A 144,179-nucleotide genomic window follows, 5' to 3' on the forward strand; every position below is an offset into this window, starting at 1 on the left:
TTAAAAGGAACCATGGCCTCCTTATCTAGCCACAACATAGAGGAGGGCAGATGCTAAAGAAAAAGTATGCCTAGCAGTATGCTGTGTTATACAAGCTATACAAGAAGGCCTTCTGCAGAACATCAATCATGGGCATGCTTCTTGATGAGATTTGAGGAGCTATGTTCTTCCATGTCTTTATGACAACACAGATTTAAGTAGCATACCATTCAATGGTATGTTGGTCCTCATTATTGAAGGCCTTGGAGATCCTTATATGTATTAGGTAAGCCTATGTGGCATGGTAGAGGTAGAGTTGTGGGGTGTGGATTTCTTCACATGCATACAGTATGTTAGCACCTACAACAAAGCCACCGACACACGGAAGCTTAGATCAAGAATGCTACCTCCCCTTAGACGTCGGCAAGGCAAGAAATGCTAGTCATCCATGATAAGTGGAGCCAAATGAAAGACAACAAAGACCATTCTCACCAAGGTTGTGGCCCTGCTAGACCAGACAACTTGTTTTTTTTTTATATTCGAGTTTTGATGTGTACCATACTCTATAGTGTGGGGAAGGTATTCTCTATAGTGTGGTGTTAAGTACACTATAAGGTATACCTTCTTTTGATTGTCTCAGATTGAGCTATCCTCTTAGGTGGAGAAGGTATACCCTATAGTGTGGTGTTAACTATTGGTTGCACTCAGTAGGCATTGATAGTACTTGCAAAGTAGTTGGGTTTTTTTTTAATTGTGTGTTAGAGATTAGTTATTTATACGTAGTGATGTATTTGGGATGCTTGAGGATAAGATTAATCGGACCAACTACCTATGTTATGGTCTTATATGATGCCCCATGTATTGGTCTTTGGAATGTTGTTATTGACATTGAGACATGCCTTACTTGGATGGAAAAACGAGTTTTGATGTAACTGTGGCATTTCCCTTCGTACCTCCCACAGTCGAATAAGCCAGATGGGATGGCAGGGATGTACATGCACATGCATTCGTGGCACTTTCTGTGAAAAGGAGCATTTATTCTCATCTTCTCTCATATAAAGTTGTGAAGCATGCTTGGGATATGCTTGTTGCGCTTTACCAGGTGCATAATGAGATATGAGTTGCCTACTTATGCAAGCAATTAGAGTTCAAGCATAATGATGAGGGAGATTGGATGAGTTTCTCACAACAATTGAAGATCTCAGCGGAGCATTTGGCATGTACTAATGAGACCTATCCGGATAGTTCTTTGGTGTCTACTACTTTTGTTCTCACAACTCTATCAGATTTATACTAGGGTTTTGTATCTACACTTCGGCTCATACCCCAATGCCATTACTTTTGATGAGCTGCTTGCAATTCTCTTGTAGGAAGAGAAAGCTTGACAAAACTAAACTAGTATGTGTGTAGTAAGAGATCATGCATTGCTTTACTGAAAAAGGTAAAGGCAAAACCTTTTTTTAAGGGTGGATATAAGCCAAAGGTAGAATCATCCTAGTCTTCTAGAAAGGATTCCTTGAAGGGCATGATAAGTCTAAGAAGAAAGGAAAATGCAAGTATTGTTGGAAGCCATGCCATTATAAATGTAGAAAAAGGCTGGAGAAGGAGAAGAAGAAAGCGTCAGACATGGCTGTGGTGGTGGTTGATATATCAGCACTAAGTGTTGAAAAGAAAGAGTCAACAAACTATGGATAGGATGATTGGGCATTCATTGTGCATTATAGTCATATGATCCTATTATCCATGATGTATAACATGTCAGTGAATAGATCAGCATGTGTGATACTTTAATAGTGGTGCTAGTAAGTACATTTCTCAGTGTGATTTATTTTCCTCACTTGAGTCTGCTCCTCAAGGAGGAAAAATCATGTGCAAACAATTCCTTGTATCCTCCTAAAAGGAGTTAGTAAGGTTGTTCTCATTACTGCAAATGGTAGGACAATCACTCTCTCAGAAGTCTTGTTTATGCCAGGCATTAAAAGAACTTGTTGTCAGTCTCTGCCATTGCTAGGGTAGGTCTAGTGGTCAGATTTATGGATGATAGGTGTACAGAAGGAAGACATCACTATGGTAAGCCATGGAGTTTACAATTTGGATAGGTATAAGATATTGGCACATAATTCTTGTTTAGTTACTATCACATGTGCTATGATGGTCACTTGAATTTTGGCAATTTGTTACACTTTAAAAGAGATTCTACTGTATAGATAACGAGTAAGTGGAGTACAACATACTAGTAGCCCTTGCAAGGCTGACGTGGTTGCTAACACACTAAGGGTGTGTTCTCATGGGAAAAATACCCCTACCAACACATGGTAAAAAGTGACCATGATTAGCTCTGTTCACACCTGAACTTCTCGGAGGCAGAAGGCTATCAATACTCACATGTGTAAAGGTTGATGAAAGAGGCTTATGGAAACGATTAGAGGCATGTAGATATGAGAAAAGGAATGCCAAGAAACTTAAATCTTCATGGAAATGCTCCAATCTTATGCATGAAGATGTGAAAATGAGCCGTATGTGTGTAATGAAGCTTGAATGACGACATGTAAAGCATAGTAAGCTTGCATTTGAAATAAGGCAATGTAGAAGAACTATATTCAAGTATGGAAGAAGTCAAGAAACCCTAATTTCATGAAAACCCCAATTCCTTATGCATGATATTCATGTTGTACTAAGGAAAATAGTGAAACTGTAGTAGAGTAAGCATCATATGGCAATGTAGAGTGGTAATAACGCTCATATGTTGATCATTACACTCATGAAAACCCTAATGTCAAGAAGAAATCCCCAAAGCTTGACTCAATGCATTGTAATTTTTTCAAGAAATGTAGGATATGATCACAACAATGCTCAAGATTTTAAGACGATTGCAAGAATTGAACCAACATTATCTCATGAAAATCTCCAAATTATGATAAAAGAAAGCTTAATGAACATAGAAACCTCCATTTTTTGATGTAATGTGATAAGGTTTTCTTAAGCAATGCAAAATCATTTCATAGAAAAAACTATGGAGTGAAGCAAAGGTAAGAAATTATACAAGATAAGCATAATATGCATCTCTAGCAAGCAATGATGATGAGGTTATAACACAATCTTGGAGAAGATTTATGAAGAGTAGCATGGAGTTTTTTTACCTTGCAATCTTGTTCTAAGAGCCATGAAATGCATCAAACTTGAGAAGAAGAGACCTTTATTCACCATTTGAAGAGGAGATGCAAAATATGCAAGAGGTGGGGGAGACAGCGCAAAGGTAAGGGCTCTTGCCGTACACCATGAGGGCTTGGGTTCAATACCCGCCCCCCTTCTCTTGCATGCCATGAGGCATGGGGTCTGTCCATTTCTGCATTAATATAAAAAAATAAAAAAATAAAAAATATCCTCTCAACAAAAAAAGAAATAGTGTCGCCACATCAGAGAGCAGGTGGGCACAAGGAAGGGACAGTAGTTTTTTTTTAAATAAATAAATTGCTTCCTTTCATGAAAACGCCGCACTATACTAGCTGTAGAGGCTTACAACATATGGCGGTAACAGGGCGACCATTTATGAACAGTCAGCGTAGCATGGTAGCAGGGCTTAGTAACCCTAAACGCAGAAGCACATCACAGAGGTGCAAGGCTTTAGCAATTTTCCCCATTTTTTTAAATTGCGTTCACATGTGGGTTGGATGCTTATTTGGTCAATTCTTGGTCACCCTTCTCCAATCTGCTCAAATGCTTATTTGGTAAATTCTTGGGCACCCTTGTCCAATTTGCTCAATTTTTAAACCATTGGTGCACTCAAGATCACCATAGCTATGTAACATTCAACTTGAAACATTATCCATGCTTGCACCAAAATTTTTAAGAAAAATGTTAGGGAAGATCAAGAAAGCTAATAAGAAGATCAAGAATCATACCTTTAAAAAAAAAACTTTTGCAAGAAGTGAAAAAAAACAAGAAGAAGAATGGATCAAAGGCTAGGCTCTGATATCAATGCAAGAGAGGGGACAGGAGAGACAAGAGAGAGATGCACTCATGACATGGAGTACCACATGTGCACTCTAGGGCAGTACAACCTTGCACTCATGAGGGAGCACCACCATGGAAGCTTGGGCATGAGAGCTCCAAGAACATGTAAAAGTCATATGTCAAAAAGGTATAATATCCATGTGCCCTATGCCTTTTATCCCCCAAGGCCCCATAAACCCATTGGATTGACTCTAGAAGGTAATGTATTGTTGTGGTTTTAAATTCTAGAAGAGTAACAAAAGGGGACCACGAAGGACCTTGAGCTAGCAGTGACCATGAGCTTCTCCAAGACGACTATTAAGCATTTACCATCGAGGACCTTGAGCTAGCATTTACCATGAGCTTCTCTGAGACAAGTACTAAGCACAGCCTAGTTATACAATTGTATCAATTCTAGTAACTTGAGCATGAGTCTATAAGAGCCTATACCAACCATCTTAAGAACTAGAGCCCAGTTGAGGAAAAATAGAGTCAAACTAGGCTGATTTCATTATTCTTTGAAGAACTAAGAAGCAAACAATTGCATGATGCATTGTATGCTAAAAGACATAGAATGTTAGTGGAATGTTACCTAGATGTAATAAATTTTGACGATAACTTTACAGGAATCCCTTCCACGAAAAGTAGAAGACTAGACTCTTTGGTCAAAATAGAACCCAATGTCAAAAATTAACTAGGAAGAGCCCAAGAATATAGAAGACATTACTAAGGCAATGATCAAAGGGCCAGAAGAAGTGTGGAAAGTTTTTCCTAGGGAGATAGGTCATCCACGTTTAGCTCTAAGTAGGAAATGACTTGGTGTGCTATTTGTAGAAATAACCACAAAGAGTTCATGAGTGTCCAATCTTGAGTGAAAGGGAGAAATAGTGGTGTGGATATTACAGAAGATAAGGAAATCATGAACCATCCACGCACAAAAAATGGCTAGAGCAATAGGAGCACCTACATTACTAGATAACTCCTTAGCCATTAGCATTACTAGCCCCATCAATAGCTAGACCAAATGCTACTCAAGTAGCAATGAACCCCATGTTGGCTAGAAACCCATACAGAGCATTAGAGGCGCCACATCCAATGCTAATGCCATAGCCAAAGCCATTAGGAACCATGTCAATGAGGATAGTAGAAACTAAACTTATTTCTGATGAACCCCCTAGCACGTCGAAATTTTACGATGACTATCTAGACTCAATCCTTAGAAGTGAATATCGTTCAGGACAACCAGGACTAGTGATATGGGACACACAACAATTAACTACCTTAATGCATTGGGAGTCTATAGACTGCAAGATATTAATGGCTCTCTTGCTTGTTTTAGATGTCAAGGCCCCCAAAGAGTGGCTGAATGACCCATAAAAGGCCAATTTAGAAGCAGTAACAATAAATTCACCACCCTTGGATAGATGATGTATTAGTAGGCGTGGCATCAATCACTTGATTAATTTGAGTGTTCACAACTTCAAATCCATCTATCATCGCACCCCAAACACCACCATTAAGCTTCAAGATAGTGAGTTTTATAAGCCAACCTTTCGAGATAGTGAGTGTCATAAGCCAACCCTCTTCAAAAGAAGGATGGGAAGTCCTTAGCGATGATTATGACTAGGGCATAGGCTCAACAAAGGCAAAATCAGGCAAGTCCTCAATCTAGAGAGGAATCACACGAGAGGAATCACACGAGAGGAATCACACGAGAGGAGTGTATCAAGTAAGGAACAAGAATTGCCTATACAAAACACTAGAGCCATATGAGGTTTCTCCACGAGCACATCATATGAAAGAGGCTTGACCAAGAAAGGTAATATTCCCTAGGGGATTCCCTAATGGGAAGATACATAGAGAGATTGCCTTTAGAATGGGAATGGGTACCACCCAAATCTAAACCTAGCTCATTAATACTGCACTATCCTACATGGGTATGGACGAGAATTCTATGATAGTTGCAAACATGCCATCTTTAAGGCTTACATTGAAGGGGAAAATTGGAGCCTCGAGAACAATTCTCTCGGCCCCAATCACTATAACCATGGCTGAATACTTGGCATACAAGCTAAGCTTGGGATGAAGTCCATCGGGGATGAAAGAAAACCTCAAACCAATTGGAGAAATTGAGGAGAGAGAGCAAGCTGAAATAGATAACCCACAACAAACATTGAAGGAGTTCCAGTGAGTGTGGTTAGGAAGTACTATGAGGGAGATGATATGAATGCCACCATCCTAATCAAATTGGGAGGAGTGACCACCACACTGCAACCCTTGATAAGGGAAACGAGAGTGAGCATTGTTGCTACCAAAGACATGCGACAAAGATGGGGAAGAAAGCCTCTTAAAAGAGAAAAAATAGTCCTCAAGGAATACAAAGATGTGTTTTCTTGGAGTTGTGCAAATTTGAAAGGAGTCCCTCCAAAAACTTACCAGTGCACAACTTCTTTAATGGATGGTGCTAGGCCAATCAAACAAAGAGCATACATGTACAATGAAATGTATACCAAAGCAATCAAAGATGACATTGACAAACTTCATCAATGTAGAGTTAATTTACGAGATTGAGCACACAGATTGGGTATTGCTAGTCACATCACTGCCGTGCCCAAGAAGAATGGTAAGATCTAGATGTGTGTGTTAACTTGAAAAAGGTAAATGCAACCATAGTAAAGAGATCATTCTCCATCACCATACATTGAACATGTGCTTGAAAGAGTGGCAAGAAAAGAAGCCTATAGCTTCTTAGATGGATTTTTAGGATACAACCAAGTGTCCATAGACCCAAAGGACCAACACAAAATAGCTTTTGCTATAGAATGGGAAACATTTGCATACAGAGTAATGCCATTTAATTTAACTAACATGCCAGCTACATTTCAAAGACGTGTGTACCACATACAAGGATTTCCTAAGGAAATTACTAGATATCTTAATGGATGATCTCTGCATAAAGTCAAAATTGAGATGAGATCACATTACTGATCTACGGCTAGTGTTGGAAAGGTGTCAATGATAGCAAGATGTAATCCTAGGATAGGTAGTGTCTAAGAATGGAATCTCCACAAATGAAGGAAAGATTTGAGTGACTGTAGAACTCGAAAGACCAGAAACATTGAAAGCAATCAAAAGATTCATGGGTCATACAAGGTATTATAGAGCCTTCATATTTATGTATGCGAAAATTGCTTGATTGTTATATGTCCTGTTGGTGTGTTTTGTATGGGCTGAAGAGTGCAAAGAGTCGTTTTATAAGCTCAAATGAGGCCTTGATAAAATAGCTTTGATTCTTAGAGTGCCAAGTTGGGATGCCATCTTTCATGTACTCATAGATGCATTAGTCCACGCTATTAGAATACATACTAGCTCAACTTGGCAAAAAGAACATGGACTTTCCTATAAGTTTTGCTAGTAGACAACTCAACGACCCTAAAAGGAACCATACCACCATAGAGAGGGAATTCTTAGCAATGGTTTATGTGGTTAAGAAAATTTACCATTAGTGTTTAGTGTATAAATTTATATTCTTTGTAGACCATTATGCTTTACTCTACCTTATGAACAAACCATGCACCATAGGGTGAATTAGCTGGTGTTTATTACTTATTCATTGTGTGAGTTTGCAAAGGAAACATCCCATATTAGAGCTGATCACCTGTCTAGATTTCCTCGATGATGTCTTTGTAATAAGCACAGTACATAAGACCTTGTTAGTGCTCTTAGCCCATCCGTGTTTTTATGGATAGTAAGGGGAAGACTTAGGATGCATTACCCATGTCACTTAAGAAATTGGTCCCTTGGTCGCTAAGAGGACATTTGAATTTAGTGATGACATGCTCATAAATGAACTTGGTAGATTAACACACCACATCTATTTTTACAATGGCCTTAATCTCCGTCCACTTGGTCACATAATCAGTAGCCAACGATGATGTATCATGCTTGTGTGCTTCTAGAGTAGCAGGGCTAATTGGCTCTACAAAGTCAATGCCCCATTTGGCAAAAGATCTTACAGACATGATTGCATGATTGCAAAAGATCTTACAGACATGATTGCATGTAAAGGCATTCTATCCTTTTGTTAGGGAATGATGAAGCATTGACACTTATTGCAATATTTGACATATTCATTGTATCACAAAAGAGTGTTGGCCACCATGGTCCCATAGCTTTCCTCCCTACCTGTCCTTCTCTCCCTCCCCCTTAGCCTCCCAAGCTCCACTATCCAGCTCCTCCCCTACTCATGTGCGTTTTTCTCACAACAGGACCTCTATTCTCTCAAGCTCCTCCTTGCGATCTTCCACCTCTCTTTCTCATCTTCCACCACATCTAAATTCTATTTCAACCTTTTGTATGAAATCCTAGCCTCTATAGCACCCTTTAGCTACCCCTTCTAGATCTGTAACACCCATACATATTGTCATAGAAGCTTGTACAATGGCTCCTCCTAGTAGAGGAAGACCAAAAGCCCATCATTGAGTCCATGCGCTCAAGCAATGTGCATGACAATGATGGATGATAGATTTGTACTCTATATAGTGGGTTACCATGCAACTGTCTATGAAAGGGGTTCATAAGATTCCAAAAAGTTTTATCTGATCTCCTAGCCACCATTAGAAAGGTAGAATCCTTTATTTTATAAATCAGTAAGGATGGCACAAATCTAGTGAAAGTTCAACATGTCTATCCACCATCACTACTGAAGTTGGAGCCAATACAACGTACAAAATTTGGAGAAAATTGTAAGTACAAACTTGTTGGCTGATTGCATGGTGCTTCCTTGAGTTGTTATTATTGGTTGTTTTGATGTTTTTTGTGTTGGCATTTATATGTATGCTACGGATATTTTTCCCTCAAATTATGTTGAGTGGCAACCCCTAGAATGCTTGATAGGATCTTTCAAAGCACTTCATGCAGACCTTGAAAAAATCTTATATAGAGGAGAGAAAGCATCATCTCAATATGGCTATAGGAGACTTGAACCTCTCTCTCTCTTCCATCCCTAAATAGCCAAGAATGGCCTCTCCCCACGAATAACTTCACCATTGAAAGCTTTTGACGAAGGTTGCATATCTACGTCCATGCCTCCATGAAGTTAGCATTGGCCATCTCCACGCTTTTCGATTCATTTATTTTTATCTCCTTTTGGTGCTATCATGTGTGTTTTGTTCTTGCCTAAAACAAGCAAAAATAAGCTAAATTAGCTAACCTATATGTAATAGCTATATAGGCATAGTTATTCCTAGTTGTTAAGCTTAGCTATTAGAGTTATAAAATTGGCTCCAAAAGCTTTAAATCATGCCCAAAATTTAAAGCTTGTGAAAGAAAAAATTTAAATTGGCCAAAAACCTCAAGCACAATTCTTATGCGAGTGTGTTATATATCTTATGTATATATATACTTTTATTTCACTTATAAAAGGATAAGTTAAGACACTAAAACCAAAGGATGGTGAAACAATTAGGATAATTTTTCATCATGTGACTCTAAGAGAAAACCTTAAAAGACTCTCATTTAGATTTGTGTTAACTAAAAAAGTAGGACTATAGGATTCTCTTCTTTAAGTTTGAGACGCACACATACCCTATATGCCTTATGAAGATACTCTTACAAGATTCAATGAAATTATGCCATAGATTTTGTCTATTCTCAGAAAGAAAAATATTCAATTCGACATTAGTCTAGTTTGTGGTACGTTAAATCATAGGGGGACAATCTCAATGAGAACTATTCAACGATGCACTAGTGATGTTCCAGAGCTTATAACATGTACAAGTTTATCTTCCTTTGACCTAGTTGTATTGAAAATAAAAGTAGATGTGCTAGAAATTATTATCCTGCTCTCTTTGTGTACATGTGAGTTCACATGGAACTCCACTAACACAAGTACATGATCATAACTCCACTAACACAAGTGTATGATTATAACTCCTTCTTTGAAAGGTTGTACGAATCTAAAGTCCTATCTAATTTAGAGACCTTATTTATGGCCTTAAACAGTTACTTATAATCTTTTCCTAGTAATGTCATTTGACATTAACTCACCTATGTCTTGAATTTAAATTTTGATTCTTAAAGAGAAGTACAATAAAATATTTAAATTCATGTCTTCATTTTATTAACTTCATCAAGATTATTGGATTGATGCTAGTCATTCATTATATTCATGTTTATAATATGCTTAAATTTTAGATTTATTAAAATTTAGATGTATCAATTAGTCTATTGTTCATTTACGTAGTATAATCTAACATCAAAGCAAAGAGTTTTCAATTGAGACTAAAAATAGATGTAAGAGACTACACCAATAAAAGTGGAGATCCTAAAGGATTCTCTATCGTAAAAATTGAGAAGTTTTGACTGCCAAAATTCTTTTTTCTATAGCATTATGACCCGAACATCTCTACATGACTCTTATTCACCTTCGAAAGTCTTACAAGTCATTTCAGAGTGTAGTCAACTAGTCTATTTATCTGAACGGAATGGCGCTCTATTTCTGTGGATCTTCAATAATAAACAAGACGACGAATGGTCAAAGATTTGAACACGTGACCATGAGAAATGTTTCATCATGATACCCATTGACAACACCAGAGTTTTTGCTCCGAACATCCATTTTTGTCAGATCATGGAATACTTAAATACCATTCAAAGATATAGTATAGGAAACGACTTTGTATTATCTGATGAGGAATTTCTTACTCGTCTTCACTACCTTAAATCTAAGTTACCACTCGAAAAAGTAATTGTATCTGATAACATCCATATTATTAAAGGATTGTAAAGTTTATTATTGAACTTGTTATAGTTAACGTTTTTATCCATTTTAAATTTTAATTTTCTTTAATAGCAAATAACTCATCAATTTAAAGTAAGCCTCTTCCACCATGATATAAAAAGAAAATCACTTTATATTTTATTTTATGATATCAAGTTTTACTTGAATTGTTGTTTCCAATAGTATTGTCATTTCAACTTTAAATTCTAACCTTAGTTGTTATCTTTCTCTTTTTCTTCAATATTTGGCTAAAAAGTTTATACTTCGAGTGCATAGAAAGTATATAGATTCACATGTTCTTGGAGTATTAAATTATTTTTGCCAGACAATTTCAACGACACCATAACAATAAGATATGTATTTTCTAACACTTTTCTAATTAAAAATATTTGTTATTTCTTAAGTTTCAGCTATGTGTGGGGGCTGATTTTCCACAATGCCCCATAATTTAAGAACAGATTGACTCTTTTCGCGAGTTCTTATATAAAGAACAAGAACCTCGAGAGAAATTCTAGAAGAAACTTTTAAAATGACTAAGCATGAGCAATAACAAAGAAATAAGAAAAGTTAACGAAATGAAGAAAACAGACAATTATAACTCCATTAATAACAAAAAGTCCAAGAAATCTGTCTTTACATGTTACAGATGTTTTCAAGAAGGACATTATGCTAAAGATTGTCCAATGAAAAAGAAAAACAAGTTCATATCTACATCCACCGATAACAAACATCTCAAGCAAGAGGGTATCATCATCAATACATTATCAAATGATGGAGGCATGTATTCGCTTCATTTCTATAACCTAAAGAACTAAATAGTAAACCTTAGCAAATTATAGATTAAATATTAAGATTAGGTCAAAATATTAGATCCCATAATGATAAGTCTGCTTAACATTTCTTTAAAACCATCTTTACTTTTACAATAAGATTTTGAAAAAAGAAATCCATTAGCATATCATTCATTTCTCAAGTAAGAATAGATTTTAGCATGCATACTTTGAACATTTTTCACACTGTAAGTATTAATTATTAACATATTAATCAAGAATTTACATTTAATTAAATAAATTTAAGATATAAAAAAGTTTGTGTCGAAATTTAAGTCGCATAGAAAACTAGTCACTCCGTCTCAAACTTCTATTATGAAGGAGTGATATATAGAATTGATTATTTGGTGATATGAGACATTGGATTAATTTCACATAAACACGCTAGACACATTTATGTCTTCTATCTTTTACCAGTGGATGATTGTATGTGGAATGAGTCCCTATAGTATGGGATACTTCGGCTCATTTCACATGCGTTCATTTGATGGGTTTTAATTCTAGAAATTGTATGTTATGTTTAATTGATGAGATGAGTGCGAGTCACTGATTTAGGTATCGCATGAGTTTTATTGAAGCAGTCCATGTTCACTCGAGCCTCTGAGCCATGCCTTTATACCTCTGAGCTATGCTCAATCACTGAACTGTTTGTGGTATTCCATGTCCATAAGAACCTCTGAGCCATACCTGATCAACCCCTGAGTCATGTTCGGACCTTTGAGTTTACCTTGCAGGTTATGTCGTCAGTGGCGATGAACTTGTAGCATTTTGAGTTATTCGATTTCTTCTACACAACTGAGGACAATTGCTCTTCCAAACGGGAGGGATTGTTATAGGTATATATTTTATTATATTTTTAAAGCGCAACAATTACAAAAAAATGCTTGATTAACTATGTGCAAAAACCAACTTAATATATGAAATGTACGAATGTGCACAAGGTAATGTATATAAGGTTATTTTATGTGCGAGTGTGCACACGATTATTTTATGTGCAAATGTGCACAAGATTATTTTATATATAAAGGTCCATTAGTATTTATTATTAAACAAAGGTTTTGTCATGTATAAACCTTAAAAACCTTTAACAAAGTTATATATATATATATATATATATATATAGCAAAATCCCAAAAGTGAAAAAGGTGCTATTATTAGCTCCAAGGACTAAAAATATGAATATTACAAATACCGCGTACTGGAGAAGGAGCCACACACGTCAAGGGGAGACTGCATCCAATTCTTGTCTTTTGTGTGGTGAAGTATATTTTTCAAGTATTCACGTACATCTTCTTATACTTGTGTTATTTTTCTCTATTCAATTAATTTGTTATTGTGAAAAGTTGGTTTAAGCTTGTACTTGGAAAAAGATTCTTGTTTTAATATACACATGTACGTCCTATCGGGATTGGGCCTATCTCTGAACATGCTGGCTCAACACTACATCCCTGTGTTATCTGAGCTCCATCAAGTACATGCCCATGCATCTTTGATCCTCATATTGTATCACCCATGCGAGTGGCCGGAATCCCTCTTGAAAAAGACAATGGAATCTCCCCCGTATCTCATACTAAGCCAGGTAGCTAAACATATCGTGAGCCTCATCATCCACTGCTCCTATGGTACATTGTCGCATACTCTGCATATCCTCTCCTTTTGTGAGATATTATCGGCCATGCTAGTCTCTACTCTGAGGTGGTGGGGGGATACCTTGAACTAGCCAATGCCAATACGCATAGCATGTGACCTGTGTATTTGTATGTATTTCGGTAGGATCTCCAAGAATCCATCCTTGGAGTGTCTCAAGAAGTGATCTTTGTAGAACTCACACTTCTTACCAATCTCTAACGGAAATACCATGTCCAATGTATGAGTAGTCCAAGTAAATCTAACCGGATGATCTAGTTGGACTCTTGTACTGAAATGGAGGTAAACAATCCATCTCTATATGCCATGTGCATGAAACCACTCAACTACCTCAAATACCATGTATTTATCGATAATGTTGGTGGCCATGTCAATGAGGACAACTCATCTCACCCGCTCCCTCTCCCTCTTGTGATTTCATTACATAGAGGACTTAAGTGCTAGTCGTGGGAAGGTGATCTCTCTTCTTACCGATCTCTGATGGAAACACCCATGTCCACTGTATGAGTAGTCCAAGTAAATCTAACCGGATGATCCAGTTGTACTCTTGTACTGAAATGGGGGGAGACTGTCCATCTCTATGCCATGTGCATGAAACCACTCAACTACCTCTGAATACCATGTATTTATTGATAATAGCGATGGCCATGTCAACGAGGAGGACAATTCATCTCACACCCACTCTCTCTCCCTCTCATGATTTCATTACATAGAGGACTCAATTGCTAGTCGTGGGAAGGCGACCTCTCTCAAGAAGTGTATACATGTTGACATTTTGAAAGATGGAATTTATAATCGATGGGGCCACCTCAAACTCTCCACGTATAATGTCATGTGATATAGATGGATTGCTCCTGATCATGCATCACATCATCGTCACCTATACCCTCTCTATGCTCCTCAACTCATCCTTCCTTGTGAGACTGGTCCCAAAAGGCTACACTATACATAGTTGTTGGTCGTACTACTAAAGTGTCAAAGAAACAAACTTAGTATTGACTCCTAGAAATGTGCCTAGAGAAACGGAAACGAAACCGACTGACTCTCCCAAAACATAAATGGCTTTCAACTAGAAACGGAAATGGTCGAAAAACGGGATACCTTATATAGTTATGTAATACTATAAGACGAGCAAGAAATGCAAAACTTCAAAGTTTGGGAATTTTCAACTTGAAACAAATTAGTGAATTCAAATTTCAGTTACATTACACATTGCAAATTAGACAATCATTTGCAAAACTCTAATGGAAAACATGTATAATGAAGAAAATAACTACACTGTCACAAATGTACAATGTTAAATGAAAGTACGAAGAGCTAAACATGCATAATGAAGAAAAGAACTACACTGTCACCAATGTACAATGTTAAATGAAAGTACGAGGAGCTAAATGCTCATAGGAAACCTAAGAAGATAAAATATAATAATGAGTTAAATGTTCAAAGACAAGGCTCAAGACTCAAGCATAGGTAATATCAACATGTGGACTCAAGTTGCCATCAAAGGCCTCTTTGTATCCCCTTTACCCCAAAGGGCTAGCAATACTACAAGCCACTGTACGTCCTTAGCCCACTCTGGCTCTAGATCTAATTCCAAAGAGGGTAACTCAAAAATGCCTCAGGAATAGGACATGCTACATGAGTAAGAAGGCACTAGTTTGCACTCATGAAAATAAGATTATTGGCTTTTTTGGTGCCAAGATGATTCCTTTTCTTTGATGCAATGTGGCCAAGACTGGCTCAAAATGTGTATTACCAACTGCTCAGGAGTACTGGCACCATAATCCTCCCACGAAAGAGCTCACCCACTTCAAGCCTGTCCCTTTGTGCATCGGTGAAACCAAATCTGCCCTACCTACTCTTGTATATAGATAACTAGTTCTTCGCAATCCTCCTTTGTTTTGCATCTGGAATGAAACTTCCCAAAACTTTTTCCCATCCATGTCACTTCATTGTCTGTCTCTTGCCCACCTCCCTGGAGCTCGGGATCCAACCCAAATGCAGTTGCATGTAACGGTGAGTGATAGCTATCCCATCGATCTTGGCAAATATCCCTAAAGATTTGGAATCTTTGTGCATCCTTCTCCACCTATGCAATGTGCTCCATCTTATCAAGCCCCTCATACACCTTGCCAATGCAAGGCTCACGTGCATTTGTGAGTCTAAGCATGCACACAATAGGTTTAACCACATCAGTCATGTGCTTCACATTATCCCAAAATGCATCACAAGAAATCACTTGCACATGCTCTACCTTGTGCATTCCAAGATAACGTCCATTGATTCCATTGATCATTGACAACAAGCTGTTTCAATGCAAAGGAACATGTGAAGAGCGGCTCTTGAAGCGTTGGCTTGATGCTTTGTTTCCCATTCTCTCTGTCATAGAGCTCATCGTGTCCTCTACAACTGCACCATAGATCATGGCCATTGTGTGGCAAATCATGATACTCCTATAGTTACCGGGTCCATGGGGTCTTGTGCATGGAGGCGATAGTGTTGGTGGTACAAGAGGAGGGAAGCCTCTCTTAAAAAGATTTGCAAGAATGGAAGCCTATACGTGGTGGGCCCATGGGAAAAGTGTTCCACAAGTAGATTCTCATTATCTTTTGCTTTCTCATTATGCAGCTTTTTAAGAGCCCTAGTAACATTGAGAGAATCGAAGATGTAGGCTGAGGGATGTGTGACATTTGTGGTACATACTTATTTGGCATATCATACAATCGTCATGAATAGGCTTCAAAGAGTCTAGGGTCTGTGATAGGTGTAGGGGGCTCTTTTTTCCTCAAGAATGTGCCAAGCTTCTAAGTTATCCTCGCTCAAAAAGAGCTGAGAGAGAGAGAGAGAGAGAGAGAGAGAGAGAGAGAGAAAGAGAGAGATTTTATTTGTCTACGAGAGACTGGAATGGTTTATAAAACCAGAAGTACATGTGATTTGTGAGTAATCTGTATGCCAACAAAGCATGAAAGTAAACTCTAATCACTCAAAAAACAAGACCCACATTTTACGTGAGTCCTGCCTGTACAATCGAATCAGCCCAGCTGATAATGTAGCATCATCATTAGGGGTTGAATAGGTGGCATCGTTGTAAATTTCTTGTGGCAGAGCCGTTCTATAGTGCTGGAGTGTCCCTGATTTCGAGCTGGCCAGGAGAGGGTCCATATTTTGAGACCACGGGGACGTCTAGCTCCGTGAAGAGAGAGAGAGAGAGAGAGAGCGCTATATTAAGAAGAACCCAAGGGTCTATGAGACAATAAGGGATATAATGGTACCATGGATATACTGAAATTTGCAACATTTGAACATCGGTAGAACCTTTTTACTTAACCACTTGGAGAACAGAGCATGTAGGTCACCCTAGCTTAGGAGTCTATAACAAGCATGTAGGAATGGAAGGGGCTTTTGGCTTGGTCTTAGAACCAGCCTTAGGCGGTCTCTCCACAAGAGCCACAAAGGCCACCAAAAGCCACAAAGGGACCAGCATGGCCAAGCATTGGCCCACAGCCCCCGTCGGCCAGCAGATTGGTCAGTCGACTAGCAGAAAGGCATATATAAGCAGCCCCTCAGCCCCTTACATAAATCATCTGATTCTTTCATCATTCAGCAATGAAACACAGCCTTTATCATGTGTCCTTGAGTCCTAGGACTCGTGCATACAATATTTTCAGCAAAGCACCTTCATGTGCTACAGTCCAAGGCAGTAGAAGTCATATTCAGCTTCAGCCATCAGTCCTACATCCCCTAAGCAGATCTAGGTGTGCATATTGGCTTCCATAGTGGCTTCTGCGTTGTCTATAGAGCGCTTGATGTTTCAGCCAATGTTTGGCCTCCCTCGTCCTTGCCTTTGGCATTCCGCAATAAACCGTTGTCAAGTAAGTTTCTTGGTAAAGTCTGCATTGTAAAAGAAGTTCTCCAAAGCAATAAGGTAAATACTCTTGCTTGTGGAAGGGGGCCGTTAAGTGGGTAGTTGAGACCCAACTAGTGTCGACTCTATCTCTAAAGCTCTATCTCCTGTGTACAAAGATTTAAGTGGTTTGCTTAAGCTCACTAAAAGAAAAGGTATAAAGAAGGCCTTGGTGCGTGTTACATGATCATACCGATTCCATGCTACACTTGTGTACCACACAGGCCTCACATGTGGTACTGAAAATCTTGGAGCAATATGGCCAAAGATATCTGGATAATGGATTTCCTCATCCAACAATAGTACCTGTAGCATTATATGGTAGTGATGTGTGTGAACACACTTAGGACTGCCGGGACACTTTTTCCCTCACTAGGAGGTTTTTTTTCCTTGTGCGTATGTACACCCTCTTATCTACTCATTTTGGGATGTGTACTTATCTTTTGTATTTGGCACACATTTGTTGATTCTAATCTAGTGAGTTTATGTGCCCTCAAGCTTCTCTATCTTGTGTGTATGCTTTGTTGCAACCCTAACTCTAATTCCGACAATTGGTATCAGAGCTAGCTTCCTTGACACTTGATCTAGTAGTCTGCCTCCCTCCTCACGACCCTATTTTTCTGTCTCCGATTGAGATACCCTCTTAGGAGAAGAAGGTATACACTGTAGTGTGTTCTATACAAAGTATACAAAGTTTTTGGGATCCGCGGTGTGATTCGGGCACCGCAAGGTTTCAGCAAACGTTCTAGAGAGATGTCATTTTGGATTGGTTCTACTCGATTTTGGATGTTGCAGCAGCAAAGATTTGTTGTGCAACAGCATCTACAATGTCTTCAACAACATCAACCATCATACTTTCGCCAGACACTCTATTCTCTACTTTGCGTTATTTTTCATACACTTTGCAGGTGATTCAGTCAGTTGGTAGCCATCCAGGGTTGCATTCGGTGAATACTAAGTACTTGCAGTGTGTTGAAAGATTTTGCATTTGGTAGACAGTCATGGTTGACAGTAGTGATGTATTCAACATGTTGTCTGTTGAGGACAAACTTGATGGGACTAACTACCCATTGTGGTCCTATATGATGAGGCATGTACTGGTTGCTAAAAGCCTTTGAAATGTGGTCAGTGGTAGTAAAACTCGTCCTGTTTCACAACTACCAGTGCAACCAAGTGCTGCAGGTACATCTGAAGTAGAATCTGATACAGATGTGGCTCCTCCACATGCACCACCAGTACCTCCCACTGTTGCTCAAACGAGATGGGATGAAAGAGATGCACAGGCACATGGATTGCTTGCACTTTCTGTAAAGCGAAACATTATTCCTCATATTCGGTCATGTAAGACTTCAAAACAGACATAGGATGCACTTGTTGCATTATACCAGGTGCGCAATGAAGCACGTGTTGCATATCTACACAAATAGTTGGAGTATGAGCAGATGAATGAGGGAGACTCAATGGACAGCTTCTTGACCAAGATTAAAGATTTTAAGGAGCAGCTCGCTAGTGTGGATGAGATATATCCTAATAGTACATTGGTGCCCACAGTTCTCAATGTATTGCCGGATTCTTATCAGAGTTTTGCCTCTACCCTTAGACTCATGATGAAGGGAAATCCAAATGTCCTTACATTTGATAAACTGATTTCAGTACTCTTGCAAGAAGAGTCTAGGCAAAACAGATCTGTTATGTGAATTGGTGACCAAGCTTTTGTTGCTAATGAGAAAGGCAAAGATAAAGCTTCTTCGCAATAAGCCAAAATCAGAATCCTCAACTAAGGATGCAGAGAAAGAAGATAATAAGCCTAAAAAGAAGGGCAAATGTCACTATTGCAAGAAACCAGGGCACTACATAAATGACTTCAAGAAAAGGCTAGAGAAGGAGAAAAAAAAAGAATCGGACATGGCTGTGACTGATGCATCTGCACCAAGTGCAAAGAAGGAATCTCCAAGTTTTGCTCAAGATGATTGGACATGGACTGTACATTGTAGTTATGACCCTTCTGTTCATGATGTATGCATGTCAGTGGCAGAATTGAATACTTAGTACTTTGACAATGGTGCTAGTAAGCACATTACTTCACAAAAAAAATTGTTCTCATCTCTGGAATCTGTCCCAAGTGCAAGAACCGTCACATGTGCAAATGGTTCCTCATATCTTGTCAAAGGAGTTGGTAGAGTTGTGCTCACTGCTACAAATAGGGACACATTTACTCTTTCTAAAGTTTTATATGTGCTAAGCATTAAGAAGAACTTGCTGTCAGTTTCAGTCTTAGCCTTGTCAGGCTTGATGGTGAAATTTTTGGATGACAGATGTACAATTCAAGATAGAAATGATGGTTATTCTATCATTGCCTCAAGTACCTTGTTTCATGGCCTATACAAGATGCATGTATTTGACAAGTTGCAACATGATACTTGCTCAGTCTCTACAACTCGTGATATGACAAAATCTTGGAAAAAAAAACGATTAAAAAACCCAACTAGAGCTAAGACAAGAAACAACAGTCCTATAAGTGCCACTGGTACAATGGTACAATGGTACAATGTGGAGATCCAAGTGAGTCCTCGAGAGATCTCGACTATATAGAGACTCTCCACATCCACTGCTTGTGGAGGGGCACACCTCTATCACTAGAGGATCTCTGAGATCTCCAACTGTTGGGTGGAGCATCTCCTCGGACCAGTGGGTCTTGGCCATCTAGCTTGCTGCACCTGAATCGTTCTGTCTAGGGAGATGCCTTTTGGGTGAGGTGCCATCTGTGGCACTTGTGATGTCAACAAACGATGCCTGGTCTGTTGAATAGTGCAGTGGATCCAACCATGTGACACATGCTTCAGTCTAAAGAGCTCAGATAATAGTGGTGCATCCAAACTGTACTGGAGTGGGGCCAGGTGATCAAGATGCAGCCCATGCGAGAGGAATCACTTAGTAACCTTGGCATACCAAACCCTAAAATGTCCCATCTCCGCTAGTCACCTAGACGATTCTAGTGCCAGCTGAGGGAGCCTACCTCTGTCCAAGGTGTCCAAGGTACAAATGCAGTATATGAAGATCACTATCTGGTAGAGTGTATCAAGTACCAAGGGGGCTGCTCCAAACTCTGTAAGAATAATGGAGTGGGGCACTGAAGGCTTACTCTGTGAAAACATCATGAGAGAGAGAGAGAGAGAGAGAGAGAGAGAGAGAGAGAGTTTAACGTCTCCAAAAGACCGCAAGGGTCTATGAGACCAAAAGTTACAATGAATCCATGAGTAACTGAATCATGGAATAACAAACTGAAAATGAAACAAGGACTAAACTAAAACTCTTTGGTTTGACAATTTTGACAGTGGTAGCTCAGAGAGAGAAAAAGGAAAATTATATTAAATGTCTTCAAAAGACCCAATGGCTATATGATGAGACCAAAAGTGATACAAGAGTTCCATGTGGTACCGGGCCATGGAAGAAGACTCACGAAACTAAAAAACACTCATAAAAATCTCAATTTTTCCATGTACCTGCTGGCTTCCTTTGTTGAATCTTAAAACTGCTTGCTAAACCCACCTTACCTTACAGCAAGCTGTGTTAATTTTGAACAGAAACTCGGGGATTAGCCCTTTTCCAAACAATCACCATTCCCTCACAATCTGAAGAAGCTAACAGATTCTCCCCATAGTTCCAAGCCACACTTATGACTGGCGCTCCATGGCCCTGTTGGAAGCACATTCAAACACTTACTAAAACCCAAAACCCATGAGGGACTGGAAGAAAGTTTGCTAAATAAGTAATGAAAAAGACAAGTTTAACTTGCAGCTTGTATTTAGAACCCACCGAAGGAGGTTGGGAGGGTTATGAGAAGAAGCAAACAGTTCCAGATGAAAACCTGCAATTTGTTGGCACAAGGATGTTTTGGGCGTGTGAAATCATAAAAATAAACATTTCCATCTTCGCTGCCAGAAACTGTCGAAAAAAGAAGAGTCATTTTGTGTCAGTGACCCAAAAACGAAAAATAAGAGGTGGGAGCTTCATGCTTGCAAGCATGCGTGAGAAAGAAATAAAGACGTTATTAACATCTTTGAAAGACCCGAAGGATCTATGAGACCGCAAAGAAGTTACATGTGATCCATGAGTAAACTGGATATCAAGACAACATGAAAAAAGAAAAACTAGCTGCCGAAAGAAAATTACAGGGCCAACGTACTACGTAGGCCCTGAAGTGCAATAAAATGGCCGGCAGAAGAACTTCATGTGTCCAAACTCATAATGTGTTGTCCGAGAGCGAGCGAGAGAGAGAGAGAGAGAGAGAGAGAGAGAGAGAGAGAGAGATTAAGCGTCTACTAAAGACCCGATGGGCATATGAGACCAAAGTGATACCATAATATCCATGGCATATCTCAAGCATAAAATGTCAGAGAGTTGCAAGAAAAGACCTATAAACTCTCCTTTCTCCAACGATAGAAGAGGGCAAAACGATGCATGTACATTCCTTGCCCAAGGCGTCAACTGAAGTGAGCATCGCAATGATAAATAGCCATGAATTTCCAAAGCAACACTACAGCAAAGCATGCATCTCATCAAAATCCATGTAGAGATCGAAATTCAACAAATTTGCAGGTCCACACTAGTAGAAAAATCGATGGACAGTTGGCCATATCCCTTGTCCCCCCACTTACAATCACTCCTTTACCTGAAAAATCTTATAGTCCCATCTTGGGTTGAGGCAAGCAACACAGGACCATTTGCTAGAAGTGAGAATGTTCTGAACTGAACATTCATAATTGGAGACCTCCGACGGAGGCCTAAACGGCACCTATGCGCATGCGACAACTCTCCAGTATGTGAGTTGATTTTCACACTGTGTACAGAACCCTGGAAGGAAGCATAAGGAGTCATAAGCATGCATGTATAGATCATAACAAGCACAATCACTATATGCCATGCTTACCTGGGCATCACCACCGAAGACTACATGACCAGTATGATCGATATCGATAGAGGTGATATTGCTTTCAAGCGATATCTTGCAAAGGAGGCGCCCAGTGCTGAAATTGATCACCTGAATTCAGCATCTCATCTTATCATTCATGCCTTACATGCTATCCCTATATCGGAACTGAACACCTGAATACACACACCACATCGATCACACATGCATACAGCACTTCAAAAAAACCATAAATAGTTACAGAGCCACCTTGAACATTGTTTGAGAACAAATTTATTGATTATTGTCTTGTATTTAATTTATATTGATTAGAACTATATTAGAATTCTTGTCAATGAACTAAATTACTTACCATAAAAAACAATTCTGTTTGCAAATTATGGCCAGTACCAAGAACATCCAAGAGGATTCCTATATGTTCCATGTGTTCTTCTTGTCTCTTGCTGCAACTAGAATAATATAAGTAGAAGACTACCTCGTAAACATTTCCAGAGATCGATGAGAGACCTAATTCATGGTGTGCTGGCTGCAGCTGAAGCGTGACTGATCTAGTAACATTTCCAGTCCACCACTACATCTTAGATACATTGACCTGGGCCTCTCAAAGACCCGTCCAAGCACTTAGTAATGAGTCTAACTTCTTGACTCACCTTGATTCTTAGTGGGAAACTTAATTGCACTCCCTATTCCTAACAACCCATCATTGCACTTGCTCCTATGATTTGCGCCAACCCATCTAGCCTCAAGTTAATCCCTAACCCTAGACAGATGTGTATGTAACAGGCTCCTAGGACGTTTGGAGGACTGGGAAAATATGGCATAACTTGTTACGGTACACTAGGGAGCCCAGTCAAGGAAGGATTTATAAAGTTTGATACACACCCATCATATTTGATGGAAATCTTAGTGCAGGCACCTACTTACCCAAGGTCCAGGGTTTGACTCACCATACCAAATTTACCCAAAATTTTATCGACAAACATGTGACTGTTGAATCTCAGGTCTACCAAGCTATCTTTAGATTAAATTATTCACATTTGAGGATGAAAGAGGTGTCACAAGCTCATGTAGTATGCAACTAAACTAATTTGATATTTCAAAATTAAATTATTCACATTTGAGAAGAAAAAGAAATGTCACAAGCTCATGTAGTATGAACTTAACTATTCGATAACACAAATGGCTCACATTGACCTACAGAAGGAATGAACTTGAAGCTTATAAAAAGAATGCTTACGCTCATCTCTTTTTTCGCGTTTCCAAGTACCAAAAAGTTGTTGTTTACCTACAGTTAAGTCAAAAGGAAAAAACCTTCATCAGCTTCTTGCAATCAATTCTGATAACATGTGAGCGCAGAACAAAAGCATGGTAGGATTTTTTAAATATAACAAAACCATCACTCATCCAACTTGGAGCTTTGTTTTGGCCGCTTGACAATAACTTTTCATGACCAACAGAGATATGGAGGGGTGCTTTTAATCTTCTCAATGACTTCAAACTCTTCATTATCAGGGAAACAACTGAGCTTTCCTTTAGCCGTCCTTCATTTATGTAGGTTATCAGCATAGGCTACAACTGCCTCTAGTCCTAGAGCCAAGAAAGTACAAAGTCAATAAAGGCTTGCCAGCAAGCGGTGACTTTGCATCTCCAGGTTTGTGATCACAAACCCTCCTAGACGTTTTGAGAATTATGTCATGACCCTTCGACATGGCATTTGCTATGTTGTGTCGCGTGAGCAACCCTGAGAATAGACCGTATCCGTTTCACTTTACTGCTATAATTATTTTGTCATACAACTGTTCCTTGACAATTAGTTTTGCCAATCACAAATCATAAACAGGATAACGCTACATGCTGGATTCCCTGTAAAGAGTCTATGCCAGGCATGCGTAAATTATTGTAACCCATTAATCAATGCATAGAGAGGGTAGCCTTGTCCTTACAAAGGACACATTATCAGGGTTAGAACTAAAAGTTTTGCACATATCCAAGAGAAAGCAGCTCCCAAGTGTTTGTTGGGAAATCGGAGTCAAGTGTGGGAACAGTCTCTTAGCCTAAGAATCTTCCCTTGAGGTAAGCAGTGATGTCACACCTCATTTAATAAAGTCAAAGAAGAGGTTGTACTTTCAGCCCATAAAAGGGGCTTCATTGAACTCGTTTTATTTATTAAAAAAAAAAACTTGTACTTTGTGTCCAATCATTGTATGCAGATGCAGAGCATATACAGCCATCAGAGAGAGATATCCCATTTTATTCAGAGAGCCACATTCCCTACGCCAGGTCTTTGAGACAGCAAACCAGCGCATACTAGGGAGATTCATTCTAGACATACAGCGTCACAGAGAGACATCATTACAGGCTCAGACAGCTCCAGAGGGGGGACGACAGACACAGATTACTACATTTTTTCAGAGATCCATCCCACTCCCAGCCCCTTTACGGCAGGGAATTACTCTCCAGAGAGCAGAGACACTCAGAGCCCGCAGGAGACAGAGGACACCTGGCTTTCGGACACCACGCCTATACCAGAGAGAGATGACAGAGATCAGAGCTCAGTTTCACAGAGAGGGTGCGGAGCGACTGGCTTGCTTCAGAGCACACCTAGGCATGTTCTTCAGGGAGCTGTGGACACCCCCTTCATTGATGTATACCATTTTATACCCCTAGTATGGTACAAGATGGAGCTAGCTAGGTTGCATATCATGATTGTATACTCCATGCATATAGCTTTGCATTCTCCTAGTAGTAGAGCTCCATCCCCTCCCCCACTCATTGTACTTAATGCACACCCAGATTCAGCTTTGTAGTTCAGTACTTTTTCATTTTGTTGGGATGACAGAGGATACCCCATACAAGTACACCGATTTGTCTCATAGGCCGAGTTCGGTCTTTTGGAAGACGTTAATAAAATCTTTCTTTCTTTCTTTCTTTCTCCCTCTCTCGTACAGCTTCATCTTGCCATGGCGTTCTTCTTGCCACAGCCTCCATAGCCTCCACAGCTAGGAGTCCTCTGATCCATCATTGGTATCAGAGCTGGGGGTGCCTCTGCTTGTTCACCTGCTCCTGCTGGGAGCTATCGCTATGCACACACGGTGCAGAGGGTCTGCTGGGAGCTATCGCTAAGCACTGAAGGGAAAGGGGCCTCATCAACATTGACGGAAGGGGTGCTGGAATACACCCGGTGAAAAGCCTGCATGTGTGAACTGCTGTTGAGCTCCTGAACGTGCTGCTGAACCTGTGAACGAGCTGCTGAATCAGACCTGCTCGTTCCTGACCTACTTGCACCCTCACTTGCGGAGGCTCTCTCTCCTGTGCCATCATCTTCCTGCCAACACGACAAGGCAAAGATTCTACAGTCATTCAGCACGCTCCTCTACCAAGTCGACCCAATCCAGCTGCTGCAGCCATTCAGCACACCTGTACTTCTTCAAGCCAAAGAAGGTATGCCATGTGTGGCTTTGTAATGATTAAAACCCTAAATGAGATGAAACCCTAATTCTCCATTGAAACCCTAGTTTCTTGGCCACGTTCTCTTAAGTGCTCACAACGGCATCTCCTACATCGGGTCTCCTCCCGCTCACCAAACGCTTCGACGGCACCAACGGCTTTCTGACCTGGCAAACAAAAGTGCACATACTTCTCATGAAGGAAGATTTATGGGCAGTAGTCTCTAGTGATGAAGAGCAACCTGCGGGAACGGCTATCGAATACAGATTCTGGAAGCAAAAAAACCCAAAAGCTATTGGCATCATCAGTTTAAATCTTCAGAGCAACTTGGTGCATCACACCAACTTTACCACCACAGCACGCGAGAACTGGGAAAACCTAGAAAGTACTTTTGGTAACAAAATAACAACCTCTAAGTTCTTTCTCAAATTAAAGTTTTATGATTTAAAGATGTGTGAAGACCAAGAGCTTAGTGAGCATCTTGCCAGTTCTTATACGCTAGTGCAACAACTTGGCAATCTCAAGTGTGCACCAAGTGATGAAGACAAGATGGCGGTTTTAACAAAAAAGTATGCATGGCCTCAGTCGCTTTGAGCCTTCCTTGGAGATCCTTCGAGTCGCTTCTACTACCTTTGACCACATGGTTGCTTTGCTCATCAAAAAAGATCGTCGCAGCAAAGAAGCAACTTCCAACAACAGCACCATCCACGAAGGCAAGGCATTTGCTACTCCGGGTGGAAGAATAACAAGCGTATAAAATGTCGATATTGTGGTCGTATGGGGCACAAAGCCTCTCAATGCTACAAAAAGCTTGAAAAAGAACAAGTGTAGCACCATGCCACCTTGGTAACTCTTGAAGACCCTGAAGAAGACGAAGAAGCTCACATCTCCATCAACACAAGTACAGTAAATCTTGTGCGTGTCTCTTTCCCTATGGAAGAGTACTCGCTAGATGATGATTATGCCCTCTAGAATCTTTTCTTTTGAGTCAATAAGGGTCCTCTACCCGGGTCGCCCCCAAAATGTGTATTTTTCCCTTTTATTTTGTATCTTCCAAACTCTGAGATTTCATAAGCCCTAGCCAGGAGTAAGGGGGGGTGACAAAGATTAGTTGAGATACTCTGCCTGGGATTACTCGGGATTCTGTTACTACAACACGAGAGGTGTTGAGTGGAGAATCAGCCGAGGGGCACTAGAAAGCAGAGTAGGTAATGAAACCTTTTTGCATAAGGGTCTGACCACTCCTTCACTCCGAAGGGGAGGGGGTGGGGGTTGTTGGGAAATCACAGTTAAGTGTGGGAACATTCTCTTAGCCTAGGAATCTTCTCTTGAGGTAAGCACTAATGTCACACCTCATTTAATAAGGTCAAAGAAGAGGTTATACTTTCAATCCATAAAAGGGGCTTCATTGTCTTTAATGAAGTGTGGATGTCCAAACTCACTTATAAGTTGTCCGGTCGTACTTTAATGAAGTGTGGACCTCCAAAACAGCAAAGTAAGCTATAACTCAAATAAGCTTAACAAAGAGTTTAGTCACACCTACCACCTTCAATTCGACATCTTTCTCACATAGTTGCCTCTTGAGATTTTCCATCTCATCATGCACAGCATCAAGCTCATTAATGTCTTGCACCTTCGCTTTACCACACAAGGTGGCTATCCCTCATTAACATAGTCACCACGGTCTTTCCCTTTACAACAGGAGGTTGTCCCTCATGAGTATAATCACCATGGAATGCGTGAGATACATTTTCAGCATAGTGTTCATCACCTACATGGGTTCCATGGTCTACATCTTCGAAAATATGTTCTCCACGGGCTTGCCTTCTTGAGTATACACTCCACTACCTGTATGGCTTGCCATAATGTTTAAAAGCACTAACAGTTAGTGTATGCAAGATAGGATCATCTTCCACTCAAGGAGGAGGAAGATCCTCGGCTTTGATACCAATGTAATGGCCCCAAAAAGGGTTGAGCTCAATCTTCACACACACTTAAGCTACTAATACTATCAAACAAGATGAAATGGCACAAAACCAAATAAGATAGCAATGCTAAAATTTAAATGACACTGCAATAGGGCCGGAAAGGCCCGACCCCCCTTGTAATATGATTCTATTATACCCAAAAAATCGTGTGAACGCCTGAGCTCCAACCCCTGTTCGCTGGCGTCGCCCTCTGTTAACGAGTCCGCTCGTTAATGAAGGTCGTGATATGCAGTTAGTGCGTCAAGGACGCACGCGGACTTGATGTGCCACGGAGCGTGCATCCCACAACAGCTCAGTGGATAGAGCACGTGTGCGCAGACCGTGCCGCGATACGGAGTTCGAGGCATGGTCGAGCTTGCATCAAGTTGTGGTCGTGAGCATGACTCGGGAGATGTTGACGGTCTCGTGGTGCAAGACATCAAGTGGCCGAGACGAGGGGGCTGGCCACAAAGGTGTGCTTCACAAAGTCAGTGTGGAGCATTAGTTATAATAAGCTGCCCTGGTCCATAGGAACAGGGGCCAAGGACATGGAGAAGGCCGCCCGGTCCATTGAGAGAAGGATGGCTTGGACATAGTAGAGGTGGAGTGAAAGGGCGTGTCACCAATTGGCCGACCATTTCGTCCATCTCCAGTTTTTGTGTCTCGTTCACTTGAGGCCAGGCCAGTGTCTCATGTGAAGAGGCCAGTATTTTGCTGACATGGACGGGAGCCAGACTGGTGCCACCCGTGTGTTAGCAGGATGGTGTCGTATGGACGGGAGCCAGACTGGTGCCACCCGTGTATGACCTAGACTGTGTTCGACCCATGGGATTGTCACGCCATGGAAGAGCCAGTATTTGTGCCATGTTTTGCCTATGGGACTGTCACTCCATAGGAAGACTCGTGCCTGGAACTGTGTCTTACCTATGGGATTGTCACTCCATAGAAAGACCAGGTTTTTATGTTTTACGTCGTGCCATTTTTGTGCCGACAGATATTTTGTACTTGTTCCATGAACGGGAGATATGTCCATGATACTATTTGCACATGCACACATGTTTTGCATGTTTGAAATTGTTTTCGCATGACATGTATTTTTGTGTTTGCCTACTTGACGTGTTACTTACTGAGCGGGGACGCCTGCCAGTGAGTCGTGAAGTCTGCTCTGTCTTCTGACGAGTTTTGGTGCATGTGAACAGGTGGTAAGTATATTGCACATGTTTTAATATTTCATATTTTAACCCTTTGTTTTATAAGGTCATTTGTTCACACTCACTTAAAAGTGGGCACCCACTTGGGGGCCAAGGTGGGGAACCCCACTTAAGTGTATGTGTGGGGGTGGGTGCATGGTCACCTACCTACACCCCCAAAGAACTGGCCGCCCACATGCAAGCGTGGGGAGCCAGCCAACACTAAGGTTCTAACTCCACTCTAATTTTTATAAAAAAAATAAGCCACCACCTCCATCGAACAGAACCGGCGATCGTTTCTTCAAGCTGCGCGTGTTCACCAGCAAGCTGCGTTGAATCACCAACAGGCTGCCTTCCCTTCGCTTGGTGACCTAGAAGGCGGCTGTGTGTTTGTGCGCCTCCAGACAGGCAGCCAAACAGGCTTTGCTGCCTACCACAGCAAGCGCCTGTGCGTTATCTTCATAGGCGGCATATACCATCTCTTGCAGGCTGAGCGCTGCCTCCTGCAGGCGCCAGTGTCTTCTCCTCCTTCTCTACAGCCAGGCGCTTCTTCCTACCCAACAGGCGACTGTTCCCCATCCTCTCAGGCGGCGGTGCTCTCAGCAAGTGTCTGTGCTTGTTTACCAACCTGCTGACCACTCTTGCCGTGGCGGCTGTGTGCCACCCTCCAGCAGGCGGTTACCTACTCAGCATAGCGGTTGCGCGTTCCATCACCAACAAGGCTGTTCCTCTTCTCCATACAGGTGGCTGTACCGTCTTCAAGGTAGTTGCACTTGCTCGGTGGCCAGGTGGTTGTACCTCCTTTCCATAGGCGGTGTTTTCTTTCTTCAAGTGGCTACATCTTGGTATCCCACTCAAGTAGCTACACACACGAATACCTCAGGTATTGGTCTACAATCTGCAACCTACAAGTAAGTGAATTTTCAGATTTAAGTAAAGTATTTTGTGATAAATCTGATAAGGGACTCTCTCCACGGCAACACCCGTTCAGTGCCGGGTAGTCCAAGCTCTATTGGAGAACCTCGGTCCAAAGGTGCTGAGATCGGGAGAGCCAGGCGTTAGTACGGGAGCGCCTGTTTGTGCGTGGTCCTGGAACACCAGTTGGGCGCTCTCCGCGGAGTCCAGTGAGTCCAGTGAAAGCACAGGACCGTAGAGACTAGACCACGCTAGTGGTCGTTCTACTTCGAATATCTACTTCGAGCTTATTGTTTGGTACTGTATTCATTTGTACATGGACATCATCTGGTTCTTGGAACCCATGGAGCATTGTATTTGTTAAATACTCCCAATAAATATATCATATATTGAGAGGGGGGGGTCGGCCCGTTCTGGCCCCAGTGCTAGTGTCCATCTATCTCATTTTATTTCATTTCAATTTCAAGTTGTAATTAAGGTGTCCATTTCAAATTGTGGTATTAAGTTGTGCTATTACGTGTGTGGGTGTCCAACGGAGTCTTTCCCACTTGACGGGATCGGTTTCATTGGTATCAGAGCACGGTTGTTTCCCTCTTTCTAGTGGGGAAACGAACCTGTGTACTGGACACCCCGCTTTTAGCACACTTAACACAATGGACAACCAAGGCAACCCTTTGGAAGTGCCTAATTCGAGGGATCCATCTAGTGCCTCTCGTGGTTCTGACGCTTTGCGAGGAAGGCACAAGCCCCTTAAAAGGGTTAATGATAGTGAATCAAAGGGTCAACTGTTTCCAGGAAAGACAGTCATGCTTGAACAAGAGCCTGATGCAATGAGGGCTGAAATGGAACATATGAGAAAAATTTTGCAGGCACAAGAGCAAGAGTTAAAATTTTTGCATGAAGATCCCCATGTGCAAAGTGCCATTGAAGCTAGGAAAGCAATGGTAGATGTAACTTTTGAGTCCATGGCACGGGAAGTGGGCAAGAAGCCAAGGGAGTTGGCACTTGCCTACCTCCTCCGGAAGGTGATATCAAAGAGGGGGACGACGGAGAGCTGAAATTCAGAAATCCACCTCGCTTGAAGCATGGAGATCCCGCATCCCAACGATTGAAGTCCTTTATGCAAAAGGAAGAGGTGACAGTCACCTCTCGTCATGCATCTTCTCCACAAGGCACAAAGCCTGACAGATATATGTATGCTAGTGCTCATGGAGAGCATAAAAGTCACATGCATGCAAGACATGTATCCCATGGTAAGGGTGACAGGGGTCTGCTAGAAGAATTTTGCCTTTTGAGTTGTCTCATGGAGAGACAATGCCTTATGCAGGAAAGTCACATGCATCTGAGTTTCAAGTTCGTGGAGCACATGCCACCGTGCCTCATGAAACTTCTACGACGGCCCATGGAGCCCATGCAGATAGGGCTGCCCTGTTGGATAAGGGGAAAAGAAAAAGAGAAGACCATGAGCCTCATGCCAGAAAGCTCAAGGAATTTAAAGCAGGTGACAAATCTGTTAAGTTTGATGTCTTTCATGGAGAACATGATGCTTCTAAAGTGTTAGCATTTGTGGCACAGTTCGACATTGCTTTTAGTGATGAGGACTTCACTGAAAAGTCTAAAGTACGCCATGCTAGCATGTTTTTGAAAGGGACCGCTGCTCATGGTGGATCACTGAAAAGATCACCAAGGATCCCATTTGCACTTGGAAGGAATTTAAAGACAGATTCTATGCTCAGTTTTTGCCACCAAATGCGGAGCAAACTCTCACTCAAAAGTGGGACAGGTTGGAGCAAAGAGATAATGAAAGCGTGCAACAGTATGTTAACAAGTTCTGGAAAGTGTTGCTGGGAGTAACTCCCTTTATGCACATCACTGAGAATGAAAGAAAAAGGAAGTTTAGCTCTGGAGTGCAACCAGCATATCGTTCGGGCATTGAATTGCACCCGAAACATACTTTGCAACAGCTCACAGCTTCTGCTCTTGCTACGGAGCAAGATTAAACAGGATCAAGGAGGTTCAAAGGGGAAAGACAAGGCTGCCCCAAATCTGCAAAAGGGTGGACAGCCACCTAAAAAGAACTTCCGGGAGACCTACAAGGGTGGTAAAGCTGAAAATAACACATCTAAAGATCAGGGCCCAAGGAAGAACAAATTCCGCTTAACCCCGGAGCAAAGAGAGCAATATGCCAAGGATGGAAAATGCTTTTCTTGTGGTAGCAAAGACCACATGTTTCAACAATGCTCAGATCGCAAACCCAAGTACGAGGACAAGCAGACCAAGGCTAATGTACATGCAGGGAGCTCTATACAGCGGTGCGCAACACTAAGGGGTTGAGAGCCGTGATGGGCTCGACCCCAAGGCGCGTGAGCCTCTTATGGCTGGCTAACAAATGGCCTGTGCGTGGAAGCAGCCATGTGGGCCTTGAGCGCTAAGGCAAAGAGATGGCCGGCGCTGCATGGAGTTGGCCGCAAGGCTGTGTGGTGGTCGAGGGCCATGAAGCAAGCGCACAGCTCCTCACGAGTTGACCAAGGAGATGGCTTGGGCGCTATGGTCGGCATGGAGTTGGTCGACCATATGCTTAGCGTGGTGAGGTCGCCATGGGCTTGATGGACAAAGCCAAACCGTGATTCTCATGGAGTTGGCCGGCACATGTAGAAGGCCGCCTAGAGCGGTCTTAGGGCCGGATTGCCTACACATGGGAAAGGCACCGTGGAGATGGCCTTTGGCCGCACTGCTGAGAAGGTTGCTCGTGAAGAGAGCAGGCACACACCTAGGAGGCCACATAGGTGGCGGACTAGTTATGTGGGCCGTTTTGTTGAGAGGTGGTCATGATGGATTGTGAGACCTATGCTCTAGCGTGAGTCGACCTAATTAGTGGTGCACGCGTAGTAGTAAACGGAGGGACTTCTACAAAAAGATGGAGTTAGTCTAACACTTGGTTGACTAAGCAACACAATGGATAGTGCACGGCTTGGTGAGTGTAGACATGACATGAGGCCGACAATACAGTCAAGACTCGAGCCAATAAGACACTCGGCCGGTTAGGGTGAGCAACGGTGCTCCATTGTATGTGAGGTTGGCACCTTGCCATCCTCAAAGAGTGGCCACCTAGGTAACATCACCGACGAGCCATCATGGGGAGTCCGACGGTGGAGCCGATATGGTGACTACTTGACAATGGGTGTCAAGTTATGGGTAGTCTAGTTCAGGATGAGAATTGGATACCTTGGAGTTGGTAGCTTTGGACGAGCGTGATGGAGTGTGCTTGGTCAAGCAACACCGTCGTGAGGGCACGCAGCGTCTTGGGCTATCGTATGGAAATCCTATAGGCAAGTAAAGTAAGTGACTGATGAAGTAGTCCTTGCACACCATGACGAAAGAGAGATCGACTTGCCAACACCCTTGGGAGATAGGTAAAGGGTGTTCGTGTGGATCACAATGGAGTTGGGGTATCCACAAGGTTCGCGAGGTGCACTCGTGAGCACCAAGCAGACGCTGGGAGCATGCGAGGTGCACTCTATGAAGATAGCTTGCGCATGGCTTCTCATGCGCTAGGCATTCTCATAGAGTAGTAGTTCGAGTGTGCCTAAGAAAAGGAGTGGCACATGAGAACGACTCATGAGTACACCATAGTGTACACATGGAAGATTAACTGCGGTTCTTCATCGACGGACAGTGAAAAATTATGAAGGTATAAGTACTCATTGATGATTGTATAAAATGTAGTCTAATAAAGAAGTTCTATTATTTACTTGTTGTACACATCTCATCTCTATGACAGATTGTCTCTAGTGGTTGTTCTTGGTCAAAATTCAAAAAAGAACCTGCATGGGTAATGCAATACCAAACGTCTCCCAGTGTAGCGTTTATGACTAAGGGACTGTCCTTGCACAAATACAAGCAGTGCATCTAGGGTGATAGGTTTAGGGACTCCTCTCTAAATCAAAATGGCCATGTCCAAATCTTCTCCCTCGTACATAACTTGAGGATCTCACTGTATAGCCTACCTATACTAGGGATCTCCAAGTGATGTAGCAAGATTCTCTCATCCTACCAATCAAGTGTACACTACCACTCTACCTTGCTAGATTTTTTAGGTCTCTTTGCAACCCCAAATAAAATACTAAGTGGACACGAAAGTTGTGAAGTATTGCAGGCATGTGGGATCTTCGTTAAGCAGGATTTCTTTTTTTTTTTTAGCATTTGGAATTTTTTTCAAGAAAGGGGGGGGGGGGGGGGGGGGTCGCACTGTATGGTACGAATGGGTTCGTACTGGTTCGAGAAACAACTATGGTTGCGTCCCCCGCCCCCCCAAAAAAAAAAAACCACTACCTACCTCCTTCACATACCATCCCACCTTCTCATCATCCGCCCCACATGTCCGCCTTCCTTGCCCTATCTATGTTTCTTCTCTTGGTGTGTCCCTTTTCTTGCCCCACCCCCTCCCCCCCTTTTTTGCCTCGTGCCATGCAAGTGGCCGCCCCAAGGTAACAATTTCCATTGTAGTTCCTCACAAGGAGATGGACGATCTGGCAACCCCCCGTGCCGTCCAAGGGATTCCTGCAAATTTTGGCTCGTCCTCTGAGCCCACCCCCCCACCCCTTCTGTCGTGCTTCCTCCCCCCTCCTCTCCCCACCTTCATAGGCCTCCTCCCCCTCTATTTCTTCCCCCTCCCCCTCTGTTTCTTCACCTCCCCCCCCCCCCACCCCCCCCACAACCCTTCTGTCATGGTTCCTTCCCCCTCTTCTCCCCACCTTCATAGGCCTCTTCCCCCTCTGTTTTCTTCCCCTCTACCCCTTTTGTCATGGTTCCTCCCCCTCCTCTCCCCACCTTCATAGGCCTCCTCCCCCTCTGTTTCTTCCCCCTCCCCACCCCTCCCCTCCCCTCCCTAAGCCTCCCCTATCCATTCCCAGAGCCCCCTTGTCACTCCCAACCCCCTAGAGTAAACAACCTAGCCCAGCCAGGCGATGGATTCATTAATTCAAGGATCCTATGGAGACAGACAGGGATGCACCCTCACCCCTTTCCTCTTCCTCTTCGTGGTGGAGGCGATGAGCAGCTCTCTCTCCGCACAGGAGACAGGACTCCAGGTTCCCCGCCACCCCATTAGATCCCAGGCTTCTTAACTTGAAGTTCGCAGGTGACAGCCAGGCACCTCTCAGGAGAGGAGGGGAACCTTTAGAGATTTGCTAGCGCCATTGAGACTTTCTGCTTCGCCTCTGAAGATCAGATCAACTAGCACAAGTCATGTGGTTTTTGGATATGATCGTCACCCACCCCGACTTGGTGCCCAGTTGAGTCATTCCAGCGGATACCCAGGGGCACCCTGATCAAATACCTCGGGTGTTAGGTTGGGATTGACATCTCAGCCAAGCAGCACCTAGCCCCCTTTCTTCTAAGCATTCAGAAGAAGCTTTTGTATTGGAGCTCTGCCCGCCTCTCCCTCACCGGCCACGCGATCATGGCCAACCATGTGCTCCTGGCCACCATGTGGTACATCACTTCTTGCTTGGCGTTTTCCAGGACTTGTCTGGGCAAGACTGACATGTTTGAACTACGTATTCCAAAGTGTATTAAAAGTGGATGTTAACGTTTCCTTTTGCCTGTCCGTGGGAAGGGCCAGCTCAAGCCAAAATGACTTGAGGGTGATCACTGATTACTCACCCGCTGATGTGTGGAGGATTGGGTATCATTGACCCACCTGTGCAGAGCAGAGCCTTGTTGGGCAAGTTTGTCAGAGACCTTCTGCCTGGTGGTAACATGCCTTCTAGGCATGTCAAGCAAAGCACAAATGTAGTCATGTACGTAGGAGCCCTCCAAGGTAAATAATAGTGCCCCTCCTGTGCAGGAGAAGCTAAGGCAAGCATGTTCTATGCTTCTCTTAACCAAACCTAAAATATAATGGAAACACTCAATAAACATTCACTCATCTATTAGTGAATATTTTTTAAAAGCTCTGACCATTGCATGAATCAACACAAATAATCTCATGAAAGCAGTATTTGATGCAAGCATGACTTTTAAAGATGTTACATGCAGCAGCAGCAGCAACTCACTGGATGGAAGCGAACGCAAAGTTGTTCTGTATTGTCATACACAACTCGCACACAGTGTTCTTTCTCAACGTCCCAAATACGAACACTTCGGTCCATCGATGAAGAGCATAGATACTGATTGTTTAATGAAAAATCAAAATCTGGCCAAAAGCAAAAAGTGAAGCACAAAATCAGAAATCTATACTTTTGAATGGCATTCAAATAACAAAATTAAGGCATATTAGATTTGCCTGTAATGCTCTTTGAGTGGCCCTCCAAATGATGTAAAATACCGGGGGGGTCCATGACAGTGCACACTGCAATTCTTCCATCAGATGCACCAAAACCTAGCAACTCCGAGCTCCGATGCCCAAACCTAACAACATTAACTGTATGATTTATTTTAAAAAAAACAGTTATTAGCTGATAGCCCCACTTTTTGCTGAAATTATGCTTTAAAGCTACAACAACCTCAACAACACTAGTTTTTCATGTCCTGAAACAACAAGATTCCCCTTTAGACAGGCACATGCTTAGACGAGCCCCCCCTTGCCCAGTGCTTACCACATGGTCAATTGCTTCCTAGGGAATTAACCTCATTTTTATGTATTAATTGATGCCTTGGGTGTTCCCTTGGCATTTCCTCTTCACGCTATCCCATCTGAAGCATCCACCTAAGACCTCTAAATTCCCTACTTATGCAACCATATACAGGGAATCCCATTAAAGCATGACATCTAACAATCAGTAAAACTGATGCTTAACAATTCTTCCATTATAAAGGAGTACATGTAGGCATTTATGTAACTTCACCTGATGATTTGAAGTGGTCAAATATGCAATGCATCCCCACAAATGAATCGCCAGGTCCTTTTCGAGATTGAGTGTGCTCTGCTTCACTTACGAATGAACTGAAGCTAGCACCTCGACTAAAACTGAGAAGATCCTGCAAAAAATGAGCCCTTTCCGTCTGTGAACCTGTTTACTTGAAAGAAATATGTTGATTCCACATTCAAAACCAAGCTATTCATTCAATCAAGGGTATCTGAAGTCAAAATTTTATGTTCGTGCAGTTTGTGCTTAGCTTTCCGAACAAAATAATACAAATTTTATCAGACTAGTAAAAAGGGAGATTGCATCCCTCCATCTACTGATGGCCCCGACCCCTCCCACACCAGCCAACCGTCACCAGCTTCTTCTGGACCCATGAGGAGGACACCCATACAGTGAATCCCGTAGACCCACCTCGGGCTGCTACAGACCCACCTCGCCGGAGAAGAGTTACTTGGATCTTCACATAGATGAGGATCCGGATTATGCAGCCTTAGCCCAGCCTTCGAGGACCAATTCACGGCCAGCCTCTTCCGAGCCTAGGACCACATTCATTCTGCTCTTCACCAATCTCCCCCAATCCTAGATGAGGAGAGACTTCAAAGCTGGTGGTTTGGAACCCCTTGATTACGCTTCCTAGTGGCCACATGCTTGGCTGCCGTCCTCATGTCTCATGGGGTGCATTGAGCGAGGGACCAGCCAAGTCTCTTGTAGATGCACACCTGCAAACAGCTCCCGCCACAGGCTTAGGACAGGAGCCTAGCTAGGATCTGAGGCAGAGACAGACACCCTCGACATGGACTCCTCCATCCATCCTAAGTGGCTTGTACCGGTCCAGGATCAGCCTCCCCCTGAGTGGGTAGGGATTTTTACTAGACATGATATCCCGATGGCAATCCAGGGTGCAGATGGAGGCACCCTCATAACTTTCTCTACTACAAGGCCACGGGGTAGATTGAGCCGACCCCCCCCCTCGACAGAGGACCTTAGCAGCTCCACTTTACACAGGGTGAGAGTGATTGTGTTTCACGACTGCAAATAGCACGTCGACCCACCTCTGCCAAAGTGGCGAGAGAAAGATCTTGGAGATTATGGTTACAGGAGGGCTGGCCATTGATACATCTATAGTGGGATCCTAGTGAGTGGCAGTAGCACGATCCCTTTGCCCCCAAGGATGCCCCCAGCATCCCTTTCTTTGAGTACATTGTCCGTTTGGCTCACAGGATTCAGATGCCATAGGTTGACAATATGCCAATGGCAACAGCACACTCGCGGACACAGGACATCCCCACGCCCTTCCTCTGTGATTTTTGGAAGCAGTTCTGGGACAGCTTCCGACCACGGGAGATTACTCTTTTACTATGGCAGATAGCACATAGAAGCTTGGCAATGAGCACCTGGCTGGCAATTGGGGGTCAGCCAACTCTCTGTTCTAGATGTGGACACACTCTGGAGACACAGTGGCATTGCCTTTGGGATTGTCCCAAGGCACAACAAGTTTGGTTGCAGATCCTTTGCATTTTCACCATGGACCAGGCACCAACTGCACCATCACCTCGGGGGGGGGGGGGGGATAGCATGGGCTTCTACGATAGCACCAGCCCTAGTATATGAGGAGACAGGATAGGACCTCGCCCTTCTTCTCTCACCGGTATCATGACAGCCCTGTTATCAAAAGCCCCGCTTGGGAGGAGGCCCACAGGCCCCTTTCAAAGGCACTATAGCAGTATGGTACATTTGGCATGCTCACTAGCGAGGCCATAGAGGGCACTACCACACCACCCACTGAGTCCATCAGGAGCATGTGGACGGACATCATCATACACACTCTGTGGCCAGTGGAAGAAGCTTTGAGGCGGCTCTGAGCGTATGCAGAAGCACCGAGAGGCTTTTGTGTGGATTTGGAGCAGCGGTCCTTTCCATAGGGTCAGAGAGAACGAAGTCACTTGGCATTGCAGGCCACCTGTTTGGTTGTTCCCCCCTCCCCTCCATTGTAGGAGCTAGCCTTCCTCCAAGAGCATCCAGCCAGCAAGGAATATCCCCTCTCTATCCCCTACTATTTTTCTTGTCTCCCATGAATGAGATTGGATCATGTACTTAGCTGATTTGGTTGCATTTTTGGTAACTAATGGAAGGATTTTATCTTTTCTTTTTTTTCTTTTTTTTTGGGGGGGGAGAGAGAGAAAGAAAGAGAAAGAGAAAGAGAAAACTATATTAACGTCCTTTAGAGGCAACATCTGACCTATAGGACTAATCAGATACATCCATGTGATAACATTCCACTTCGGGGGCAACAAAATGAAAATAGAGAGAGAGAGAGAGAGAGAGAGAGAGAGAGAGAGAGAGAGATTAAGCTTCTACTAAAGACCCAATGGGCCTATGAGACCAAAGTGATACAATAATATCCATGGCATATCTCATCATGAAATGGAAAATAAAATAAAAACAAAAACATAGCTATCTCACTGGAATGATAAAAAACTGTCCATGGAAACTCATCATGGAACACCTGGATTATAGACACATGAGAGAGAGAGAGAGAGAGAGAGAGAGAGAAGATATATTAACGTCTACGAAAGGCCTGATTGGCCTATGAGACAAATCTGTATACAACAAGTCCATGTCTTGAGTATCATGGAAAGAAAAACTGAAATGAAAAGCCAATCATGCAGTCCAAAATCTTGACGTGAATTTGGGATCTTGATCACTTACTATTCTTCTGGGTAGGCCATGCAATTTGAAGATTTCCTTGAGGAACACTCTGGCCACATCCACTGTAGTGTAGGTTTCTTTTACTGGAATCTAATGGGCAACTTTGGTTAGTCTCGTCGATATGAGTGAATGGATGAGATGTGATAGCATGTGAATTGGGATGTGAATAAATGATATGTGATGTGAATGAATCTGATGTGATGAGATGGAAAATGATGTGATTGGATAAGAATGAGTACACATATGAATGGAATGTGGAATAAGTAATGTGGATTGATGAGGGATAATGTGGAAAGACGAGAGTTCATTATAGAAACTCTATTTGTGACCTGTTTGTAAATGACTGTTTTATGTCAAGAATGCTGGGGAAGCATTTTGACCGTCTTGTGATTAAGGTCGTGGAGACCTAAAGTGAATGGGAGTATGAAACAGAAACGAGATCTGAAACTAAAACATCCATGGTTCCTTTGGAAGATTCTATCATGGTATGGTTGGACTTCCCTACAGGCAATGATGTTAAGCGCAAACACGCATTGATTAGCCCTCGAGCTAGTCATAACATCGTTGACAATAGACACTTGGGTGTCATTGTTTGGGACAACCTGAACTCATCCCTGCAACCAATAGTAATGCAAGAGGAGCCAATGGACAAAACATCTCTCCTCCATAGCTCTGTGGTATCGTGCCTGGATTTGGGAAGACTAGGCCTCATGGAGTAGTGGTGGTCTACGTCTGGGTAGTCGTGGTCTCCTCGCAGCTTTGATCTCCAAGGCTCTCTGTAGTGTGAGCCCTCGTCGGGAGGTAGATGATACAAGGGGAGGGTAAAGACCATCAAAGGGATTACTGGGGCAATAAATTTGGTAAATCCCAGCCAGCTGGAAAAAGTGGCGTAGCGCGTTCTTGAGCTCCCCCCTTTTGAGTTTGTGCCTGCGCCCTCCTCGCCTCCATCTTCCCTCCCTCCTCACGCTCGCCTTCTTTGCCTCCTCTTTTCGTCAACACGCCCCCCCTACCCCCTTTTCGCCAATCCCCCCCCCTCCCTTTTATCCCCCCCCCCCGCCCCCCCAGGTCTCTCCCTTCCTCCTCTGAGCATCTCCTCCATTTCCTCCACCCCCTCTGCCTTTGTCAAGCATCTCTCTCAATTCTTGGGACTTTCTTCACTCAACACGTCTCAGCACTTTCTGGTCTTCACCCTCAGGAGGACTCCATGGCAACCGCTCCGTCATCCTCGACTGAGGCCGCCATTACTTGCTTCTCCTTTTCTAAAGCGGACCTTGAGCTTCTCGCTACGACTCTTGCATCATTAGAGGCCTCTACTCTGGTATGCAAGATTGTCAATAGCCGCCCAGTGCACTGACAACTCAGAGATCTTTTGCAAGCAAGCCTCATCAGTGGGCTTGCCAAGATCATAGACATTCATCCTTTGGGCCGTGGCTACTATCAGGATGAGTTCGACTCGTCAGCAGCATCAAATCAAGTCATGCAGCTGATCCCCGTTGCACTGCATACGGCCCAAGCCTTCTTTGGATAGTGGCAGCACGGCTTTGAACCCGTGTCCGACCCACTGGCTCGCGTTTTGGGCATCTGTCACGACCCTGTGTTTTTCTCTGGACAGTATGCAGGTGTGCATGGGGACATGGTGGACAGTGTGAATGGCATCGGATTGGAGTTAAAATAAAAAGTAACCCATGTGTGGACAACCCCATGTGTGGAGGGGACAAAGGTTTAAAAGCCTTTAAAAAAATAAAAGAACCCCTTTTTTGGGGACAATCGTGGACCTTTGGGGGAAGTCATGCTATTATTGGAGGGAGGCTTTTCGTGTGAACAACACGTGGGGATTTTTCTCTTGTGATAGTCGGCTGCAGCTACACGTAGAGGAGCTTTCACCCATGAGAAGGCTGGTGCGTAGGGGTTGAACAGTGCGTGGGTCTCTCTCTCTCTTTTTGGTGGAAAGCTGCGCAGGTCTGCAGGAGGACAGGAGGTGGGCTGGATTGGCAGCAACATGTGCTCTCTCTCTATCTGGCGACTGTTGGGCTGCAGGACAGGAGGTGGGCTGGACTGCAGGTGTGCTTCAGGGCTGCAGCAGAGGAGGGTGTGCGCTTTCTCTCTCTGGAAAGAGGCAGCGCTGCAGTACATACAGGGCTGACTGAATCTCTCTCTCTCTCTCTTTGTGGCGACTGTTAGCTTGGATTGCACGTGGCTGGACTGCACGTGGACTGAACAGAGGGTCGAACATCAGGTTGTCGGGCTGTTTGCAGGTGGCGCACAGAAGCTGAACTGCACGTGGGGGCTCTCCCTTACTTGCTACAAGTTGGGCTGCATGCTGGAGGGGCACACATGCTTATGGAGGGGCTGGCCGCTGAAAAGACAGGCCACCTTCTGAACAGCACATGGGCTTTCTTCGCTTGCCAAAGTCAGCTGTACGCTTGGGGCCTCCACACACATTTGGAAGACTGGTCGCGGAGTTTATTGGCGGCTAGGACTGCTGAGGTACACGCAGCAGGGATTGCTTGCGCAGATGGTCATAGGAGGATAACACTGCAGAAGACCATGCAGGCCTTTGGCAGCGCATAGGAGACTCCAGTTGGACTGTAGTGTACAGGTCCTTTCATCCATAGGTGGCTGTTGGACAGAGGTGCACAAGTGTGCTGGTCCTCCTTGCAACAGGGTTGTTTTGAGACCCGTTGAGGACTGTTTTGAGACTGTTTATGGGCTGTTTTTGTTTGGCTGCAAATTCAGCTATGTACTTGGGTTTCTGGCAGTTCAGGTCACTTGGTTATGTTTCTTGGCATGGGAGTGATGCAAGCTCGCATGGCTGCGTGCTCATGGAGCAGATTGTTTTCTTCCTGCTAGAAAGGAACAGAGGGACCTACAGTTATGGGCATCTCTATGTTTCCAGATGTTTCATGAGGGAACAGGTAACTAGATGTATGCCGTTGTTGGCACTGTTGTTGAATGGTGCCATGAATGGTTCTGTATGGAAACAGGACAGAAATTTCAAAGGGAAACAGGCCTAAGGGTTTCATGTGGAAACAGGTCGTAGGTTTCTCGAGGAAACATGTTTTTGGGTTTCTCCAAGAGATAGGTCACATGCAGGCAAAGGGTACAGGAATGGACACATGTTTGGTACAGCCTTGCTACTGATTGGGCAGGGGACAGGTAATCCATGACAAAGATGGATAGTACCCTTGGCAGGTAGAGAGGGTTGGTACAAGTGTGTCGATTGTATGGTATGTTGTGCTGTGATACGAGTTCTCTTTTGAGAGACAATTTGGGAGTCTGTGTTGTGATGCAGAAGCACTGGATGTGTCAGGGTGTGATGCTGTTCATAGGGTGAGAGGCTATGGATGGTTGTGGCAGTCCTGATCATAGGAGAAAGCTTCTGTATGCAGACTCAATGTGCGAGAGTCTTTCGATGTGAACAATGGCTGGACTTGTTTGTGGATGCCGAGTGGATATGAAGCCATGATGCAGGTTCTTTGCAGGCTTCAGGGGTTCTACTGTGACGGCTGAGTTTCCAGCCTTATTGTAATCAAAGCTCTTATAATCAATTAAAGAAATACCGCAAGGGGCGCCACTGCGTTTTGGGGCCAATCGGTGTCCGTGTACTGTTTGCAGGAGCACTCTAGCTCCCCCTGTTTGTTTTTTCCTTTTCTAGGTCCTCAATGGCGTTGAAGTGTTTTATGTGTGAGTGTTTGTTTCACCGCCCGTCAAGCCGGTTTCAAGGTTCCGTTTGCCAGGACAGCGTCGATTTTCTCAAGGAGGCGAGCCCATGGTGGTCACATCAAAAGCTTCAACATGTGGAAAGTGAAAAGGAAGTGCAGGAGGCAGTGCAGGATTGTGTGTCTTTGCCTATATGAGGTGAAGAGAAAGAGCTGAAGATGAAACTCAGGAGAAAAGACACCAAGGACAAGAAGTAGTCGGCCAGGAACAAGAAGCAGTTAAAGTGTTATGGTGCAAAACATTCGACAGTTTGTCACCGATCGTATCTTCATAGAGGCTTCATGGGTTCGAAAGACAGTTTCTTTCTATGTTTAGCAGTGGTGATCTACTATGCTTCATCGAGGACTTGTGCTTACCACTTGGGTGGAGTGCAAGCAGGTTTTGGGTGCCTGAGGATGTATCAGATGAGGCTCAGACGGAAGCGGAGGAACTTGACGAGGTTCTTATTCCCGAGCAGATACTGGCACATAAGGAAAGAAAGGTACAAGGTACACTTTCCCGTCGCTATCTTGTGAAGTTCAAGAACTGTTCACTGATGGATGCGAAGTGGATGGAGGAGGGTGACTTAGCAGATTCACGTCAGGATTTGCAGCTTTATCTTGATGCCTTTGAGTTGGAGTCGACTCTTGTTACGGCTCATTCAGGTTCAGCAAAGCATAGGTCAGGAGCATTGCCTAATGCTCAAGAGGGGGGCAGCACCTCCGCTCCCTTGTTACAGACAGGCTCAGTTGTCATCTAGGAGTCACTTGGTGACATCTTTGTATTCACCCGAAGATACTGAGGCTGACAGTACATCTGCTTATGGAACTTCTATGATCTTGTGTTCTAGACACATGAGATGATGGTTGAGTATGGTTCACAGTCGCGCGCACCTTAAACTATAACTGCAATTATGGATAACTCTATGGAGGGCATAAGTCTTGCGAGCAGTCCTAGAGTTGGTTTGGTTCATATATGGATTGAACTCTATTTGTGCATGTATGCATACACTTTTTGTGGTATTATTGTATTCTGGTGCCATTGGATCCTGGTACCATTGAGAATACATTGGGTAATACTCTGGATTGTGTCGTGTGCTGCATGTATATTGGTATGATACATCAAGTGCTTTATTATGTTCATGGATGCACCACTGGGTGTGACTCCTGCGGGATGGCCATGAGACATATGTGGGAAGTACTTAGTGGATGTAGTGTTTGGATGCATTGAGTGCTTTCATATGCTCATGTTGTACCATCAGTCGTGGGTCCTGCGGGATGTCCATGGGCGTAAGGCTTGCGAGCAGCCCTTAGACTGTTACTTTAGAGTAGGTAGAGCATTTTGAGGAGCATATTGTTTGCAAATGCATATATGTGTGGCATGCATATGTGTGTCATATGTAGAATGATGCATGGTTTTGTTTTTGGCTAACACATTTAACGTGTTTCCACTTGGTTTTAGACTTTTGCTGCAGGTTTTGAAGGAACAAGCAAGAGTTGTTTGTCACTTTGGCGTGACAGTGTGGCCATATTGTGCAGGATGATTGTTTTATCACCCAAATGCATTTTAGGGCCATTGCTTTTGTCGTATGGGGAGTCTTTGCTCATAAGATGCCTTATTGTGCCATTGAGTGCAATCGAGGATGCTTGCTATTTTTCAAGAGGGGGGTATGTCACGACCCTGTGTTTTTCTCTGGACAGTATGCAGGTGTGCATGGGGACATGGTGGACAGTGTGAATGGCATCGGATTGGAGTTAAAATAAAAAGTAACCCATGTGTGGACAACCCCATGTGTGGAGGGGACAAAGGTTTAAAAGCCTTTAAAAAAATAAAAGAACCCCTTTTTTGGGGAGAATCGTGGACCTTTGGGGGAAGTCATGCTATTATTGGAGGGAGGCTTTTCGTGTGAGAAGGCAGTCGGGCAAGGGCTGAACAACACGTGGGGATTTTTCTCTTGTGATGGTCGGCTGCAGCTACACGTAGAGGAGCTTTCACCCATGAGAAGGCTGGTGCGCAGGGGCTGAACAGTGCGTGGGTCTCTCTCTCTTTGGTGGAAAGCTGCGCAGGTCTGCAGGAGGACAGGACGTGGGATGGATTGGCAGCAACATGTGCTCTCTCTCTCTCTGGCGACTGTTGGGCTGCAGGACAGGAGGTGGGCTGGACTGCAGGTGTGCTTCAGGGCTGCAGCAGAGGAGGGTGTGCGCTTTCTCTCTCTGGAAAGAGGCAGCGCTGCAGTACATACAAGGCCGACTGAATTTTGATATGGTGAGGGACAGATGGTTTGCTGCATATCAATCTGGATAGCATCAAAATCTGTGGATGTTGTATGCCTTATCGACAACTGATAAGCGTAGTGCCCAGAATGGGGATGCATACATCATCGCCAGAGTCACTAGTGTGTCAAAAAGCCAGCCCTTCGTCCTCGGCTTTTGGAAGTGTGTTTGGTGGCAGTGTCTCGCTAGGAGGGCAAGTGCAGAGAGAGAGAGAGAGAGAGAGAGAGAGAGATTAAGCGTCTACTAAAGACCCAATGGGCTTATAAGATCAAAGTGATACAATAATGTTCATGGCATATCTCATCATGGAATGGAAAATAAAACAAAAAGAAAACATAAACATAGCTATCTCACTAGGGTGATACAAAACTGTCCATGGAAACTCATCATGGAATACTAAGAACATAGAAACATGAGAGCAACATCAGCTCCGAGTAGATGGTATACCACTCTCCAAAATATCAAGCATGGGGCTAATGAGTATGGCCAAGAGGTCTCCCTCAGCTATGTCACGTGGGAAGGTAGCTCGATGGCGGTGGAGCATGTCCTAGATCTGGAGCTGATGAGGTGATTGTGGCCAACGGGGGGGCCGAGGGCGTCAGGCAGAGAGAGATTAAGCGTCTACTAAAGATCCAATGGGCCTATGAGACCAAAGAGAAAGAGAGAGATGTTATTAACATCTAAAGTCTTGAAGGGTCTATGCAACCAAAAAGCTATTACATGTGATCCATGAGTAAACTAGATGTCAGGATAACATGAGACAAGTAAAGACTAGATGCCGAAAGGATAGACAGGGTGAATGTACTACTACATACACCTTGTGTGTAAAATAAATTATGCAGTAGAAGCGCCTTGTGTGTTCGAGCTCAAAATGTGTCGTCCTCCTCATGGGTTGTGTACCTGGCCTCAATATTGACTACATGATACTCACTAGCCCCATGCTTAATATTCTACACAGTGGTATACCATTTATTGGGGGCTGATGCTCCTCTATACAGTCATAGATGTCGAGGACCCACTTGGATCCCCCGACGTTGTAGCATTGTAGCATTGTACCAACAGCACTTATAGGGCTGTTGTTTCTCCTCTCATCTCTAGTTGTTTAATCATGATTATTTTCCATGATTTTTTTTTCCTTTGAGCCAACGCCCGCTGTGGGTATGGCAACTCCTTATCGGGGATCCAGCGGGCATAGTAAAGTTTTTAGTAGGTGCGCCCACACAAGTCCTACACTACTTGGGATCCTCACAAGGGACTACTTGGTGGCTATCATACCTAGGCAACTAGGTCCCCAGGGTTATGCCTTAAGGGAGTAACGAAACCGCTTTCAGCAAAGTTAATGACAAAAGCGCTTCTCTATTTGAGTCCAGGGACGGCTCTGGCCGCCCCTGACCCTGGCTTGAAAAACAAAAACAAAAATTTTGTCACTTCATGGACACATTGTAACACTTTTGGTCTCATAGACTCTTTGGTCTTCTGTAGAAGTCAGCTGAGGGAGACCTCTCGGCCATACTCATTAGCCCCATGCTTGATATTTTGGAGAGTGGTATACCATCTACTCAGACCTGATGCTGCTCTCATGTTTCTATGTTCTTGGTATTCCATGATGAGTTTCCATGGACAGTTTTGTATCACCCCAGTGAGATAGCTACGTTTATGTTTTCTTTCTGTTTTATTTTCCATTCCATGATGAGATATGCCATGGACATTATTGTATCACTTTGGTCTCATAGGCCCACTGGGTCTTTAGTAGACGCTCTCTCTCCCAGTGGGCATGGGAGACGTCCAGTCAGAGTACTCACCATGGAGGACATTGAGGATATCCGCCATCGACCGATGAGAGACATCTTTGGATAGTGATGAGGACCAAATACCTGAAAACCCTAATACGGTTAGAATTAACCCGCATCGAATCTGCGTCCATGACCGCAATAGATTGTGGCTAGTGACTGACCACCCAGCCATAGGGTCCATTCCAGAGCCACCCCAAGCTTGAGTTCGAATTGCCATGAGTCAACCATCCCAACAGCCATGCCCTGGCGTCCCATACCACTAGTGCTCTTGCCCACCTGCAACTATTCTAGCCTTGAGGTCCTGCTCATCAAAGCAAAGGTCCTCCACCACAAGGGATCTTCATGATTATCATAAGTGAGCCCAAACTCACTTATATAGTAATGACCTTGCTATAATTGGCCCTCTACTTTATTAAGCTTTTTGCCATATATATATCCCCTGTCTTACTTTTAACCGATTCTAAGACAATCCAAACCTCATCCTTGCTAGCCCTTAGCCCTATGGGTGAGTCCTACTGGCCCAAGTGCCCGGATAAGCCCTAACCTTAACCATGGGCTAGCTTATTTCTTAACCCTGGGTTATTCTAACCCTAGTTAACACTCGTCCAAGGCCCAGTTTGGGACGTAACATTATCTACCCCTGCTATTAGATTCACGTCCTCGTGAAGGAGATAACTAACTGTAAATTTGTAATTCCCATACTTAAGTTCCTTGGCCCTTGAGGCTTGTGTAAGCCATCTTGGAACTCTTATAGTAGATCTAGGTTACTGGAATTACAGAATCCCTATAAGGTGACTCATTCTCTAAAAGTAGAATCAAAATTCCCGAATGAGAAGTGGAATGCAAATTTTGTGCTACGTAGAACTTCAGAAGACAACCTTGGAACTATAGTACCAAACTCTAAGTGCCTTGTCAGCAATCACAAGCTGACTAAGTGCTACAAGCTCCAAAAGGTTGCAAGGTGGAGAGACTCTACATTGTGATGTTCTCATCTGGTCTGCAGCAAGCACTCCATCCCACATAACATTTTACTAGCTAAATTTGCACCTCACCCTCTCCATATGCATGCTTCATTTCAACCAATCACATATCTAAAAAGAATACACACTATAGGAGTTCATTACATAAAGTGTCCCCTCTAAGGCTGGGTGAAGAACACCTCATAAACATCCCTCATCACATTGTGGCAACCACATTAGTATGCTTGATGTGATGAGAGCATTCAGGATTCAAGAATGAGTTTATCAACTCTACCAATTCACTCTTACAAGGGCAATCATCACACTTCTCAGGAAGGCCAGATGATTGAGGAGTTGACAGTTGAGGGGTAAATGTACCAAGGATGCCCCCTAGCCCCTACTTTATTTGCACCTGCTTCTCTCTCATTATGAAAGCCTTAAGCTACCAGCAGAACGTAAAAATATCAGAGGTATGCACGTTTCTTCAGGTACGCAACCAACCGTACTTAACTTGCTTGCTAAGACATGACACACAAAACTTGAAACCAATAAAAAGAAGTGGCCAATGTAAAATCTGATAAAAGACAGCAGAAGATGTCCAACTATACCTTGCCCGAGCTCCCACTATCTCTACCATAGCTGAGAGATGGTGTACCTGGAGATGCCCAGCGTCCACTGACCACACAAAGCCCATGTTGTGCATGAGTAAGCATGGTCCAAAATCCACACACAAAGGTTGAAAAATTATAATCTGCATTCAACCCTCCTTTAGCAATCAACTATTCTTAACATTCTTGCAGTATGTGTGCACTCAAAAGCCAACCTGTCATCTGGTGTACTAAGCGGACTTGTAAAGCGTTGACTGTCTGCACTTTGAAGACTGCGAATAAAATGCCTGTAGAGCACATAATCCACTCCATTGCACCGCCAAGACTACACGCAATACATTAAGCCTCATTTTAAAGAACTGGAGCACAATCTTACAGGAAAGTATGCAAATAGAAGGCAGAAAATGTATTTGTCAAAACCACATTAAAAAAATTTAACACCACCATTGCAGACAGTATTCATACTTAATCTACCATATAATACCATTCATATGGTGCAGAACCACAGATGTTGCGAACCCCGTGCTAGCAGTTCTGAAAGAAATAGGCTTACAGCGTTTTCTTAATAAAGTCTACTGCCTCCGTCTTTAATCTTGCCACTAACCATCAATTTACAGCAATCCTACCATTTTAAATTCAGCATCCCCATAAATGTCACGTGCATACCATAAGCAGGATGACATGGACATAGTTGTCAGAATATGCAGCGGAGTTGATGACCAAATCTGGGAACACACGAGCAAAAACGCAGGCAGAAAAACAGCACAAGAGAGAGAGAGAGATGTAGGCGTGTAACTCTGCTCTATATACACAAGAAGATCCTGAGGAATGATACAAATGAGGTATGGGGGCTGGGGTCCTATATATACCTCCCTAGAGGGCAGTTGGCCAGCATAAAGAAAAGCCCACGACTGATAAAAGATCCCACGACTGCATAAATGCAGTCGGCCAGCAATCTGGTGCCCACGACTGATCAAAACCAGTCGGCCAGCAGCAAGAGTGCCCACGACTGATAAACACCCAGTCGGCCAGCACTGTACTGCTCTTGGCACCCTCTGGCAGCCCTCCCAAGCCTCAGAAAAATGGGAAAAAATAGGGGAAAAATGCGGAGAGTGGGGAAAAATGGGAAAACACCTCATAAGGGCGGGCACACCCACAACAAAGGCCCTGGTGTATAAAACTGGACAGGAGATGACTTCTAACACCCCCTCTCAGCTCCTGGCTGTGAAACCAACCACTGGGAGCTGGGGTGCCGCCTGAGCAAATCCTGAGAGAGCGACTTCGTGAGAGGTCCACCGTACTGTCCTCCGTCGAACAGAACTCTAGCAAGATGTCATCAGCAACGATCTGTTCACGAACAAAGTGCCTCTGGATGACCATGGGTTCCTCCAGTGGAAGCCCAAACCTGCAATGTAACCTCCTCCTGCTCCGTAAAACTGCTCCTGGGCCTGAAGTAGATCCCCTCGTGTCCGGATCTCCTCCCCAAACCGAGTCACTCCAACCGCGGAGTCGGACTCCATCCAACAATCCCCCTCCTGTGTACAAGAGTCCATGATCCTTCGCATGCCGCAGAAACCACAGGAAACGCAATCCTGCCTCCCAAAGAGACATCTGCAACCATGCGCTCAACTGCCTCATCAGGAAGCTCCCGTCCAATCTGGTGTCCATCAACCAGATCAATGAACCATACAGCTTCTGAGTCACAGAGACATCACACTGCTCACAAGGATCAACACCTGTTACGGTGCACAAACAAGTCCTGGAAACCTGATGAAACCTGTCAACCACCCCCTCTGAATCCGGAACCACTAAGCCTGGAGAAACCACCTCCTTCTGCAAGTAAGCACCTGCCACCTGCCTGGCTTTCCGAAAGGTCCCCGTGGAAAGAACATCCTCATCTACTGGAGGTTCTATGTCCCGAACACGACGAGACATCAGAGCATAAGTGACCTGTTCAGCTTCCTCTGACTCACGAACACAAGAACTACCAACATCAGTACTGGAAAGTTCCTGCCAACTGCTGCCATCTACTGGCAAGCTATCCACCACCTGGTCTTGGAAAGCCCGCACCTGCAGCGTATCCACACTTGAGTGGTCATTACCAGACTGCCACTCATCACAATCCTGAGGACCTGGGAGAGAGAGTGCTGAAAGCTTGTAAACTCCATTCTCCACTCCACCTTCCCAAACCACTTGGCCTGTTGCTTTGTCCCGGAGAGCAACAAAATGCTCATCAAACTCCACCCGTACGCCAGTCTTGCAAACCTGATGCACTGACAACAAATGAAAACCAAGTGCCGGAACATACAACACCTGGGAGGAATGCTTCTCCCCTTTGCCATCGGGAACTATCTCCATCCTGCCCTCACTGTGAACTGGGATAGTGGACGTATCCCCAGTAAGAATATGACCAGAAAGCCTGCAGAGATCCTGTAAACCGGAACGGGAAGGAGTCATGTGCCTGGAAGCACCACTATCGAGAACCACTCCCAAGTATCCGTTGCGGAGAGTCCTCCAATCTCCTCCCTGCCTGAAGAAAATGAAACATCGGTGTCCATCACCTCCAGGTGCACAAAAGCCGGAGTCCTCATGATTGCTGAGGAGTCTTCACCCTTCTCGGTCTTCCGCTTGGGACACTGCCTCCAGTAGTGGCCTTTCTCGCCACAATCATTACAGGTCCTCTCTGCCTTCAGTTTCTCGCGGTCAGCGTCGGACTTCTTCTCAGAAGACTTCTCCGATGAAGCCTTCCCCTTGCCCGAGTTACGGCCTTTCGACCGTTGGCCAGTAAAGACCTCCGAACCTCCACCCTGAGGAGGGTTCGTGAATCGTTCCTCTTGGTCCAGGACCATGGGCACAAGCTCCTCCCACGTGATGGTGCTGAGCCTGCCACTGGTAATCAAAGACGAGTAAAATGCTGAGTACGAAGAGGGCAAATGTGACAGCAACGTGATGGCCATGTCCTCTGACGATATCTCCTTCCCAGCCTGAAGAACTTCCTGCTGAAGAGCCTGCAGCTTGTTAATATGCTCCCGCATCGTCGACGACTTTGCAGGGCTCATAACCCGCATCTGTACTTCCGGAAATCCTCTTCATGGGCGATACCCTGTTGTAAAGTGAGGCCAAATGCTGCCATATACCTCTGGCCAGCGTCATATGCTTTACATGATTAATTACCTGTGGTGTGCAATTGAGGAAAATAAACGAACGGACCCTGGCGTTGACGCGATCCCACATCTGCGTCTAAGCCTCCCAGTCCTTTCGGGTTGACGGTAACTCCCCTTCCTCTACTTCCGGCCGTGGAACACCAACAACGACGAAATCGGCGAGGTCGTAAGACTCCAGAACGGATTCCATCATCACCTTCCATATGCCGTAGTTGCTCCCGTCCAACTGACGGTCCACCGGAAACGTGGGGAGTGTCGGGATCTTCACATGTCTTTCGGCCATCTCAAACAGATCTGCCATAGCGGGGATGTACTCTGAAAAGGGTGGGTGGGTGGGAACAAAGAAGAACTAAAACCTGCAAGTGGCTGTCCAGCAAATCAGCCCGCCTTCCTCTTGCTTCTCCTCTTCCCGATCAGCCCAAAACAGTCCACCAATCAGCCACAAAACAGTCCCCCTCTTGCTCACACAAATCCCAAGACCTATCTAGAGCCTAGGGCTCTGATACCATGTCAGAATATGCAGCGGAGATGATGACCAAATCTGGGAACACGAGCAAAAACGCAGGCAGAAAAACAGCACAAGAGAGAGAGAGATGTAGGCGTGTAACTCTGCTCTATATACACAAGAAGATCCTGAGGAATGATACAAATGAGGTATGGGGGCTGGGGTCCTATATATACCTCCCGAGAGGGCAGTCGGCCAGCATAAAGAAAAGCCCACGACTGATAAAAGATCCCACGACTGCATAAATGCAGTCGGCCAGCAATCTGGTGCCCACGACTGATCAAAACCAGTCGGCCAGCAGCAAGAGTGCCCACGACTGATAAACACCCAGTCGGCCAGCACTGTACTGCTCTTGGCACCCTCTGGCAGCCCTCCCAAGCCTCAGAAAAATGGGAAAAAATAGGGGAAAAATGCGGAGAGTGGGGAAAAATGGGAAAACACCTCATAAGGGCGGGCACACCCACAACAAAGGCCCTGGTGTATAAAACTGGACAAGAGATGACTTCTAACAATAGTTTCCCTTGCAGCCACCTACTGGGCAGGTTCAGAGGCCCACACTTAGAGCACTTTATGAAGATGTGGACCAGCCAACCAGGTCCTACTAGCCAACCAAACCTCAATCCCCTATATAAGAGCAGGTCAAGGGTCATATCTAGTCTCTTGTGGGCATGGTCTGCAGTGCATCTTACCTCAGCTGCAATCAAACAAGACTACGACCTACTGGTCATAAGACCATGACACTTGAGAAGCTCGAGTGACTCCTCATTTTGGACGGGACTCTGATCTTCTAACTCACAAAATCACTACTGGAGTTCCTGTCCTCTGGGATGCCATGCAATATGGGGGGAACCCCTCCTGCTTAGCTTCAAGCTTCATGGCCGACGATACTACAAATGGGGCTGGTCGAGGAGACTCACCTGGAGGGTGGATCCAAAACCACCACTCAAGCCATAGAGACACGCGTACTCGCGGGAGTAATAAGCGCTCTCTTAGGGCATTCATGCTTGGGATACCCTATAGTATGACAAAAGAAGCACCGCCACTCCTGTCCATACTGTTCATACTCGATTTGAGACAAAAACGTTTTTTTTTTTTTTGGGCACTATTTTTCTAAAGCAAGGAGGAGAAGCATCTTTTTGCTTTTGGGTGTTTTACCCTCCTTATAAATAGAAGTCCAAGCCCCCTCTCCCTTCACATTTGTGTGAAGATTTTGAAGATTTCGAGCATGGGAGCGTGGGAGTACAAGCCGACACCTTTTCCTTCTTGTTTTGCGACAGGAGACCCTAGATTTTTGCTTTCCAACATGGGAACACCAACCTACCTTCTCTTCCTCTTCAATGGCCACTCTCTCGTTTGCTTAGAAGGACAATGTTGATCACCAGCACAAGAATGTCCAAGAGTATGACGGGGCAGTGGAGCATGTGAAAGGCTCAACTGGATACCCAATTGAGCAAGATTCATGAGAAGATGCAACTTTTGAAGGATAAGCTTATGCCCATCCCTCATCCTCGCCCTTTACTTACACCTATCTTGTTTGTGCAAAAGAAAGACAAGTCCGCACGATTATGTGTGGATTACGTTGGCAAGATGGCTAGAGTGCAAACATACAGCTAGTGGGGAGAACAGAGAGAGATAATATACCATCATAAGGCATCCTCAGTCTTTGAGCCCCTTGGTATGCCTGATATTTCTGCAGGGCATTCTCTTGTTGATGGAGATTCTAGTGGCTCGGAGATGAGCCTTAATGAGGAGCTGGGGACTCCAGCAATGAGGACCCCTAGTGTGAAGAAGGCTATGGAAGCCATAAATGCAAAGTTTTGGAGATCTAGAAGAGTCAAAAATCATGTGTAGAGGTTGACTTATGATGGTTATGTGGCACATCACTATGCATATATGGCAAAAGTTGTGCAGGTTATAGAACCCACATGCTTTGATGATGAGGCTATTGGAAATGTGTGTTGGGAGAAAGCTATGGATGAGGAGATAGATGCATTGTATGTAAATGAGACTTGGGATCTGGTACCATTTCCTGGCAAGAAATCTATTGGCTGTAAGTGGGTGTATAAGGTGAAACATAACAGTGATAGTAGCATAAGTAGGTACAAGGCTAGATTGGTAGCCATCCCTACTCACGTCATCAGCGCCTCAAAGTAGATGCAAGTTTACATATATATAAAATTTGTCCCAACCAAGAGGACACAATTTTTATACAGAGACCAATGAGCTAAGTTTCTATCACTTGTCCGGAGGTGAAGAGAGAGAGATGATGACCAACAAGATATTCAGCATAAGCTCAAAGGGATTGAGGGGGTACAAGAGTGGTGGAAAGCATAAATTCATTATAGACATAGGTCCTTTTTATAGGAGAGACCCCTTTACATATTCTAAAGCATACGTTGCAACCACATATGCTTTATGCCAAATATGATGCCACCACATATGCCAAATATGATTCCATTGCATATGCCTTCTAAGAGGTTGTTCCCACACAGAAGACTTAAACATACTAGTGGTTGTTCACACACATTGGAACCGCTTTATTTAAAGCCTACATACAGTGTTAGTTTACACAACCACCTAGCATTTGTTTATTCCGACATTAATCACTATTAATATTTAACATCCCCCCCCCCATATGTGGCTAGAAAGCCCAATCATCCTGGACTAGGTTTACTTTTTTTTCTGGATTTTGCTTCTTGTCGTCGAAGGTAGAGGAAGCGGAGTTTGCAGAGTCTTCATCAGCTTTCAGCTTTGCAAGCCTCTTCAGACACTCTTCAATGTAGTGACCTGGCTTGTGGCAGCAATGACACTTCCCTTTCTTCTTCTTGGTATGACAAATCCACTTTGCCTTTGTCCCTAGAGAAGTAGGCTTGGTCTCCTCTGCTTGCATCACCCCTGGATCTCTTCTTCCTGTCAGAATATGCAGCGGAGATGATGACCAAGCCTGGGAACACAAGAGCAAAAGCAAAAACGCAGGCAGAAAAACAGCACAAGAGAGAGACAGATGTAGGCGTGTAACTCTGCTCTATATACACAAGAAGATCCCGAGATATGATACAAATAAGGCATGGGGGCTGAGGAGCTATATATACTCCCCTAGAGGGCAGTCGGCCAGCATCAGGAAAGCCCACGACTGAGGAATATGTCCACGACTGCTGAAAATAGCAGTCGGCCAGCTACAGATGCCTCCGCCTAGACAGAACAAGTCGGCCAGCACTCTGATAGCCCACGACTGATGTAAATCCAGTCGGCCAGCTTCAGAGTGCTCCTGGCATCACCTGGCAGCCCTCCCAAGCCTCAGAAAAAATGGGAAAAATAGGGGAAAAATACGGAAAGTGGGGAAAAATGATAAAACACCTCATAAGGGCGGGCACACCCACAACAAAGGCCCTGGTGTATATATCTAGACAGGAGATGACTTCTAACACCCCCTCTCAGCTCCTGGCTGTGTGACCAACCACTGGGAGCTGGGGTGCCGCCTGAGCAAATCCTGAGAGCGACTTCGTGAAGAGGTCCACCGTACTGTCCTCTGTCGAACAGAACTCCAGCAAGATGTCATCAGCAACAATCTGTTCACGAACAAAGTGCCTCGGGATGACCATGGGTTCCTCCAGTGGAAGCCCAAACCTGCAATGTAACCTCCTCCTGCTCCGTAAAACTGCTCCTGGTGCATAAGTAGATCTCCTCGTGTCCGGATCTCCTCCCCAAACCGAGTCACTCCAACCGTGGAGTCGGACTCCATCCAACAATCCCCCTCCTGTGTACAAGAGTCCATGATCCTTCGCATGCTGCAGAAACCACAGGAACCGCAATCCTGCCTCACAAAGAGACATCTGCAACCAAGAGCTCAACTGCCTCATCAGGAAGCTCCCGTCCAATCCGGTGTCCATCAACCAGATCAATGAACCATCCAGCTTCTGAGTCACAGAGACATCACACTGCTCACAAGGATCAACACCTATTACGGTGCACAAGCAAGTCCTGGAAACCTGATGAAGACCACGCAAGGCCTTCTGAAACCTGTCAACCACCCCCTCTGAATCCGGAACCACAAAGCCTGGAGAAAACACCTCCTTCTGCAAGTAATCACTTGTCACCTGCCTGGCTTTCCGAAAGGTCCCCGTGGAAAGAACATCCTCAACTACTGGAAGTTCTATGTCCCGAACACTACGAGACATCAGAGCATAAGTGACCTGTTCAGCTTCCTCTGACTCACGAACACAAGAACTACCAACCTCAGTACTGGAAAGTTCCTGCCAACTGCTGCCATCTACTGGCAAGCTATCCACCACCTGGTCTCGGAAAGCCCGCACCTGTAGCGTATCCACACTTGAGTAGCCATTACCAGACTGCCACTCATCACAATCCTGAGGACCTGGGAGAGAGAGTGCTGAAAGCCTGTAAACTCCATTCTCCACTCCTCCTTCCCAAACCACTTGGCCTGTTGCTTTGTCCCGGAGAGCAACAAAATGCTCATCAAACTCCACCCGTACGCCAGTCTTGCAAACCTGATGCACTGACAACAGATGAAAACCAAGTGCCGGAACATACAACACCTGGGAGGAATGCTTCCCCCCTCTGCCATCGGGAACTATCTCCATCCTGCCCTCACTGTGAACTGGGATAGTGGACGTATCCCCAGTAAGAATCTGACCAGAACACCTGCAGAGATCCTGTAAACCGGAACGGGAAGGAGTCATGTGCCTGGAAGCACCACTATCGAGAATCCACTCCCGAGTATCCGTTGCGGAGAGTCCTCCAATCTCCTCCCTGCCTGAAGAAAATGAAGCATCGGTGTCCATCACCTCCAGGTGCACAAAAGCCGGAGTCTTCATGATTGCTGAGGAGTCTTCACCCTTCTCGGTCTTCCGCTTGGGACACTGCCTCCAGTAGTGGCCTTTCTCGCCACAATCATTACAGGTCCTCTTTGCCTTCAGTTTCTCGCGGTCTGCATCGAACATCTTCTCAGAAGACTTCTCCGATGAAGCCTTCCCCTTGCCCGAGTTACGGCCTTTCGACCGTTGGCCAGTAAAGGCCTCCGAACCTCCACCCTGAGGAGGGTTCGTAAATCGTTCCTCTTGGTCCAAGACCATGGGCACAAGCTCCTCCCACGTGATGGTGCTGAGCCTGCCACTGGTAATCAACGACGAGTAAAATGCTGAGTACGAAGAGGGCAAATGTGACAGCAACGTGATGGCCATGTCCTCTGATGACATCTCCTTCCCAGCCTGAAGAACCTCCTGCTGAAGAGCCTGCAGCTTGTTAATATGCTCCCGCATCGTCGACGACTTTGCAGGGCTCATAACCCGCATCTGTACTTCCAAGGAAATCCTCTTCATGGGCGATACCCTGTTGTACAGAGAAGCCAAGTGCTGCCATATACCTCTGGCCAACGTCATGTGCTTTACATGATTAATTACCTGTGGTGTGCAATTGAGGAAAATAAACGAACGGACCCTGGCGTTGACACGATCCCACATCTGTGTCTGGGCCTCCCGGTCCTTTCGGGTTGACGGTAACTCCCCTTCCTCTACTTCCGGCCGTGGAACACCGACAAAATCGACGAGGTCGTAAGACTCCAAAACGGATTCCATTATCACCTTCCATATGCCGTAGTTGCTCCCGTCCAACTGACGGTCCAGCGGGAACGTGGGGAGTGTCGGGATCTTCACATGTCTCTCGGCCATCTCAAACAGATCTGCCATAGCGGGGATGTACTCTGAAAAGGGTGGGTGGGTGGGAACAAAGAAGAACTGATACCTGCAAGTGGCTGTCCAGCAAATCAGCCCGCCTTCCTCTTGCTTCTCCTCTTCCCGATCAGCCCAAAACAGTCCACCAATCAGCCACAAAACAGTCCCCCTCTTGCTCACACAAATCCCAAGACCTATCTAGAGCCTAGGGCTCTGATACCATGTCAGAATATGCAGCGGAGATGATGACCAAGCCTGGGAACACAAGAGCAAAAGCAAAAACGCATGCAGAAAAACAGCACAAGAGAGAGACAGATGTAGGCGTGTAACTCTGCTCTATATACACAAGAAGATCCCGAGATATGATACAAATAAGGCATGGGGGCTGAGGAGCTATATATACTCCCCTAGAGGGCAGTCGGCCAGCATCAGGAAAGCCCACGACTGAGGAATATGTCCACGACTGCTGAAAATAGCAGTCGGCCAGCTACAGATGCCTCCGCCTAGACAGAACAAGTCGGCCAGCACTCTGATAGCCCACGACTGATGTAAATCCAGTCGGCCAGCTTCAGAGTGCTCCTGGCATCACCTGGCAGCCCTCCCAAGCCTCAGAAAAAATGGGAAAAATAGGGGAAAAATACGGAAAGTGGGGAAAAATGATAAAACACCTCATAAGGGCGGGCACACCCACAACAAAGGCCCTGGTGTATATATCTAGACAGGAGATGACTTCTAACACTTCCTTGTCTGCTCCCCATGGAGAAGTAATCCAACCAGCTCCTCAAAGAATATAGGATTGTCTCCTCCTCTCATAGAGAGATTCAAAGAAGTATGGAAACTCTGATAGGACTCAGGTAAGGAGTTAAGAATGGTGGTGACCAACTTTCTGTTATCAACTACATCATCTATATTCAGCAGCTGTTCTTTTAGGTATGTTACCTTGGTAAGATGATTTGCGAGAATCACCCTCGTTCATGGTCAAGTTGTCCACCTCCCGCATCAGGTACATGACTTGTGCTTCATTACGGTACTGGAACATGGTCTCGAGGACCACTCAGGCAGTCCTTGCAGAGTTGCAAGATTGGATGTGAGGTGCAATTGATCACTTGACTTAAAGAGCAATCATGGTCATTGCTTGAGCATCACGGGCATCCCACCGTCTTTGATCTTCAGTGGGTCTAGGAGGAGGTGCTGAAATGCTTGACACAACTCGTGCCACAGCTTGAGTCCCTCTTGATGTTGCCGAGGAGGTGCCAGGAGTTGATGCTGTAGGACGAGGCTCTTGCTCCGCGACAATCTCCCATAGCCCCTTGGCAATTGGCAGACACTTCACCATGAAGCTCCATAATGAGCAGTTGGGACCACCAAGCCGATCTTCAGGTGTCATGAATGCACCAAACTCGAAAATTTCAATGGAAGCACCTCTTTCCGACATCCTCATAGTAGTACGGAATTCCTAAAGCTGGAGAGAGAACTAGGAATAGGAAAGCCCCCCCTTGATGTGAGCAAAGTAAGAGAAAGAGAGAATTACAGGAGTATGCATACAAGGCACCACAATACGACGGGATTGAAGGTGCAATCACCGAAGTATACCAAAAACAAGGTGTATACTTCAATGAGTAAACACAAGACTCCACGAGTGTTGCACAAGAACAGGAGTGCCTAGATGATATGCACAGGTACAAGAGTGCCTATGGATGCTTCCACTTTACAAAACTTCCACTTATGAACAAGAATCCCCAAACATGCAACACAGAGGCTTTGAATTTCACAAAAAGTGTATGAAAAAGAAAGCCCCAAAATCCGTGTACCTCTATGTACAAGATGTTGGTGAGAGTTGATCCTCTTCTTCCATCTTTCCCTCAAATGCACAAGGCACAACAACGCTGAGCTGAGACAAGGCTGAGCTAGAGGAGAAGATGTGGACGAGGCAACATCAGAGATCTCAGACAGTGGGTGGGCTTGTCTCAGAGCCGGCTAAGGCGACGCACAAAGGCAGAGCAAAGCTGCACGGGTGGCAAGTGGGTGCAAGCACCAGACAGTGTGGCGTAGACAGGCGGCCCGCTTATGGCGGTGGTACTCACTGCAATAGCTCCGCTCAGCTAGCCGGCAGCAGCAGTTCGTTGGGCACTAGCACGGCCCGTCGGTGGTGGGCTCTGAGGTGGCGGCAACGGGCTCTAAAGCGGTGGCACTAGCTCTGGATTGGCAGCTAGAGGTAGCGCCTTGTTCTGTGCGTGGAGCTCCACTGGCTGCAACTAGACAAAGGCAGCACAAGCTCTCATGATAACAAATGTTGGCAAGATGCCTAGAGTGCAAACACACAACTAGTGGGGAGAAGAGAGAGAGATGATGACCAACAAGATATTCAACACAAGCTCAAAGGGATTGAGGGGGTACAAGAGTAGTGGAAAGCATAAATTCATTATAGACATAGGTCCTTTTTATAGGAGAGACCCCTTTACATATTCTAAAGCATATGTTGCCACCACATATGCTTTATGCCAAATATGATGCCACTATATGCCAAATATGATGCCACCACATATGCCTTCCAATAGGCAGTGTGCACACAAAAGACTTATACATACTAGCAGTTGTTCACACACATTGGAACCGCTTTATAAAACCACCTAGCACTTGTTTATTCCCACACTAATCACTATTAATATTTAACAGACTACAAGGCACTTAATGAGCTCACAATGAAAAACATGCTCCCATGCTTGGGATTGAGTATATCCTTGAGCGACTCAATGGTGCAAAGTTCTTTTCGAAGATAGACCTCAAGAGTGGCTATCATCAGGTTCACATCTTTACGGCTAACATTCCAAAAATACCCTTCAAGATTGAACGTGGCCACTACGAGTTTGTGGTGATGCCATTCGGCCTCGCCAGTGCACCGGTGACGTTTAACAAGATGACGTCTTGGGTGTTTGTTGAGCTTATAACACTGCTGCCTAATGAGGGATATGCTCAGGGATTAGCCATGGCACTGCCTTGTGCACGTGGCATGAGGGGGAAGCATTCCTCTCGTGTTCTTTACGTCCCCGCACTTGGTTTTCATATGTTGTCAATGCATGAGGTGTGCAAGACTAGCTTCCGGGTGGAGTTTGAGGAGCATTCTGTTGCTCTACGGGACCGTGAGACTGGCCAGGTTGTTTGGGAAGGCAGCGTGGAGAATGGTATATACACACTCTTTGCACTCTCCTCTTTGACAGGTTCTCAGATTGGTGATTTGTGGCACTTTCGGTTTGGCCACTTGAATGTGGATGCGTTGCGGCGAACTTTCCGGGACCAGATGGTGGTTGGCTTGCCAGATGTTGCCAGCAAGCAAGGACGCTGTAGTTCTTGCATTCGTGAGCAGCACACGTAATCTTTTCCGAAGCAGGCTTCCAAGTGGGCTTCGAAACCTTTGGAGTTGGTACACACTGACTTGTGTGGACCTATGCAGACAACATCCTTGGGAGGTTCTTTGTATTTTATGCTGCTTGTTGATGATTGTAGCAGATTCACATGGGTTTATTTTCTCTCACAGAAGGACCAAGCTTTTGCTCGCTTCAAGGAGTGGCATGTGATGGTGGAGAAAGAGTCTGGCTTGCAGATAAAGACTCTTAGGGCTGACAACGGAGGAGAATTTTCTTCCAATGCGGAACATGGCATCAAGCGGGAGCTGGCCAATACAAGTTCGCCATCAGAGAATGGAGTAGTTGAGCGTAAGAACAGGACTGTGGTGGAGATGGCGAGGACGATGCTGGAGCATCGTCATCTTCCTCGTCCACTTTGGGGAGAGGCTATGGCTACGGCTGTCCATATCCTCAACTGTTCTCCAACAACTTCAGTACCGAACATGACTCCCTTTGAAGCATATTTTGGCAGGAAACCTGATGTCTCCCATTTCCGTGTGTTTGGGAGCGATGCATATGTTCACATTCCAAAGAAGCAAAGGGGGAAGCTCGACTCTTAAGTCCCAAAAGCTTGTCTTTGTGGGATATAACTCTCTTTCCAAGGGATATAGGTTGTATGATCCAGAGAGGAACAAGGTTGTCGTCAGCAGGGATGTGGTTTTTGATGAGCATGTTCCAGTTTCCACTGTTGATGAGCTGCCACTTCTTGGAGACCCAGATCATTGATTCCCAGTCGATTGTTCCAGCTGGACAACCTCAGTCAGTTGAGGAGGTTGAGCCCGCAGCTGGAGATGAGCCCCCGCAACAACAGGAGGCTCCGCGTTCTGTTCGAGTACCCAGGTGGTTGGTAGACACCCTTCAAGAGTCAGGTGTTATGGAGCTTCCCTCCGAATGGACCACAGAGGACAGACCTCAAAGATTGCATAGAGTTTGTGATAAAAGTCATTCAGCACAGATTTTACAAGTAAACTATGCTTTGATGTCTCGTATCATGCGGGACAAAGAGCCCACTTCCGTCAAGGAAGCCCTTGCACAGGATACTTGGAGGAAAGCCATGCAGGTGGTACTAGATGCCATTGAGAAGAATAACACTTGGGAGTTGGTTCCGAAGCCATCGAAACGGTCTGTCATTGGTGTCAAGTGGATCTTTAAGACCAAGTATGCGTCAGATGGGTCGGTGGACAAACACAAAGCCAGACTTGTGGCTAAGGGTTATGCTCAACGGCCTGGCATCGACTATGAGGATACCTTTGCACCGACAACAAGGATGACCAGGATTCAGACCATTCTTGCCCTTGCTTCTTCTCAACGGTGGCCCGTATTTCAGATGGATGTTAAATCTGCGTTCCTTAATGGTGACCTGCAAGAGGAGGTGTATGTTGAGCAGACTCCAAGCTTTGAGGTTCCAAGATCAAAGGGGATGGTTTATAGGTTGCAGAAGGCCTTGTATGGTCTTAAGCAGGCTCCCAGGGCTTGGAATCAGAAGATTGATTCCTTCTTTCTATGGACTAGATTTCAGAGATCGGTTGCAGATCCCAACCTATATCTCTTTCAGGAATGCGGTATGGTCACATTGATCATCCTTTATGTGGATGACCTCATTCTCACCGGCGGTCATATGGAGCACATTGCAGTGACAAAGGCTGCCTTGTCAAAGGAGTTTGAGATGACCGATTTAGGCTTACTCCACTTCTTCTTGGGATTGGAGATCTAGCAGACCCAGAGGGGGTTCTTTGTCTCTCAGCAACGGTATGTCCATGAGTTGCTTAAGGCCTTTGGGATGGAGAACTGCAAGCCTATCACGTCACTGATGGACCCGAACATGAAGCTTACAGTGAATGATCCTTGTGAGCCGGTTGATGCCTCTCTGTACCGGAAGCTGGTTGGTTCATTGATCTAGTTGCTGAACACCAGATTGGACTTCAGCTTTCCTGTGGGGCTGTTGAGCTCATTTATGCATACGCCGTTGAAGTCTCATTGGGACGCAGGATTGCGGTGCGGTATCTGCAGGGTACGAAGGATCTTGGACACTTCTACACCACTGGAGGTGAAACGAAGGAATGAGTTCGACTCCAAGGTTGGAGTGACTCATATTGGGGAGAAGATCCAGACATGAGGAGATCTACATCACGCTACAATGTTTCCCTCGGCTCAGGAGCAGTTTCATGGAGCAGCAAGAGGCAGCAAACTATTGCCTTGTCGTCTACAGAGGCAGAGTATCGGGCTGCTTGCGAGGTTGTGGGGCTGCGGAGGTTGCTTGGTGAGATTGGGTATCCACAAAAAGAGCCCACGGTCATTCAGTGCGATACCCAGAGCTGTATCGCCATTGCTCGAAAACCCGGTCTTCCATGCCCGGACCAAGCGCATATTGATACAATATCACTTTGTTCGTGAGAAGATCTTGGCTGGTGACATCTCGCTCCTTTATTGTTCGACGGAGGACAATGCGGCGGACCTCTTCACGAATTCTCTACCTTAGGCTATGTTCCAGCGGCACTCCAGCTCACTGGGGTTGGTTTCACATCCAGAAACTGAGGGGGTGTTAGCAATCATCTCTTGTCTGTACACTATGTCAGGGCCTCTGTTGTGGGTGTGCCCGCCCGTTTTTGGTGTCTTCCCATTTTTCCTCTCTCTCTGTATTTTTTCCCATTTTTCTAGAGCTGTGTGTGGGCTGTCGACTGCCCCCCAGGTGTCTGGCCGACTAAGTGTGTGCTTAACCATGTGATCTAGTGCTGCCCGATCGTATTCAACTGCTGGCCAACTACAGATTTGCTGGCCGACTGAGTTCTTCTACAGGTCGTGGGCACCAAGGCAGCAGTCGGTTGATTCTGAGCTGGCCGACCGGATTTATCTGGTCGTGGGCTGCTGTCAAGTGTCTCTGAGCTGGCCGACCAACAACCAGGGGCCATATAAAATGGCCCCTTGCACACACACTTCATCATTGTATATTTCCGGGATTTATTGGTGTATATAGCAGAGTTACACAAGCTTCTCTCTCTGTTTCATCTATGTATTGCTCTCTACAACAGTTGTCTTCATTTCCGCCGTGCATTCTGACAAAAGCATGTGCCACAGTGGTGTACAGCTTAAATAGGACACCTACAGCTGCCATACATGATAGTGCTCCTGAGATGAGGATGACAGGTTTTAGGCCAAGCATTGGGCATCTCAAGGTTTTTGGATGTATTACCTATGTACATGTGCCGGATGAGAAGAGAAGAAAGTTGGACCCAAAGACTGAGAAGTGCATATTCATTGGTTATGCACAAGACAAAAAGGCTTACAAATGTTACAATCCGAAAACTAAACAGGTGCTCATTTCTAGAGATGTGGTGTTTGATGAGTTGGCAAGTTAGTACAAAAACAAAGATGATATTATGGTTGGTGACATAGATACGTGTAAACTTGCCAAAAGAGAGTTCCACTTCATTGGCTAGGCCAGGTGAAACATCTAGTGGAAGTGATAATGTAAATCCATGGTCAGGAAGGTTGAGACATGATAGTGTTAGGCAACCATAATATCAAATCACACGTACCATCTGGCACGGTACACACGGGCGTTCCCGATATAGAATAAGAAAGAAGTGTTGTTGACAAAGGCAAAAAAAGATTGAAGGATTAGCATAACAGGTTATGAGTCATCTAGCTCGAAAAGTCTAGATGAAGAACTTAGCATCCATGCCTTATGTACTCTAGGTGTAAGGCAAGAGAGAGATGTTTCTCCACCTGCTAGAGTGTGCATGGTGTACAAAGTGATCCGTAGGTTTTGAGAAGGTCACAAAGGATAAGGTATCCAGTGGAGGGATTAACATATGATGGGTATGCAATGCAGTATGCATACATGACATCAATGGTGAAGCATGTGGAACCATCATGTTTTGGAGAAGCTATTGGAAAGCGTGTATGGGAGAAAGCAATGGACGAAGAAATGGATGCCTTGGTACACAATGATACATGGTATTTGGTTGCATTACCAAGTAGAAAGAATGTCATTGGTTACAAATGGGTTTAAAGGCATAAAGCAAGGCTGGTCGCAAAGAGATACGCACATACACATGGTTTGGATTATAACGAAACATTTAGCCCCTACCTAACATGGGAACTGTGAGATTTGTGATTGCATTGGTTGCATTAAATGGTTGGGAAATGCATCAAATGGATGTAAAGAATGCATTTCTAAATGGTGAATTGCAAGAAGAGGTGTTTATGGCATAGTTACCAAGGGACGGAGACGGGGACGGGGGACAGGAATGGGGACGGGGACGGGGACGGCTAAAGGTAGGGAACGGGGACGGGGGGGTGGGGACGGTGTAGTGAGTAGGAGAGGATGGACCGTGGAGTAGAAGAGGGAGATAGTGGAGAGGAAAGCTTGAGTAGGAGAGGGAGATCGTGGAGAGGAACTCAAGTCTTGGAAGGCTTGAGTAGAAGAGTGGCTCTGTCACCAATTGGCCGACCATTTGGTCCATTCCTAACTTTTGCGTCTCGTTCACTTGAGGCCAGGCCGGTGTCTCATGTGAAGAGGCCAGTATTTTGCTGACATGGACGGGAGCCAGGACTGGTGCCACCCGTGTGTTAGCAGGATGGTGTCGTATGGACGGGAGCCAGAACAGTGCCACCCGTGTATGACCTGGACTGTGTTCGATCCATGGGACTGTCACGCCATGGAAGAGCCAGTATTCGTGCCGTGTTTTACCTATGGGACTGTCACACCTAGGGAAACTCGTGCCTGGAACTGTGTCTTACCTATGGGACTGTCACTCCATAGGAAGACCAGGATTTTATATTTTTTATGTCGTGCCAGTTTTGTGCCGACAGATATTTTGTACATGTTCCATGAACGGGAGATATGTCCATGTTACTTTTGCACATGCACACATATTTTGCATGCTTGAAACTGTTTTCGCATGACATGTATTCGTGTGTTTGCCTGCTTGACGTGTTACTTACTGAGCGGGGACGCCTGCCAGTGAGTCGTGAAGTCTGCCCTGTATTCTGACAAGTTTCAGTGCATGTGAACAGGTGGTAAGTATGTCGCACATGTTTGTTTTAATGTTTTAAATTCTAACCCTTTATTTTTATAAGGTTAGGGGTTCACATTCATTTAAAAGTGGGCACCCCCTTTGGGCACCCACTTTGGGGCCAAGGTGGGGAGCCTCACTTTTAAGTGAGTGTGGGGGTGGGCATGGTCACCAACCCCCACTAGTCCCCTTCATGCATGCGTAGGTAGAACTAAGGTTAACTACACTTCAGTTTTTATTAAAAGAGAGGGCCCTCTTCAAGCGTGGCATGGATCGCTTCTCTCTTACGTGAAGAACCAGGCGGCTATCATCCATCGCTTCTCCTCTACACGGCTGAAGTTCACCTTGTTGCTGCTGTACGGCTGCTCCTCCATATAGGCGGCTGCCTTCCCTGCAGACTGGCTGCTACTGGCGACAGTCTCTCCCTCTCTCCAGTCGGCTGGCTGCTGCGAACCACCCTCTACAGGCTGGCTGCGCCTGACTCCCCAAGGCGGCTGAATTAACTACTGTGCCCGCCTTCCCTACAGGCTGGCTGCAGCCACTTCAACTGTGCGCTGGTGTTAACTGCCGGCTGCGCCTGACTCTCTACAGGCGACCCTCTGCTGTTGGCTGAAACTACTCTACAGGCAGCTGTTTACTCCACGTTGCACTCTTCCAGGTGACTGGCTGTACTATACACCTGGCGGCTGTTTCACCATCCATACAAGAGGCTGCCATCTCTTCCTTTTACCACTGCTGCGCACTACACCCTTCAAGGCGGCTGCTGTGTACCTGCTTACAACGTACAACCTCTGGCGGCTCAAGTTGTACTTAACCACAGCAGGCAGCTGTGCCCTTTGTGGTGGAACTTGTTTGGAGGTTCACCTCGTGGCTACTCTTTCTCCAACAAAGGTGGTTTCATCCTCAGCAAACCACAAGTATTGGTTTCCTAACAACCATATTCAAGTAAGTGATTTTCAGATTTGAGTAAAGTATTATATGTTTAAATCTGGTAAAAGATTCGTCCCGCTCGGCCTACACCCGTTCGGTGCCGGGTTGTCCAAGCTAAATGGGCGAACCTCGGTCCAAAGGTGCTGAGATCGGGAGAGCCAGGCGTTAGTACGAGAGCGCCTGTCTGTGCGTGGTCTCGGAACACCAGTGTGGTGCTCTCCGCGGAGTCCAGTGAAAGCACAGGACCGTAGCGATTGGACCACACTAGTGGTCAATCTGCTTCGAGCTTCTACATCGAAATTCGAGTTATTTGTTTAATACTGTTTTCATATGTACATGGACATGATCTGGTTCTCAGAACCCGTGGAGCATTGTATTCTTTAAATACTCCCAATAAATATATCATATATTGAGGGGGGGGTCGGCCCGTTCCGGCCCCAGTGCTGGTGTCCATCTTTCCATTTCTGTTCATTTAAATTTCAAGTTGTTTTAAGTTGTCCATTTCATATTTGTGGTTTTAAAGTTGTGCTATTAAACGTGTAGGTGTCCAATTGAGTCTTTCCCACTTGACGGGATCGGTTTCATTGGTATCAGAGCACGGTTGTTTCCCTCTTCCTAGTGGGGAAACGAACCTGTGTATTGGACATCCCGCTTTTAGCAAACTTTGAACACAATGGACAGCCAAGGCAACCCTTTGGAAGTACCAAATTCGAGGGGTCTCTCTAGTGCTTCTCGTGGGTCTGATGCCCTGCGAGGTAGACACAAGCCTCTTGAAAGGGTTCTGGATAGTGAATCCAAAGGTCAACTGTCTCCAGGAAAGACAGTTATGCTTGAACAAGACCCTGATGCTATGAGGGCTGAAATGGAACATATGAGAAAACTTTTGCAGGCTCAAGAGCAAGAATTGAAGTTTTTGCATGAAGATCCTCATCTGCAAAGTGCTATTGAAGCCAGGAAGGCAGATGCTATGGTTGATGTAACCTTTGAATCAATGGCTCGTGAAGTGGGCAAGAAACCAAGGGAGTTGGCACTTGCCTATCTCCTTCGCAATGGTGATATCAAAGAGGGGGATGACGGAGAATTAAAATTCAGAAATCCACCTCGTTTGAAGCATGGAGATCCTGCATCCCAGAGGCTGAAATCTTTTATGCAAAAGGAAGAGGTGACTGTCACCTCTCGTCATGCATCCTCTCCCCAAGGCACTAAGCCTGACAGAAATATGTATGCCAGTGCTCATGGAGGGCACGAGAGTCACATGCATGCAAGATATGTATCTCATGGTGACAGGTCTGCTTCCAGAAAAATTTTGCCTTCTGAGTTGTCTCATGGAGAGACCATGCCATATGCAGGTAAGTCACATGCATCTGAGCTTCGAGTTCGTGGAGCACATGCCACCGTGCCCCATGAAGCTTCTATGACGGCCCATGGAGCCCATGCAGATAGGGCTACCCCGTTGGATAAGGGGAAAAGAAAAAGAGAGGACCATGAGCCTCATACCAGGAAGCTCAAGGAGTTCAAAGCAGGTGATAAATCTGTCAAATTTGATGTCTTTCATGGTGAACACGATGCTTCTAAGGTGTTAGCGTTTGTGGCACAGTTCGACATTGCTTTTAGCGATGAAGACTTTACAGAAAAGTCGAAGGTGCGCCATGCTAGTATGTTTCTGAAAGGCACTGCTGCCCATTGGTGGATCACCGAAAAGATCACCAAGGATCCCATCTCTACTTGGAAGGAATTCAAAGATAGATTTTATGCTCAGTTCCTGCCACCCAATGCAGAGCAAACTCTCACTCAAAAGTGGGATAGGCTGGAACAAAAAGATAATGAGAGTGTGCAACAGTATGTTAACAAATTTTGGAAAGTGTTGCTGGAAGTGACTCCCTTCATGCTAATCTCAGAGGAGGAAAGAAAGAGGAAGTTTCGTTCTGGATTGCAACCTGCTTACAGATCGGGTATTGAATTGCACCCAAAACATACGTTGCAACAACTCACAGCTTCTGCCCTTGCTACAGAGCAATTGGTGCTCAAGATCAAGCAAGATCAAGGAGGTTCCAAGGCGAAGGACAAGGCTATCCCAAATCAGCAAAAGGGCGGACAGCCATCTAAAAAGAACTTCCGGGAGCCTTACAAGGGTGGTAAAGCTGAAAATAAAGAACAGGGCCCAAGAAAGAACAAATTTGGATTAACCCCGGAGCAAAGAGAGCAATATGCTAAGGATGGAAAATGCTTTTCTTGTGGTAGCAAAGACCACATGTTCCGGCAATGCCCAGATCGCAAACCAAAGCACGAGGACAAGCACACCAAAGCAAATGTTCATGCAGTTCCTGATGTGCAAGGTAATACAGGTCATGATGCTAAGGAGAGAATGGTTTGCAAGGCATGGGGGCAAGTTAAGGATCAGCCCGCACTCTTCATGTTTGATGACTGTGCAACTGACAATTTCATCTCTATGCAAATGGCAGCTGCATTGGGTATTGAGGTTGAAAACATGGGACCTCAGATTGAAGCTGAAGCTGCATTTATTGGCAAAGAGGTGCAGGTTACCCCTTTGATTGGGAAGTTGCGTATTCATATACAGGGCTATCTTGACAATGAGCATTTCTTAGTTGCTCCTCTGAATGGATGTGATGTATTGTTGGGCAAGCCGTGGCATCATAGGCTTGAGCCCCGCAAAGACTACAAGTCCAATATGATTTCTTTTATGCATAAAGGCCGCATGCACTTTATTGATGCTGGCAAAGAAGGGGATTCCATCCCAGTTGTATCACACATCCAAATTAATAAAGCAATGAAAAAGAGTCTTTCAGCGTACTTGATTTTTGTGCGTGATAGTCTTGTGCCAAATCATCAAAGTGTGGATGCTATGTCTAATGATAGGCTGAATTTTCTTAATGCATTCAAAGACTGTTTTGCTGACTCGTTGCCAGGTGAATTACCTCCCCAAAGGCCCGAAGATCATTGCATAGATCTTGTGCCAGGTAGTTCTCCACCTAACAAACCCGCATACCGAGTGAGTGCTGCACAACAAGAAGAAATTATGAAGCAGGTTAACGAGCTTTTAGAGAAAGGTTTGGTTCAGCCCAGTTCCTCACCTTACTGCTCTCCTGTGCTTCTTGTTCAAAAGAAGGACGGATCATTCCGTATGTGTGTGGACTATAGAGCTTTGAACAAGCTTACCATCAAGAACAGATTTCCTATTCCACGTATTGATGATATCTTGGATAAGCTTGATGGCTCAGCTTGCTTTAGCAGACTTGATTTGAAGAGTGGTTATCACCAGATCCGAGTGGTGCCACAAGATGTCCATAAGACTGCATTCAGGACAGCTTTCGGATTATATGAATTCTTGGTAATGCCTTTTGGTCTCACCAATGCTCCTGCTACTTTTAATCGTATGATGGATAGGATATTCCGATCCCATCGTAAGTTTACAGGAGTCTTCTTTGATGATATCTTGGTTTTCTCCAAGAATGAGCAGGAACACAGAACTCATTTGGTCACAGTGTTCGAAGAGTTGCGAAAGCACAAACTTTTCGTCAATGCCAAGAAAAGTGAGTTTTTCCTTTCAGAGATTCATTATCTAGGACATATTGTATCCAAGGATGGAGTTACAATGGATCCTGCAAAGATAGAGACTATTCGGAATTGGCCCGAACTGCAAAACGTACATCAAGTACGAAGTTTTCTGGGATTATGTTCGTACTACAGGCGTTTCATAAGGCATTTTGCTATGATTGCCACTCCTTTACATGATCTCACGAAGAAGAAAACTGTTTTCAAATGGACTTCAAAGGAACAGGATGCTTTCTTGCAGCTCAAGCATGCGATCATATGTGGTCCAGTATTGATTGTTCCTGACTTGCACAAGTCATTCGTGGTTGAATGTGATGCTTGTGGTGATTGCATAGGAGCTGTCCTAAATCAAGAAGGGCATGCAGTTGCATACGAGAGCCGTCGTTTGCATGATGCTGAGCTTCATATGGATATCTATGAGAAAGAGCTCTTGGCTGTAATTCACGCCTTAAAGATTTGGAAACACTACCTTCTTGGGGCTGAATTTGTGGTCAAGACAGATCATCAAAGCTTGAGATACTTTCTATCTCAAACCAAGCTTTCAGAGAAGCAAATGAGAATGGCGAATTTTCTTTCCATGTTTCATTTTCAGATTGTGCATACTCCAGGAAAGAAAAATGTGGTGGCCGATGCACTATCTAGGAGGCCTTATATTGCTGCAGTCTCAGTGGCCTCTCATGGAGATCTATCTGCTATGAGAGATTTGTATCATTTGGATGCTGATTTTTGCCATGTATGGACTGATTTGATGGCTGGTCATTCACATGCCTCTTATGTTATCAATGAGGGTTATCTCATGAAGGATAATTGCCTATGTGTGGTGAAGGATTTGCGTCCAAAGGTTATGGACGAATGTCACGCTCCACCTTATGCTGGTCATAGAGGTATTATGCCTACTACTCGCATGATTCAGAGGTATTTCTTTTGGCCAAGCATGCGTAAAGACATTGAGGTTTATGTGCGTGCATGTATTACTTGCCAAAAGGTGAAATTTGACAGGCAAAAGCCTCCAGGTTTGCTTCAGCCATTGCCTATTCCCTCGCAACCTTGGGAAAGTATCACGATGGATTTTATTATAGATTTGCCTAGATCCCAGCATGGGAATGATGCTATTTGGACTATTGTGGACAGGTTTAGCAAGCAAGCTCATTTCTTGCCCGTCAAGAAAACCATTAAAGCTGATCATATGGTAAAGCTTTTTCTTGCTAACATTTTCAAGCATCATGGTATGCCTAAATCCATTGTTGGGGATAGAGATCCCAGGACTACAAGCCTATTTTGGAGGGCTTTGTTTGATAATATGGGTACTAAACTTGAGTTTTCATCAGCTTATCATCCCCAAACGGATGGCCAAAGTGAAGCTGCAAATTCAGCTGTGTTGGATTTATTGAAATGTTATGTGGCAGATCAAAAGAGTGCATGGGAGAAGTATCTTCCACTTGTTGAGTTTGCCTACAACAATACAATCCATGCTTCCACAGGAAAGGCTCCGTTTGAGATTATTTATGGCAGAGTGGTCTTGCCACCCATCCTTCGAACAAAGGATGAGATTTTTGCAGCTGATGAATATGTTCGTGACTTAGATGTTGCCTTTGGTCAGGTGCAGACAGCCATTGCAAGATCTCAGGATAAGCATAAAAAGGCTGCTGACAAGCATAGAAGGGACATGGAAGTCAAAGAAGGTGATTGGGTATTGCTGAAATTTGAGAAGGCTAGGCTTCGGAAGAGGCCAGGACGAGAAGGATCATATCCTAAGCTTTCTCCTCGCTATTATGGACCCTTCAAGGTGATTCACAAAATCAATGAAGTGTCCTACAGGCTTGCTTTACCTAATCATTGGAAGATTCACAATGCTTTTCATGTGAGTCTATTTCGGAAATATGTGGGGCCAGATCCTGATGAGCCTGTCACAGAAGATCCGCCAGAAATTGAAGAGCTTGAGGAGATCCTCCAGCCAGAACAGATTGTTTTTCACAAGGAGAGAAAGCTACCTGCAGGAAAGCTTTCCAGGAGATACCTTGTGAAGTTTAAGAATTATTTGCCTATTGATGCCAAGTGGGTAAATGAGGATTATTTTGCAGATTATCCACAATTGTTGCAGGCATATCTTGAGGCTTTTAAGTTGAGGTCAACTCTTTAGAAGCCCGGGGGGATGTCACCAATTGGCCGACCATTTGGTCCATTCCTAACTTTTGCGTCTCGTTCACTTGAGGCCAGGCCGGTGTCTCATGTGAAGAGGCCAGTATTTTGCTGACATGGACGGGAGCCAGGACTGGTGCCACCCGTGTGTTAGCAGGATGGTGTCGTATGGACGGGAGCCAGAACAGTGCCACCCGTGTATGACCTGGACTGTGTTCGATCCATGGGACTGTCACGCCATGGAAGAGCCAGTATTCGTGCCGTGTTTTACCTATGGGACTGTCACACCTAGGGAAACTCGTGCCTGGAACTGTGTCTTACCTATGGGACTGTCACTCCATAGGAAGACCAGGATTTTATATTTTTTATGTCGTGCCAGTTTTGTGCCGACAGATATTTTGTACATGTTCCATGAACGGGAGATATGTCCATGTTACTTTTGCACATGCACACATATTTTGCATGCTTGAAACTGTTTTCGCATGACATGTATTCGTGTGTTTGCCTGCTTGACGTGTTACTTACTGAGCGGGGACGCCTGCCAGTGAGTCGTGAAGTCTGCCCTGTATTCTGACAAGTTTCAGTGCATGTGAACAGGTGGTAAGTATGTCGCACATGTTTGTTTTAATGTTTTAAATTCTAACCCTTTATTTTTATAAGGTTAGGGGTTCACATTCATTTAAAAGTGGGCACCCCCTTTGGGCACCCACTTTGGGGCCAAGGTGGGGAGCCTCACTTTTAAGTGAGTGTGGGGGTGGGCATGGTCACCAACCCCCACTAGTCCCCTTCATGCATGCGTAGGTAGAACTAAGGTTAACTACACTTCAGTTTTTATTAAAAGAGAGGGCCCTCTTCAAGCGTGGCATGGATCGCTTCTCTCTTACGTGAAGAACCAGGCGGCTATCATCCATCGCTTCTCCTCTACACGGCTGAAGTTCACCTTGTTGCTGCTGTACGGCTGCTCCTCCATATAGGCGGCTGCCTTCCCTGCAGACTGGCTGCTACTGGCGACAGTCTCTCCCTCTCTCCAGTCGGCTGGCTGCTGCGAACCACCCTCTACAGGCTGGCTGCGCCTGACTCCCCAAGGCGGCTGAATTAACTACTGTGCCCGCCTTCCCTACAGGCTGGCTGCAGCCACTTCAACTGTGCGTTGGTGTTAACTGCCGGCTGCGCCTGACTCTCTACAGGCGACCCTCTGCTGTTGGCTGAAACTACTCTACAGGCAGCTGTTTACTCCACGTTGCACTCTTCCAGGTGACTGGCTGTACTATACACCTGGCGGCTGTTTCACCATCCATACAAGAGGCTGCCATCTCTTCCTTTTACCACTGCTGCGCATACACCCTTCAAGGCGGCTGCTGTGTACCTGCTTACAACGTACAACCTCTGGCGGCTCAAGTTGTACTTAACCACAGCAGGCAGCTGTGCCCTTTGTGGTGGAACTTGTTTGGAGGTTCACCTCGTGGCTACTCTTTCTCCAACAAAGGTGGTTTCATCCTCAGCAAACCACAAGTATTGGTTTCCTAACAACCATATTCAAGTAAGTGATTTTCAGATTTGAGTAAAGTATTATATGTTTAAATCTGGTAAAAGATTCGTCCCGCTCGGCCTACACCCGTTCGGTGCCGGGTTGTCCAAGCTAAATGGGCGAACCTCGGTCCAAAGGTGCTGAGATCGGGAGAGCCAGGCGTTAGTACGAGAGCGCCTGTCTGTGCGTGGTCTCGGAACACCAGTGTGGTGCTCTCCGCGGAGTCCAGTGAAAGCACAGGACCGTAGCGATTGGACCACACTAGTGGTCAATCTGCTTCGAGCTTCTACATCGAAATTCGAGTTATTTGTTTAATACTGTTTTCATATGTACATGGACATGATCTGGTTCTCAGAACCCGTGGAGCATTGTATTCTTTAAATACTCCCAATAAATATATCATATATTGAGGGGGGGGTCGGCCCGTTCCGGCCCCAGTGCTGGTGTCCATCTTTCCATTTCTGTTCATTTAAATTTCAAGTTGTTTTAAGTTGTCCATTTCATATTTGTGGTTTTAAAGTTGTGCTATTAAACGTGTAGGTGTCCAATTGAGTCTTTCCCACTTGACGGGATCGGTTTCAGGCTCCAAGCCCATTATATAGTTGTGTTGCTCTCTTTCTCTCTCTCTCTCTCTCTCTCTCTCTCTCTCTCTCTCTCTCTCTCTCAAATGGCCAGTGTTAACGGCTAGTAGCCGTTTATTTGAAAAAAAATGCCTGAAGATTTAGCTGTTGCAACCGTCCCCGTCCCCTGCAGACAACGTCCCCCCGTTCCCACGGGGGGAACGCCCGTCCCCTGGTCACGTCCCCTCCGTCCCGTCCCCCTGGCTGTCCCCAGCCCGGTGTGCAGGTCTCTCTGCTCGGGACGGCATTCCCACGTCCCACGTGGGCGTCCCTCCGTCCCCCTGTCACTATGGTTTATGGAGCAACCAGAAGATTATGTACGTCCCAAATATCCCACACATGTATGTAAGTTGAAGAGGGCTTTGTATGGGTTGAAGCAAGCACCACGTGCTTGGACAGACAAGATAAGCAGTTATCTCATAAGCATCGGTTGTCATGTGGGAACATCAGATTCATCACTATATGCAAAGAAGACAGCACATGGTATTGTGGTGATTGTCATCTATGTAAATGACTTGATTGTGATAAGTGATTCAAGCAAGGATACTGCTGATGTGAAAGCTTCATTATGTGGTGAATTTGACATGAAAGACTTGGGAGAATTGAGATACTTTATTGGCATTGAAGTGGTGAAAACAAAGAAAAGCGATTCAAAGGCAATATGCATTGAATATGCTAGCAAAATATGGCATGCATTGGCTTACACCATTGGAGCAAAATGTAAAGCTAAGGGCTGATTGTGGTGAAGAGATCAAGGATGTGAATGTATAGAAAGACAGTTGGTATTTTGATAAACATGACTATCACTAGACCGGATTTATGCTATGCAATTGGGCTGTGAGTCAGTGTATACAAAGCCTGAGAAAACCACATTTGGATGTGTCACATGCACTCTGCACTAAGTGCATGGTGACAAGATGGCTCATCATCAGAAGTGCATCATTTGTACAGTTGTAGAACCCAGTAGGATGATATTTGTCGTATGCCGTGACCCCATTGTACATCCTCAGTCCAGGATAAGTCAGGCACGAGCTACGTAGGTCATTCCTCAGCCTTAGTGGGTCAGTCAGTCAGTCAAGTCCCTTAACCCACTTGGAGAGAATCATTCATGCATGTAGAGTCAGTAGAAGCCTTAGGGTTTGCATCAGAAAGCACTCTGCATCTTGCATAACATGCATACATATGCCTGTGCATCATTTAGAACATCCCCAAAGCCTTAGGGAATTTACTGGGATTTATCTGGTATTTTTCCCATATTTATTAGTATTTATTTATCATTATTTGCATTATTGGGCATTTATAAATATTAATGACCAACCTCCAGTTAGTATAAATAGGCTTGCCTAGAACCTCTTTTGCTCATTCAGTCTTCATTGTGCTAAGAGCTCTCCTCTCTCTCTTGCTCTCAGCATAAGACTAATCCATGCCCTAGTGCCCATAAGCTTTCTTCTCCAGCCCTTGAGAACCATAGCTTCAGTCCAGCCCTAGGTGTTTGTCCTCAGCCTCTAATCAGCCTGAATTCAGCATCAGTTCATGCCATAGATTCAGCATCCTCTTCATCTCAGTTCAACGCCTGAATCCAGCAGATTGCAGCCTGTTTTACCTGCGTTTTCTGATCCAGCAAGTACAGAAGTGCTGCGTTTTGCTCCAGCCACAGTAGCAGCCCTGAAATCATCTGTTGCTGCTGCGTTTCAGTCCATAGTCTTCTCCAGACACCTGCGTTTCTGTCTACAGCAGAATCCAGCCTTGAAGATTCAGTCCACAGCAGTTTCCAGCCCTGAATCTGCTGTTTGCATCAGTACCCAGCATTCTCTGCATCATCAACACATTCAGCAGTCATCTGGTGAAGGTAACTCAGCATTCATATGTGTTTTCAGCATTCTAACAGTGTGTAGAACAGTCCACCTTCTTCTTCTTTGAGCCTCAGGTGTGCAGCCCTTCCTCATGCCCTTGGGAGGAGTGCATAGGCTCAAGATCAAGTCATTGAGGTGTTTCTACAGCAGTGTACAGATCAGTCGCTCTCCGATCCTCCGAGATCTTGCGTTTGGCTTATCTACAGTCCAAAGTCATTCTCTCTAAAGTAATAAAGCAAATACTATCTCGTTATCGGGATAGGGGGCCCTTCAGTGGGTAATTCGGGACCCAATCTGGTGTACAGTGTTCATATCTCTCTCTCTCAACTCTTTAAAGTTTGAAGTAAATGAAATGGATTGCTAAACTCACGAAACTCAGGATACAGAAGACGGTGTGAGCATATTGTGTGACAGGATCAACCAATACAAAGACTTCCGCTGCATATCACATTGGTATCAGATTCAGATAGTCCACACACACCGTATCCTAGCGTGGGGGCATCCTCGGACGGTTAGATTGCGTTCCGGCACGACCACCGACTTCAGCATCATGTCTACAGGAGAGAGTACTCATCAGCCGGAAGACGTCTCCCCCGAAGGAGACCTTGCTCTTCCGCCTACAGCAGACACCATAGCTCTTCTAAGAGCTCAGAACCAGCTACTCATGGAGCGTCTCCAACTCTTGGAGGCAGCAGCAGCACGTCCTTCTACACCTCCAGCAGCACCCGACTACATCTCCCTCTTCTTTCAGATGGAACAACAAAGGAGAGAGGACGAGGCCCGAAGGAGAATAGAAAAAGAAGAAAGACGGGACTATGAGGAAGCCCAACGCAGGATCGACGAAGACCGGCGTCAGGCTGAACTCGCCGCTCGGGAACACCAACGTGAGCTTGATCGAGAACGTATGTTACTCGAACACCAACGGGAAAAGGAGGCCATACACTTGAGGTATCAGCAGCTCTCCTCAGTCTCCCCAGTCATAGGTGTCACCAGCCAGCATCCCGCATCAGCAACCACCATCATTCGCAGTCAACCGAATTTCAGCAAGTATGATGGTAAGTGTGATCATTCTTCAGTTAATCAATTTGTTCATCAATTTAATGCTCATTTTCCATTAGCTAGGATCACAAACCCACAAGACAAAGTCCACTTAGCGGCTCCCCATCTCACTGGTGAGGCAGTCACTTGGTGGCAGCATTGGTCTAGTATTCATACTGACCAGGCCACAGGTGTCACAGCCTTTGACTGGGACATCTTTGTCCATGACCTGAAGACCAGATTTCTCCCGCCCCAGTACATGACCGGTCTGAAAGACGAGTTCTATGGACTCAGACAGAACGGTTCCCCAGTGCTTCAGTTTTCCGGTAAGGTTATTACTTTAGCACAGCAGTTAGGGTTATCTGAGCAGGCCAAAATGGAGCAATTCATTCGTGGATTGGACTCCAACATTCGGTTCACAGTTCGTAACTTTGAACCAAGTACATATGACCGGGCTCTGACTCTCGCTCAGAACGAAGAAATGAAGCTCAACGGGGGCAAGCCCAAGCAGACATCTCAGTCCAGTACCAAACCCCAGCAGCAGCAATCAGCTGCACAGTCAGGGAAAGGTAACGCATCTTCTAAAGATGCTAAGAAGGACAGCAGTAATAGCTCCAGTTCAGGGGGTAAGAAGGATAAAGAACCTAAGAAAACCCCTGATGAAAAGGCTAAAGCAGGAATTACTGGAGGTTATCTTCCTCCAGAGGAGCAAAAGAAGTATCAGTCAGAAAATAGATGTTTTTTCTGTCATATTATAGGGCATGGTAAGAAGGATTGCCACAAATGGCAAGCGGCACAAGCTGCCAAAGCTCCTTCTGCCACAGTTGCCACAGCTTCCCCAGCTGCTCCAGCCCCGCCTACTACCTCAAATGCAGTTCAACTTTTACCTTCCATGCATCCTATGCCATCCGTGGTATTTGATGCTAAGCAGGAGGGTGAGAGCGATGCTGCTCAGAAGAGCCTTATCCGAGCTTATGGCTCTGCCCAGGGCCGACAGTTTGTAGTCCTTTTCGATATGGGTAGTTCTGAAGACGCCATCTCTCCCCAGTTGGCTAATAAATTGAACTGCACTTTAGTCCCATATCATTTGGATGTGGACGGGTTTACACCTGGTCTTCGCACCCACATTTCCCAGAAGGCACAGCAGTTTGCCTTTGAAGTTCAGAAGGCCTCATTTCAACGGGATTTCATCGTCTCCCCTCTTTTAGGGTGTGACATGATCTTAGGAATTCAGTGGTTCCGTCAGTATGAGCCTATTCCCGATTGGGGGCAGGACACTTTTACTATTTGTAAAGGTTTTCCTGAGCCTGTCATGATTCGTGGGGATAGAAGCATTCTTGGCATCCCATTGATTTCGCATCTCCAGGCCCGACGAGCTATCCGCAAGGGAGCAGAAGGAGCACTCCTTTATATTCGTGCTCAAGCAGACCCTCCCTCATTAGTAGCATCCATTACATCTTCAGCCCCTCAGTTAGCAGACCTCCTATCCAGACACCAGGACATTATGCTTAGGGACGATCTCCCACCCAGTCTCCCACCCTCTCGCCTTGAGGACCATCACATTGATTTGGTCCCTGGATCAGACCCTCCTAGCAGGTTTCCCTATCGTCTTTCCAAGACTTTAGAGGGCGAGTTGGAAAAGCAGTTATCTGAGCTTCTCCGAGCCGGATTCATTCGGCCTTCTTCCTCCCCATTTGCTGCACCTATCCTATTTGTCCAAAAGAAGGACAAGTCTGCACGCCTTTGTGTAGACTACAGGGCATTAAACAAACTCACTATCAAGAACAAGTTTCCTATGCCCAGGATAGAGTACATTTTGGAGCGTTTAGACGGTGCTAAGTTTTTCACTAAGATCGATCTCAAGAGTGGTTACCATCAGGTCCGCATTTTTGAAGCTGACATTCCAAAAACAGCTTTCAGGACAGAGCGTGGTCACTACGAGTTCGTAGTCATGCCTTTTGGGCTTACAAATGCACCCGCAACGTTCAATAAGATGATGTCTAGGATTTTCGCAGTCCACATTGGGAAGTGTGTTTTCATATTCCTTGATGACATACTAGTCTTCTCAGCCACTGCGGAGCAGCATGAGAAAGATGTGGAGAAAGTCTTGCAACTTTTGCGAGATAATCAGCTCTACATAAACGCCAAAAAGTCTATCTTTGGTGTTAAGGAAGTTCAGTATTTGGGCTACATCATTGGTTCCGACGGGATTAGACTGGACCCCTCAAAGGTTCAAGAGATCTTAGATTGGGATATTCCTAAGACCGCCCAAGAAATCCGTTCATTCGTAGGTCTTTGTCAGGCCTATAGTACCCATGTGCATCAGTTTTCCAACCTTGCAGCACCTCTTACCGACTTGCTCAAGGGGGTGAAGACTCGCAAGCAGAAAGTCTCAGTTACAGGTAAGGCACTTGATGCATTCCGTGCACTCCAGAAAGCTGCCTCAGAAGCACCTGTATTAAAGTTAGCATCATGGGACGAACCTTTCGAGGTCATCACCGATGCCAGCAATGTAGCCATAGGTGCAGTCCTCCAGCAGGACAATAGACCTGTGGCATATTACAGCAGAAAGTTGGATGTCGCTGAAAAGAATTATTCAGTATATGACAAAGAGCTTTTGGGTGTGATCACAGCGCTTAAACATTGGAAGCCTTTTCTTTATGGACAGGCTTTCACAGTGAAAACAGACCACCAAGCACTTAAGTGGCTTCAGACTATGCCAAGTGCCCAGTGGAGTGATCGACAAGCCAGGTGGAGTCAAATCTTCCAACAGTTTGGAGGTATGATTGAATACATCCCTGGTAAGCATAACCCAGTAGCAGATGCTCTCAGTCGAAAGTCCAGCATCCAGGCAGTCCAAGAAGCTACCATTCTCGAAATCACGGGGAAGGACTTGGATAGTATGAAAGACCAATATGTCGACTCCCCTGAGTTTGGTACTCAGTATAGTTTGGCCCTCACTTCTGAGCCTGGCCACTATTCAGTACAGAACGGTTGGTTGTTCTACAAGAACCGTCTCTGTGTTACTCGAGAAAAGCGTTCTGCTCTTCTCCATGATGCCCATGACTCCTTAGTTGGAGGACATAGGGGTATCAACAGTACCCTCGAGAAATTAGAACGGTCCTTTTATTGGCCAAAGATGAGGCGTGATGTCTATGCACATGTACAAGCCTGTAAGATTTGTCAAAAAGTCAAGGTTCCCCATTCAAAGAAGGCAGGTTTACTTCAACCTTTGCCTATCCCCGACGGACCTTTTATCGACATATCTATGGACTTTGTAGGGCCTCTACCAGCATCCACTGGATCCCGTAACACTCAGTGTTTTACCATTGTGGATCGCTTTAGTAAGTTCTGCATGCTCATCCCATGCAAGCATACGGCCACAGCCGAGGACGTAGCACGTCTGTTTCTCAAGCATTGGTATCCAATTTGTGGTTTGCCTAGCACCATAACATCAGACAGAGATTCCAAGTTTACCTCGCATTTCTGGAGGGCATTATTTGAAAACTTTGGAACTAAGTTGCAGTTGTCCAGTGCATTCCATCCCCAGACAGATGGCCAGACAGAAATTTATAATCAATTGGCCTTTGATGTCCTCAAGTCATATTGTCATGACCAACAGTCCAAATGGGAGCACTATCTTCCGTTGGTCCAAGCTATCTTGAACGACACTCATTCATCCAGTGTCGGACGGACTCCATATGAAGCAGCCTTTGGTCGCCGTTTTTCTTCTCTTTTGACGAGAATGGTGTCTCCATCTTTAGAGGCTAATAAAACCACGGAAGCATTTTCCGAGATCATTGAGTCAGTCAAAGACCGCTTGACCAAAGCTCAGGAAGCATATAGCAGACAGGCAAATAAATCTAGACGAGATGTCCACTTCAAGGAAGGGGATTGGGTCTATTTGCGTATCATGAAGCAGAGATTGAAACAAGTGGGCAAACGTTGTCCCAAGCTTTCTTTCCGTAGTTTTGGCCCTTTTCCAATAGTTAAGAAGATAAGTGATGTCTCAATGAAGTTAAAGTTGCCTGCCAGTTGGACAATGCATGATGTTTTCCATGTTTCTTGGCTAAAACCATATGTTGGTCCAGAAGTGTTTGATGTTTCAGATGAACAGCAGCCAGACGTGGTAGACGAGGAAGAAGTTATTGAGCCTGAACAGATCCTTCTTCATCGATGGAAGCATGGTTCCGGTCGACGAATTCGTCAGTTCTATACGAAGTTCCGAGATCGAGGCACCCACGAAGCCGTATGGCTCGACGAAGAGTTCTTCCAGGAGTACCCCCAGTTATTGGCGGACTACTTGGAAGCCATGAACCTGCCGCCAAGCTAATCAGGAGGGAATGTCACATGCACTCTGCACTAAGTGCATGGTGACAAGATGGCTCATCATCAGAAGTGCATCATTTGTACAGTTGTAGAACCCAGTAGGATGATATTTGTCGTATGCCGTGACCCCATTGTACATCCTCAGTCCAGGATAAGTCAGGCACGAGCTACGTAGGTCATTCCTCAGCCTTAGTGGGTCAGTCAGTCAGTCAAGTCCCTTAACCCACTTGGAGAGAATCATTCATGCATGTAGAGTCAGTAGAAGCCTTAGGGTTTGCATCAGAAAGCACTCTGCATCTTGCATAACATGCATACATATGCCTGTGCATCATTTAGAACATCCCCAAAGCCTTAGGGAATTTACTGGGATTTATCTGGTATTTTTCCCATATTTATTAGTATTTATTTATCATTATTTGCATTATTGGGCATTTATAAATATTAATGACCAACCTCCAGTTAGTATAAATAGGCTTGCCTAGAACCTCTTTTGCTCATTCAGTCTTCATTGTGCTAAGAGCTCTCCTCTCTCTCTTGCTCTCAGCATAAGACTAATCCATGCCCTAGTGCCCATAAGCTTTCTTCTCCAGCCCTTGAGAACCATAGCTTCAGTCCAGCCCTAGGTGTTTGTCCTCAGCCTCTAATCAGCCTGAATTCAGCATCAGTTCATGCCATAGATTCAGCATCCTCTTCATCTCAGTTCAACGCCTGAATCCAGCAGATTGCAGCCTGTTTTACCTGCGTTTTCTGATCCAGCAAGTACAGAAGTGCTGCGTTTTGCTCCAGCCACAGTAGCAGCCCTGAAATCATCTGTTGCTGCTGCGTTTCAGTCCATAGTCTTCTCCAGACACCTGCGTTTCTGTCTACAGCAGAATCCAGCCTTGAAGATTCAGTCCACAGCAGTTTCCAGCCCTGAATCTGCTGTTTGCATCAGTACCCAGCATTCTCTGCATCATCAACACATTCAGCAGTCATCTGGTGAAGGTAACTCAGCATTCATATGTGTTTTCAGCATTCTAACAGTGTGTAGAACAGTCCACCTTCTTCTTCTTTGAGCCTCAGGTGTGCAGCCCTTCCTCATGCCCTTGGGAGGAGTGCATAGGCTCAAGATCAAGTCATTGAGGTGTTTCTACAGCAGTGTACAGATCAGTCGCTCTCCGATCCTCCGAGATCTTGCGTTTGGCTTATCTACAGTCCAAAGTCATTCTCTCTAAAGTAATAAAGCAAATACTATCTCGTTATCGGGATAGGGGGCCCTTCAGTGGGTAATTCGGGACCCAATCTGGTGTACAGTGTTCATATCTCTCTCTCTCAACTCTTTAAAGTTTGAAGTAAATGAAATGGATTGCTAAACTCACGAAACTCAGGATACAGAAGACGGTGTGAGCATATTGTGTGACAGGATCAACCAATACAAAGACTTCCGCTGCATATCACAGGATGCAATGAGAAGAATCTTGAGATATGTGAAAGTTACAGTACATTATGGACTCTTTGATGAGTATGGCAAAGCTATGGATGTTCATGGGTATACAGATGCAGATTGGGCATATAGTTCTTATGACAAAAGATCTACTAGTGGGCTATGCTTTCACATTGGGAAAAGAAGTGGTGAGTTGGAGTAGCAAAAAGCAACCCACAATTGCTTTATCTAGCACAAAGACAGAGTATAGAGAAGTAGCTATGGCTGCATGTGAGGTGGTATGGCTGAAAAAGCTACTTGAAGATTTGGAATAGCAATGTGATGGGAATGTTGTCATTCATTGTGACAACATGAGCAGCATACAGTTGGCAAGCAATCCGATCTATCGTGCAAGGACCAAACATATAGAGGTCCACTATCATTTCATCAGGGAGAAAGTGTTAGATGGACAAATAGAGTTGACATATGTGAAGACTGACGAGCAGGTTGCAGATATCTTTACTAAACCACTTGGTAAAGAGAAGTTTGAGTACTTCAAAGACAGGCTTGGAGTACATGAGATGGATATGGTGAGCTTGAGAGAGAGTGTTGAGAATGCAAGCTCATCAGGATCTAATGGATAGCGGTAGCATATGGACACCAGTCTAGCAATGTGTGTGTGGACAATGATAGCTACGTCCAGCTGGCCAAGTGTGTGGACATTAGCTTTAGATTATTTCAATGTGAACTTATCATTAGGAAAATGTACTTTGTTTTGTGGAGTGCAATGAAGGAAAGCTATGGAGCTTCTCTATTGGTGTGTGTTGATGAAATGAGAGCAAGTATGGTTTAGGTGTGTCTCGTGTGTTCCCCTCTATTCTCTTTTCAAGGTGCACGTGTCAATGACCCATGACCACAAGACAATATGGTTTTCACACGTGGCTTGACATAGCCAGCATTGGAGAAAAAACATGAATGTCATCAACCAAAGAGACATGATAAGGGGTGAGAGCAAGTGAACTTGGTCTCTCCCATGCCACACCATTAGCAGCATGCTCTCAAGCAAGGTTGCATAAGTATGACGGACCTTATTATAAGGTACGTTTTAGCGTGCAGTATGGTACTATACCATACTGTATGGATCTGTACCCCCCCCCGCAGCGACTGACTTTTGGCCCAAGATCCTCCTGTAGTTATCGATTTTTCACTGCCCATAGGCGCCCGCCTGTAGCCGCTTATTTATCCACCTATAGGCGATGCCACCAAGAAAGCACTAAGGGAGGTTTTGTACCCAAGACCTCTTGGTCCTAGGCAAAAACCTTCACCACTTGAGCTATCACCTCATTGGCAAGTACGTGGCAATTTTTAAAAACATTTTGGGTTTTAAAATAACCTAGGCCGACCACCGTCGCCAATTTTAGCATAGCCATTCCTCTCATTGATACTAACATTGTAGCGAGAGATGATGATGCAGTGCCAGCTTGCTGCGGTCACCGGAATTGCAGAGCCAGAACTGAGAGTATGATAGTGAAGGAATGTTGTTGACAGATGGAGCTCTCATTTTGGTAATTGTGGTGTTGTTGAATGTTCAGAAATGAATTGTTTTTTCATTCATTTTTCTGTATATATATGTACACTATATAGTATATTTTTTATGTTTTTACAGACCTTACATATTTAATGTACCTCAAAATCCCAACCCGTACCTGAATGTGTACCTTATCGTACTTTTCCACTTTGCTCTCGAGGACAAGAGATCAAGTAGCCACCAACATCTTCAACACTCAAACCTCTTCTCGTTCCTTCCCACATATAAACACCATTCGCAAGCTTGCATTACTCAACACGCTCTACATGTCTTCTATCATCGAAAGATGATTGCCACACACAATAGCATGCGTGCCTTTCCACTTGTACTAGTTTGAGAAATCCAAGGTTTGTGTGCTACTCTCATGAAGGTTTTCTATAGGTTGACGCCATGGCTAAGATTCAAATTTCTTGCATGTGTTTGTCACTATTAAACCAGGTGATGTGAAGAAAATCACGCGCAGCTTGATGGAGATGCTCATTCTACTAAGTCTACTTGGTGAACAACAAAGGAGAACCCATGGTGACCCGTTTAGTTACTCTCAGGTCTTTTGAGGAGGGTCCTTATTGCTCTTGATTTCTCCTCTTCCCACTTGTGCGCTTGACACAGTGCCTCACCCATTGGTCAGTCCACCTTATGCAACATAAATAAGTTTGATGTGCTGCTCTCCCAACAAACACGCTCCTTTTAGAAGCGCTCTATCATCACTACCCTAACCTATTGCTCTGGAGACCTCCACAGCCTCAATCCTAGCTTTTGTAAGCAAATCCTAACATGCAATCTCATAAGCATCTTTCCCTATAAATCTCATGCACATTTGGAGAAGAAAACCTTCATATGTTGAAGTTGCAAAGAAGAACTAAGGGCCGCCCTAGCCAAGATTGCCAGAGGACACGCATGATCTGGAATTAGACTAGATGTCTAGTACACAAGGTGCAACAATGAAGGGCACACGAAAGAGAAGTGCCAGTTAAGAGGCACACAACAAGTGTGCACCATCTATGGAAGGGACAATCACTCAGCGCAGAGACGTGTTACTATAACATGCGAAACAGGAACCCAAGGGTAGTGGAATGGTAGCAGGAAGCCCCTGCCGTCAACCAGGTCGCCACATGACCTCAAATAAAAAGACCATATGGAAGAGGAGGTGGAAGATTTGGTCCAAGGGGAGCCTGCTTCTATTGCAATGGTCTAGGGCACACGGCCACAATCCTAGCTTTTGTAAGCAAATCCTAACATGCAATCCCACAAGCAGCTTTCCCTATGAAGCTCATGCACATTTGGAGAAGAAAACCTTCATATGTTGAAGTTGCACCAACTAGAATGGACCTAAATCCAATTTTAACTCTTGCACGATGAACTCTTATCCTTCTCCACCCTCATTCCAATATAATCCATGCATGTGGAGATATTAGGTTAAATCCAGATAGGCATTGATCAAAAGGTCCTAATCCAAGCATTGAAAAGAGGAAATAGGTAGCAATTGAGTAAATTGTGATACAAGAACACATTCTCAATTGCACACAATGAGCGAGAATCAAGTATGGACCAACCTAATTTTAGCAAACTTCTCACTACCTTCAAAAGAACAAACTCGTAGCTACTGCTCTGAGATGCTGACTCCATACACTCTTTAGAAATCCGATCATCCCATGTTTTAAACCTAGTCCTATTTATAATCTTACCAAAATATACAAAGTAAATTATGCACTGGATGAAGCTTGTTTCGTATTTTCAAGTTATGAATCCCCTTTTTTTTTCAACTGACCTTAGGCTCAAGATCCTCCCATAGTTACTAATTTTCCACCACCCGTAATTATCCGCTCGTAGGCGATGCCGCCGAGGAAGCACCAAGGGGGATTTTGAACCTAGGACCTCTTGGTCCTAGGCAAACACCTTCACCACTTGAGCTATCACTTCATTGGCATTGTGAATCCCTTTTGCTCAACCTTTCCCTTGAAACTAAGAAGCGCAAGGAGCATTAGTCCTTCATGTTAGAGTCACCATACTTGGATTGAATAAGAGCTTTGTCCTAGTCTTGGATAGAGTTTAAATAGCCAAACATTCCAAAAATGGGACTAACGTCTAGTACTCCTTGTGCCTTCATATGTTGGTGTACTCTAAGTTAAATTTGCTTGTCAGTCTTCATGGAGTTCTTCAAATTGAAGATCTCCATATGTGTGTCCTACCATACAAGAGATGTGGACCATCTACTTTGTTGAGAATCAGTGTTTATGCAAAAACCATTAGTCAAATCCTTGGTCAAAGGTGGGTTCCGCTACTGAAGAAAATCGACCAAGACTTCCTTAGGGATGCAAACAGGCAAAGATAACTTCGTATTTGGAATCTCCTTCTATTGGATGCCCATATATATAGGTTCAATGCAAGTCCACTAATTATCTTAGAAGGTTCTAGAATCAACATAAAAATATCTAGGTTGAGGGGAGTTTTCTGGAGAAGTACCTAGGGAAGTAGAGCTTTCTAGAGATGGCAGGGTTACAATGTGAGGCATGTGTCTGTGTGGAGTTGTTAGGAGTTTGAGCAGCAAACTGACGATCTAAGCTTCTGGATCCACAGTTTGTATTAAAATGGGTTTATTTTGACGATCTAATCGAAAGTCTCGTCATTTGAAAGATTACGAAATCGTAAAGTTCGAGACAGAGGTTGAAAGGTAGATTAGAGGCACCTGCCGTTGCGTGCAGTTTGAGAGTGCTTTTCTGCAGAGAAGAAGGCGTCGCGTGGCCACGTAAGAAGCATTGCTGTTTGCGAGGCCGGGCTCTAAAGCAACCGCGAAAGCTTCAGCTGCTGGGATCACTACATTCTGCCCTTGCGATGCTAATCCCTTGTCTTCTTGTTGTTGATCATGATGATTGTGATCTTCTTGTCGCTGAGCGAGGAAAACCCCCTCGACTGCCATTACATAGCGTCTCCTGGGAAATTGGTCACAGAAATGTGCAACAATGAGATTGCAGGTAGACTATATGCACAAATTAGTTTTTGGCCTGCCTTTGTAGTTTCCAAAAAAAAAAAAAAACAAACAAACAAATGGGAGAAATTTAAAAACTAAGTGGTGCATACTAGCGTGGACATTAATTAATTAATTGAACCTTTAGTTTAACTAACATTATTACAAAATAATTGAAACCTAATTTTAACTAAAGATAAGTTAAAAGACCATAATAATAAATAAAATTTTCAAACTTCATTTCAACAAACAATAATAAAACTTGAAAATATAAGATTGCGAATGTAAGGCATCCAACATAGGGATACGAATAGGAGCTTTGCCATGTGCATGTCGATGGACAACAGGAGAAGGACACTAATCGTACAAAGGAATTCGGGCATCAGCCAAACCCAACAGAATAAAGCATCTAGGAACGGAAGTAGAAGGATCATCACTAAGGACACAAAGCCACCTAAGATAGACACACCTAACACCCAGACACGAGGCATCACAAAAAATCAGAGAGATTTATTTTTATAGCACATATCTAGTGCGAGACAACACACCAAGAGGTAAGGCTAATACCCTAGTTAACCACAGCAAAACAAAAAAGAAAACAGGGATAAAAATAACCTAACTAGAGCACAGGCGTGAAAGTTTGCACATAAAACCCTATTTAAACCAGGCATGCACGTGTTTTAAAAAAAACTTAACTAGAGCACACATGCATGAAAGTTGTTTTTTTTTTCATTAAACCCTAATTAAACCACAGCAGAGGCGCCCCATTAAACTAGAGCACATGCACCAAAGCCAACCACTGAATCGCAACATATCAACTGGAATCAGAAGAGAAGGAGCACGAGGTCAAACAACCATAACCACAGCATAAAACAAAAAGAACTAAGCTAAGGATAGGGATGAGACAAATCCCAATGTGTCACTTGGAATCGGAAGGTTGGGGAGCACTTGGTTGATCAGAAGCTGTAACAATCGGAAGAGGACCAGCCCCACGTTCTACACTCGCTTTTTTGCCATCATATCGACGCCAAGAAGGAAGCGTCATAGCCTCGATGTCCCAATGTTATTCCCCATAAAGATAGATATTTTAATTAACATTCAACCTTATAATGTTAATATCTTAACAACTACTTTTTTGATAGCTTTAATTAATTAATACTAAAAGTAGATGTTGGTGGCTTTATTGCTCTAGGAGGTGAAAATTGAATACGTGCTAGGTGAGGACTAATCAACAACTATTCTAGCGGGTGAGAACTGAGTTTAGCAAATTTAAAGGCTTTGTTTTCTACTATAATGGGGGTGTCAGCTATTCTTTCATCAAGATATCCAAATTTCATCATGTCTTTTTCTATGGAGCTGTTTCAGTTGTAGTTGTGGTTCTTATTTCTTGATAGAAGTCAATCAAGCTCTATTGCCTATTAATACACTTTCTTGGAGCTAGGCTTGATTTTTTACAAGCTACCTTGCTCATCAAAAATTAGAGTTTCTTAGAAAAATTCATATAAACCATCATTTTTAATGGTTTTTTTACATAACATATATATGAAAATTTCACATATTAAAAAACATAAGAAATTATCAAAAACATGTGAAACACCCCTAAAAAATCAAGCATAGTTAACTTCCTATATCAAATCAAATGAGCATTCCATTGCCCCTTCCATGGAATCTATTAAAGAATTTGATATTGTTACTGTAATTAATTTATTAATTGTTGGGTGACCCAACAAGTGAAAATAGTATCTTGGGTGTTCAAGCTAAGTTGATTGTGCGTGAATCCGATCAAATAGTAACACATGTGAGATGTGCCTAAGCTAAGTTGATTGTGAATGAATCCAATCAATAATAACATGTGAGACGTGCCTAAACTAAGTTGATTGTGAGTTAATCCAATCATTAACGGTAACACATGTGAAACATGTGGTGTTAATATGCGAGCTTGATTGTGAGTGAATCCAATCAACTATGTGACACGTGTGACGCGTGTGAAGACATTGTGAGTGAATCCGATCAACTATGTGACACGTGTGACGTGTGTGAAGACATTGTGAGTGAATCCGATCAACTATGTGACACGTGTGATGCGTGTGAAGACATTGTGAGTGAATCCAATTAATTATGTTTCACATAACAGTGAATAATTGAGTGGGAACGAAGAATATTGTTTACCACTTGTCATTATTATTTTTGTGAGTGCATCCAAAGTAATTGTGATCTAACACTATGGACTTTCTGTGTAGATCATAAGTTTAGAACAATGAAGGTAGCCATTGTGCACATGTGTGCAAAATAAGTAATTTTGTATGGTTTGGTCCATTGTACATATGTTGGGCAAGGTTTATTTTTTATGAGATACTTTAAAAGCATTAGACCATGGTTCAATTTTGTAAAAGCACAATTTTAGAAAAGTTATGCTATTTATGGCTCCAACGGCTAAATTTATAAAATATGATTTAAATACCGCCGCGTGCGGGAGAGGAGCCACACACGTTAGGTAGGGTAGATTGCACCCAATACTCTCTCATGTGTTTTATTTTTAACTATGGTTTATGCTATCTTGCTCATGGTAATAATTGAAGTCTATAGATTTTAATCCGTATGATAATAAGTGACGTGTCTCCCCAAGATCCAAAATCCTGTCGGTGGTATTAGAGCTTTGGGGGGAGAGAAGGTGAAAAAAATTAAGTACAAGAAGAGAAGGAATTTTTTCAGGTCGTGACCAAAAGGAGTCTAGAAATACAAGTGCATGGAAGGCAAAAAGAAGGGCAAAAAAAGAATTCAATTCAAGCCTTAACTAAGCCTAAACTCAAGGCAAAGTACAAGGCCAGCAGTCTGTAACTTCTACAAAGTCTACACAAGGCAAAAAGAAAAGGAAAAGAAAAAAGCTAGCAAGGAGAAAACGTAAAAGCGCAACGCTGGCCTACTTAAAGCTTTGGAATTTTGTGGACTTCAAGGAAAGCCCGATCCACTCCATTGGATGTGTCCAAAATGGTCTCTTGCATAAAAGTTGTACCCTGTTTGCACACTTGATGAATACTCTTTTTAATGTCCCGTGATGGATACTTTTAGTGATATTTATCTGTGAGGACAGTTAACTTATCATAATTAAGTGTTGAGAGGGATTCTATCTGTTGACAGATACTCTATCCTGACTCTTTTCACTTGCTAAAAATAAATATGCAACTGAGGATAGTTGCAACCCAAGCAAGGGGGATGTTACATTAATTAATTTATTAATTGTTGGGTGACCTAATAAGCGAAAAGAATATTTTAGGTATCCAAGCTAGTTGATTGTGAGTGAATCCAATCAACGATAACACGTGTGAGATGTGCCCAAGCTAAGTTGATTGTGAGTGAATCCAACCAACGGTAACACGTGAGAGATGTGCCCAAGCTAAGTTGATTGTGAGTGAATCCAACCAACGGTAACACGTGAGACGTGCCCAAGCTAAGTTGATTGTGAGTGAATCGGATCAACGGTAACACGTGTGAGACGTGCCCAAGCTAAGTTGATTGTGAGTGAATCCAACCAACGGTAACACGTGAGACGTGCCCAAGCTAAGTTGATTGTGAGTGAATCGGATCAACGGTAACACGTGTGAGACGTGTGAGATGTGTGGTGTTAATGTGTGAGTTTAATTGTGAGTGAGCCCAATCAACTCTGTGACATGTGTGATGCGTGTGAAGACATTGTGAGTGAATCCAATTAATTATGTTTCACTTAGTAGTGAATAATTGAGAGTGAATCTAGATAATGTTTACCACTTGTCATTATTATTTTTGTGAGTGAATCCAAAGTAATTGTGCTCTAACACTGTGGATTATCTTTGAGTAGATCATAAGTTCGAGACAATGAAGGTGGACATTGTACGAAATTATCTAGACGTGCACATGTGTGCAAAATAATTAATTTTGTATGGTCTGGCCCATTGTACATATATTGGGAAGGGTTTATTTTCAATGAGATACTTTAAAAGCATTGGCATTGTTTCAATTTTGTAAAAGCCCAATTTTGAAAAAGCTATATTATTTATGGCTCTAAGGGCTAAATTTATGAAATATGATTTAAATACCACGTGTGGGAGAGGAGCCACACACGTCAGGGTGGGATAGATTGCACCCAATACTCTCTCACGTGTTATTTTTAATTGCACCCAATACTCTCTCACGTGTTATTTTTAATTACGGTTTATGCTACCTTGCTCATGGTAATAATGAAAGTTTATATATTTTAATTCGTATGATAGTAAGTGATGTGTCTCCCCAAGATCCAAATTCTTGTCAGAGATAGAAGAGCTCGCAAAATAATCTTTTTACCGAGATTGGTGGGATAGATTGCACCCAATACTCTCTCACGTGTTATTTTTAATTACGGTTTATGCTACCTTGCTCATGGTAATAATGAAAGTTTATATATTTTAATTCGTATGATAGTAAGTGATGTGTCTCCCCAAGATCCAAATTCTTGTCAGAGATAGAAGAGCTCGCAAAATAATCTTTTTACCGAGAAATGAGAATGTGATCTAGAGTGTTGTGAAAAACTATGACGTGCATCTGGAAAAGCAAGTAAGAGTGTAATGTAGGAGAGTGGGAGCACTTGGACACACACACATAAGATGTCCTTAGGTACATCTTACCATAGAATAGCATTTATACAAGAGTATTATAAGTGGAAATTTAGGGCTAAAACAAATTGTTCTTGGAATTTCCTAAAATATGAAAGAATATCACAATAGTGCAACAACTTATTCTTCAATGCTCCCTCTTGCGTTGCACTCACCAAAAAAAAAACCAAATTTTTTATGATGTCATGTATGGTTCCATAGCTAGTCTGACCACTTGCACTAAAGATTTTGATGAAGTCACCATGCAAATCCCTTAGGTTTGGCTCTAATTTGATGATTCAAACCTCCATTTTTTATGATTGGGGTGCAAACTTTTTGATAATTTAAAGCTCCCATTCTTGTTGTCATTAGAGCAATGCTCCTTTGGCCAAGAGTTTCAATCTTTTGGCCATGAAAAAAGAGGGCTCCCTTGGCTTATGTAGGTGATAAACAAGGGGCATGGCTATAATATTAGGAAAGGTGGATTTTTGGCACTTCAAATTTTTGAGAATCTTAATGTATCCTAGTTGTTGCCTAAAGAAAATAAAGTTATTCGAGGCTAGGGGCTTGGTGAATATGCTAGCTACCTGATCATGGGTTGCACAGTAGCTTAAATTAATCATTTCAGCTTGTACATTCTCTCGAAAAAAAATGATGGTGGACTTTGAGATGCTTTGTCCTTGCATGAAAAAATAGATTACGTATGTTTCTCTGGTTTTCTGAGTAAATGATGCTTATCTTTTCACGTGGTATCTTCAACTATTTCAATAGTATTTGTTGCCATATTGTTTCACATGTTGCATATGTTGATCCTCTATATTATTTCGCCTCCACTGATGATAGTGCCAGATCTTAACATATCCACTAGTTAACCTCCTATCATCTATGCTTCTAGCCCAATCTACATTTCTATACCCAAATAAGTGTAGTTGTGTTTCAATCCATGATCCCATGTGCCTACTAGATATCTACGTATTCTTTTTGCTACTTGTAGATGGGTTTGGGTTCCTGATAGCTTAGCGCTCCAACTACATATGTTCTTTCCGCTATACCATATTGTAGTGGAGTGTATAGGCAAGTAAATTCTCTTCTAATTTTAAGAATTATTTGCAAAAATCATTAAAAACACATAAAAGTCCCACATAAACAAGTCACAAGAAAACCTTAAAGTGCCACACAAAGTAGTCATAAGAAAACCTCAATGATTTGGGTTATACCATTTTTTAGAAACTACATAGTTAATTAAGTATGCTTGTTCAAGAACACTACTAGAATGCAAGACCTCATGGGAGCCTTTTTGTCTACATAGTCTTGAACATTTTGGCCATATAAATAGTTTGAAGTTGTTGAGCTATGAAAGCTTGGCTACTTGGCCATGCTTAGGGACTCCACAGTCTGCCTCTTTGAGTGCATACATGCATGGACATCAAGAGAGACAATTATATACAAATACACACACACGTACACACACACACACACACATATGTGTGTGTGTGTGACACAACACACACACACACACACACATATCTATCTATCTATCTATCTATCTATCTATGTGTGTGTGTGTGTAGACATAGATACATATTATACATATATATGCGTGTGTGTATATATATGTATGTATGTATATGCGTGTATATATATATATGTATGTATGTATGTATGTATGTATATGTATATATACATACACATACATACATATGTATGTATGTATGTGTTAATCCCATTTTGGATTAATAAAGATGCTCCTCCAATTGAGGACATTAATAAGTGTTATGTAAAGGCACTATAAAAGTTATACATTTTGAGATATTAGCCACCCAAGGTCTTAGTTAGTAAGTTTCGGTATAAAAGGCAATTTCTCATAATGAAAGAACACAATCCCCCTTTGTGCTATAAGAGCTCTTGCTTTGTCGAGAGAGAGAGAGAGAGAGAGAGAGAGAGAGAGAGAGAGTACTCAAGTACATGTTCCTCTTTTATGCATGTGTGTGGAAGAGTGAGAGGTAGATTACCTTATATTGTGGTGCAAGCGACTCCACATGACAACATGGAGGTGGAGATTAGAAGAGTGGAGCTTCCAAAAACGAGCTTGGGGAGCCTCAAGGAACATGAGCTCAAAGCATTGGTAAGTACCCAACGATAGTACCGTTGCCACAAAAACACCATTGTTTCTTCCATCCTCTTGAGCTCCAGCTCCCATTATGCAAGATTCACTATTGCCTTTGCATTTGGAAGGTGCATTCTAAAGAAATTGTGTAGATAAGGTTTGAGTGGTAGAGAAGGAATTACAGTAGTTGTGAAAAATCATGTGTTGGAAGTGTGGGTGAGTACTCGATAATACCTAGAGGAAAGCTACACTTAGTTTTACCTTCAATTTTGTTGTTTTTCGTCACCAATTCCTACAGCTTGAGCTAGTAGTTGGTGACACACATTGTATTGTTTTTTCTAAAAATCATAAAACTACAAAAATAATGAGCCATTGGCTGTGTCCATGTCTTGCATTGCATTCCTAATTCTTGGCAGCACAACCTTTTTGAATCATTTGGACAGGTAAATCACCCTCTAACCATCATTTTGTCGACGTAACTGTAAACACGTGAAAGTGCAGGAAATCATTCACGACGTGAACCATAACCTGCTACTTCATAGTGTGCAATCAATGCTGGGAATCTCAGGATTACCTTACTAAAATTATGGCATCTTATCCTGACACATCTGACACAATGAAACATAAATATCTTATCTCGTGAAATAGTAGCAAAGCATTTCATGACGTCAACGACATTCTGTTTCACGGTGTGAAGCATAGGCTACTTCACGACGTGAACCATAACCTGCTACTCCACGGGTTAACACTTCACGATTTAACCTTTCACGTACTAACACTTCATGTGTTAGCAGTTCACGAAATAACCTTTCACGGACTGTTAGTTCACGAATTAATGGTTTTCAGACCAGAGATAAGAGAGTACCCTAATTGCACCATTGGAGTCTATCAAACTCGAATTAAAGTAATTCTGAGCTGAAAATTTGAAACGTGAAACACAAGTTGCTGCAGCGTAAAACACAGTTCATGACATGAACTGCAGTCTGCTACTTCACGACGTGAACCATTGTTTGTTATTTCATGGACATCTGCTATTTCACTACTAGAAAAGAGAGTTCAACAAAAAACCAGGTGAAACAGTTGGAGTAGTGATTTAGCTTGTTGAAACACATTCTTATGCACTTGAGGTCTGAGAAACTCATTGGAGACGACCTCACCCCCGACAACAGTGCATCAAATCACCCAGGTTCTTTCTACCAAAAAAGTGTTGGCTCCTCAGATCGCTCAGCGACCCCCGAGCACTCAATTGAGTGTTTCAGCTTGGAGGAATCTGACCACCATAGAAACAAGTAGTGAGGAATCCATGGAAGAAGGGCTAAGATTCTCTGGCCTTGGAGAGGAAGAAAAACCCTCTTCTCCTGCGAGATCCAGTGGAATATTTGATATGGTCAGGGGATTTTTTGGTCTCCAACATGGCACGGAAGATGAAGCGCAAGTTGCGGGGGCCGCATGAGCTCGTCTCAACAATTGTGGGACACTATCTAAGACTAGATTTACCAACCCAGCCTTCTAGCCCCAGGAATGCTAACATAGTGAGGATTAGTGGGATAACCCCCAAGGTTAGAAAGGAAAGCGCCGCCAAGACAGGTCAAGTCTTCTTCCGCACATTGGTGGAGGAAATGGAAATAGACTTGAAGAGGGCTGAGGTAGAGCGACAATTGCGGGTATTAAGCTTAAGAAAATAAGAGCTCGATACACGAAGAACGAGGGCGGAACATGGAAAAATGGAGGATTTGAATCCGTTTCAATCAGGTGTGGCAAAGAACTAGAAACATCTAGAAATGCCATTGATAACATGTGGATGGGAATAACAGAAGGAGTGATACCAACTCTAGAACCCATCAATGAGGAAGGGCTAACGAAAGCCTTGAAACACAAGAATAGGAGGAAAATCTAACTAGGGTACCTATACAGGAGGTGAGGATTGTCTCTATATAAGAGAGGATATACAAGAAATGATCAATGATCCCACATTCTTACAGAGCATGGAACTCCTAATCTAGCAAAGGTGGGATGAGGATACTAACAATGAGCCAAGCAATGCGGAATTAAATGGGGACCCGATCCAACATGTAGAGGTCTTTGAGTCTACTTGTGAAACTTGTGGGCCAGTGATGAACGATGTAACCATGATACATGCTTTTTCTCTTACCCTAGAAGGGAAGGCTCACCAATGGTATCGAACCTTAAAGCCAGAGGATAAAGTCAACTTCACTCAGCTTAAAAATGTGTTCATATTGAGCTTTGCTCAAAGTGGTGACAGATGGAGCCCTGTGGCTCAGATCTACAAAAAGGAAAATGAGTCCATGCAAGATTATGTTTCTCGACTCAAGCACTTGAATTCAAGGTGCAAGTTGAGGGAAAGGCTAACTGATGATCATTTATTGCATTGCTTCTGGAGAGGAGTCCGAGATCATAAGATGCATGATTATCTAGTGTTAGCTTGGTTGGCTACTCTAGATACTTGTTGCTGTAAGATGGCAATTGAATATAAGGACAATATGCTTAAGTTGCCGTAACCAGAAGATACTAAGGCAGCTTCAGTAGTGGCGACATTGCAAGTCTCCAGTCATCAGGACATAGGAACCAAGAGCAAGCAAGTTGGCAATATGACAGTGGAAGAGCTCAGTAATGCCATCTTGGAGATATTAAAAGTCAAGGATGGGAGAGAAGCATCAGGGAATACTCATCTCTACGCCCGGAGAGAATTGATTTGGTGCTTAATTTGCAGACAAAATCACACGAGCACCGAATGCCCTTACTTAAGACCAAGGCAATTACTTTATTGTGCTCACCGTTAGAGATTGGGAAACCATGACATTGCCATGTGCAGATATCCAAGAGTTCATCCCTTAGCACAACTACCAGCACCCAGAGTGTCGTTAGCCTTACTAGCATCACCAATGCAAACCAATGTGACTGCACGGTAGCCAAACACCTACCTACTAAGAGGGATGTTCCGAATGCAAGACATGTTGCCTTTGCTACTGCCACCTATTCTACCGCCACAGCCACCACATGCCAAAATCAACTAGGTGTTTTGATTGAGGAGCCCTTGGATGAGGGGAAAATCATGCGCAAGATAGAAGTCAATAATGACTACTATGAGGACCCCACGGAGATCACACCAAAGTATTATGTCTTACATAATAGCATGCCAGTACTAGTGTTTTAAACCACAGTAAAATGGAAAGGAAAAGACATAAACTCAACTATGAGAAGGGGACCCATACAATGTTTTCATTGTAATGGGCCTCATCGAGTAGCGGAGTGTCCTCTAAAGACTATGGTTAATGTTGGCCAAAACCCAGCTAGTCGTAGCACAAACCAATGCCATGCCTACACCTTCATGTGTTAAAAGTGTGGTGTTGATCATTTGATCAAAGATTGCCCATATCGCTTGGCAGTGGTTCTACTTCTACTTCTAACCATGCCACTATCAGGACTATAAGTGTACAGCTTGGGAATATCACACCACTAAATGTCCTGACACACACATGAACGCAAGCAGAACAAATGGACAAAGGGAAAAACCCAAGAGGTGTTGTAACCTCGAAGACTGGGAGAAGGAGAAGAGTGAAAAAGGTGGGAAGGGTGATACCATGGTCATAATTCAAGATGGATCTGAAGAATATACCATTGACACCGGATCCACCCAATCAAATAAAGACGGTGACCAAGTGTCGAAATAGGATGGGCATGCCCAAGAAACTTCAAGGGAGAGGCCCTGGTTGAGGAGTGTCAACACACTCACAAAGCCAAATTAAGGGCTAACGGGCTAGGGATACATTGTATCCAAGAAATGAGCTGCTAAAGGAAAGGAGATTGGACGTGCCTACTCCAATTCTAGAGGAGTCTGAGGAAGGGACTCAAAGTGACCTCATGGCAAGAATGTTTGAGAAAGTAGATCAAGATTTGTCAATCCATTCATTCCCTAGGATTGAATACGCGATAAACACATGTACGGAGCCCTCACTTGCCAGGGAACCTAGAGACATAGGTAGTCTCACAGCCATACTGTCCACAACTATCAAAATGCCACTAGGACCATTGCTACACAACACGCCAACATTGTGGGCAAATGTCAAGGACTAGGTAGAAGGAAGATTGAACCCAACGTCCACTATAGAGGAGAGCCAATTACCTCTGGTAGAGAAAAACCTAGTGCATGAGGAAGAAGATTGATCAAAATACATGTCAACCAATTGGGTCGATATTATGAGAGTGATGATACGAATGCCACAAAATCCACCATAGTGGGTACTAAGCATTGGCTATCCTAGATGGTGGTGCGAGTGTAAGTATTATTACCAAACGATGTTTGGAAAACTGGGGAAAACCAGAATTGGGAAGAGCAGATCTAATTGTCAAGATGGCAGATGGAACATCCTAAAGACCAATGGGGCTATTGAAAAATGTTAGGCTTAAGGTCTTTTCATTCCGCTATCATCATACATTTGTTGAAATGGCCTTTTTGTGCCAGTCGGATTCATATGATAGTCGGATTCATATGACATTATTTTGGGCAGACCTTTCATGAGGGAAGCCAAATTGGTGCATGATTGGGTGTTAGATCAAGTGTATGTTCGAAAGGATTCGTAGATTTTGAAAATCGATCTACACACATGGAAGGCACACCCCATGGAAGGCAATTGTTTGGAAATGATTTGGTCACCATAGAGCAAACCACATCCTTACAAGTCTGCCAACTAGTTGAGGAGAATTCACGGGAAGAGGAAGAGGTCAAAATGTATGCGTCGCTTCCACCTCCGGATTTTAGTGAAAGCTGGATGCACGTGCTTGCCCCCACTATAGCTGTGTTGCCTCCCAAAGAAACCCAATACGTTGAATCAGGAAACATTCCTACCACCCTAAGGAAGAGGAAACAGAGGATGAAGCCTCCAGCATAGAAGGGTCTGGATCACAAGGCCGCAACATCATCCAACACCTCAGGAGATGGTGTAACCAAAAGAGGTATATCGCTTGACGAAATGCCCTATTACAAATTAAACCCACGGATGCCCAATGGCTAAGATATCTCGAGGTCACTAAGGTGCACAAGGAGTTTTCTAAGAATTTGGTTAAGGAGTTGAGTAAGATAACCTTGGAAAGAAAACAAGAGAAAAAGGCTACGTCACAAGAGCCAGAAACACCTAAACTCACTAAGGCAGGACATAGAAAACAAAATAAGGCTCTAGCTGAAGCCAACATGAGGCAAAAAAGGAAATGGCTTGGATAAAAGATGAGGAGGACAAGCCACACCTACTCTCAGTGCCGAACCATTTCAAAACATACACCATTGATAAATGAAAGGTGATCCAATTGATGGCCAAAAGAGTAAAAGAAAATGGCCAATCCACCTCTTATGAGACAGACCAATGGAAGTTTAGGAGGTAGACATTGCAAAGCCAGGGGAGGATACCAAACCTATCTACATCATTGCTATTTTAAAAGAATTCAAAGACTGTTTTGCTTGCGTGTGCTTCAACACACTATTCTGATCATGGAAGGATCGGGACCATCCAGGCAAAAACCATATTAGATGAATCCAACATATGTTGCGATTGTAAATGACGAAATTGATAAGCTCATCGCTCGCGATAAATTTCATCTATGAAATTGAGCACACAGATTGGCTTTCACCGATTGTGATTGTGCCAAAGAAGAATAGAAAATTGAGAGTCTGTATTGATCTCAAAAAGGTCAATGTAGCCACCGGGGGAAAGACCACTATCCACTGCCATGTATGGAACATGTAGTAGGTGAAGAAGCCTACAGCTTCTTAGATGGGTTTTATGCTATAATCAGATGTCCATAGCACCAAAAGACCAGCACAAGATGGATTTCAATACGATGTGGGGGAAATATGCTTATAAGGTTATGATTTTTGGCCTCACTAAAACCCCAGCAACTTTTCAACGATTGATATGCATGGGTGAACAATCCTTGCACCACATAAAGGATCACATGCTGGTTGCTTCTACTCATAGAATTCGACCTTATGGTCATGGTGAGAAAGGGAACACAACATGTTTTGACGGACCATATGTCTAGAATTCCAAATGCAGAACTTGCAAAACCGGCATTGACGAACGATGACCTCCCAGATGCTTGTCTGTTCAAACTTGACATGGTGCTTGAGTGGAGTGAGAAAATATCTGACTATCTAGCTCATGGGTTCCCGCAAGATTGACCTTTGAACAAAGATAAGATGCATCGGTGTATTAAACTGCCGCACCTTATCAATTGATTGCTAGAGATTCGTATAAGCTAGGAAATGATGATATCCTTAGGAGATGTGTGTGAGAGGATGAGTTTGTCACGATCTTAGAAGAAGCACACGTAGGAATAGCCGGAGGTCATTTTGCTGGAGAAGTTACAACTCGCAAGGTGCTTCAAGTAGGATTGTGGTGGCCTACGTTATTCGGGGACACCATAGAATTTGTAAAGAGATGCAAGGAATGTCAACGATTTACTATTCCACAATAAAAGGATAGGATGCCACTCACCCCTGTGATTGTGAGACAACCCTTTGAGAAATGGAGTATTGATTTTATTAAATCCATTAGTCTAGCAGCGCATTCGTCACTCACAAGCTCGTTATGTGATCGTTTTACTAACCCATTCCTAGGGTTAACAAGAGCTACCACCATTATCTTACATCACAAGAAGTCCAGGTAGATACACCAAAAGGTCATACATTCAAGATATGAAGCAAAGGTGTCCAAAGTTACAACTTGGATGAGCGCCCGTAAAATGGTGTGATGGAGTATAACAATTCTCACTTCAAGAGCATGTGGTAGCATGTAGGATGAACTCCCACAAGTGATGTACTTCATGGATATATTATGAGAGTAGTCATTATAATAACATTAGGCCTCTTATGAGCCTAAAGTGCTTGGCCGGCCACAATTTAAGTGAGTGTAAACACTTATGGCCATGTATATAAGTGAATTTCTCTCATAATACAAGAGACTCTCCCATTGTGCAATTGAGTCTTGCTCTTGATAATCTTTCCCCGAATGCATGTTAGTGAGTGTGTGTGAGTGAAGTGAGGTGAGAGGAGGGACGAGTATCCGTAGTGCAACGCAGTGGTGTGACAACTCTCGCGGGAGGCGCGGTGGAATTGCTTCTCAAGGAGTTGTAGAGCTTAGAGTTCTCAAGGGTTACGAGCTTGGCCATTGGGAAGATCCTCATGACAGTTGTGGTTCACCAGGTAATCTCTAATTGGATGTGTTTCACAAGGAGGATTAGGGTGAGCCATAACACTTTTGGCGCTGCTATCGGGGAGCCATTCCTTCGCTTTTTCCCTCATTTTTTCTCTGATCTATGCATTACCCATTGCCCATTATCTTGATTAATGGTTTCCCATGAAAAAGATGTGGATTTGATGGTGATTTGGTGTAGAATAGCTCTCTTTTTTGTTTTTGTAAAGAATGCTTTTTGCTTACTTTTTAGCTTAATTTGTTGTTTTTATTGTTGTTAATGCGATTTTAAATGTTTTTAGGGCTTGCACATAGTTTGCATTAGGCTTAGTTTGCATCCATTGTATAAAATAATGCATTAGAATGTAATTTTTAGTGTTAAATATATAATTAAAATCATTAATTTTAGCTTAATTTGTGTGTTTTTTTGGTGAAATTGTTTGCATTAGAGTGTTAGCAAGCATTAGGAGTAGCTTAATCCTTCAAAAAATTTATCAAAACCATAAAAAATACCCTTGAATTCGACTAATTTTTCTTAATGGACTAGTTTTTGTCATTAAGAGTAATTAATCCACTTCAAGAGACCAAAAAATTAGAAAATGTGTTAATTGGGGGTCTAAATTGATCATGTGAGTAGTCGAAATTAGTGTTTTTGAGTGTTTTAAAAGTATATAGATGCATCAAAATACCTAATTACATCAATTTCTTGATCAATTGGAGGAATTTGACTCTCTTTACTTAATTTTACCTTAAAAGAAGAGACCAAATTAAGAGTCTAATTAATCTCCTATTTTAGATTAATTTACACAATTAATGCACATAGCTTAGCATTCCCTTGCTCTATCTAATGATGTGTTCAATTGTGTGAATTAATTAGGGATTGGTGGTTGATTAGTGTAAAAGAGGGAAAGATTAGTGAAATGAGTTGTCAAATTATCCATTTTGGGAGTCATTTATGAAGGGTGTAAGGGGTGTCATAAAAAGATTGACTTTTTTAATTCTCACTTACCTTTTTGGGAAAATGCCCATATCTCCTTAATTTTAAATTCAAAAAGTATTTCCCCCAAACAAGGAAATTCGTATTTCCCACTAAACTGGTTCACGCCGTGAACCGTTTTTGCACTTTCGGCGGCCAAAGGTTTCACGCCCTAGGAGTCCGCACAAAAAAAAGAAAGCGAATTTAATTTTTTCGTGAAGTCTGGTTCACGGCGTGAAATGCTGTGTTTCATAGCGTGAAACAAGATTCGTGCAAAAAAAAACAACAAAAAAATCAGATTTAATTTTTCTGTGAAGTTCCGGTTCACAGTGTGAAACACTAGGCATCTCACGACGTGAAAAAAATAATAATTAAATTTTTCCGTGAAGTCCGATTCATGGCGTGAAACCCTAAGAATTTTACAGCGTGAAACACTAGGCAACTCACGATGTGAAACAATAAATTTAAAAAAAATTGATAAAATTCGTGTTCGCTTCACGCTGTGAACTGCACCCTCCTAGTTCACGATGTGAAAGGGGGTCTCTCGGCCAAAAAAAAAGTGTGAACTGCACTCTGCTAGTTCACGACGTGAAAGGGGGTCCGTGCGGCGGCAAAAAAAACTCTGGAAAACACCCCTGTTTGGAGGCTCGTATCTCCTAAACCATGAATCCAATGAAGGCGCTCTAAGGCTCATTGGAAAGCTGACATCGAGCTCTTTAACTTTGGTTTGGGTCGTCCAAAGTCAAAATCGATCGTTTTGGCCTCCCACCAGCAGCAGCCTCAAAATTTGACCCGAAAATCGAGGTAAAAAACAGCCCGAAAACGACTTCGAATCATATTCGGGCTACTTTTTAAGGATCTAAACGACAAAATCATAAACGACTCAGAGAGACAAAGCTTTAGTACTCCAAAAATACTACAACTCTTCTATATAGAGTTTTTCAAAATTCCTTTTGGAACACACTAAAAAACGTGCTACGAGACAAGGAAAAAATTCTCAGAATTTTTTTTCGTCTTAAGACAGTGATGGAAAATAGGTTTTAGGACCTTCTCTTCCATTTGGGAAGTTACTAGCATGCACTTTTTTTGGAAACAGATGACGTTCATGTGTAACGCCTAAGCTAATTAGGGCGAGCGAACACTCGTTTGACCTAATGAAGAGAACGGTAGGCCTCTTGAGGCTGTAATAACGGGTTGTGAGAAAATATAAAAAGCAAAAAAAAAAACGGGTGCTTGCTCATTAAGGAGCATTTAGGCAATCAGACATGGCAACGATAAGAGGGATTGCCAGGGCACACAAGGACTGAACCCAATTGAGATCTATGTCCTAAATGCACCTCCCAATACCACTGGCCATGCCTATAACAAGCGTGTCATTGGGTTTTACACTCCGTGTCACTTCGATCCCACCGGGGTTTGGTCCCTTACCTAACATTCCCACTAATCTTATAGGTACCAACCCTCTTCAACCCCTGGATGCCCACACCTTAGATATACTGACTAGTCTAGGAAGGGGGGTTGCCTAAGGACTGAGTGAGTCCCTACCATTAAGAGCACTCACATACAACCTCAGTGACTCATATAGAAATATGGCCGTGAGGAATTCAATAATTCCCTAACAAAATTAAAATAGTCTCTAAAAACCTCATTTGGAGGAATGCTCCTCTCATGGTAAATCCAGCATAACATCAACACTTGCACCTTTAAGGGCTCAACATGAGTTATACCAAGACATAAAGAGCTCCATAGAATAGGACTGTCAGGATTCACAAGTTTTCAAACAGAACTCAGTTAGAATTGTCAAAGAACCAAGTGTGCCAGTGTACACATTGTCTACTCTTGAAAAAGTTGAGAGCAAAAAAGAGGATAAAAGTGAATGGGAATATGAAACCGAAACGGGATCTGAAGCTGAAACCAAAACTGAAATATCCATGGTTCCTTGGAAGATTCTATTATGGTATGGTTAGATTTCCCTACAGCAGGCAATGATGTTAAGCGCAAACGCGTGTTGATTAGCACTCGAGCTAGTCATAACATCATGGCAATGACACTTGGGTGTCATTAGGATAACCTAAACTCATCCCTACAAACAATGGTCTTGCAAGAGGAGCCAATGGACAAAACATTGAAGTTCTTGGTTACTTTAGCTATGCTACTCAAACAATCGGTGGAGATGTGGAATTTACATTCCATGTTACCCTAGATTCCCTTGAGTATGATGTCGTCCTTTGGTAGAACTTGGATACGTGACTCGTTATATTCAATTGATGAATCCATGTAAATAGCCACCTTGAATACTCCTGGAGGCATTGTGCAATTGGTATTACGGGAGGAAAAGACCTTGGAGGAGCTAGAACTTCCAACATATCTACTGAAAAGATTCCTAGGATTTTGGTTAGATTAGAAATTTCAAATAAAATCACCACAGCTCAAGCACAACTTTATCAACACGAGAACACAATCTCATGACCCTCAAGTTATGGGATTTGTTAGGTCAACCAACACTCACGGGGCTCATCCTCCTAAAAGAATTTCCTTTACACAAGACTTTAACATGCCATGTTTAGGGTACTTTGAACATACAATGTATATTGAAACTAACCCCCTTACTTGCAAGTTTTTTGTGGTTGAGTGGTTGAGTATGTGTTGGAAGTAGATTTGATCTTGGGGCATAAATGGACTGTTGCTGCCCAAGCACCACTGTGCTTTGCCAGACAGGGTCATTGTTGTGATGGTCCACGGCATAAAGTTGACAATACCATACTGCAAGGAAGATGATCCAACCCTAATAGATTTCTATGATGCTGAACGCAAAAAGTTACAAGCCTCTTCCACACAGAAGCCCCTCTACACAATGACCTACGACCAACTCCGAGAAAGCATCTACTCCTTCAACTCCATCCTCACCAATGAAGTTCGATGCCAATACCTCGCAATTAACAGCTATTCTTGAAGAAGTTCCCACAGCGCAACCATCTATCTCTAACAAGGAACTCAAAGGAAAAGCCCCTGGAGCCTATGCCTCTTCATCGATAAACCTCACTCTACTAAAGGAGACAATCGCATGCTTGGAAGTCTCATCATCGATTGCCACTCTGCAAGAGACTCGAACCTCATTGTCAACAACGCGCATGAGTCTCAAACCTGTAGCCTCAGCGCCAACCAGTGTGAAGGAGGGCCCCAAACTTTCCACATTAACCAAAAAGAAAACTCCACCAAGACAACCAAAATCAAGGTATCTTAATGGTATCAAGATGTGGTTGGAGAAGTAGCTACTTGTAGCTCAAGGCTACTACAAAGGTGCCAATCAAATTTGGGTGCCACAACAGTCAAAGCCTCTTCCTCAACGCAGCACTTAGAGGCCAAGGAAAAATAAAAGTACTCCACAAACTCGTCCACAAAAGTCTATGCAAGTTCCTCAAAGAACTCACTAAGTCAACAAGTGTGGGTACCCAAAAGACTACCTGCAAGCACAAGGATACTACCAAGGAAATTCCAACGCTTGGATTTCCAAGCGCATCAAAAAGTCCCCTAAGCCTCCACAAAAAAAGAAACCTCAGCACCATAAGCATCAGCCCCCAGCATATTATAATGTCCTCATCAAAGATGGCTGCTTGTGCATGTGCTTCAACAAACAAGGATACTATGATGGTAATCCCATCATATGGTTGCCAAAATCGAACAATGTGAGGAAAGCTTCATCACCAACTTCAACTAAAGTTCGACAAGAATGGAGACCCAAGCAACACCAAGCAAGTCACTCAACCACTCTCGTGCATTCAGCACCTACACAAGAGCTTGTGTGTTCAAGAAACCCCAATGGTAACCAACCAACAATCTTACCTACCGCCTCAACAACATTTGAGCCAAAAATTCAAGAATCAATTCCCACATCTGCACAACAGAGACTTATGAGCACATCAAAGACAAACTCACAATGCTCTTTTTACCCCTCTGGATGTGAAGTGCAAGTACATAAGCTATGCGTCAGACATAAGAACCTATTCTCTCAAAAAGGAGAGTATCCACAAGAACTTGTTACTCGCAAGGTGATAACCAAAACACACACACACACACACACACACATACACACACAAGGGAGTCACACATCTGGCCTATCAAACAACTCCCAAGGATCTTAAATAGCCATTCCATTTTTGTTAAGCTTATAGCTTACTATTATTTTGGCTATGGTAATGTAACAGAGCTGCTCCATGAGTACATATCCATACTCATGCTGGAGAACATTTGCACCAAAGTCTCACCATCGACAACTTCCAGGTACATCTTTGGATGGGGGGTTATGGTGGGCGAAAGCCTAGTTAATGGTACAACCCATCGCCTGGAATTTTCCTTCAAATTATAAATCTCTCCAAACGACACTATCATCTTCTCAAATCAATGATCTCCAATCCTTAGTGAAGAAATTTATTATCCTCGCAAGTCGATGAAATTCTTTCAATCCTCACTAAAACCAGTGTGCGACTTCCACATAGAGCAGTTCAATAAGAGTCTACATGACTCGATTCTTATACTTCATGTATATTTGCTTCATAAGAGCATATATATATATATATATATATATATATATATATATATAAACATAAAAAGCACATGGCAAGAAGCATGTAGGAAAAGGTCCTACTCAACAACATTTGACAAGAATCCTGCCACACAAAGGGACTTCATCGAAGGCTAATTTCTTCAAATGATGAATGTCGCTTCAATGAATCAAATGAGGAACTGAGAATCACCATCTCATTATGATGATTATGTCTACGTTCCTCCGAATCCTTTTCTCTCTTCTCTCCTATTATTAACATCTCTTACTTTCCCCACTAACACAAATCACATGTAACCTTGCTTATGATTGCCAAAAACAAAGTGAGCAAAAAACCCAAAAAAACATGCTTACACAAATATAAAAATGGAATCACTCGCAAAAACCCTACCCCCCCCACCCCATTAGGAATTCCCAATAAACCACTAACCTTTTCATTCACTAACTAGCTTTTCTTATTTCTTTCGAAGGAGCAAAGGTCATTAAACGTCACTCCACATCAAAGCCATCGACAAAGCTTGTCCATTCTCCCCATACAAAGGTCTTCAACGCGATCACCGAGGACGCGATTGCCATAAGGAAGGGGGGGATGTTCACCCATTCCTAGGGTTAACAAGAGCTACCACCATTATCTTACATCAAGGAGTCAAGGTAGATACACCAAAGGGTCATACATTCTAGATATGAAGTAATGGTGTCCAAAGGTACAACTTGGATGGGCGCTTGTAATGGTGTGACGGAGTATTTATGGTGATTCTCACTTCAAGAGCATGTGGTAGTATGTAGGATAAAGTCCCAAGTGATGTACTTCATGGATATATTATGAGAGTAGTCATTGTAATAACATTAGGCCTCTTATGAGCCTAAAGTGCCTAGCCAGGCACAATTTAAGTGAGTGTGAACACTTATGGCCATATATATAAGTGAATTTCTCTTATAATACAAGAGACTCTCCCATTGTGCAATTGAGTCTTTCTCTTACTAATTCTCTTGCTCTCTCCCTAATGCATGCTAGTGAGTGTGTGTGTGTGAGTGAAGTGAGAGGAGGACGAGTACCCATAGTGCAACGCGGCGGTGTGACAACACTTGCGGGGGAGGCGCGGTGGAATTGCTTCTCAAGGAGTTGTAGAGCTTGGAGACCTCAAGGGTTACGAGCTCAGTCATTGGAAAGATCCTCATGACACTTGCGGTTCACCAGAGGTAATCTCTTATTGGATGTGTTTCAAGGAGGGTTAGAGTGAGCCATAACAATCATGGGCCACATATTATTTCATTAAGTGGGAAGAGGCGAGAGTCTCTAAAAGAGTTGATGCTCGGACTATGGCCAAGTTCTTATATGAACAGATCATTTCTAGGTTTGCCTGCCCACTTGAATTAGTTAGTGACCAGATTTCACATTTTATTAACGAGGTGACTAAACAATTACTTACAAGATTCCTTGTAGTTCATTTCAAATCATCACCTTATCACCCACAAGCAAATGGCCAAGCAGAGAGCACAAACAAGATTTTATGTGCTATCGTGACTAAAACCTTAGAAGCCAGTCACACAGATTAGGAGCACAAGCTGACTATAGGGCACAATAGGCCTATCATACATCATATAAGGTAGCAATGGGGTTCACTCTCTTCAGTCTAGCTTATGGCATTGATGCAATAATGCCAATGGAATTTTTAGTTCTAAGCCTATAAATTGCCGTATAGGAAAGGCTCACTAAAAATGCATTAACCGAGAGGTTGGTTGACTTGTAGAAACTTGATGAAACCTAGCTAATTGCATCGCATGGGCTTATGGTCGAAAAACTATGGAGAAAACACTGGTTTGACCATAACCTAAAATAGAAAGAATTGAAAATGGGGGACTCATCCTCATGTATGTTGTGGGAAGCACTAAGAAAAAGGAACTAAAATACAGAGGGTTAGGGCCTTTTAGAGTGTCCAAAATCACCCCTCAAGGGCCAGCCCGAATTGAAACTATCAAACGGGTGGAAATGGAAGGGTATATCAATGGAAGCAAACTCAAGAAATATTATGGACCCCTAACCCAGGAAATACTCACACAAGAGCATCTCCTAAAATAAAAGAAAGAGCTAGGTAAGGAAAAGATTAAACAAGCTCAAGAGGAATCCTAGGCAAGGGAAGTCAAAGAAAAACAAAGACTCCAAGGGAGAATGCTACATGTAAACATGGCTTCACTCACCTTGCTTGATGAGGATGACAAGGATATTGAACCTGCATGACTCAGTGTAAAAGTCTCTATAAAGGAGGGTCACACGATAAGCATCACATTAATTGATACGGGGTCAAGTCATAACTTGATTTCCTATGAGACATGGATAGCCTTAAACAAAACTCTCGTAGAGGCAATTAATGCATAGGTTCACATTGTGCATTCATCTGTTACACAGACAAAAGGACTTTTGAATATAAACATCTCAATAAAAAATAATCCCTTGGTCGGCAAGGTGTTTGTTATGCCTATAGGAACCATGGAAGATTCTTCTTGGACAATCCTAGATTTACGCCAGCAAAATAACTATCACATCCAATGGGCAAAACAAGAAGTATAACTCAATGATGGCAAAGACACCATCACTGTGCCATTATGAAATCCATTGAATAAGGGAAAACATGCAGTAGCATGCAACATGGAGTCTCCAATGCCACAAAAAACAAAAGGCTTAATAGAACAAGCATCCACATCAAAAGATCATCCCTCTTCAAGAGAACCAAAGCAAAGGCAGCAAAAGTATTTAGGTAAAAAACAGTGGGTTCCCAAAGCCCACAACTTCAAGCACAAGGATACTATGAGACAGACAAAACCTCATGGGTATCACGACAAAAAAGCCATGCTACAGGCAAGAGACAAGGAAATCCAACCAAGGATAGGAAGTTGTATTCCAAGCAAGCCCGCACACAACTCAAAATTCAACAACGATGGGTCCGAAAAGACTTACTAGCAACACATGGCTATTATCAAGGAAATGAAACGACATGGGTACCAAAAACCAATCTAAAACCCAATTCTGCATATACCTCCAGAAGAACAAAAGAGAGCTCTAAGCAGAGACAGGACCAAGTCCCAGCTAAATCAAGTGCTAAGGAAGCACCAAAATTGGTCTGGAGAAGAAACAAGTTCAACCAAGTAAACAAAGAAGTGCGACACCACCAATGTCATCCACCAATGAGGAAAAGCTGAACCAAGCCGTGGACTAGGGTAAAGAACATGTGCACCCACATGCACAGGAAGAAAAATAGGGTCACCATGATTCGGTGGATGTACTCCTCCACTGGATGGAAGGAAAAATCAAAATTTCTCACTCAGAACTTAAGTGGTTGCAATAACACATACACACAGGCTCTCAAGTACCACATTGGTTCTCGTGGCAATAAAAGGAAGGAGGATGACGAGGGAAACCCAGCTCTAAGCAACTGGGTACAAGGTAAAGGGGTATGCTTTTCATGCCATGAAACATGTTCATTCGTTTCATGTGTACACTTCTACTCCTTAGAATGCATAACATGTGGCCTTGGAGCGTTTAAGCATATAGGAAACCATGGGGTATCAATATTTGTATGCATAAGGGTACAAGTTGTTTTACGTGGTGAACTGGTTTGAGGTAGTTCACGTCATGAAACGCTCAGGACTGTTTCACGTTGTGAAACACTTCAAAATAGTTCACGTCGTGAATTGACTCATGTCAGTTCATGCCGTGAAATGGTTAAAAAACCTCCATGAATCATAGACGGATACATTAAGATGGCCGTCACCACAGAGGGCTGACGGGTGGCTAGATCATAAATACATCTTTTTTTCCTTTTTTGGGCATTTTTCATTGACCTGCTTCCATTGCTTCTTCTTGGCATCATCATCTTCATCGTCTTTTGGAGTGCATTCATCATCGGTGTTCATCCTCATTTGATTGCTTGTCGACCATCGGTTCTTAGGTAGGATCTCCTCACGCACTTTCGATTGTTTCATTCGTTTGTGTAAATGCATTGTTTGGGTTCTTATATTCGCACACATTTCTACACTTTACAACTCTTAATCGATTGCATCTATCCTTTCCCTTCGTGTTGTAATCATCCCTCCACTTTAGAACGTGACATCTCCAACCAAATCCTCTCACGTGACATAACGAAATTAACTTGTGAAATAATAGCACACTGCTATTTCATGGGTTCCAAACTAAACTCTCGGTTTGGATAAGGATATACCGATCGCTTTAAGTCGATTGCTCATACCAAGCGTTAATCACTAACACTCATTCCACATTGATAATCGTGACACCACCATCTGCTATTTCATGAAATAACTTACTGCTACTTCACGGGTAATCCCTTCTCGTGTTAAGCTATTCACATGTTAAACCCTTCATGGGTTAACCCCTTCAGAGGAGGTTAAGCCCCTTTTTGGTTAAGCCTTTCACAAGTTAAGCTTTCATGAACTAACAATTCACGGGTTAAGATTTCATGCGTTAACCCCTCACGTCTTTACACTTCACGTGTTAATAGTTCACGCTTTAACCCTTCACGTGCTAACCCTTCATGTGCTAACACCTCACGAATTAACCTTTCACACATAGCTACTTCACGCTCAGCCATTTCACAGCCTGCTACTTCACGAATTAGGACTAATTCCTGACAAACACTAATACACACCCTTTATTGATTCATTGCTCACCCCACTAACACTCTTGCCATCAAACACCAATGTACACACACACACACACACACACACACACACACACACAAAGGGGGAAGACTGTGAGCTCCTGCTAGTCACAATGAGATTGATGTTCTTTTCAAATGTTACAGATGGCATCCTGCGGAACCCGATCGTAGCTCAGGCCAGTACCACATGGTCCACTAGCAGAAAAGAGGAAAAGAGCACACCATGAGGCACCAAGCTCACTTACCTTGGGCCGTATGCTCGAAAAGTACAAGGTACTGTGATCTACAAAGACATTCAGACAGCTCACAGGAAGATTATATTCCAATATCACAACCCGAAATGTTTGAAGATCTTGGAAGATACTGATGTTAAGAACATGCTGTGGGGAAGGTAGGACTTGGCAGAATGGCAAAGGTCCTTCCTTCCCTGCACCATCAACCCACACTTATGTGCATAATTTCTAAAGTCTTATGACAGAAATACCAAGTGAGGTATAGTCACAAAGACAGATGGCTCCATTGAGAAGGTCCTCATCACAGAGGAAATGATATGGGAATCTCTGCAGTTACCCCACCCATATCGACACATGTCCATATAATCGACAGATGCCCATGCAGGACATTTTAAAGAGGGTTTCCTTTAACTCGAATGGGGCAGAGTACGAGAATATAAAGGATGAAGTAAATGCAAAAACTTGCAGAGCAATGTCAATGCTCATGCAAGTAAAGCCAGTGGACATATATAACAGGGTCCCCCTCAATTGCATAACAAAGGTCCATGAGGAGAAACAGGAGGACTGGGCTTGGTATATCCATTGAGAAATGGAGAATTACCTCAAGTCACACCAATCCAAGGTGTGTAATCCTTATCTCCTAACCAAATTACTCAGCCATACAGCTAATCTTCCCATTCCCCAAGGCACTTAGGAGGCAGAGGTACTCAGCCATGCAGCTAATCCTCCCATTCTCCAAGGCACTCAAGAGGCAGAGGTACCTTAGACTGAGGGATCCATGGAGCCGTCTACCCTCATTCCAGAAGAGCTACAATAGGGACAAGCAGTCCCGAAGGAGACTAAGGAGCTACTTTAAGAGCTAAAGGGTGGTAAGAAGACAAAGAAAAGTAAAAAGATGTGAGGCAGCCTCTAACAGGTTGAATCAAAGATGCAGTGGTTGGAAGAAGAAGAGGTAGCCCAGGACATCAAATCCTTTCAATAGGTTTTGGAGCAACAGGAAGCAATATAAAGGGAACATATAAGCTTGACAACAAGTGCCATTCCAGAGTTAGTACGACACACACTACCTTCAACCTCTCCCCACTTGGCGATTCAGTAATTTTAGATCAGCCCCCACCTCAGCGGAGATTGGTGCAACACATGCTCCAGTGGAACAACAGTTGCCACAAACAAATGTGGGTAATAGAAATGAAGAGGCCACCTCAGTGCAACTAGAGGTAACTCGAGAAGTAGAAAAAAGAAAGACAGCTAACAAGACTTCTAGTCCCAGTAAGCGAAGGCGAATGGACGCTGAGGACACAATAGGAGAAGGATCCTTCTTGCATGATCTCATGTTGATCGCTTCTTAGAAGAGACCATGGAAGGCCTCAACATGCTTCTAGTGCACCAAATAGAAGGCTCAGCCTCCATAAGTGCAGATATTTGGTCCCAAGAGCCAAGGGTATGGAGATGTCATTTGCTTACTAGTTACATGCTGCAATGAGACGGGTATTTCAAACTCTATAAATAGGTCCAGGATTCCACTGACCAGGTAAAGTCACTTAAGGAGAAAATAGCCATGGCAGATGCCACACACAAAGAAAAGATCCTAAAGAGTTTAAAAGGGAGCTGAAGAACAGGAGGGAAGGCTCCAAACCTTGGAGGGCAATAACAAGTTAATCAACAAGACTATAGTCCACACCACCAAAGAAAATGAGGAGCTCAAGGCCAAATTAGAGCAAGACAAGGCAAAACTTCAAAAGGAAGTGGCACATACCAAGGAAAAAGAAGAGAAATATACACATCAGCTAAAGGAAGCTCATGCCACATTCCAAGCTAAGGAAGAAGGATATACAGGGCAGCTCAACACACTTAGTAAAGCCATTGCTAAAGTAGAACAGAGAGTGGTAAGACTCCAAACAGAAAGAGAACAACTTAACAAAGCATATGCTGAGAAATTGAAAGCCCTCCATGAGGTGATCACTGCAAAGTCAATGAAAGTAGATCAAATGCTAGTCGGCCACCATCAATAGGTGTTTGAGCATGTACACCAGCAATTAACTAGCAATCAAAGCTTGGTAGAGGAGTAGCTCTTCATATCTTCTTGCATCTTCCTTTGTGTTGCAATCCTAGAAGCTATGCCTTGAACATTAGCCTCTTAAATCTGCACGCCAACTCATCAAGTGCACCTCGGAGATAGGTTCGTTGCCACAGTAACTCCTCGAGCCCCTCCTTAGACTCTAACATTGTTTTTATCTACACTAACTCTCTCTCTTATTCAGTACAAAATTAACTTAATCGAAGACCTCAGTTTAGGAGACCTAAACCTAATTCATCAGAACACAGAGAGGGATGCAGACCTAACCATAATAATGGGAATCCTACGGGGGGCTGAGCAGCTTTGCTTCGACATGAACAGAGGCCCAACTCAAAGAGGTATGATGCTATATTATCATCGCCTCAGGTGTCTTCTGGGTTACATGCATGTCACGTTTGAAGACATGGTAGACACCGAGTTCTAGACGTCTCACTCAGCATTTTGAAGAACCCTTAATAAGCTTTAATCCCGCTAAAACTTCTACAGACACGAGTTTGTCAGCCATGTCTTTCGAACTTTTTTATATCTAGTGAATAAGCCATGCACCACGAGGAGAATCACATGATGGTTGCTTTTACTCCTGGAATTTGACTTTACAGTCACAATGAGAAAAGGAACACAACATGTTTTGGTAGACCATATGTCTAGAATTCCAAAAGGAGAAACTAGCATTGACGAGATGACCTCCCAAATGCATGTATGTTCAAAATTAATATGGTGCCTGAGTGGAGCGAGGAATATTCGAGTATGTAGCTCATGATTTTCCACAAGATTGGCCCTTGAACAAGGATAAGATGCGTTGGCTTATTAAGCTAGCCACACCATATCAATTCATTGTGGGAGAACTATATAAGCTGGGCAAAGACAACATCCTCAAGAGATGTGTGCGAGAAAATGAGTTCATCATGGTATTAAAAGAAGCACACTCGGGAATAGCTAGAGGACATTTTGCTGGAGAAGTTACAGTTCCCAAAGTGCTTCAAGTAGGGCTATGGTGGCCTACATTATTTGGAGATGCCATAGAATTTGTGAAAAGATGCAAGGAATGCCAACGATTTACTATTCCACAACAAAAGAACAGAATGCCACTTACCCTTGTAATTGTGAGACAACTCTTTGAGAAATGGGGTATTGATTTTGTTGGACCCATTAGTCCAGCAGTGCATCTATCACAAGCTCGTTATGCAATTGTGGTGGCCACGGATTATTTCACCAAGTGGGCAGAGGTGAGAGCCTCTAAAAAAGCTGATGCTCAAACTACGGCCAAGTTCTTGTATGAAGAGATCATTTCTAAATTTGGTTGCCCACTAGAATTAGTTAGTGGTGACCGGGGTTCACATTTCATCAATGAGGTGATTGAAGCATTAACAAGATTTTATGTGCTATCTTGATCAATACCTTAGAAGCCAATTGAACGGATTGGGAACACAAGCTAACTTCAACACTATGGGCCTATTGTACGTCGTATAAGTTAGCAAAGGGATACACTCCCTTTCGTCTAATTGATGGTGTTGATGCAGTAATACCTATGGAATTCTTAGTTCTAAGCCTATGTATTGCGGTACAAGAAAGGCTTACAAAAAATGCGTTAGTTGCTGAGAGGTTGATTGACTTAGAAAAACTCCATGAAACCTAGATTATTGCATTGCATGGGCTTATGGTCAAGAAATTAGGGAGAAAACATTGGTTTTTGACCATAACCCAGAACACAAAGAACTCAAAAAGGGGACCTTGTCCCCATGTATGGTGTTGGAAACACAAAGAAAAAGAAATTGAAATACAGAGGGTTAGTACCTTTTCGAGTGTCCGAAATCACCCCTCAAGGTTCAATCCAAATCGAAACCATCAATGGGGTAGAAATGAAGGGGTATATCAAAATGGAAGTAAGTTGAAAAAATATTATAGACCCCTGACCTAAGAAATACTTACATAAGAGCATCTTCTAAAACAAAAGAAAGAGCTAGCAGAGGAAAAAATTAGATAAGCTCAGGAAGAGCCAAGGCAGAACAAAATAGAAACTCCAAGGAAGAACGTTGCATGTAAATATGGCTTCACTCACCTTGGTTGAAGAGGATAACCTGGATATTGAGCCTGCACGCCTCACTGTATGTATCTACAAAGAATAGTCAAACAAAGAGCATTGCATTGATTGATATGGGATCAAGTCATAACTTGATTTCCTATGAAACATGGGTAGCTCTAAACAAACCCAACCTAGAGGCAACTAATGCACACGTTCGTCGCAGTGTGCATCTATCAATTACGCAAAAAATGGGATTTTTGAATGTTAACATATCCATTAGAAATAATCCCTTGGTGGTTGGGAAGGTTATGCCTACAACAACAAGAACAATGGAAGAGGAGATGATTCTAGAATGATCCTGAATTTACGCTAGCAACTATAACATCCAATGGAAAAGACAGACAGTACAACTTAACGATGGCAATAACACCATGACGATCCCATTATGGAGTCCCTTGAATAAGGGAAAGGAGGCAATTACATACAACATGGAGCCACCAATGCCAGCAAAACATAAGAATCCACAAAATAGGCGTTCTCCTCACACCAGCATCACCACTCAAGAGGACCAAAACAAAAGCACTATATGCATCTAGTACAACAACAATGGGTTCCCAAATCCCGGCTTCAAGTCCAAGGATACTATGATAATGATAAAACCTCATAGGTGTCAGGACAGAGAAACAAATCTCCCTCTACAAGAGCCAAGGGAATCAAACTAGGGAGAGAAAGAAACAACCCAAGTGCACCCAAACACCACTTGGCATTCAAAAGAGGAAAGACTTACTAGCAGTGCAGGGCTACTATCAAGGAATGGCAAAAGTATGGGTACCAAAGGATAACACAAGATCCAGTGCAGCATTTACCTCCAAAAGAACAGAAGAAATCTATAGGCACTAGTAGAATCAAAGCCCAAAAATTTCAAGGGTCAAGACAACACCAAAATTGGTCTAGAGGAAGAAAGCCAGTCACCCAAGTAAACAAGGGAGTGCAACACCCCAAATGTCACCCTGAAAAAAGATCAAGCAGAACCAAATTCTTGAAAATGAAGTGAACCTGCCTGCACAAGAAACACAATAGGTTCATGAAGATTTCGTAGATGTACTTCTCCCCACTAGGTGGAAGGGAAACTAAGGAGTTCTTGCTTAGAACTAAAGCGTCTACAACAACATATACCCACAAGCTCCAAAGTACCAACTTGGTTCCCATGGCAATAAGAAAAAGTACCTAGAAGTTAATCACTTCAATTTTTAATGGGTACAAGGTAAATGGTTAAGCATTCATGATGCTGACGCATACCCCATTTCATGGCGTGAAACAAGCTCACACGTTTCACATGCTCATTTTGACTCCTCTAAATGCATATTCCTTGCTTTGGAATGCTTGAGCATATATGACTCCCTAGGGTATCAATTTTTGCATGAGGGAACGCGGACTGTTTCATGCCATGAAACACTTAGGCTTGTTTCACATCATGAAACACTTAGGATTGTTTCATGTCATGAAACACTTCAATCCATTTCATGCTGTGAAATGGTCAAAAAGATGTAGTGAATTGTCTCTGGCCATGTGGCATGCCCAATTAAGGCAGCCACCAGCCAACGGCTAGAGCACAAATATGTTGCCTTCCCTCTTTCGTGTACTTCTGCTTCATCATAATCTTGTTCACGACGACGATCTTCTTCTCCCACTATGATTGTGATCATCGTCTATGGTCTGCCATCCTATCACTTTGCCACACGTTCCTTTCTCAGCACAGCAGCAGCATGTAGGAGCTCTATGCTCACCTTATGTGTGCTTCAATTCGGTTCTCATTGAAAAAGCTCGATACAGCCTGCACAATGTGTTTTCAATGCTATCATACTTGTATTGGATTCTTTTCTTTTCCTTTTTTTATCTTTTTTGGTCTCCCCATTGCTAGGCTGATACTACCTTCACACTTGATTAATACATACAAAATTGCACGATGTGAAACATTAGTCTACTATTTCATGACATTAAATCACCCAAATGCACTTTCATGAACCATCTTTTCATGCAATCGCCTACTAAATATAAGTCACCTACTAACTAAAAAATCACTAAATTGTAACCATCACAAACTTTCACGTCGTGAAAGTTGAACAACATTCTGTTGTTTCACAGAGTAACTCAATACGAACTGATAGTTCATGCTGTGAATAGCATTCTGCTTCTCGGGATTTGGAACCTTTTAAAGTTTGAAGGTGCAGGCTTCGGCGGGACCTTAACAACAAATGATCTGGCAAAGTCCTTTGCCATTCTGACAGCTTCTGTCTCATTGAGACTAGTTTGGCATTTTTCACTAAAGTGTCCAATGGCTCGTTCATCCCTTGAATGAATCTGGCCATCAGCTGCTCTTCATTCAAAAGTGGAGAATATTTGAGGAGAAGGGCAAATGCCTGATGGTATTCTTCAATTGTCCGGCTATCCTGCTTCAGCTCCCAAGAACTCATTCATTTTGGTTTCCAGGAAGCCCGGAGGACAGAACCTCTTCCTGAGGTAAGCTTTAAGATCTGACCAGGTTTGGGTATTTTCGTCGAGACGGTTTGTCTCGCAATGGTTCCTCCATGCAACCCTAGCCATTTCCACAATTTTCAATCTAGCGAGAGCCATCTTGCTCTTCTCGTTATAACTGGTTACATCAAAATACTCTTCCATTGCCTCGATCCATTTTTCCACTACTTCTCCTAACTATTCCTCTTCACCCTTGAAGGGATCAGGTTGGGACCGGTGCAGGGCTTTACGAACGTCCGGATCTAACTCTTCATCATTGGTAAGAGGATCTGACTGCCTACCACGAGCCGCGCACCTCATGATTCTGACAAAACGATATTTTTGTCAACTTAACTTTGTCATCAGATTTATGACTATTTAATTTGAGATTTATTTCTTAAACAAATAAATATTCCATCATAATTCTTGAAAACAAGATTCACTTTGATAATTTTATTAACCAAGCAAACTGATTCTAGAATTTTCCAGATCAGTTTGGTCGATTTTTGACCATTTTTTGGGTCAGTTCAGCTTACTTTTTGGATCTAGCTTTGAGGACAGGAACGAGGAGAGATGAAAATATATCATTTTATTGATTAAAAATTAGGGATAATGATGAGAAAAAGGCGCCTACTTCATGAGGGGAGATCCCCACTCTGAGGTGTCAATATTCAGTTTTTTAATTCTTTTCTTTGGTCCTTCGGGTCCTTAGTCCACTCTTCATCTTATGTGAGCATTTACTCATTTTTTGGGGGGGGGGGGGGGTTTTCTTTTATTCTTCAATTTATCTCCTCCCTACATTTGGATTAATCTTATTGGTCTATAGGAACCTTAATTGGACCATAATCCAAAATTTTCAGAAAATCTTGACCCTTAGGCTAAGGTCTTTTGTGCACATTATAATTTATTTCTAATGCACCTTAGGAATTCCTTTTTAAACTTCTGTTTCAAGGGAATTTATTTTAATAAGAAGGGATATTTTTCCATCCAAAGATATCTAAAAATTGAATTATCTCTCTCTAGAATATTTTCTCTCTCTAGGCCAAAACAGATAGAAATAAGATCTTTTATCATTCTGAAAAGGGGATTGATTATAGGGGAAGAAACTGGACATCTTGAGGGGCTGGGGAGGAATCTTACATTTACTAATAAAAACACTATAATTAAGCATAAATATTAGTATTAAACCATTTAAACATTATGAATCATTAGAAAGCTTGATTTCAAGAAAAAAACCATTTAATTGAAAGCTTCCCAAGCATTAGAGGATTTCGAAAGGAGATAACCATTGAGAAAGATAGAAAAACCATTGGATTAAGGCTTACCTTTGATTTTGGCTTGATTCTGTAAAGAAAGAAGTGAAGACCACAAAAATCAAGCTTTGGCCACCAAGTTGGGGAGGGTAATCTCCAAGAGAGGATGGAGAATTGTGAAGCTCCAAAGCTTCCAAAAGTAGAGGCAAAATAGAGGGATGATAGAATTACACTAAAATGAAGATAATACTAATTACTCAAAGATGAAAATACAAAGGAATGAGGGTCTATTTATAGGTGAGGGAGGCCACTAACCAAGTCCAACTGGGTTCTAGAGGCTTCCAGCTTCAGTTTGACCCAATTTGGACAAGATTTGGACCAGCTTGGCTCCCTTTTTGATCCAGTTTGCAGGAGGAGAGAGGAGAGATAAAAATATCTCATTTTTTTGAATAAAAAATACAAGGTAATGATGAAAAAAATGCACCTCCTTCATGAGCCCTTTCCCTCCTTACTGAGGTATCAAAATTTGATTTTTTTACTAATAAACCTTATTTTTAACTAATAAAGCCAATACTTGGTCAACTCTTCATCTTATGTGAGCATTTACTCATTTTTGGGGGGATTTTCTTTTATTCTTTGTGTTTTTGTCATCCCAACACTTGGATTAATCCTATTGGCCCTTTGGAACCTTATTTGGACCTTAATAAAAAATTTCTGAAAATGTGGACCCTTAGGCTAAGGTCTCTTATACAAATATTCAATTAATTTCTAATGCACATTGGAAAATTCTTTTTGAACTTCTGTTTGAGGGAAATTTATCTTAGATATTAGGAGAAACTTTGTATTTAAAAATATCTCCATTTTGTATTATCTCTCTCTAGAATATTTTCTCTCTCTAGGCCAAAACAAGGAAAACAATGTTTTCTTGTATTCTGAATTAGGGGATGATTACAGAAACTAAAGGGGAGGTTCTTACACCTTTACATCTCAAAAACTGGAGGGAGGAATCTTACATAAACCAAGATAGCCATTTTGGCGACATCCCAATATCCCAAGGCCCTCAAGAACATGATATATCACACACCCAGACGCAAAAGGGGGTCATGGAGGATCCTGCACACCTCACAGTAGACATGTAGCAAGGACAAGCTATCCTTAGCGATACCACAGAGCTTCTAAAGGAAATAACCAAAGGAGTCAAAGAAAGTAAGAAGCTACAAAAATAAAAAAAGATGAGAGGCAGTGTACAGAAAGTGGAAGTGGAAACCAAGCCTCATCAACACATTCAGAAGATGTTTTGGAGGAACAAGAACAAGAAGCTAACAAGCACAAAAGGAACAAAGAAAGTCCCAGCTTCAACAAGAGAAGAAGATTGGACTCCAAAAACATCCATGGTGCAAGGGCCTTTTTAGACTATGTGGATATGCCCACGGATGCAGGTACGTTCCTTGAAGAGAGTATGGAAGGTCTTGACAAGCTGCTACAGTTCCAGTTCTATGAAGCAGATAGCTTAGCCTCTACCAGCTCATCTATATTATCACGAGAACAAAGAGTGTGGCGCTGTTACCTCCTTACCACTCATTTACTGTGTGACAGACATGTAGAATTATGGAAGAAGATCCAAGACAAAACAAACCAAGTGCAAGCTCTCAAAGACCAATTAGCTGCAATCGACACCACACATAAGGACGTCATCATTAAAAGTTTAAAGACTGCCAAAGAACAAGAAGCAAGGTTAACAACCATGGAAGGGCACAATCTGCTGCTGTTGAGAAAGACAATAGTCAGAACAACCAAGGAGAATGAGAAGCTAAAAGCTCAATTAGATCAAGGCAAGGAATAGCTTCAAAAGGAGATGGCACACACCAAAGAGAAAGAGGTGCAGCACACACAACAGCTGAGGGATGCACACACCACATTCCAAGTTAAAGAAGAGGGGTACATTGGCCAAATCAATAAGCTCAAGGAAGAAATTACTGCCTTGGGACAAAAGGTGACTAGCCTTCAAACAAAAAGTGAAAAAGTGCAAAAAACTAAAAGACCTCAATGAGGCTATAAGTGCCAAGACAAAGGAAATGGATGAGATGCTGGTAAGCCACCAACAAGTTCTCGAGCTTGTCAACCAACAACTCCATAGTAGCTAAACCTTGGCACATGAGCGCCTACATCAAGTAGAGGAGGCTCAAGCTTAAGCCACTAGTCACAGGAGTGTTAAAGATGAAACCAAAAGAAGATACACAGAGCTAGCAGTTGCTCGGGATGCATGTGAATTAGAAATCTCCACACTCCTCAATGATAAGGACTCTAAAATCCAAGAACTAGAATGAAGGCTCACCATCCAAGAACGCCCTCAAAAAAGGAGTGACCAAACTGACAAGCTACATCAACTCATCAAGGGTGCTTCAGAGATAGGCTCTTTACCGGTGACTCCTCGGGCCCCTCCTCAAACTCTCACTTTGTTTTTATCTACACTAACACTCTCTCTTCTTCAATATGAAATGAATATAATAGAAGACCTTAGTTTAGGAGATCTAACCCTTACACATCAAAATATAGAGAGAGACAATGACCCTATACTGGTAATGGGAATACTAAGTGGTGATGTAATTCTTACTAACCTAATGGACATCTTCTTTTTCCAATTACACCCCATAGTGCTCAACCTTCGTAGTTTGTGTCAGGTGTTACAACATTCTGTCATTCTAGATGATAGTGTCACAAACTTGGCCTGTTTATGCTAGATGACATGCTATCCACACCAGCCAACTATGAGGTTGTTGCTCGCAGTTACCAGTAGATCATTAACCATGGGTGGGTTGAGGTTTATGATACACACTAATATCTAAATCTATTTGAATCAACCTTATATCATCCCTTGGGTATTATAAAACTATATAAAAAGATACATAAACATTTGGAGGCAATGCTCACTAATGTTATTTATGATTTTGATTGTGAATATATTGAATATCCCACTATAGCCCAAGAAGAGATTAAAGACCTCCATGAGTTTTTGAAACCTGTGAAATCCCCCCAGGGGATCCTCCACCTCTGTAACTTACCCCGTGTTTACTTCCCTTTTAAGTAAACTACTAAATCCCTATCTTAGTGTATCTCTTACTAACCAAACTAAGGTAGATTGTATATTCTCTTGTTACTCTTTTACACCTATTGAATTTCCCACTAACCCTCTCGCCCCGAGGAGTTGCCGACAACTATTCTATCTCCACCAAGTAGCTCGATGAGGTACGTAATCTACCCCATTGAGATGATTTACAAGATTTTAGTGATGAAAATGTCATGGAGTCTTTATCAGCTGCAGAATACGAGGGCCTCATACAAGTAGGGAATCCCTTCTTAAAGCCCAAATTGATGTTCAAGGTGCTGGTGTAGATTACACCCTTTGAGCAAACATGGGGAATCTTGCCAGAAGCCTACTCTACCATGGAATCGAGGCGGCAACCATATGTGCCATATCCTCTCTGAGCCCCCCATGCCAAACTTAGAAGAGCTACTGCTAATGGGTGGTGAAGGCACTTTGTGGGAAAATGTGGCACGTCACACCAAACTGGCAAACCCACACTTAGCCGACCTACTAGAGATCCACATCGTCAAATTTATGATCAATTATTGTTTTTGTAGGGGGCAAAAGCAACATCCAATGCATACACAGGGTGGATATACTAGATGATACCAATCCTCACCTGGTGGACTTTGGAATATAGCTTAACTGGCACAAGAAGTATCTCACTTTGCCAGAATATAGTTTTCAATACTAATGCTCCCTGTCAACACACAGAGAGTGGACCCACTATACATGCCGATCAAGCGGAGGCTCACTCCTTTACATTTCCACAAAGTAAAGCAATGAGATTCCCATGTATGCTACAACTTCCCTCAGTTCTTGCCATCAACATTCCAGTATATAACCAGTTAAAGAAATCACATGCTGACATGGATACGAGCATGGTGCAGAATACTAGATCCCAACATCGTGGCTGCCATAAGATTTTTGAAGTTGATCATAGTTCTCATTGATCAACCAAAGGAAAGATATGATGCACAACAGCTATGCTTCGACATGAACAAAGGCCTTGATGAATGAGGAATGATGCTTTATTATAATCGCCTCAGGTGTCTGCAGGATACATGCATGTCACATTCGAAGACATGGTAGATACTGGGTTTTGGACATCACACTCAGCATTCAGAAGAACCCTCAAAAAGCTTCAATCATGTCAAAACTTAAACAGACGTGAGTTGGTGACCAGGTCGTTCGACCTAGGTAAAGGTTATGAGGACAGAACCTACATCAGGTAGGGGGAATGTTAATCCAATTTTGGATTAACAAAGATGCTCCTCCATTTGAGAACATTAATAAGTGTTATGTAAAGTCACTAAAGGTTGTATAAGTGTGGGGTTCTTTAGGAGAGGTGGATATACATTCAAGTGGTACTTTAGTTGTAGGTTTGGGGGTGAGTTTTTCTAGAGTGGGAAGGCGGCTCTTGGGGACATAGATGGTATTCTTCATGACTATGTGCAGAGTAGATGGAAGGTAAGAGAGAATGTAGAGGATGGTTGGAGGCGAGGGCTTATAGCTTATGGTGGAAAGGGTTGCTGTACGTAAACAAACAAAGATAGTTGTATTAGTTGTATCCTGTGGAGGTTTAAAAATAATTACCATGTAGCATTGGCATGGAGTGAATGTCGATTCTTGATGGGGCTGCATTATGTCGGTGAGCACTTGAGGTGAATTTTCCATGATTGTTCGGAGAGGAGTGATGTTATTGAGGTGATGGACGCCCAGGTAGTGGATTAGTGGGGTTGTCGCATTGATGAATGGATTCAGTGGCATTAGCGCATGGTAGGGCTGCATGCGATGGCCGTTGAGTGACTTCTGAAACCACTCCCGTTGCATGTGCCGAGAAGAAAAGTGTCATCATAGAATTTTTGGATAATCCAGAATGGTCCTATCCACCAGAGCTTTAATTTTTTGGGATGGGGGCCCATTCAAGACTGAAATAAGAGAACTAGATCTTCTTCTTTGAATATCTGGAACTTGGAATGATGATCAACCCATTTCTTCCTTCTTTTTTGGATGGCCTTGGTGTGACGAAAAAACTTTGGAAGCATGCTTCATCCAAGGCAAGGAGTTGATCTAGGCGATGCTATAGGGATTCTTCTGGGCTTAACTTTTTTGAAATAGCAATCCGGAGACTTGGTACTAGGAATTCCATTGGGACTACTGCTTCTGTGCCATATACTAATTTGAATGGAGCCATTCTGGTAGAGATTTTGTATACTGTGCGGAAAGCCCATAAAGTTGAATATAGCTTTTCATCCCACAGTCGTCGTGATTTTCATTGACCAATTTTGTGAGAATTTTCTTGAGAATTTTGTTGGTTGATTCAGCTTGACCATTGGCTTGGGGATAGTACACTGTGGATCGTTTATGGATGATGAGAAGTTGGGTGAGCAGCTGTTTGATGACATCATTGACAAAGTGTTTACCTTGGTCACTAAGCAACTCAATGGGACATCCGAAACAAGTGATGATCATTTCATAGAGAAATTCGGTAGTTGATTATGCTGTGTTATCCCAGAGAGCACAAGCTTCTACCCACTTGGTACTGTAATCTGTGGCTACTAGGATATACTTGTGACCAGTAAAACGGGCTGAGGGCTTAAATGGCCCAACAAAGTCAAGGCCCCATTTTTGGAATGGTTGTAATGGGAGTACCGAATTATATGGCATTCTGTCCCTATCTGTTGAGAAGTTGATAGACGTCACACTGTTTGGCCCAGTTGTAGGCATCACCAAGTATTGTGGGTCACTAGAGTCCTGCTTGGAGGATTTTCCTTCTAGTGATATCTTCGGCGAAGTATCCTCTGCTAATCCCTTGATGAGCTTCTCTGATCACATCTTCCTGCTCATGTGGTGGTATGCATCTTTGGAGTATTTGGTCAATCCCTTTCTTGTATAGCTGACCAGCTATGACTTGGAAATGCATGTCGTCTCGCAGAGAGAGCAATCCGCTTCCATTGATCCCTGGTCAAATAATTGACCATCAGACATGTGGTGTGACGAATGTTAGCATTTCATCATACCATGTCTGGGGGATTGGGATGACTAGATCAATTTTAAACAGCTTAGCATCTAGTAGATCATCTGCTACTCCACTTGGGGCTTCTCAAGACTCTAGGCGGGAAAGATAGTCCACTACTGTATGATTGGCACCTGGTGTGTGGACTATTATGAAGTCAAATTCTTGAAGTATTAGTATCCATCTAGCCATTTTTCCTGCTATACTCTGCTTATCCACCAAGTACAACAAGGCAGAGTGATCGACATGGAAGGTAAATTTATTACCCAACAAGTAGTGCCTGAACTTTGTAACTGAGTAGATCATACCCAGGGCTTCCCTATGTGTGGTGGAATAGTTTTGCTCAGCATTAGAGAGCCTTTGACTGGCATAGTAGACCGGCGAGAACCGTTTCTTCTCTGCTTCTTGCATGAGTATACTACCAACTACTACATCAGAGGCGTCAACAAAGACATGAAATGATAGTTCCTAGTTTGGGGCTTGGACAATAGGTGAACTAGATAGCATAAGCTTGAGGTGCCGGAATGCAATGTCGCATTTCAGTGTCCAATTGAAAGAAAACTACCTTGACTGCTTTGTGAGAGGTTTTTTGAAATGGACCATTTGTTGATTCAAAGGGACTACTACATGAGCGAGGTATTTAAGCATTCTGTTATGCCATCTTACTTGTCCCATAAATCTTCTTAGTTCTTTGTCATTTGTTGGATTTGGGGCTTTATGGATCACCTTGATCTTATCTGGGTTGACTACTATTCCTTCTTTAGAAATGATGTGGCCTAAATAGCATTCGGCTTTGTACAGTAAAAGCACATTTTGCTAGATTCATGCTTAATTTGGAAAGTTTGCATTTGGCCAGAGAGAGTTGCAGGTGCATCATATGTTGTGATATTTAGTCAAAAACACTAAAGTCATCAATGAATACCCTCATAAAGGAAGTGAGAAAATCAGCAAAGATTTCGTGAACCGTGTGCTGAAATTTAGCAGGAGCATTCTTCAAACTAAAGGTCATGACATTTGATGTAAAGGCTCCCCATTCTGTGATGAATGTGGTCTTCTGCTGATCTTCCGGAGCCATTTGAACCTAGTTGTATCCCTTGAACCCATCTAGGAATGAGTACATCTCATGACCTGCTACTGCATCAAGCAAAGAATCCATGAATGGCAAGGGAACAGGATCTGAAATGGTAGCAGCATTTAGCTTTTGGTAATCTACACAAACCCTTAACTTTTGGTTATCTAGGGACGATCATGATCGATGATAGCCATGTGGCTCGATCGATTGGGTATATGAACCCAACTTGGAGGAGCTTATCTATTTCTCCCTTCACCCTTTTGGCATAGTTTGGGTTCATCCGGTATCTTTGTTGTCGGATGGCGATGGCATCTTCTTTTAGGTTGATCCTGTGTTGGTAGAAGTTGAGATCAATCTCTTTCATGTTGGTGTAGCTCTGTGCAAAGACATATTTGAAGGAAGTGAGCAGCTCCTGAACTTTTCCGTGGAACTCATTGTCCAGCTTTGCACTGACCCTGACTATCTTGGGGTCATCATCAGTGCCCAAGTTCATCTCTATCAATTCATCTTCTTTGAATGTCTTGGAGTGCTTGAGATCTGTCAAAAGCTTATTCTGCTGTAATCAACTACTACTGTAGGCTTTGAGTACGGCCTTCCTCTGCTAGAGCTTCATAGAAATCCTTTGGTTTCTTTGAACTGTCTCCTTCCATCCTTGGAGCGGACTTTTGTTTTAAGTCCTCATTTATGTGTGGAGTGCTGGGTTGATATTTTTCCATGATGCACACTACATCTACTTCAAACAGACTGATCAAATTAGCATTTTGTTGGAGATATTTCTCTTTCTCATCGAAGTCTAGACCTTCCAACATGTTGATCCCTTCGGCTATTTCCGACTGGGCTAGTTTTTCACTTTTCGCCTACTTGCATAGAGATCTTGATCTTCTTCTTACCATGGCGGATAGTGATTATATCTGAGTCCCAGTCCTACTTAATCCATGCTTGGCAGAGCCAGGGTTTGCCGAGCAACATTGGATAAGAACCTTTGATATCTTCCATCCAGATTACTACTATTGTTATCTGAAAACTATATCCGGATACTATCCGAGTTCGGATTTCACCACCACTGATCCACCATTTTGATAGAGTGAATGGTGTGGGTTCCCATGTGCTTAACCCATGCATGTGGCACGTTGTATCTGATAGGATATTGACTCCAGAACCACCATCTAGTATAACTTTTGCTATATCCACTCCGGCCAACTTAACCTAAATCATTGGAATGGCTTCATCATATATAATGGGTTTTGATGTAGTTTCTGATTTCTCTAGATTCAAAGCTTTTGGTGGCTGTAGGGCTCGCATCTCCTCTTTTTGAGGTTTCAGGCTGCCGATCAACTGTTCCCTAAAACTTGGAACAAGTGTGAGTAATTGTTCCCCAAACATATGTATTGGTTGCCAGTTCATATCTTCCCATAGATCATACGGCTTCTCGGTGGATTCTATGAGCCTACTTGTTCTGTGAGCCTACTTGGGAAGTCTTCTTGCTTTTGTGCTTCCGCACCTTCTTCTGGCCATGGTATCTCTGTACCCTACATTGGCCGATGCATCTTCATTGACAAGGGCATTTTGCCTTTTTCTTCCGGGTTTATTTCTCGAACATTGTATATTGGGATTCCGGCCGACAGATTGGCTTGAGTTTTTTCGAGTCTTTTCTCTACAATGTCTCTTTGGCCTGCTGCTCCTCCACCCAAGCGGAGACTTTCGTCCAGATTTTGTATTGTTCCTACCAAGTGACTCCTTTTGGCTTCCCCTTCTTTTTCGAGGTTGGTTTATGTGCCACCTCCGAAGTCTTGGACTGTATGGATGGGTCACCACCACATGGCTAATGATTTAGCTGCTTTTGTGGTTGGCTGGTTTTTTGCTCGCTCATGCAGAGCTTGGATTTCCATCGCATTGACTGCATGTGGACTGGATGTGGAAGCTTGAGTTCCCTCTAATTTTGCTGTATGCTTTTTTCATAGTTCACATTTCGACTTCTTGTGGCCCTGGCCATGATAATAAAAGCATATAAGGATGGGTCTTGGGGGACCAGGCTCATCTCTGGGTGAAAAATTTCTACGTTTGCTGAGGAGCACGACCATTGGCTGGGCTAGTTGAACTGTAGCTACTACACCTGAGGTTGCATCATTGGCTGGGCTGGTTGAACTGTAGCTACTACCTGAGGTTGCATCATTGGTTGCGAAGGGGCTCTCGTACCATTGTAGCGGCATGCTTCAGTTACATGTGTGGAAGTTGTGAGACCCCTCTGTCCCCTCCGCGCACCGGCGGATTCCCGATTGCTAGCAGCGGAAGTAGCTTCCTCTTGCACGGGGCAGGGTTTCCCACTCGGGGCATCGCCCTCAAATGTCCAGACATGAGACTAATCTGGTGGTCATTCCAAAACCAAAATTGAGAAAATTTTCCTTGCCCGAAAAACGGGGACGATTCCACCTTTTTTATTTTCTTAACAAATTTTCTAACGAGGTCAAGAGACTAAGCTATCCTTCACCTAATTAAACCAGATAGAAGGAAAACTATCACTGACTTAGTTTAAAGAAATTAATGCTTTTTTCCTAACCAAAATCAAGCACAGCCGTTGATCTAATCATTTGAGGAAATCAACAATTTTTTCCTAACCGAAGTCAGGCACAGCCATTGATCTACTCATTTGAGAAATTCTTCAGGCTTTTATTTAACTACTCGAATTCTAAGTGAATTCCTATTATTTCAATTTAATAATAAAAACTCCACTGATTCCAGCCACCACCCAACCACTGGAATTGGTAGAACTAGACAATTACTCACCCACCCATAATTGAATGCCTTTCTTAACTTTTGCTTTCGAATACAAATACGCACACACTCTTCTTTAAAACTTTAACATATAAAATAATCCATTGACAAACAGTTATTGGTTACAGATGTCATAACTCAAAAATTCCATCCAGTCCCTCGTTTCTAAAAAAAAATAGTATCACTCTAGACTCTCCGTTGAGGCCAACTGGTCAGCAAATGAGATCCAGTAATAGATTACAATAATCATTTCGTCCATCATACATATCTTCCACGACATATGCATGGGTGTCACATAGGCACCGCGAGCCCGTGCATCTCCTGGTCAGAACCCTCCAGGATCCTCTTTAAGTGTCCTGGCACTTCACTCAGGGACCGCTTCGTCGGCCCTTGCCCATTGTACCGGCGGAAGCACACCATTTTTCAACCATACCGAGGCTGGTCAAGACCTGGGCAGGCTTTGCCGCGTGAGCCGTCCTTTGAACACTCCCCGCTAGCTGTTGCAACTGAACTTCCCTTAGAAAAACATATACCAAATGCTCTCTCCAGCATTCTGGTGTAAGACAGTCCTTTAAGAAAATGGGATTTCTATGCAAGTTTTTAGTTTGATTTTCTTTTGAATACAAGAAGTATTTCTTGAATCAGTATCCCCAAAACTTGTTGATCGAAATTCTGAATTTTATACCAGAATTCCTCGAATTCTATAACCTTGATCCACAGATCAATTCGAAGGGTCTCAAACTTAGTCTCAGATTTGGCGGGAGCTTTGAGTGTATTTTTTCTAAACTGGTCACACCTTCTTTCCTCGAAACTGATGAAAGAGTTTGGTCTTGGTCATAGTCTGATTCAAGGTTTGAGTCGGATAAGATTTTTCCTGAAAGAACTATCTTTCTCGAAAAGGTTTGATAATTCAGTTACTATTTTACTAAATTACTTTCTTTGAATATTCACTTAACTGATTTCTAAATTACTTACAAATTCCAATGAGAAATAAATTAATCATTTATCTGAATATTTTGATCTCAATAGATTTCTTGAATTTTCTTTTTACAATCCGTGTGAATATAAAACGATAGAAATTTCTCTCTTAGAGTATTTAATTTATCAAATACTCATAGAATTTAAACATAGAATTTAAGAGAATTCTAATTTTGATATAAAAATTCTTTATGCATCTATTTATGCATAAAAATCAACTTCAATGGGAATAACACTTTTATTTTTAAAAAAAATCCTTTTATGCATCTATTTATGCATAAAATCAATTTTAATAGGAATAACACTTTTAAAATAAAAAGAATTTCTTTATGCATCTTTCTATGCATAGAAATCAAATTTAATAAGAATAACACTTTTGTAATAAAAAGATTCCTTTATGCATCTTTCTATGCATAGAAATCAATTTTAATAAGAATAACACTTTTATAATAAAAAGATTCCTTTATGCATCTTTCTATGCATAGAAATCAAATTTAATAAGAATAACACTTTTGTAATAAAAAAAATTCCTTTATGCATCTTTCTATGCATAGAAATCAATTTTAATAAGAATAACACTTTTGTAATTAAAAAAATTTCTTTATGCATCTTTCTATGCATAGAAATCAAATTTAATAAGAACAACACTTTTGTAATTAAAAAAATTCCTTTACGCATCTTTCTATGCATAGAAATTAATTTTAATAAGAATAACACTTTTATAATAAAAAAAATTCCTTTATGCATCTTTCTATGCATAGAAATCAAATTTAATAATTAATATCAGTGATATCCATGCATATTCATAGGTGAATATGTACATGGAGTAATTAGAATATTTCTTTTAGATGCAAAAATGGTGGGAATTACTCTTTTGGAATAACATAAAAACAAACTTTCTTTTTCACAAAATTCTGGAAAATTTTGCCATAACCTCCTTTGTATGGCTGACCATTTCTCATTTTTATCTTTCTTCACTTAACTTAATTAACCCAATTTAGAATTATAGAACTCTAATCTACACAATTTTCTAAATTCAAGAGAGTAAACAATAAGAAGAGTTTAATTAATCACTTAGTTAATCTTTCTAGGATTAAGAAAGGTTGGAAGTAAAGAAGAGAAGGGGGTGGCCTTTTCATCAAAGGCATAGCATTTGAATTTAATTCAATCATTTGCAAAACATAAAAATCAAGAAAACCATAGATTTTTCATTAAAATTTATAAACAAAGCAAGAAAATTAACTTACATGGAGCTTGTAAGCTCTCCTTTGGCTTGAGGGATTGAGGGTTCTACTCTTGTTTGAAGCAATAGTGGCCACCAAATTCACTTTGGACAGGAGTAGAGTAACAGTGCATAAACACCATTAAGCTTTTACAAAAGGGGGAGGCTTCTATTTATAGGAAAAAGTGAGCCTCTAACCAAGCAAACTGATTCTAGAATTTTCCAGATCAGTTTGGTCAATTTTTGACCATTTTTGGGTCAGTTCAACTTACTTTTTGGATCTAGATTTGAAACAGGAGAGAGGAGAGATAAAAATATCTCATTTTATTGATTAAAAATTGGGGGTAATGATGAGAAAAAAGGCACCTACTTCATGAGGGGAGATCCCCACACTGAGGTGTCAAAATTCAATTTTTAAATTCTTTTCTTTGGTCCTTAGTCCACTCTTCATCTTATGTGAGCATTTACTCATTTTTTGGGGGTTTTTCTTTTATTCTTCAATTTATCTCCTCCCTACATTTGGATTAATCTCATTGGCATGTCAAACCTTTGTTTGGACCTTAATCCAAAATTTTCTAAAAATAGGGGCCCTTAGGCTAAGGTCTTTTGTGCACATTATAATTTATTTCTAATGCACCTTAGGAATTTCTTTTTAAACTTCTATTTTGAGGGAATTTATTTTAATAAGAAGGGATATTTTTTCATTCAAAGATATCTAAAAATTGAATTACCTCTCTCTAGAATATTTTCTCTCTCTAGGTCAAAACAGGTAAAAACAAGATCTTTTATTATTCTGAAAAGGGGATTGATTACAGGGGAAGAAACTAGACATCTTGAGGGGCTGGAGAGGAATCTTACAAAAGTTCTGCAAATGGCACACCAAAGGTTGTTTAAGTCGTAGTCTTTGGCTCTCCATGTCTTGGATTGCGACACTTTACACACCAGATATCTGACCGGACGGTAGGGGTAGGCTTTGCACCTTCAGTGGCCAACTGAGCCATGGCTGCAACCAATTCTTTGGCTATTTTCCATGCCTTCTTGCTCTTGGACCTAGTCTTGTGCTCCTCCTCCTCCTTTGATTTGCATTGGTTGTGAAATCATTGAAATCATTCTCCTTATCCGAAGATCCGGATGAGGACTGTTTGGACTTCTTTGTATTTTTTGATTCTTCTTGCTTTTGACAGGACCTACTAATACCTGCTCTACTCTGAGAGATGAATCTACCTGCTATTCCATGGTAATGGTAGTTAGGTCCATTATGGCCACAGAACATTTTATTTGCTTATTGAGGCTCTTCATGAAATAAGAATTTAAAATTTCTTCTACAGGATGATTAACTGTATCTAATCTGTGGAGAAGATTGCAGAACTTTGCAGCATAATCTTCCACTGTCATTTTCTTTTGGGTCATTCTAGACAGCTTATCCAAGACATGCACATATGTCTTGTCCTCTCTGAAGCATTGAAGGAATGCATCCGGGATGACATCATAGGTAGAGAAATGGGCATACTCATATTCAGCTACCTAGAGGGCAGAACTTTTGTGAAGTGTGGGAATGAAAGCAACCTTTTTAAGATTCTAGTCCATTGGGCCAGGAACATTGACACGCCAAGCTGTGTCAAACATCAGGATGTGGGCATCTCAATCGTCTCAGGATTTGCCAGAGAATTTGGGATACTCCATGCAGTGACCACCAACTGCATGGTGTTTTGGTAAGTGAAGGATTGAGGTTGTGGGGGTGGTGGTGAGGTTGGGGTGGGGTGGGGTGGGGTGAGGGAAGTTGGTGGTTCTACTTCTGAGTGGGATGCGGATTGTTCATGGTCAGATTCTTAGAGATAAGGGGTGAGTGGTTCTTCATCTGAGTGGGAGGCATGTTCTTCAGGTTTTGATTCAGCGGCGGCGGGTTGGTTATCAGGATTGGCGAAGAAGATTTACCGAGCTTGGTTATGCTCCAAGTAGCGTCGCTGTTGTATTAACATGAGGGATGGGTTTGAAAACAAGGAGGAGAGCTTTAAACACAACAGCAATCAGACAGTAGGCGAACTGGCAACAACAAGAAGCACAACAAGCATCGTGGTGGTCGCCAAAGTGTTAGCGAGGAAATTGACCCCGCTTATTTCCCCGGCATCCTATTGAAGTTCACTGGTTATGCGTGCAGCATACACCAGACTAACACATCATTGAATCATGTAACAAAAACAACGTACGGGTTACTAGAATAACTACCAAACTGCCTACTCACTCAACAGTGAAAAAGAAAACACACTACTACAAAGTAAATTGTTCGGGAACTAACAACCGGATATAGACATTCAAGACTCAGAAATATAACATGATGACTCGTGTACAATGAAGCTTAAAATGAAACGAAGAGAACAACAGTTGCAAATGTATGTATGTATATATATATATATATATATATATATATATATATATATATATATATATATATATATATATATATATATTAAGAGGAGCAATGATACAAAATTGGTAGCCAGCCTCTGCAAGGCTCAAAACTCATCCTTTTATACTACTTGCTTGCTGCATCTATTAGTACTAAGATTTCCTCTGGATGGTAAGATGTGCCAGCGAGGCATGTAGAAGGCGCTGCTGAGTAGTAATGACCTTTAGCTACCATCCCCGGCTGGGGTTGATGGTGCAAACTTGCAGTTGTGGCAGGGTGGCTAACACACTGTTGTTGCGGTCATTAGTCCGTGGTGGCGGTAGGTAGTCCCTAGCAGCCCTTAGCCTACGGCTAACAATGATGCTAGTTTTGTTTGCATTGAGGAAAATGAATTAAATGTTACCAGACATCCCAAAGATTTGGATGGCATTATGGGTAGTATAAGAAAAGTTTGTTGAACCCTAAAGGTAAAGATAAAAACAAGGACCATGAAAAGGGAGTGACCAAAGGAAATGTATCTTGATAAGGTCATTTCAATGCATGACAATGGAACATATTATATAAATATATATGCAACAAATGGAACTTTAAAGCACTCTTTAAAATATGTCTAATCTAGAGTATTGGATTACATAGGCTTGAAAGGATAAAATCATGAATTAATTTTATTGAATTGGTAAGGTTGTTTATCATAATCCCTTGGGTTAGCTAGGTTAGCTAGGTGTGTGTGTGATGGATAGCTTTGGGTTGTTGTAACGATGATAGGAAGCTTGTCGAGGTGGCATGGGAAGTAAAAGGTGATGTAGAGTTTCTTCATGCTAGGCCTTCACTTGGTTGTGGAAGTGGTGTGGACCCTTCAACATGAGGTAGTTAGTAGAAGTAGTCCCTACACCCCGTGTTTGGAAGAATGAGTGCCAGGATCCCATAGAATGATTAACATGGGTAGATGGAGGTATGAGGTGTTGGTTTCTTTGTTTTAGACACCCAGATGTGGGGGTTTCCTTCATAGAATCCTTGTGCATCAAACAATTTCATCGAGATCCAACAAAGCGTAAACTTCTTGGGTGGTACTGTGGTATTGGTGGGTACTGAGGTTGTCTCTTGAATCTTTTTAGCTTTTAAGGTTGTGTGGATGATAAGGTTTTTGGGACCTAGATGGATGGGCTCCCTTCGTAGAAGCCTTGGGCTTTTAACAGCTACAACTACTAAACGAGAATCCAATGGGGCACAGGGTTTGGGTAGAACACTGTTGCATGGAGCTTATCTCCACTTTTGATTTTTTTGGAGGGGCATCGTAGCTAGGGTACTCTTGGGTACCCATGCCTTCTTGGTCACCTACATGGATTATTGCCAAGGTTGAGGTTTGGGGGGCTATCTTTGTTTCTAATGTGGCAAGGTTTTGGTTCTCCCATAGTGTTGGAGGGGGTGGCCGATGTAGTGAGGTAATAGGGTTGTTTATAAAGTGTTAGAGGTTACCTGAGGTGGTGGTTCTATAAAAGGGCCGAGATGCTCAAGCTCCCCTTCGGAATGATTATTGTACCCTTGGTGGTTACCTGAGGTGGTGGTTCTATAGAAGGGCCGAGATGCTCAAGCTCCCCTTCGGAATGATTATTGTACCCTTGGTGGTTTTGTAAATCGAGGAGGATGAGGCTTGGGATGTTGATACGTTTAGGGTCCTCTTACCACCAAGGGTATAGTAACCATTCTGAAGGGGAGCTTAAACATCTTGGTCCTTCTTCACTAGAAGCTAATGATGTAATCTGTGGTGGTGGTGGCCACCCATGATGCATCCCCTCCTCTTTCAATGTACTTGGAGGGGTCACATTAAACTTGCACAATGCAATTTTAGATCCAATTAGAAACTCCGCTTCAAAATAAGAGGATTATAGATTGGGAATTATTTACAGTGGTAATGGTTGCTATGGATGGTACAAGGGGGGGTGGGTGGCCTAATAAGGTCCACATCTCCTACGACACTATCTCGGCTAGCCCTAGCGTCAAACCAAGGGGGCATGTAGCTAGGTGGTCTTTTTGGGAGAGCTCTAAGTCAAGGTGAGCCGGTTCTGCCACCCACTAGTTACATTGAGCATGAACAAGGATGTGATTTTAGGTCTCTCCAATTATGCAAATACTATCCCAAGCTTATGTGGAAGAGTTTACATGGTTACAAGAACGTGAATCTAGTCCTCATGAATGGTAGGCTCTTGGAAGGCTTATATTCTTGGTCCTCATAAATGGTAGGCTCTTGGAAGGCTTATACTCTTGGTCCTCATATTCATCATTCAATATCTTGTTATAAGCTCTATAGATGTCAATCAACATGGTGTGAGCTCCTGCATGCATGCATGCATGCTCTATAAATATCGAGGACTGAAGTGGTCTAGGCACTTGTGTCTAACTCATTAGTGATAATGCCTCCACCCATGGGATGCATCTTCCTTGCTTTTGGTTTATTTTCACGGATTAATTACCTTTATGTATATAAATATGATTGGTTTCCCAATCGTGAATGGCCCGCTTCTCTGAAAGTCCATCACCACAAATGTGTGGTGGAAAATCCAAAGGTCTTGATTTTCACATCTTGTAGGATGCCTATGGGCTTGGTTGTGATACCATTAGTAAGCTTCACCACACCACAAATCTTATATGCCTATGAGTGGCAAACTACCCTAGGCCTCCCAACAATCCTTGTTAATTATGCTAACATCGGTATAATCACCATCCAAGATGGTTGGAGGTTGTACGTCCCTTGTATATTAGAGGTAACACTGTGCTCATTTTGTCACTTTCAAAATAGTGCCCCAACTTGTTCATGGGAACTTTAGGATATCTTTTTGTTGGCTATAGAGGGAGGGTGCCCAATGGGGCATGGTTCATCCTCTTTCTCCTCTATTTTTTAGCTTCACCTCTATGGGATCTCAAATTTTCATTCATCTAGTTCTGATAAGTCTCTCTAAAGTTTAGAATTTCCTTGTAAAAGAGAACTTTTTGAAACTTGGGCTTTCGAGCATAAGAAGGTTGTATGGCATCCTATGTCCCACAGGCAATATCACTAGGCTCATACTCACTCTAAGGTGGGCAAAGACCTGCAAATGTGTAAGATATGTGCACTAATCCTTCCCTAGGAGGCAGTGCCCCTGAATAGGATGAGATAAAGTGGTACCTAAGAAAAGATGTCTCGGCTATGGTTACTCATGGAAGGCCAACTTTCACCTCCCACTGAGTCCTCCCTCACTGCATCTAGCAATGTGGGGCTTGGTTGGCTAGTTGGATTGGAGGCTCCAAAATTGGTTCTATTGTGTGGCATCTTAAGAATGGATACAGGTCTATTTGAGGCCTTAGGAAAACTCTAAGGATACTTTGCCTTGGGAAAAATTTGAGCCTTACTGGTTCTATAATTGGCATGGGGATAGGGTTTGTCAGGCATGGTTAATGGTTCATACTCTACCACTTACTTTAACATTGGCTCTACTTTAGACTATAACTTCTCATAAGCTCTTGGGATTGTTTCATTCTCTCTTTCTCCAACATGCTCCTTGAGTTTCTTTGAAGGTTTCATAGGCTATGGGTTTCTTTTCTTTGGGCAAACCGGGAGATAGTTGGCTATCTCCGCAAGGGAGGAAATATTTAGAGCACTCATTCGATGGTCACAACATCGTGCATTTCATTTATGTGTGCTCTTTGAGGTCTTCTACTAACAATGAGTTGTTTCATGGTGTTGTAGTCCACCCTGCTGTTGGGTTTCCTTGGTACAGGTTGGGCTGTGTGGTTTCTAATGGCATTTGTCCTTGGTCAGAGCGGTTGGATGTAGAGAGGCCTAAGGACATGTTTTATGAATTCCCTTGTGGATCCCTTTATGAAGATGTAGTCCCTAGCATTGGTTATTTACCCTTCCCCACGTTCCTCATTTCTTGTCCAAAGGGAGAAGAAGTGAAACTTGGTTCAATGGTAAAGACACTCTTGTAGTAGGCTCCCGTGGAGAGCTTGACTCTTGCTTCTTGCACCGTGTGTGCTCATTGTTGGATGTATAATTATGGAAGACTTATCCCTGATGGTAAAGTAAAAGAGATGTCCCATTTGGTAAAACTACAGTTGTTAGGTTGTTTTTTGGTCATGATCAGCTTGGGATAAACCCAACTCACTAAACGTTATGGTGTCTATCATGGTTTGATCATTTCATGTGGGAGGGAACCTTTAGGTTCCAGGTCTTTCTCTTAACCACATATTGGTTAACACATTCCTACGACAACTATGTCCGCACACTTATGTAATGGGTGCCGACAATATATATTGTAAATCCCATCATTTGATGAGGGAAACACCCTAAAGATGCTCCCAAGTATTGAGCTTTGATGGAAAGACAAGAGGATCTTGGTCACTTGGCCAAACCATAGAGAAAAGCCTTGTAATAACTATGTTTTGGGTGTCCCGGGTCACTTACTCCCGGGCGGGGCCTAGTGGGAAAAGGCTTGGAACTATAAAAGCCAATTTCTCTTGTTTGTAACTCATTCTCCAATTTGTGTAATAGAGGTGGATTGTTCTCTCTCTCCCTTTCTCTTGCAACTCTAATCTAGCATGTGTGGTGTGCTTAGGGTTAGGGTTTGGGAGTGATTAGTGCTAATCACTTGTTCTAATCACATGTGTAATAGAGGTGGATTGTTCTCTCTTCTCCTTTCTCTTGCAACTCTAATCTAGCATGTGTGGTGTGCTTAGGGTTAGGATTTGGGAGTGATTAGTGCTAATCTAGCATGTGTGGTGTGCTTAGGGTTAGGGTTTGGGAGTGATTAGTACTAATCACTTGTTCCCTCTCTCTCTCTCTCTCTCTCTCTCTCTCTCTCTCTCTCTCTCTCTCTCTCTCTCTCTCTCTCTCTCTCTCTCTCTCTCTCTCTCTCTCTCGTGATTAGGCTACCAACGCGATTCTCTTCCACACGAAGATCCCACACGATCTTTGTGAGAGAGCTTGCATCACTTGTTGGATTAGAGCAACCACCTCGGTGTGACAACTAGTGCAGGAGGACGGTGGTGAGATGAGGAGCGGCTATGGTGGAGCTCTTGAACCTAGCTCGAGCTCGGTGGATAGGCAACTTCCCAATGACACGCTGGGGTAGAGTTTCCTTAACATATTTGGTTGGGGAGTGCTAATCCACTACTTGTCTAAGCTATCTTTGATTCGAATCTGACGGAGTCTCCATAGCTCGATGCCAGGTAAGCTCTTTGGCATGCGATTTTTTTATTTTTTGATGTATTTTGATATTTTGCATGGTTGTTGTTGATGTTTTTGTTGTGATTCATGTATATCCTTGTGTCTAAAGTAGGATTACTCTTAGTTTGAGTGAAAAAACTTGAGATTTGGGTGATTAGAGAGCCTAATCAAGAGGATTTTTGCTTAAACCTAGACCATTTTTATTAATTTTTAGTTTAATCTTATTTCTTTTACTTAATCCATTTGCATAGGTAGGTTAGCATTGTTAGATAGAACACTAATCCATAAAAACCTCCCAAAAAAACCATAAACTATCTCTTAATTTTTACTAATTATCACTAATCTATTGGTTAGTGTGGTTAGTGGACTTAAAGAGAGAAAAAAGCCAAAAATTGAGCCTAATTCATTGTAATTAGACTAATTACAATGGCATTAGTGTTCTAAACACGTGCCTTGACCCAAATCCATTTTTAGTCCACTCCCGTTGGGCCTTAATTAGATGAAATTAGTACTAATTTGTTTAATTTTTTCTCTTTTGAGTGGGTTAATTAGAGACCTAATTAATGAGATTATTTAGGGGTAATCATATCTTTGGATTAGCCTAAACATTGCGAATCCACCTATCAAATTCCCAAGCTTAAACTCCTCACCAATTAGGAGTAATTAGAGAGCAAAGAAGAGGGTTATAGAGTGATTAATAATGGAATTAAGAATATTAATCATTAGTTAAGCTAGAGTGCCTCTAAATTAGTCAAAATCCACTAATTTAGAGGTAGCCTCTAACTTTAGCCTTTTCCCACCTACCTAGCATTAATGTGGGAGTCTTAGTTGTCTCCCACTCAATTCCCTCCAAATTTGAAATTCAAATTCAAATTTCAAATTTCAACTTGCCACGACCGTTTACACCTAAGGCCACAGGCATACGCTTCTAAGTATATGACCGTAGGAACCAATTTTTTTTTAAATTAAAAAAAATTACCATAGGCTTACCATCCTAAGCGTATGCCTGTACCAACCTTAGCCATGGGCGTACCAACCAAGGCGTATGGACGTTCTATGCTGAGAAAAAAATGCCACGGGCGTACCATCCTAAGTGTATGCCCATACCAACCTTAGCCAAGGGTGTACCAACCTAAGTGTACGGACGTACCATTTTTGAAAAAAATAACTTATTTATTTATTTATTTACCACAGACGTACCATCCCAAGCGTACGCCCGTACCAACCTTAGACACGAGCATACCAACATAAGCGTACGGTCGTACTAACCTGAGTGTACGGACATACCATTCCTGAAAAAATTTACCTCGGGCGTTCCATCCTAAGCGTATGCCTGTACCGACCTTAGCCACGGGTGTACCATCCTAAGCATATGATTGTACTAACCTAAGCGTACGGACGTATCATTCCCGAAAAAAAGTTTAAATTTTTTTGCCACCACGAGCATACCATTTTAAGCGTACGCCTGTACCAATCTTAGCCATGGGCGTACTAACCCAAGCATACGGACGTACCATTCCTGAAAATTTTAAAAGAAGCAAAATTTCCAAATCTTTAGATGTGCTTCTGGTCTACCTTCTCGACTTCACTAGGGTTGTTTTTACATGCATAAAACACTTCAAAAGACCATTTTTAACCTGACGGATGCGTTCACATGTAAGCAAAAGTGGGCTAAAACTCCTATTTCAGCCCCGCGCGCGCGCATCGTTAAAGCTTTTCTAAGCTTCCTCGCACACCATGGATGCCTTTCGGTCATGGTTGCATGCCCCCAATGCCCCCATTCCATTCGGCGGCCTTGGTCCCAATTGAACATTCACATGTGGTCCTCGCAGCCACCCATGTTTGGCTGGGAGGGCGAAACAATTTTTGAAGAGCCCTTATCTAGTGGAGCCCCTCCATACCTGCACCCCAACGTGGATAGATGCTCCGCACAAACTCACGTACCTTCTTCTCTATCCACCATGGATCTATTCCCACCTCCACCCTTGCACCACCTCCCCTTGCGCCACAACTTCACATTTCGAGCTTAGCACAAGCTCTCAGAAGGGGAGTGTCACAACATTTGCACCCACAAACATCACATACAAAACGTATGTAGGCAAAAATTTTCAAACTTCTGTCAAAATTCCACAGAGTTGGAGACCCTATATCCCACATCTAGGTCTTAAACCAAATCTATCAAGCATTTGAAATTTTCGACGATGCAACCAAAGTCCATCTCCTTGGACTCAGCCTTGAAGACAAGGCAGTGCAATGGTTCCAATCCTTGGACCCTCGGCACAAAGGCAGTTTCAAACCAGTGAGAGAGGCCTTCATACTTGACTTTGCACCCTACAGGCCCAAATGGAGCCCCATCATCCAACTGTTCCAATTGGAACAAAAACCTGAGGAAACATTACTCGACTATATCGCACACAGCAAGTACCTTGATTTGCATTGCGAAGAGAGGGAAAAGTTGAGTGGCAAGCACTAAATGGATCGTTTCCTCTTGGGGTTGCACAATCCAAGACTACACGACCACATGTTGGTCAAGGACCCCTCCACCTTTGATCAGGCTTGCAAATGGTCGATCTTTCTCGATGACAACATGTGAGAAAGCTATTCACACAATTGGCCACCGCGCCAATGGGTGATAACCCAAAGCTCATTTATAACATTACCTTCCTCTCCTCCTGGGCCCTAAGCCTTACTGGTGGCACCACCTCAAACTACCTACTCACTACTACAAGGATTGCCCTTTGCAATTAGTTTCTCACTCCACAGTCGAAGGCATGCCATCCCTCAACGTGTTGAGCGTTCAACATGGGAAGATATCCATTATCCCAGTGAATGTCGTCGCATGGTTATAGACCAAGATAAAGAAGGCCACATCCCAAAAGAAGCAACACTCTAAGCACATTGGCCAAGGTGACGATTGAGTTAGCATCCACACTGGCTCAACCAAAACCACATCATCCTCTTCGGGAGCGATGATCGTGCCAAACTACCACTCCCCCATGCAGCCCACAAAAACTCACCAAATGGGAAAAATAGCTAGCCACATATCCCAATGCCATTAGTGAGAAGCAACGTCTTCAAGAGACCCAAGCACTGGTAGACCACTACTAGGCTCAACTAGAACCACCACCTGTTTTTGTAACCTTTGACCTAGTGCATGAGTGTGCACCGTCTCCCATTGAACCAAAACTTCCACACTAGGTAAGGCAAGAGCCCTCGCAACCGCTCAAGACTAAGGAAGATCCGTTTGCTAACATGATGTTGACAAATGACGATTTTGCCCCTCATGCATCTCCTCAGACTCCAATGCCTATTCCACAAATGGCCAAGCCCAAATCCCATGTTCACATCAAACAACTTGATGCAAGCATTTGACAACGACTCACATGGTGCCCATACAAGATTTGTTTAGGTCTTTTACCCTCCTACAGCACCCAAATCTCGACCTCCACCCCTATCAATAAGGACTAAATTGAAGTTCCATATACAATTGCTGGTCCACCTTATGATCAAGGCCCTTCCCTCCCTCAAGAAGCTCCTACTCGTTAACGCGACCTGGCCAGTCTGTTTGCCTTCCTTTCCTCCCAAATCCAAATGCCCATTGGAACCTTGTTAAAAGGTAGTCCAAATTTATGGAATGACCTTTGGGATTGGATGGAACGCAAACTATAGGCTTCTATGGAGAAGGGTTCTACGTCAGATTCCTCGGATGGAATCTGAGCCCAATGATCCTGAACTACTCAATCACCACAACGCACAACCCAATGCTGCACCAACAATTTGAATCAATGCGCTGGGCCACTACTTTGAAGATGATGACACCAACGCTGCTTTGTCCATTTCCTATAATGGACATGTGGTCAAAGGCATCCTAGATGGTGGTGCTGGCGTAAGCATCCTCACACAAATATGCTGGGAAAACTGGGACCATCATACCACATTGGTTATCAAGCTCGCGG

The 144,179-nt window shown here is 43.1% G+C and overlaps 1 protein-coding gene across 1 annotated transcript; it reads right to left on the minus strand.

Moving 5' to 3' along the window:
- Nucleotides 1–20,483: 20,483 nt before the first annotated feature.
- Nucleotides 20,484–88,250, minus strand: LOC147605619 (Transducin/WD40 repeat-like superfamily protein). Its single transcript, XM_086793137.1, has 12 exons — nt 87,961–88,250; nt 48,709–48,818; nt 48,494–48,560; nt 36,432–36,564; nt 35,912–36,007; nt 35,640–35,779; nt 23,302–23,349; nt 22,065–22,175; nt 21,807–21,988; nt 21,550–21,671; nt 21,003–21,079; nt 20,484–20,830 (listed from the first exon to the last, which is right to left on the minus strand). The coding sequence occupies exons 1-12, from the start codon at nt 88,189–88,191 to the stop codon at nt 20,705–20,707; spliced, it is 1,443 nt and encodes a 480-aa protein (XP_086649263.1). The 5' UTR covers nt 88,192–88,250; the 3' UTR covers nt 20,484–20,704.
- Between the last annotated feature and the right edge of the window lie 55,929 nt (nt 88,251–144,179).

Source organism: Cibotium barometz, chromosome 59, assembly GCF_041138505.1.
Source record: "Cibotium barometz isolate CiBa-2024 chromosome 59, ASM4113850v1, whole genome shotgun sequence".
Taxonomy (NCBI): domain Eukaryota; kingdom Viridiplantae; phylum Streptophyta; class Polypodiopsida; order Cyatheales; family Cibotiaceae; genus Cibotium; species Cibotium barometz.

Bases quoted from the DNA above. Each gene is read 5' to 3' on its own strand.
- LOC147605619 (XM_086793137.1), bottom strand. From the start codon at position 88,191: ATGGCAGTCGAGGGGGTTTTCCTCGCTCAGCGACAAGAAGATCACAAT. The intron at 21,672-21,806 runs GTAAAGGAGTGA...GCTTTGCTGTAG, and splicing joins GGGACTATAAGATTTTTCAG to TGTTGCTTTGGAAATTCATG. The intron at 21,080-21,549 runs GTCTTTTCTTGC...TTTTTTCGACAG, and splicing joins GGAGAAAGGAGAGTTTATAG to TTTCTGGCAGCGAAGATGGA.